Source organism: Camarhynchus parvulus, chromosome 2 (genome assembly GCF_901933205.1).
Source record: "Camarhynchus parvulus chromosome 2, STF_HiC, whole genome shotgun sequence".
In the NCBI taxonomy this organism is placed as follows: domain Eukaryota; kingdom Metazoa; phylum Chordata; class Aves; order Passeriformes; family Thraupidae; genus Camarhynchus; species Camarhynchus parvulus.
Genome location: NC_044572.1, coordinates 106,161,625 through 106,266,588, shown reverse-complemented (window position 1 = coordinate 106,266,588; position 104,964 = coordinate 106,161,625). Strand labels below are relative to the sequence as shown.

General features: G+C 41.9%; 1 protein-coding gene across 1 annotated transcript; it reads right to left on the bottom strand.

The window, feature by feature from the left end:
* Positions 1-16,019: 16,019 nt before the first annotated feature.
* TAF4B (TATA-box binding protein associated factor 4b) lies at positions 16,020-86,456 on the bottom strand. The gene is made up of 15 exons (XM_030964328.1): positions 86,195-86,456; positions 71,391-71,539; positions 70,558-70,665; positions 66,184-66,351; positions 65,955-66,077; positions 63,821-63,910; positions 60,101-60,673; positions 54,952-55,087; positions 54,251-54,356; positions 49,109-49,278; positions 46,267-46,397; positions 41,304-41,429; positions 40,288-40,344; positions 28,020-28,139; positions 16,020-16,974 (listed from the first exon to the last, which is right to left on the bottom strand). Exons 1-15 carry the CDS (start codon positions 86,454-86,456, stop codon positions 16,810-16,812), a joined length of 2,484 nt encoding a protein of 827 aa, XP_030820188.1. The 3' UTR covers positions 16,020-16,809.
* Between the last annotated feature and the right edge of the window lie 18,508 nt (positions 86,457-104,964).

Sequence of the window (104,964 nt, the reverse complement as noted above, 5' to 3'; positions counted from 1 at the left end):
GCACCTGGTTGACCCAGCCCTGAAAAACCCTGCGGGGCCAGACCCTGCTCCTGCAAGCAGATTGCATTCTGCCTCTCAGTCAATAAATTTTCTCCTGCTCCATCAAGCACTTTTATCCCAGTGTCTGGGCTGACAAGCATGAGTTCGGGGTTCCAACATGACAGATGGGGGAGAAGGACTCCAGAAGATACCACCAGCTTTTCAGGGAAGGAATTTGTCTGCACATCTTCCCTTGGGGTGTTTGCTGCCCTTGCACCTGGGAGAAGGGTGGTGGGAAGCAGTCACCCACCCTGGCCACAGGGCATGGGGCCTGCTGGTCCTTTGCTGGCGGATATGGTAAAGAGAAGTCCGAGTCAGGCAGCTGATTTGGTAGTTTGTGGCATACTAGGAGCATGCACAGTGCAGACTTGCTTGAGTGGACCATGTCAAGGATGGAAAGGGTTTTTTCAGGAGAAAAGTGTTGCCTATGAGGGTCCCTGTGCTTTGCAAAGCCTGGAAGTGAGCACAGTGCTCTGAAAGGAGTGGGATGGACTGTGGTGGACTACTATGCCAGAGCAGATGTGGGCTTCCAGCGAAAACAACCCCTAGTGTTATCTAAAAGCTGAATGTTTCCCTGGGAAAGATCATGAAGGAGAGATGAAATATACCTGGAATATCATTGCTGGAAATCTCCATTGAATGGAGGACTTGCTGCCTTTTACACCACCGACTTTGAAACACATCCTCATCCTGCAAGGTCTGCTCTGTCCTTCAGACTCCTTCCTTTTGTGATAAGCAACACGTGTATTGCTTTGTTCGTTGCTCCCTCTGCATACATTATGTGGTGACATATGATATGGTGATGACACTGAAACCACCTGTTGATTGCCCAAGGTTTGAAAAGGCGGCCTGGAATGGAAACTATTGTCACAAAGACCTTCACACATGGGTTGCTTGGTTGCTTGGTTGCTTGGTTGCTTGGTGATTACAGACTATGAAGGGATGAGTGAGTAGAGCCTGGGCAGTTCTGCTGCAAGCACTGTGGTCCAAAGTTATACTGTAGATGTTGGGGTGTCCTGATTTATGGAGATTAAAGCACTCAATAGGAGAAGCCACCATGTTACTAATGCTTGCAGAAGCATAACATATATGAAAGTACTTCCAGTGCTTCCATCTCCCCAGAAGTAAACAGAAATTAAAATGTACTCTAAGTTTGCGCACACAGAATCATTAACTTTGTATAGTTAGGGACTAGAGAGAGGGAGGGAAGGGGGATTTTTGGTAGGATTTTTTTTTTGCCCTGGGCAAAATTTTCAACATTAACTAATTAATGTTTATAAAGCACTTTGCATATATAGTGCCTTTCATCAGGGGATCTCCAAGTATTAGATTATATTATCTTGAAGGCCCCAGGCCTGTGCATACTAGCCCTATAAAGTATTAGCCTTATAAACTTTAGTAATTCACTTTGGGTTTTTTCTTGAGGTTTTTTTTGGTTGGCTGTTTTTTTGGTGGTTTGTTTTTTGGGTTTTTTTTTGGCGGGGGGGGGTTCAGTTGGGTTTTTAATCTTCCCTCTTCTGAAAATGTGCCAAGTATTTTGGCTGTGTATGTAAAAAGGTGGTAAAAAGTGTGGTGTCAGCCAGAATGACCATAAGAAAACTTAGGGCTCCATAATGAACTTCTCAAATCCTCTAATTGCCAGGGTTGAGGAGTAGCAACTGTGCCAAACTAAAATTCAACTATAAACCCCACTCATCAAGTAGGGTTGAGGGGGAAGCATCATCACTGGTGAGGGAAGCAGCTCTGACATTTGTTCTGGTAATGACAGTGGGGATAGGGAGAAAAGGGGAAGAAAGGGATGCCTCTGAAATCCAGCAGCATCAAGAGAAAAACCCCTTGCTCCAGCTTGGGTGCAAGATGGTGGCTCTTCTGTATTGCATCAAGTTTCTGTTACTGGTGGCTGGAGGCTGGGAAAGCAAGGATGGGCATGAAATGGCCCATCTGGAGTGTGTTCATTGCTGCCATCCTCCTGGGCAGAGGCAGGAGGTAGGGTACCCCAAAGCCACGCCAACAGCAGTGAATCTCCCATGTTCTCAATCTGAAAAGCCTGCTTGGGTGTGGGCTCAGTGGATGACTCAAACAATTACTTAACAATAGCTGCTTGCATGAGCTGGCAGGGATGAAGCCAGGTTCACAATGGAAAAATGTGTGGGCATCTTGGCTTCAGCGAAACACGCGGGGAGCAGACCTGCTGCTGCATGCAGGAACTACCAACAGAGAAAGCAAGGCCTTGGGGAGCAGAAACTTGACAGGGACAAGGCAAAGGATGTCTTTGCCCTTACTTGCACATCTTACAGGTGGAATTCCCCCAGCTGAATTTAGCTGGATAAAGGCTGCTACTCTGAGGGAAAGGCTGAGCAGCAAATCCAGTCTTTTGAAGAGTCAGCAGTATTCAGGAATGGAGCCATCACTTGTGAGGCCATCTTGTCCACACTGAGGTGCTCTTTCATGAGTGAAAGTTCACAGCAAGGATGGGAAATCCCTCCCCGTTCAAAGGAGAGGAGAATTCAGCAGTGATGGCACATGTAGCTACAACCAGACAGGTACTCTGTCATAGAAACAACCTGATAGCTCTTCAGAGTCTGCATACACTGAAGAACCTAATGGGGAGCTTGGAACAGGTAAAAGTGTTCACTTGCTGCTTATGGACTGACATTCCAAATCTCAAAATATCCACTCTGCATGCGACTCCCAAGAGAGACAATTGGGAGAAGTGTACAAGGCAGCTGTGGGGAGTGGCTCTCCAGATAGGTTGTGGGCAGCAGCTGGACATGGAAAAACATATCAGGAAACCTAGCAAGTGGGGATCCCTCACCAGGCTTGCAATGTGGATAAGAGCTTGGTACACTATGCCTAGCACCCTGCACTGTGCACTCCTGGTCCCAAGGAAGAGTGGGAACTCCACAGAGATCTGGAGGGCACTCACTGTGCAGACTTAGAGTAGCATTAAGATGAAGATCCAACTGTAGCGGAGCTCCTGCTGGGAGGGAACAGGCAGAGACATCTTTGTCATGTCCACATGCTTTATCCCTGGAGCCGGTGCTGTGGGGGAGCAGGAAGCTCAAGTCTTGTGTTGGCAGATGCCCTAGGAAGCATGGCCCACATGGGTCTGTTGTTGCAAACGAGAGAGGGCTGTGAGGGTCAGCTGTACATTGAGAGTGAAAGAGTGTGTGAACTTTCCTGCTCTGGAGACACCACAATGCAGAGAGCTGGCCTGAGAGCAGCCAAAGGTCCCAAGGTCCCACCACCTTGCTCCAACCAACAGCGTGGGCTCTTGTGATTGTACATCACTATGCAATTGCAGTCAGCATTGAGAGGGACTTCTGTTCTTTTTCTCTCCCCTTCAGGCAGCTGTGACTATAGAGAGACTGGGGGAAGAGGAATCAAAGCAAGAACTATGCTGTGACATGGCTGGGTCTGTTCTCCTGGGCTCCAACGGTGCTCTTCTCCTGCCATTGCTGTGTATGCTGGACACATTTTGCTCTTCCAGTTTCTCCAGCACTTTATGCACTGTGTTTGACCCCTCCTGGCAAGTGTGTATTTATATTGGCAAATGAGTCCATCTACCAGATAAAGGGCCTATAACAAGGCAAGCAGCCATAGTTACAAAAGGTCACTGCCACGAGCTGTCCATGTACATGTTAATCCTGCATCCTCTTTGATGCAGATGCTTCACTTATGGGTAGGCTAATAGGTCTGGTCTTTCAGGCCAGGATACTCCCAAACTTGATATGCAGCAGGAGGGAGTGCTTGGTGCTATTGGTATTATCACCAAACTAGGGCAAGCATGGATTAATCCACACTCATCAACAGGGAGCAAGGCACCCTTTCACTGAACTCAGGAAGCAGACATTGCTGCACCAGGCCCCGGGGAGCTGGGAGCCAGGCATGAGGACTCACAGGTAATCATAGATGGGCTGTGAGTCATTCCTGCCCTGGAAACCGACCAGCTTCTGCTCATCAGCTACCATTACAAGAGCTGCAGCTCCTGTTAGATGTGAGTGGTTTCGCTGCCCGCTGGTTGCTGTCCATCCAGTTGAAGTCACCAGTACTCCTCTTTCACAGGTGGGTGGTACAAGTGCTTTGGAGCAAAATATGATGCTTGGCTTTGAAGGAGAAAGGCTGTGAGGTTTACCCATTGCACAGCCGCAGCTCCACCCCTCACCAAAGCAGGTGCAAGGCCAGCTGCAGTCTTCAGCCTCAGCAGATCTGGGAGAATTGGGGCTCTTTGGTTGCTCTTCCCATTTGCATGCAATTCCCTCTAACTCCTGAATCCTCTCCCTGTGACAGGTGGTTTGCCTAGCCAACAGAAGCTCAGGAAGAGCCATGCAGCCTGGGATTTCCCCACATTTCACACCAATGAGTCCTGACTGGTACGAGTTGAGATGTAAGAGCAACAAGGAGGCAACACACAAAGATGAGAGTGGCTTCTGCTGAAACAGAAGAGATGTTGGTCCAGCGCAGGGAAGCAACACTACCATTCTGGGCTTGAGTAGACCATCTCATGGTGCTGTGCAGCCAATCACCTAGGAAGGGAGTCCTTTCCCATGGAGGTCATGCTGCTCCTTTGGTGGGGACACCGGTAGCTGAGCAGCTGTAACATGACCAAAGAGCTTGCAAGGACCAACATTGTGGCGTAGATGGTAACTGAGGGACTCCAGAGGGAAACAAGAAAGGACTTGCAGCAAAACTGACTCTGCAAGGCTGAGTTGGGCAACTGCAGTTTAGATCAGTTATAGATCTAGAGGCCCTCAAGTGAGGCAGGAGACAGAGGAAGCTTCTCTCTCCTGCCAGCACATCCATATTTGGAGGTGTGGGTGAAGGCTGCTCTCTGCCTGGGGGCTCAGGCACCAACAAATTGGGCCACTTGGTCTAGTACAGAGGAAGTTTGCCACAGCACTCCTCAAGTCTTTGGGAGTTTTGAGTAACTTTGGGGGAGGAGGCATTAATTTTACCCCCAGATAAAAAAGTTTCAGCTTTGTCTTAAAGCAAGCTCCTGCATAGTACTGAAAAACAATTGATGTCCCTCCAGAACAGGTGTTGTAGGCAGCTCTCCCTACCTCAGGCACTGCTGAGCTGGCTTTATGGCCCTGGCTAAGTACATCTTTGGACTATTCAAAGCTGCATCTCTCTCCTATTAAAGTCTAAGGACTAAATAAAGATGTCTCTTCCCCACCACCTATCCACAGGGAGGAGAATAACCCTGGTACAAGAAGCTGTCGTTCCCCACTGTGGCAAGGTGGGCACTGGGGCTTGGCTGTGCTTCCAGGCAGCGCATCAGGGATAAGAGGGAGCAGCAGCAATGCCCCACAGTGGGGAGAGCACTGCAATGAGGCAGGCTTGCAGGATTTGGAGGGCATCACAGCCATCTCAGGCTCCAGCAAAGGGAGGATGGATTTATAAGCATGTGTAAGCCTCAACTCCAGCCCACCAACACTCTCTCCCCAAGGGAGGGCATACAGCTTCCCCTAGAGCATTGAAAACATGGAGGGAAATACCCTTCAGGAACTGCCCAGATTTCATACTTGGAATTCAGACCACCAGTCTTGTGATTCCTGGAGATCTGATTCATACTTTTTGAAAGTGTGTGTTTGGCAATCCTGTGCTACACTTACAGCCATTTCCCAACCCCTTATTTTCCCCAGAGGTGTTCTTACTTTTCCCTCTTTTTACTTTTGTACACATGAAATAAACTGCTTGGGGGTTAGGGGGGTTGTTACTGATAGCAAAACTCATCTATTACATTCACAGTGAGTTGCTCACTAAATAACAGCAAAAAAAAATCCCCCACAATTTTATAGTCTAAACCAACCACAGCAGGTTGGAGCGACTCCTCACAGCTTTTGCTTTGCCTTGGGGCAGGACACACTGAGCAAGGGTTTTTCTCCCCAAGGAGCAGCAGGAAAATGCTGTCCCCTCACTGCAGCCATGCTGGGGTTGGCAGACAAGCCCTGTACCAGTGTGGTGGATGTGACCTATCTGTCCCCACATGTTTTTGTCGGAAAGGTGAGCCCCAGCTGCTCTGGGGAGGGAGGTCTAGGTACATGGAGGCACATAAGCTCCTAGGAGAGCATCTAAGGGCCTTTCCTGGGGTCATGAAAATAGGATGGTTTTGTTCTGGGAGATTTAATGTGAGAGTTTTGGGCCCATATTAAATTGGACCAGCAAAAAATCCATTTTTTCCTCCCATATATTTCTTTTGTTCAGTCACAGAAATTACTATCTTTATCACTGTAGATATCAACCAGAGGCATAAGTAATACTGTAGCTGAAAGAAACAGTATTAATTATCCAAGCCCTGTGCTGAGCACCATTTGTATTTCCTCAGACAGCCTGCTGTTGGCACAATGGAAGGCAAAATCACGAACCCATGGGAGTGGAGACTGTTTTCCATTTTCTCTGAGAGCTCCCTGCCCATTTGAACACACAGCAGAATCAGGAGCAAAAGGATGAGCGAGAGGGTTTGCAAAGTGCCACCCCCAAAGTGGCCCCACATGCTCGGAGGTGTCACAAGATGTGACCTTTCAGTCAGTTTAGGATTCACAGCCAATTTCAGGAAAAGGTTTGGTTGTGGTAAATCTTAGGAAGGTATAATATAGTGCTGTCCTTGGTCTACATTGCCTCAAGCAATGGCCCATGGACATCCACAGAGGATGGCACACTGGGAAAGGGAGCTACCAAAAAATAGAGGGAGGGAAATCCCCAGTGCAGGGTTTCAGCTGCTGAGAAGTGAGTGCTTCCTTCTCATGGCATTTTCTGTGATGCCGCAGAAGCCTAACACCAGCAAGTTTTTATTGGCATCACAGCAAAGCCCAACTTGAACGAGACATCTGAAAGAGCTTAATAGCCTAGAAGCACTGCAGCTGCCTGGGACAGCGTGTCTTCTTTCTGCACACAGGAATCTAGGGAAGGAAAACTGCTCCACCCTGGCTGTCCTTTCCTGGGGAAAAGGGAATCTGCTTCTCTGACACCTTGGAAAGGCAGAAATGACAGCAGAGACTTTTGCAGTCAGCACACCTCAAGGCTCTTGAGAAGTTACATTCAAGGTTTGGAAGCTCTCAAGATTGCAAATACCACAGGACTGACACTGCCTACTCATTAACAAAGACAATGGGAGAGAAAGTAACAACCCTATTTTAGCCCTGTTCAAATTGATTTAATGTCTCGACATGCCCACAGGGACCCCCAAGTGCTCACAACTCCTGCTTGGACAACAGGTTTGCGATACAGCTTTGTGAGCTCTCAGCTCAGACAAGGGGCAGCTGAGGAGTTGCTTGTGCAGGAGACATCTCCCATGGAAGGCAATCAAAGCAGCAAACCTGAAGAAGGCTGAGAAGTGATGGCAGTCATCCAAGGGAAACAAATTATTTGAGGGATGGGGAGGAGAATCACAGCAGCCATGGTAGCTGAAGAGGAAGGCAGGCCTTCTGGCAGAGCAGAACTGCCCAGCTGCTGTGAAAGATGAAGGTGGAAGCACCTGGTCTGGGTGTTGCTGGTCCATGAGCATTTCACTTGGGTTTTGCCTAAGCACAGAAGTTCAAGTCAGGCTGGAGGGCGTCTGGATGAAGCAGACAGTTCCCTCCCAGTTCAGAATTCATAGAATCATCATAGTGGAGTAAAGGGGCTGAATCACCTTCCTTGATCTTCTGACCATGCTGCATTTGATGCAGCCCAGGACACAGATGGTTTTCCAGGCTGCAAGTACATGTTGCCTGCTCATGTCCAGCCTCTCATCCACCAGCACCACCAAGTCCTCATCAGTGCTGCTGTCAGTAACTTCTTCTCCCGTCTGCACTCATGTCTGGGGTTTCCCCAACCCAGGTGCAGCACTTGCACTTGGTCTTGTTAAATCTCATGAGGTTTCCATGGCTCTACTTCTTGAGCTTGTCCAGGTCCCTCTGGATAGCATCCTTCAGGTGTGTCAACTGCACCACTCAGCTTGGTGTAATCTCCAAACTTGCTGAAGGTGCACTCTGTTTAATATCTTCATTAATGACATAGACGTAAGGATCCTTCTGTCTATGTCATTAATGAAGATATTAAACAACACCAGTCCCAATACAGGCCCCTGTGGGACACCATTTGTCATTGATTTCCTTCAGGTCTCTGAGCCATTGACCACTATCCTCCAGATATGATCATCCAACCAATTTCTTATCCATCTAATAGCTCATCCACCAAATTGGATGGATTGTTCTCTCTGTAATTTAGAGAGAAGGATGTTGTAGGATATTGTGTCAAAGGCTTTACAGATACTCAGTTAGATGACATCTGTAGCCTTTCCCTTGTCCACTGATGTAGTCACTCCATCATAGAAGGCCACTGGGTTGGTCAGGCAGGACTTGCCCTTGGGGAAGCTGTGATGGCTGTCACGAATCATGTTCCTGTCCTTCATGTGCCTTACCACAGCTTCTGGGAGGATCTGTTCCACGATCTTCCCAGGAATGAAGCTGAGGCTGACTGGTCCATAGTTCCCAAGGTCCCCCATTCTACTCTTTCCAGAGATGAGTACAATGTTTCCGTTTTTCCAGTCATCTGAGTTTTCAGTTGAGTGGAATGACTTTTCAAATATCATGGAGAGTGGCTTGACAACTACATCAGCCAATTCCCTCAGGATTCTGGGAGAGTTATGTACATTGGGGTTCCTCAGGTGCTCATGCTTACACAGTTGAAAATACTTTGTTCCCCAAGTCCCCATCCTGCTGTCCCACATCCACTTGAGTGATGTGGAGAGAGGTTGCCATTGAAGCCAAAAAATTGTTGAGTACCTTAGCTTTGTCCTCATCTGCTGTCACCACTATCCCAGCATTGTTTATTGGAGGGGGCTACACCTTATACTTTCAAAACATAATTCCCAGGGGTTAAAACACTGAGAAAGGGAAGGCTGGAGAGAACAGTAAGGGAAGGCAGGCAGTGCTACAGCAGGTTTGTGCAAGGCACGAGGAGGGGGGAAAGATGCAAAACTAAGGCAGCTGTAGGGGTAAAGAACTGGTGGGAAGGAGATCCAACACCACAGAAAACAGCTGGAGGGGACCAGAGTGGGAGCAGGGCCCCTGCATGTTGGTCAGATGTGCCTGGGGATGTTTGTTCCAAGAGCCAGGGAGTGCTTGTGCTGCATCCTGACGTGAGGAACTCGAGCCCCTTATGTATGGCTTACTGCCTGCGATGCAGACTTGCTTCTCAAGGAGACCTTCTCAATGAGAAACGTGCCAGAGGAGGCTGGTGCCATGTCACATCACGGAGTACCCAGGGGATCATGGCATGGTTCAGTGAGGGCTCACAGCCCCCCCAGCCAGGCCTCCCACCCGCCCTCTGGCCGAAAGCCGCCGGCGCGCCGAGGGGAAGCGCCTTCCCCAGGGCAGGGCCTTCCCCAGGCGCTGGGCCGGGCCGGGCAGGCCCGGCGGCCCTGGGGCAGCAGGGCGGTGCTGGCGCCTCTGGGCCCCGAGCCAAGCCGGAGCTTTCTCAAGGCTGCCTCCGCCAGCGCAGCCTCTCCGCCCTTCCTGGGGCTGGGTCGCCGCGCAGGAGCTGCCGCAGGGTCGAACGGCAGCGCCCGCCATCCATCGGCCCTGTGCCACCCACCCTGCCGCAGCGCTGTGCTGATTCGGCTGCTCCCGGGTGTCAGGTGCCGCCCAAGGCGGGTGACAGCTAAACAGGAATTTTAAAGCTCTTCTTGATCCCTTCTTTAAATCATCCGTGTGTTTCTGGGGGAGGGGGAAGAATCACCAAAAGAGGCAGCACCCTTCCACTCTACGGGGGCCGAGTGGCACCTCCCGGGCTTTCTTCCTTGGGGGATGCTGCACCTGGGGTCAGCTCGGCTGTAATTTTCTGCACCCTGGTGAAAGGCAGGGTGCAGAAAATTACAGACATGGCTCAGAACTGCAGAAAGTTGAGCCTGTTAAGGAGAAAAGCCTGAAAAGGCAGACGTCTAGCTCAGGAGGTGGAGGAGCCTCACCCAGGTACAGGGAGGTCTGGAACAGTTGGGTTTCTGCAAGGCGTTCATCCCTACAAAGTTTTTACTTGAGCAGGACTACAGAGAAGAAAAAAAAAAGAAAGGGAGAGAGAAAGAGAGAAAGAAAGAGAGGAAAGAAAGGAATAAAGAAAGGAAAAAAAGAAAGAAATGAAAGAAAGAAAAGAAAGGGCTCCTGACTCATTCTCTTCCCAAGACTGCCCTAGCCCAGGGCATTTTCCCTGCCTTGGGAAGTGTTGCAAAATTTGAGCTTGCCCTGGAGGTATCTCTCACTAATAACTGGATATCCTGGTTTTGTGTAAGGACATAGGCAGGACCTTCCCACAGGTTCTTCTTTACCGCATGGGAAAAAAAAACTCGAAATGCTGATTTCTGTTCCAGCATCCCCAGCAGACTGCTGTGAAGGGCTGATTGCACACTCGAGGGGATCTTTTTCTGGAGCCATCCTCCCCAGCTCTGGGGCATCACTCACCAACAGCTTCTAAGAAGTGTGGAATTTCAAAGGCAAAAACAAGCTTACTTTTAATATTTGCCCTCTGTACCTGATGTTTGGGTCACTTTCAGGTTTTTTTTTCCCTGTAATAAAGAAGGCTAAAGCTTTCAAATTAGAAGCAAAGACTGAGAGCTGTGTGAGATGAGGCCTCTTTGAGTTTGCACCACCCACCAGCCCGGTCTGCAAAGGGCTAAAGAATGGGCTGGTGAAAGGCAGGGTGCAGAAAATTACAGACCTGGCCCTGACAAGAGGTAGCACAAGCCTGATTACCACCTCAGCTTGACACAAGGCAGGTGCTCACACAGGCTATGAGCCTCCAACCATGGTTTATTCACATCAGCAGAGGAAAACTGCTTCAGCTACGAGATTGAGTAGCCCATGCTGTATTTACACAGTTCCTGGTGTGTCTAATGTAGCTACACATCTTCTCCTTACTCCAGCCTCTTCTTTCAGCATCAGGCCACCGACTCCCATGGACCTACATGTGGCCCACAGCCCACAGTAGCTCAGTTGTGTGCTGGTGAAAGTACTTGCTACTCCTTCAAAGAGAGATGAGGTGATAACGGAGGGGTTTTCCAAATTTTAAGAGACATGAAGTTAAAAATGAAAATTGCATTGAGCAGGAAGCAACAATATAAGGATTTCTTCCTCAGAAAGTCTGCCTCATTAAATACACAGCCTGCCTACATGTAGTCACCTACTTTGTTTCTAGGAAGATCCTTTTCTGTCTTTCCTCTAAAAGAAAGCCTCTGCCAGAATGCTTGTAAACGTATCACTGAAGCTCCTGAAGAGAGGAGCAAGCTCAGTTTTCAATTCTCTGTATGCATTCTCCTTTTCCTACTCTTCCTTCTTGAGACTTCCCGCTGATCAGCTCTTCAAGGGAGTCTTTATTCTCTGCCCAATTTTGCACAAAGGTATCTAAGGATTTTAACACATTAAAACGTGAAACCTCTTAAAGAAAGAAGATAATTTATCTCCTTTCTCCGTCTCTCCTTGTTGCTGGAGTTTCACACCTGGGAGCTGTTATAACTCAGTCTTTACATAGAGTATTTCTTTTTAAAAATTACTCAGGCATCCTTATACACACAGAGTACATGTATATTCACACATAATTACTTGAAAAAAATACTTCCATCCTCCCTTCCAGCTTCTAAGAGCAGAAATAAGAAACACCTTAAAATAACTGTAAATAATAAACCCCATCATGCTAAACACTTCAAAGTGGAAGAGCAAATGTCTCAAGAAGCTTGGGGAACTACACATAATTATGAATTAGCTCTCAAAAAGAGATACAGATGATCTGTCAGATAATTTTTTCATTTCAAATAGATTTAAAAATACTATTCCCTGTGATCTGGTAGAGACAGTTACTGCTTGCTGATAACTGCAGAGCAGTTATCAAACAAAGCCTGTGGAGCAGGAGCATGGCATGCCAAGCTGCAAAGAGGCACTTTATGCCTCAGCAGTACCTATGCAGAAGACCCCCGCCTTTGCTCCCTCCCACCAGGGTGCAGCCCCAGGGGAGGTGGTCTTTTAGTGACACTGCAAAGGGGCAGAACTCTGGTGAAACACATACTGGTCACCCTCTGGGGCCTCAGTGTGGGTCCTGACACCCCTCAGTGTCCACCTGAATCACACAGAACAGGCTCTGTACCCTTTGCTAGTTCTGAGACACACAGCAGACAATGAGACACATGGAAGAGCTGTGGGACTATGGGATGGGGCTGGGGAAGAGAATGGATGACCATCTCTCTGATATGGTGTCCAGCAGGAACTTTGGGTGGCTCTGCCAGGGAAACATCCCTTGGAAGATGGGAAGTACCTACTGCTATAAGGACCTTGTAGAAAACCTCTGACTGAAGTAGGAGTTAATGGTGGAAGTCTTAGCCACCATGAAACACCAGCTTCCTGCAAGGATCTTCCCGGTGCACAAAGTAGCAGCCTCAGGGCTGTGGGCTGACCTGTGCCACCATCTCCTTCCACTCCAGAATAACCATTAAAGTCCAGGATGAAAATCTTCCTTTTCCTCCCTTCTTCACAGCAAAAAACCCTTTCAAAACCAGCCTCCCCAGAAGGGGAACTGTGAAGCAGGGGCTCATGAGGAGAGACTGGGTAGCGAAGTTATCAGCTAACATGCCAGAATAGCTACAGAGAGCAGGCAGTGAGTGACCATTTCATGCCTGTAAGAGAAAAGAAGAGGCTATAGGATATATCTGAAAGGAAAAGATGAAGTTTATTGCTTATTCCTTCAGTGTTACAAATGGGGTGCTTGTCTAGGTTACTGAAGGCCTGCACCAAGTGAAACACTGGCATTGTGGCCTGCACACAAGCAGCCTTTGTATCTAATGAGGGAGGGACAAGGCACTGACACGTGGTAATGAACCCAGAACCCAAAGTGTCAAAACAGACAGGTCCAGTGTGCTGTGCTCTTCAGTCTTGGTACTCAGCTTTGCACCCCTCAAATGAGTAAAGCCTTCACTACAGGTTGTAGTTATTTCCAGAGCTACAGCCATGGGACCTGGGATAACAATGGCATCCAGCTTTCACAGCATGGTGTGCTACATGCACAGGGAAGAGTGTGGAGCACTTGGCCTCAGAAACCCAGCAGCCCTCATTTGAAAAGCTGCTGGGAACAAGCCTGTTTCACCAAGTCCAATCACTTGGACTGTCTGCCCCTTCAGGACATCCTCACTTGCTTTAGTCTTTCTCTCTTCACCCCAGTGATTACAAATGAAGAGGAAAGCAAAGAACAGAGCAAAGAAATGAACCTGGAGAACAGCTGACAGCACTTTTGCTCAGCACAGTGCACTCACATGGCAGGACACAGGTGCCTACAAAGAGAGGGGGCCTAGAACAACTTGATGCAAACTGTAGCCTTAAGCTACTCATGTCAAAGTGTCCAAGAGAGTGCAATGGCTTTGAGGAATCATCCAGCAATGTCTCACGATCCCCTGCTACCTTCCTCATTAAACCTCAAACAAAGCTGCAGGGTGTGTTAGTGCACTCCAGCTAGGCTTTCCCATGGGGAGAAGGGAAAAGCTGGAGTCAAAGACAGTGCAAAGGGCTAGATTCAGTGCTAAAACTTGAAAATGGCAATAAAAGGAAAAAGCAGCAGTTGGAGGAGAAACAGTACAGGCCCCCTTTTGTCAGCAAGTAGCACACAAAATTTGGCATAGAATGCTGCTGAGATAGTAGTAAAGAGCAAGCAACAACAGCTTTCCCCCCAACTGTATACCCTTTTCTCTGAAGGTTGGGCACTTCAGTGGCAGGGATAGTTGCCCAGCCAGCTCAGTGCATCAGAAACAGCCACTAGGCTAGCAGGCCAGCTGGAAAGCAGAAGTGCCTGGAGCAAGCTTTAGAGCCGTCCCAGCACTGGTGACACAGACAGTTCCCCCAGGTTCCCAAGCTTGAACATGAGCACACTGAGAACTGAAAGGCAAGGGAGCATGATAGCAGGTTTTGTCCTTATAACTTTATGACTGGGATTTCAGTATTCCCATAAAGGGCAGGAAGAGCAGGGAAAAGCATGGAAATGAACCCCTGGTGATCTCTCCTTTAATTCCTGATGTAGCTGAGCAAAGCCCAGGTATCTTCTAAATGCCACTTTAGAGGACACTTTTCTCAGAAGCAAAGCTGAGCTCAGCTGGGGGCAGGATGAACCCTTGGCAAGGAGACAAGTATTTTCAGTTTTTGCACCAAGGACAAAGTCATCTCTGTCTGAAATTAGGCCTAAAAACTTGCTGAAAAACCTTTTTGAAACATCTGCTACTCCTTATAGTATAAAATTTTGGATTTGCGAGGTCTTTTGGGAGTGGGGTGGGTGTGGACATGACACATGGGGGAAGAGAGAACACACAGGGAGAATCTACTGGTGAGAGACAACTTGCTCTGGCAGCAATAAAAGCATGTGATCTGCATCATAGGCAGGCCATAAAAACACCTGAATCATCCATAATCCTTTAGATATATCAATTTATCAATTATTTTCTCCAACATATTTCACTTCAGTATTGCACTGGTTTCAAGAGAAAGAGGCAGGCCAATTTGCAGATGCTCTTTGTGCTTCTCCAGCCTGCATTTAATTAATTGTGAGTTGCTTTAAAAATTATTTAGGACAGTGCTTCCACAGCACATTGCTGAAGTCTGACACAGTTCATGCTTTCGCTTCCCAGAACATGTGCAAAGCTCTCACCTCTGCCCAGCTGTTACCAAAACCCCCCACAACCCAGTCTCTGTGCTGAGAGGAGGAAATCAGAGACATTTCTTTTTCTCCCTGCTCACCCCCGCCCTTTCCAGCAATCCTTTTCTCTGTCACCTATTTCTGTTTAAAACCCCTTCAAACAGAGATGTTCATAGTTAATATGTCATGTGAGGAAACCATGCCATCTCCTGTGATGGGCAGACAGCTGGGACTCACTCTCCAAGTCACACCATTAGTCATGGTGCTGACAGTTTCAGATGCTGAACTTCTCATGTCAGGAAACAAAGTTACCAAATTATTATTTTTAATAAAATAATTGCTTTAATGCAGTATTTAAAATAATTTTTAACATCTGATCAATAAGATAACAGTACACAAATATGGAAAATGCTGCACTTTACATAAAAAGTAAAGCTAAGCATTTAATAATACAAAACAATTTTGCCTGATGCCATCAATATCTTGCAAACTATAGTCAAAGTACTGCTTTTCTTATATATATATATATATATGCTATATATACATATATAAATAATTTACAGCATTCATTTACTAGATTTGCTTACTACTGTTCCAACAAAAACCAACATAACCGATTCACAACTTTGTGAATTTGGTAACCATCTACAGTGTTTCTGACAGTGCAGAATAGTTGTGTGAACAGTTGCTTCAAGTTTTGAAGCAGCATGCCAAGTAACCCTAGGAAGCTTGTTTTTTGTCAAAGAAAAGAAAATTCAGCAGGAAGCCATTCAATAGCTGGTTAGAGCATGGTGCTGCTAATGTTCTGTGTTCTGTCCTTGTGCAGGCTGTTCACTTTAGAGTTGGACTCGATGATCCTTGGGGGGGCCCCTTCCAACTCAGGACATTCTGTGATTCTGTGAATGCATTCAGTGTCTTTCCCACCAGTCCTGGGAAACAGCCATGCTATACAGTGCTGTGTCATGAAAGGCAACATGTTTGGAGCCTGGGGAGAAGAGTGACCCAGAGGGCTTTCCTTCCATCACAAGGCAGTCTTTACCAGCAAGCAGACAATCTTTGAACCTGTTCTAACAGTCTTTATAATCCAGAGTCCTCCTTCTCACTGAATGGGAACAAAGCAACTGTCTAAATACTTTCTATTTGAGAAGCTTCCCTGTTACACCACATTAAAGTATTAAAACAATATTCTAAAGCAGTGAATCCTGTGCTTTGCAAACACTGCTCCTCTCCAAGGAGAGTCTTCAACTCCAGAGTTTCAATGAATCTCAACTTTTCCCTTTTTTGTAGACAGAACAGGTTTTGTTAACATCTTTCCATATCTATGCTCAAGTTCAATGCTATTTTTTTGTATTCACAGAAAGATAAACTGTTTTTTCTGTTTACCCTCCCTTTTTAGGATTTTTTATTCCTTTTATTTTTAGTAACTCCAAATTTTCCACGACCATCTAAGTATGCCCTAACTACACTGTGTGATGTACTTCAATCACAACGACTGATTTGTCCTCCTTCCCTCAGTCACCTTCTCAGAGGAAAGGCTGAAGGCAATTGAGGCAAAGTGTGGGGTACAAAGGATCCCTCATTCCTTTTACTTGCTATTTGATCTCCACAAGTGAGCATCCAGTAGTAATTCTAAACACAGAAAATTTAAGAAGATGTTGAGTCACACAAGCAATACATTAGCATGTTTACTGACTGCTGGTTCATGATTAAATACAGTTGCCATGCTATGCTGTGCCATTATAATGATATTTGTTTCCCTAAATAAGATGGGGTTGGAAGGTGGCACTACACATAGAACAGATGTTGGAGACTCTGGAGTACTGAAACAAGTGGCATACATAAACTAGGGACACTTATCAAGCCCTCAGAGCTTGTAAGACAGTTCAATGCAAGCAGATAGGTGCATATGTGTGCAGCTCAGTGTTTTCACTGGTTTACAGACAGATTTAAGCCAAGTATTATTAAAAACCTTACAGGTGCTAAGTTAGGTATTTAATAAAAATGTTTATCTGTAAACAAGAGTTATCCTTACAACGGATCATATTCCAGAAACTGGAATTTCAAGACAGTGCAACAATGCTTCAGTGTTATCTTTGGCAGTAGACAGCAGGGTGAAATGCAAGATTCAAATCACTTCAGAAGGGCACGGTACAAGCGTAGAGAATGCTTCATCTCCCTCTCTTGTTCCATGCAGAATATCAAGTCCCTGAGACAGACACGGGTTACTCGTGGACAGAGCATCTGCTTCGTAAGGCTAAAACCTGATGATCCGGCAATTCCATTGCTTTTCAAACCCTAAATGGGGGAGAGAGGAAGAAAAAACCCATCAGAAACATTAGAATTTCATGTAAATAGAAGTTTTAACTAAACCGGTTGGATTATACTGCCTACTTGTATAAAACTAGCCCACTGATGTTCAGCTTTCCACGTTGAAAACCAGCAATCCAAAAATTCTTGCAGGTTAGATACTGAAAAAGACAAAGCAAGCACTTGCCAGCTGATGGTTTATTTCAGTCAAAGCAACCACAAAGCTCTTTCTTCCTTTAAAATTATACTAATATGGTAAGATAAATAACTGCCATTCCACTGAAGTCTGCTAAACAGACTTGCACTGAGAAAGTATCAGCCAACTATGAAGAACGTACTAACACAGTACCTATGCAGAGCCCCAGGTCATGCACAGCTCTTACTACCGCTTGCTCCAGAGATTTCCATCTCTTCATGAGGAAAACTGTCACTGTGAGTGCACCCTAGCTTTGGAACATGGCCAGGTGAAACTCATCCCAGCCATCATCTGTGCTCTGTCCTTTAAGAGGGCAACAAATACTCAGTGAAAGTATCCAGATATTCAGAACACTGTATCTGAGCCTATCCACCTCAGTCAGCTGCCTTGCTTGGTTATGAAAATACAATTGGTAGGAGATGATGACATTGAGTAGTTTTATATTCAAGCTACTGGAATGAGCAACCCCCACGCTTTCCAAAATGCCCCAAGATTTATTATTAGGGGTGGGGAAGAGGAAGATTACCATGAGCTGCACAATAGACTGGCTACTTATCTTGGAGCCAATCTGTGCTGCACAGCCAGTCTCTTATCACTACTGGAGGGTTCTTGGTAATGAATGTAATTTGTACAAATACGAGTGCTCAGTCTCTGTAACTTCAGCAGGGCAATGCCTGCCAGCATCAACACCACTTGGAGATGGTGTTGCTTGGATGCAGTGTTAACTATATCAATTCTTACCCTAACAGTCTCTGCAAGACTTCAGCAAAATGACTTTGCCCACTTTGCTTAGAGAAATCTGTTTAAACCCCCCCATTTATTAGAAATTACTACCAGTGCTGGACTACATATAGCAGCAAATGCTACTGTTGTTAGGGTGGAAGCATTGAAATTTATTAAAAATATAAAGAGATTCACCAGAGAGCACATGCTAGCCACAGAAAACCCAGGGCACACTGCAGAAATGGAAGCTGTATTTTTTTACAAGCAGCACGCAGGGTATTCAGCACCATTTCATTTGCTTTACAGTCAATACTATTAAACACTATGAAATGCCATCATTTGAAACTTTCAGTTTGTTAAATGGCTCGGAACAAATGCGTGCGTGGGGAGGACTGCTGGCCACATTGCACAGAGGGCACTGCTGTCCTGGTAAGACACAAAAGGGTCACAGTTCAAGTTTGTCATATGACAACCCTGAAGGATCCAGGGAAAAGATAGCTCTGCAATGCAGCTGCCAGCACGGGTTGAAAAGGAGGTCAGTCCAACAGGATGCAGCAGAAGGCCCGAGGCAATGTTATAAATGAAACAAACCCCAAGGGTTTTCAGTAACCCAACAGCAATGTCCTTTATAATTCAAAGAACTTTATTGAGGTGAAAGTATTTTCTCTCTAAATAAGTTATTAGACTGGAAGTCTTACCTTTACAAAGACACCAAACAAAGCCACCTCAATCCCATTCACTCTTACAAAAAGGGAGACAGACGGCACAAATCACCCAGCCCACTTTGGAAGCTGCTGTAGCTGCAAGATGCTACGACAGGGCAGAAGCACCAAGCTGCCTGAGTTTGAGACAGAGTTAAGGATTTGTTTATTCTTAAATTCCTACCCATCATGCTCAGTGTAGAGACATAAAGCGATATTATGCTGTAATACCACATCCAAAGTCAAAGCTTGTCCTGGGCCCCTGTTTACTAAGACAGCTACTCACAGTTCTAAGTTTCCCACAGCATCATTCTGGCTTATCAAAGCTACCAAGCACAGCATTTCAGGGGCCAGGGAGCTCTTCGACAACCAACAGCTCCTACCACAGGGAGCTCTTCAACAACCAACAGCTCCTACCACAACCAACAGCTCTTACCACTTTAAAAGAAAGTGTCCTTCTCTCAAAGCACATGTTGGTTTAAAATTAAAGAAGCCAACAGACAGCCTAGGTCATTCCAGTCCAGATAGGGGCCATGCTGGGGAACCCACTTTTAAGTGAATCTCTGCAGTGCTGAGCACCATCTCCTGTTAGCTACAGTCTTCCACAGTTTGTATTAAAACACTGTTTTTTCCTGGTTTTGTTTTGGAACTTGGACCAAGCAAGCAGTGGTCCAAGATCTGCACATCCCAAAGAACCACCACAGACCCCTCTGTTAATGTCCAAGACTTTACTTATGAAATGTCAAGCTCTGAGCTCTCCAGCTAACACAAGGGACACTTCAGGGAGGGTCCTCTGCTGCTCCACTTGAGCAAATTCCTATTGGGCAGGAAGTCAACCTTGTCTGGCCCTAGGCAACAGTCAATAATCCTCTCCTTTAGATCTCACATACCCCTTCCTCAAAAGCACAAAACTTTTGAAGCCTGAAAAACACCAGCTGATTCCTTGCTCCCAGACATCTCTATTATGCTCATCCCATTTGGGCAGCAACCACTTGTGTCTTGCTGTTTTGGGGGGATTCTTCACTGCTAGTCTTCAGCATACCCCAAGACAGCTTTGTCTGTTTCTAGGGGAAGAGTGCTTCTTTTCAACCAGGTCACAGACAAGTACAAAGATAAACAAATAGAAAATGCATCCCTGTACAATCAGTTCTAACAAAGGGTACTTCAGTCAGCGTGCATCCCCCTACTGCAACATCTGATTATTAGTGCTCTAACTAGCAACTTCTTTTTTTCTAGCTCTTTTTTTTTTTAATTTTTTTTTATTACCTTGAAGTTCCTGCCTTTCAGTAAACCCTCACCATCCTGCCTTCCTTCCAAAAGGGAAATGACAGAGACATGCAGTCCAGGAGGGCCAACTACCAGTGTACATTCTACCAGTCAGCCTGGGCATCACAGCTGACAGACCCTGTTTGTAAGCCAGGTGAGGCCCTACAGCAATGTAACTGCACCACTGTAAACATCCATCCCAGTACTGAGACCACAACTGGCTTAAAATCAGCCCCAGGAGGTCACAGCAGTAGCAGTCCTGCTTTTGATCTCAGAACTGAGCCCAAATCAGCACCTTTTCCACAGCAGCACACTGTCACACTTAGAGCCTTTTATAAACACCTGACGGAGATCAATTACATTCTCTTGGTAGCAGAACCCATTGTGGTGCTCCTGCTGTAGTCCCAGGCTGCTGAACAGCCAGTTTCATTCAGAGGTTGCTCTGGAAACCTGTTTAAAGATCTCTAGAGCTCTCTCCAGTGGCTGGATGGAGAATGAAACACCAATTCTCTGAAAAAGCAAGAGTGAAGTTAATACAGAGCCACCACTCCCACCTTACTTCTAGTCTGCAAGGTATCTGGAGCTTGGCATTTGCAAGTTTGGATCATGGATACCAACAAGGATTTCAAAACTGCTCAGAGCTATTCTACAGGCCCTGACACAAAGCTCATAGAGGTCTGCAGACATCTCCCTCCCCACCAAGTTCCAGTCAGGTTCGTTCCTGGTGAAGTACACGCTCCCTTCCCAAATTCAACCAAAATTCAAAATTTTAAACTCTTGGGAGGGAGACACTTTAAAGGAGAAAAGTACTCAGTCAAATGTTTAAAAGTCAAGCCAAGAGTTCTCATTTCAATTTTTGGTGTGGCATAAACATATCACAGGCCCAGAGCCAAGATCCCAAGAGAGCAAACTGTTATTGCAGCTCTGCTGCACATTGTAAAAACACCACCAGCAGAAGGAAACAAAGTCATGAGACACTTTTCAATGACATCCCCAAACACTGAAAAATGCCAGCTGTGTGCAGCAGAGATGTTGCTGAAAGGTGGTAAGAGCACCTAGTTAATTGAAGCAAAAGCTTCTAGGTTCAACCCCCATCTCTGTCACGTGTGGTCACACTGAGATCAGTGATGTCTAGTGTATGCTCTACTTGGTCTCTCAGCTGTAAAACACAGAACACATTCTTCTCTCATAGGAGGAAAAAAGGCTTAAAAAACCACTAACACATTGTGTTCAAGAACTTACCCGAGTCTCCTCCAGCAGCCAGGGGGAAAGGAACAGACCCTGGCAAAATTGTGACATTTTTGCTCATACACACAAGTGCATAATGCAGGCCAGAGAAAACAAAGTGAAAGAAGTTGATGGCAGTCTGATGGCAAGCCAGCCTACTGATGCTGCCTATTTTAACAAACCTTGGTCTGACAGAAATACTCCCACATTCACAACACTAAAGTATTAGATGACTCAATATTTAAAAAAAGAATAAAGTTGGTTGGTTTAGGTTGGGGTCTGGGGATTTTATTTTTTTTAACCTTGTAGACCATTAGGGTAGCTCAAGCCAATGTCTGAAAGACTCAGATCTCTATATCCAGACTGCTTCTTGTGCAGCTGAAAACAAACGTGAATTTATGATGTTATCTGCAGCCTACAAAAAAGCCTCACAGAGCTGTCAGATCTATATAATAGAAAACTCCATTCAATTACACATTTTTCTTCAGATTTCATTGCAACATTCCTACAAGTCTTTTCATATGTAGGCAACAACATGTTTTACATATTGAAACAAATTACTGTGAATGCAGTGTCAGTTTATTCACTATTATGCCCAAGATTCATGTACGCATGTCACTTCTTATGGGTACATCAGACGCTTAATCTGTACCTGGAGGTAATGAATCCTATACAAATATGTCATGTTAGTTAACAGACAATTATTAAGCTGAAATTTTCTGGCTCTTTGCCACATCATTTTAAGCAATGTATTGTCAACTAAATTATAAATCTCTTGACCCTTCACATGTCATCAACATTTGCGCATTACCAATATGTTCAGCCTAAAGCTACAATGCAATTAGTCATTTAAATTGCAGATCTCTTTCACATATAAGAAGAATTAAGTTCATCTCTAGCACAGAGAAGGCATGATATGGGCCAATGAACTGTATTTCTGAAGTGTGTGAATGGCAGTTGAGAATATTTTTGCCTATTTATATGGGGAAAAAATTCAGATCAAGTGTATAGCCTAGACTGACAGGCGCCAGGAAATTCAGCACAGAAACTGAAACTCTTTAGCTGACAGAGCTGTGCTTTGTTAGGTCTTGAAACAGGTAACTAAGATGCTGAAGACATTTTATAACTGCAGTAACTTTTATCTCCCTTCTTCCCCAAAGTTATGACCATGTCATAGACACTTCAGCTGTCCAATAGCTTAAATAAGAACCAGAAATTTAAATCAAGAGTCTGCATACATTAAGCATATGCAAAGTAGAAAAAACCTCACCCTCCAGTATCACTTAATACCTATGGGCTGAGGGAAGGGGCAGCAAAGACAGAAAGAGACACAAAGACACAGAGAAACCACTGAAGTGTAGAAACAGATTCTGTAGCCTTGTTATGAACACCTATTTGTATATAAGTGGCCCAATTTGAAGTGATTGCTTTTAAATTAATTTTATGCAACTTCTAAGAAAATACTTTAGCAGACTATCACGTATCCATGCCAAAGACCAGACAGTGGCCTCACTGCACAGGGAGCTATCATTTGCTACAGAGCCAATTCATGCCTTTAAATTCACACTTAGACACAGTCATGTCCTTAAACCGATACTGAAACTGATGAATTGTGCTACTGTTCCCTCATCAGAAGAGTTTATGGCAAAAAAGAGTGGCAGTAGCTTCTACAGTTACCATTTACAAGAGCATAAACCCCTTCTGGAAATAAAAAATAAAATAAAATAAAATAAAATAAAATAAAATAAAATGAAATAAATAAAATAAAATAAAATAAAATAAAATAAAATAAAATAAAATAAAATAAAATAAAATAAAATAAAATAAAATAAAATAAAATAAAGTCATTAGATTGTCACACACCAGAAAAAAACAAATCATGTCTCTTCCCCAGCCACTTGGAAGAGTTGGGTTTATTTCCATTCTGCAGAAAGGACTTGTTGCTCAAAGGCTTAGTTCTTCCTCAGTCAACCTAAAGAACATTTCCAAAGCTCAAACAAGCACCGTGTACAGAATATGTTTAATCAATGTGCATACCAGCATCCCAAAGTTGTAAAGCAAGAAGGGTAAGTTTAAGTTCTGCTAACAATGATCGGATGTGGCAGACACAAGAGAAGATGACAAGCTCATTTCCTCCACCCACAGTCAATACTAAAAATGGAACAATGACCACTGTGGTAAACAAGGCATTTCTTCCATTTTTGCTTGCCAAACTTCTTTGCAGATGGAGAATGCAAGTGTGGACTGCTGTATTAGATGTGCACAACCCTGGAAGTTATCACATTATTTTAAGTATGTTGGCCAGGGCTAGGAGTTTGACAGAAAAAGAGTATTTGAATGGCTCTGCACTGACCACAGCATATCAGCTGCATGATTTACTAATGTAGCAACTACTTGCAGTAGCTTATGTTTCCACAGCAAAGCCAGACTGCCTGTGACAAGGCAAGACCCACACTCACTAACAGAGCAGCCAGTCTTGGCAGGGGACAGAACAGACACAAGCAGTACCTGGAAAGAGGAATTTCCTTTGGCAAAAAGAAAAGAAAGACATGAGAGATGTACAACCTTGAGTCAGTCAGTGGAACCAACCTGGGAGAAAGCAAGTGAAGAACTGAGCACCAACAGCAGGAGAGACTGCATCACTTTAAAGTACTTAAGGTGTTATCACGGAGCCAGAAAAAGAATGCAAAGCAAGTGTTCTACCCCAAAAAATTACACAGAAGTACTGGTATTCAACTAAGTTTTCCTATACAAAGTAGAAGAAGGGCCTGACCACAGTATTCAGATGAGGACCATAAGGGTAACAGCCAGTCTTCTGAGTCTTCTCTCAGAAACATCTGTAGACTTTTTTCCTCCCTGGTGCGTCATTCTGCACAAATACACAGCTCTTGGTCCAAGGCCAAAGATGACTTGCACCCAAGACACCTCTGAATAGAAGGAAACAAAGTTTAAGGACTCAGAACTGTAGTCTTCAAACTTCTAAGATTCCAGTTACAGTGGAAATGAGAAAAAGCTGTTTCCAAAATGGCTTTGTCAACAGAAAAGCAGTAAAACTTAATAAAAAATATAAAAAATCCTTGACTATTTATCAGCATTGAAAACATTATGGGGCGTGTTACCAAGCAGTAAAAGCTATGAAACAGAACAAAGAATTGGGAAAATGAGTCTGTGGTTTCAAGTTTACTTTTTTCTTATTTGTTTAAGAAGTGTCCTCCCTTCCCAAGATGAGTTAGTTTTCAATTCTTCCTACCCATTAATTCATTACTGTTTACCACATGCCCTCAAACTAGGGGAGGAGAAGAGGTGGGTAACAAATGCACAAACCCCAAGACACATATAAATGAAATCCAAAGGCCTCTCCTATTCATTGTATCCAAAAGTGTCCAGAGGGATAAGAATGAGAGAGATGAAGATATTGCCACCTCTGGATTACAAGTAGCACCAATTAACACATTTTCACAAGAGAGGGATTTTCTTACCAAGGCTTTCTCAAATTGCTCTTTCTGAACAATACCATTCAAATGTTAAGTTGCAGTGAAGAGAACATGCAAAACTACCCAAACTAGTGTTTCCAACAAGAAAGGAAAAAGAACTCCCATTATACTGCTGCCTTTTCTTTCTTTATTTTATTTTTTTTTAATTAAGCCTAGGGCATTAGCCTTATTTTTTCATTCCAGTCCCTACTGCTATTTCAACTTTAGAGATACAGAAGCAATCATGGCAACATATAGATTATTCTTTTTATATTGCTTTTAGGTCCAAATTAGTGTCCAGGCACTCCTCTGGACAAGAGCCTCTTTCTGTACTTGTTACACGATGAGGTGATGAGGCTGCTGGCAAGCAGGTTTCTAGCTGGAAAGAACATGCTTGTGTCACCACATGTTCTAGTTACCACACTAAAATGACCCATAATAGGTCTCCTGGAAAGACCAAGTAAAGCACAATTTCAGACATCAAAATAAGATTAATGGGCAGGAATCATGTGCTGAACTATCTTGGGAAAAAGACTTCTCAGAAGAGGAGCAAAGCCCAGTGCTGGTGTGTGGAGAAATAGAAAATCTTGGGCTGAAAAATCATCCCAGTTAAACACAGATACTTATTTGTGGATCAGTTAGCATACCATGCTCCCTAAAATGCTGGTTTGAGCCCTTCACATTCACTGCAACGATAGGCAGCAGATCCAACCAACCCAGTCTGTTGAACTGAACCTTCCCAGTATCCATTACATTTTGGTACTGAATAAAGAAAGGCAAATAGATGACAAATTTGCTTACAGAGTTTCAGTTTTTTAATACATACTGTAACTGATTATTTCTTCCCTGTCTGCCCAAATACATTAGGGCTTTGGTTTGCATCAATAATTGCTTGAAACAATTCCTTTCCTTTAATTATTGCAGTAGGCAACAATAAAAAGAAGCTGTACAGAGCTGACACGGGCATAGGAGACACAAACATTGTACAAAGAACATTATCCAAAGAAAGTTGAAGTCATAGTTAAAAATCTGAATCCAGTTAGCATCAGTGATTTCACTCAATAATGTTAAATATAATTCATATTTAGGAATAGCTTCTTCCATTGTACATGTCTACCAAGTTATCAGTCTTTAAAAATGAAAGTAACAATAATAAAAAGTGTCACAGGAGTATTGTGCACAGATTTACTTGCCATTGCACAGTCTAGAAGTTCTGACATTTAAGATTATTTGAGAGTAAAGCTCTCTGTATTTTGTCTGTATTTGCAATTTGAAATGAAAAAGGACATCCTGCCTGTTTAAATTATTCTCAGACAGGTTGCCCAAAAAGATGATTTTAAAGATGCCCAAATGTGTATCGGCCTAAGGCCATATTGTACTTGCTTTCAGTTTCAAAGACCTCCTTTCATCTCTGAAGAATGGAATGTTGTTTACTGCTCAGGATGTTTTGCCATGTTATCATGAATGTATTACAAATGTTCTGCTTCTTGAACTAGAGAGTGTTTGTCAAAACCATTCTTTATTCTACATGAGAAGTCTTAAGCCTTTTATAAATCCTGCTTAGATATATTGGGACACTTAAAAACATTTAAATCTAAACATCCTTCTCCAGGATTGCTATCCTGCATAATTTCACAAAATAGAAAAAAAAAAAAAAAGTCTGCAGATAAATGCTTTCCAGTAGCATGAAGCCTAAGAACTAGGCACTGGAATGTGAGCTTGCATGCAAGAAACAAAAATGGTTTCACTGTCAGAATTACTTTCACCTACTGCCCTTACAAATCAGTCCAGTATGGCAACCATATGAGAAGCTGCTTAAAATACAGCAGGTAAATTTGTGACAATGGAATGTTATCAAGGTTTATGGTCAGTTTTAGGCGTGTTGTGTCCACATTCTTTTAAAGTGGCAAAGTAAATAATGGATAACCAGCTTTCAACAGCAACACTGTTATCTGTCTTGCTTTGGCATAATCTCACGAAGCTTTTAATAAAGCAGACATACCACAGATGATGAGAAATAACTGAAAAGTACTTAACAGGCAGACTTGTTAAATATTCAGAAACAAATCCGACAATAATTACAGAAAACCACTATGAAGAACAGGAATAGTTACCCGATAGAAGCTTGGGGGAACATGAGAAAAGGATGGGGGAAACTGTTCTTGTGCTAGACTGATTTTTTCAAGTTTTTCCAGTGGTATTAAAAAAAAAATAACCATACATTTAGCTTCATGTGAAAGTGCATTAAAAAACTTCAAAGAAGAGAAGTAAAGCTGCTCAAAAGCTATGAACACTGCTTTCTGCAGCTTGTTTAGAGAAAGACTGCTTTCCTTCACTTGTGGTTAACAGAGAGTATTCAAAGACCTAATTCTGTATCCGTGTCAGGGAAAAAAATAAGTTAAAAATTCACTGAAACAACTCTATCTCACCTGCTTAGCGAGGCCTCTTGTCACAGTCCAGATGAAGAAAAAACCACGGGACAGTTGCCACCACTATCTCAGTTACAATGCAAATAACTGAGGACAATGTTCTCCCAGACTCTGCTATGCTAAAATGACAGAGTATTTTCAATCCTACCATCTATTTAAGCTTCCCAGGCAACAAGAATGAAAAAGACTGAAGGTTCATCAGAAAGGACAGCTTTACCACCACTGCCTCCACACAAGAGTAACTTTCCAGGCTCCTGATTGTTGTGATTATGTCAGGCCAACCAGTCTTTCACTTGAGCAATATCGAGGCTTCATGATAGAGGGGCAAAACTGGCTGTAACACCAATTTCTCCCATCTCCAGAAAAGATGATGACCTCTAACAGAAGTCTCCTCAGGACTTCTGCAGCCACAAAAGCTTCCCAGGTACCAGTTACTCTTCAGCACATTGAGAGATTTGCTCAGAAAAGGTTTGTTAAAAGCACTTTCAGTATCCAACATGAGCCATAGAAGATGATCTGGTCAAGCTTTACTGACTTATTTACTGCTTTCTGGGAGAACCTAGCCAAGGTGAACTCACAGAATATTTGAGAAGAGTCCCTATGCATTGTGCACGGATTAATGTCCACAGTCAAATGTCAAATGAAGAACCATTTCTAAAGCTATCCAAACCAGGAACTGTGAGTTCACCTGAGGGGCCATGACAGTTAGACACTGTGGAAGGCCACCACAGCCTGGTTACCCTCCACTATAGGTGGGAATTTCTATGAGTTATCATTTCATTTAGTCCTTTACACACAGCACTCTTATGTAGTCTTTCCTTTAACGCACAATTACACACTCCCATCAAATTTACCAGGAACAATCCTTTCAAGCACCTAACACACAAACTAGGTTTCTTACAGAATGCAACAAACCATTTTGTGTGAGAGAATTCACACTTCTTTCTACAGGGAAAGATAAATGTAACTCAGTATGAAGATGTAACACCATGCAAGTCATTACAAGCCAGGTCTGTACCTCGAGCCCAGATCCAATGTTCAATGAATCCAATGGTCTTTTCTTCCTTGGTCCAATGGCTGCCAAAGCTGTGAGGTTGGCTTCCCTTTGTTGCATCTGTGCTAATTCCAGCTGCTGCATCTAATTTAAAAAGAAAACACCTACATTAGTTACAATACACATTATGTTAAAGGTTCTTTTTAGAGCTGTTTCAGATGGCTCTGTAGCTCCTACAGAAACAATGTGTTTCACAGCATCTCTCTCCTCTTTCTGGTCACTTCTGACAAATAAGGTTTGTTGTTTCTGGTTAATGGAAAATCTTGGTCTGAACTAGTTTATGAAGCTGAATTAGTATTAAAATTGAAGTTATCCGGTTATGTGACCTGGTTTTATTATTTCAAAATCTCAATTCCTGACTGCACAAGCAAGATACCCAATTTCCCCTATCACCTGAACTCAGCACTTAATATTGCCTTTGTGAAACATTGAATTACCGAATTTAACAGGATGCTGTTATTTGACCGCTATTCTTTCTTTTCCCAGTACATATTTGAATGTTGAGGAACATCTGAAGCAAGGTCAAGATACACTGCATGTTTATTTTCACTCACCTCCAAAACTGCTGAACACTAAGAAATCATTAGAAACAACCTCCACCTGGGTTAGGTAAACTTGGGATGGGATAGAAACCACAGTAAAGAGCATTAAAAAATTTTAAAAAAAAGTTTTATTCTTGCATTTTGAGATACATTCTATTCAATAATTATCGATGCCAGCTGCTCTGGAGCTCAACCCAGTCAACTCTGCTGACAGACTTACTGTCTTAGATCAGCCTCCTCACTAATACAACCACACTGCTTCCAGATCCACCAGCTTTCCACTTGGACCATGGGTGGAGAAGGAAGGTTTTCCAAACATAAACCTCTAAGTGATGTCAACCCTGGGATGGTCTGACCTGCAACTAGTATAGATAGCTCTGAAGCCCATGTCCTCCCCATTGCCAGGACTTAGAAGATTACTCAGATGGGGATTCTCTGCAGGATGTGTGTGCATGTGTTAAAAAAATTGAAGTACAACCATACGATGGGTAGGAAAGCATCCAAATCTCATCCCCTCCCCCATCATAAACCCAATGAATTAACTGGACTTGCTCACCCAGTCAATACAGATATCCTGCTTACCAAGCTTGCATACTCTATGATTTTGCTTGCTTTTCAGCTCTCAGAAATCCCACTTGGAGAGGAGAAGAGCAGCTGGTAACAACTGAGCTTGCAGCCCCTACATGGTGCTAAGTCCTCTACTTGCTACCACTTAAATAAAGAAGAATCCACTACAACTAAATACTTTGGGGCTCATGAGGAGTATTTTGCTTTAGGCTGGGTGGTTTCTGGGTGGGTGGTGTTACAGGCCTTATTTTACATCATATAAGTAGACTTTCGTGATCGTGGCAGCTTCACATCAGGTACTGCAGCAACTAGGCTATTTAAATAAAAACAGTGTTTCAGGGCAAGATTCCTAAAAGGACAGTGTTCCCCAGAAGACTCAAACTGCTCAAGGTTTTTCAGCAGAAATCAGGGAAAGTGAGATTTTAACAAATATGCTGAGAATAAAGTTTTTTGGGGGTTTGTATGTTTCAGCCCTATTTGCAAGTCATCTTTGATCACCAATGTAGGGTGATTTTATTGTAGTAGTTCTTCTTCACACAGTAGTATTTCTTCAAAGCTAGACACCATCATTCACTTACCACACACACTATTCTTGCTTTTGTGTGCAGTGTACACAACTAAAATCTTATTTAACACAATTTACTTAATTCAGTCAGCTTGTTTTTATCCAAATATACAGGACTGCTTTCAAGAATACTTTACACACTATGAACTTTCAAGCTACTAGTATTTTGTAATTGTCTGAGGTTAACTCCAGCCAGCTTACTAGCATAAAATGTTTAGGATAAATTTTCCTTTAATCTCATATATAGATTAAATCTCACATCTTTATATTCAGTAACACACTTCAGCCAATAAGAAATGGGGGAAAGTGAAAATAAATTAAAAGAAAAATTTGAAACTTTGCAAACTGTGAAAGATTGAGGCAGGAGCAATAAAATGCTTAGAGTAAGTGTTAAATCTCAGCAATAAAATGCTGAGATTTTTGGCAGAGGCAGGCACTGACTTCCAGTCTCAGCTGCCCAGGCCTCCAACACCTGGAGCCACTCCTCCTTACAGGCAGCTATGGAGCATCCCTGCAGAAGTAAAACACTCCTTCCTGCCAGTAGTGTAGTTCTGTCATCACAATGGTCACAGGTACACCACAGTCTTCTTGCCATGAGAAGGGGCATTGCAACATGCCATGCACACAGCACCCCTCTGGAGAAAGATTAAACTCCTAAAGGCTCCAGTGAAAAAGAAAACCAGAAGGGGAAAGATGATTTGCTTTAATTTAGGAACCATTACACTCAAAAGTAAAACAACTTTTAAAACCATTAAACTTAAGACAAAGTAAAACAAACCAAAAGCCTTTATTAGTCCAACCGTGTGCTTCCATCCCTGGGAACCACTGGAAAACACATCCCCCTTTCCCTCTCAACCCTACAAAACACACACCAACCAGCTTTACTGCACTTAGACTTGTCAAAAACATGTGGCTGCTGAACACCTCTGGCTTGAAGCAGCATTGAAATAAGCCCGTCTCTCCTTTTTACAGCTGCTGTTGATGGGCAGCCATGGTCAAGTGTGACAACAAAAGGCAGAGCTATGAATTAAATACCAAGAGGGCTTTGGGTTGGCATCAGCATGGGGAGGAGGGGACTGGGCAAGTTGAGGCTCTCATGGTGGAGCATCAGGATGCTGCTCTGGTTGAGGACTGGGCAGTGCCTTGGCACCATCACCAATTACCCCATGGAATTCTAGCAGACCAAGCGTGCTGCTGGCACTGACACACTGCAGGAGGGAGCAATGCTGCTGGAGGGCAGTCCTGGCAGAGGTAACAAAGGAGAGGATGACATTTGGGAAACTGTATAAAAAAAGGTGTGCTTTCTAGAAACAGAACTGATGCATCTTTGACCAGGCAGTTTCCAAGACAATGCTGGAATCACATATCATTACCAACATCTGCTCTCTCCAATACATTTTCCACCTCCTAGCTAGTCAAAGGATTTTTCAAATCATAAAGAATCTCACCAGGGGTTTGGAGCAAAAAAAAAGAAAAAAAAAATCATAGTCTTGTTGCATTCTACACATCTCAGGGATTTTTCTGAGAACATAATTAAGACAAATGAATTTAAACACTCAATTTCTATAATGGACTCAACAGATCCCCGTTAAGTGATATGGGCAGGCATCCAAATTACCCTGCTGAAGCCAGCAAAATCATCTTTTCATCAAGTTTTGTTCCATTAAAAATTGCAGATTAAATGTCTAAACATTGTGTGAGCAGTTAAAAGCACAGGATAAGGAGAAGACAGGCAGATAATGTCAAGGGATACCCGAGGATACTGGCTGGCTAACTACTGCCAGATTTTCCTAAACAAGATTAGGAAAGAGCAAGAGGTGACTGTGTGGAGTCAAATCTTTCTTTAATGGTTAGTTTTGTAGCATGTAAGTTAGGGAAGAAAGATCACTGCATAAGGGGCAGTAAAAGCAGTAGATACACTTTATTAAAATATAACACAGAGAAGCTGCATGGTTTCCCTTCTAGAGGTCAGTTTTATTAACATTGGTGTCTTTGAGTACGATAGGATACAAAGAGAACGGTTACACTCAGGTGAAATCATACCATCATACTCATCTTGACAACAGAATGATCTTCCTTAAAGACCAAAGTGTGTGATGGCAATTCCAGAGGAGCAAGGGGGAGCTGCCCCCTATGTTGGACTCCCAAACTAGCAGGCTGCCCCTCAACCTGCCCTACTTCCTCTGCTGACAGATGCTGCTCTTCCATCACAACACAAGAACCCAACACATGCTCTATTCAAAATTCGTTCCCCAAGAAGGGCAATAAGAGGGGGTGGGTTCCAGGCAAGTGGCAAATGAATGTTCATGCTTCCTTCCCCCCTTTCCAATTTCACATATGCTAAGAATTGCAGTACAAAGAGTTCTAAAAACCTGTGTATAAAGATCAAATTGCTATGAAAACGTCTCAGAACTTGTAAAATAGTCTTTGTTGCTGCTGGCCTTTTTAATAATAAAAATAGGGTTTAAAGTCTGGTCTTGCAGCAAGCAGGAATCTCTAGGGTGACACAATAACCATTTTAGTTAATCTGACCTGCAGCAGAAATCAGGAAATAAGGTACGTTTTAAAGTCCTTCCTTATAGTGAAATGGCATTTGCAGCATGGCTGTAATCACACAGAATGAAAGATTTTAAAATTGACCTCTCTGTTCTTCACTCAATCCTCTGAGAAAAGTATTTTTTTTCCTGCTCACAGAAACTCTCTCACGTCTCATACACCACATTTCAGAAAATACACAAAATCTATTTTTACTGTTACACCAATGACATTTTTGAGGCATTTTTAATATTAAAAAATAAATTTCAAGTTGTATAAGAAGACAAGAAGTACTTCAGCTATGAGATGCTGAAACTTTTACTTAAAGCAATACTGCAGATTGGTTTTAAACCCTTTTGGTTACGAAGTACATGATAATGCCTTATCAGAGCCTCAATAATGCAAGTTATGCAAATCTTAAGGCTTTCCCTAAAGAGATAGAATCCCTTAAACACAACTGATGAAAAGTATACACTGCTACAAATAAAGTCAACTAATTCACAGCAGCTAATCCGTGATGTGTACAGCAGAGGGTGGATGTATTATTGAAGGTGGGGAAAAAAAGAGTGTTATCTAGCTGAATACAAGTTCACCTTGGAAAAAGAGTAGATTAAAGTCTTTGTGTCTGGTCACAAAGTCCCCAGGACAGGATTCAGATATTTGATATAAGCTTTCATAGAGGACAAAGTACATGAAACATTTGCTCTCTAGATCCTCAAAAAACGGTTTTACCATGGAAGGTTTTTCTACAGGTAGAGATGAGATCACCTGTGTTAGCCAGGGATCGCAGAGCAGTAACAGGACTGAGGCTAAAGAAAAGCCAGACAGGCAGCCCTTGTCCAGCAGATGACATGCCAGCATCGTGCTGGCATGAGAAATTCATACCACTGTCTGCTTCTGCAGGCACTTCAATATACAAAGCACTAGGAAACAAATCTGAGGAGCAGAGAAAAGAAATATCTCTTCATTTGAACACGAGGAACTTATGCCTGGGGAAAAAAAAAGCCAAAAAATTGTCTTGGCAATGCAATAACAAATAAATACAGCCCCATGGATGTAAATGAGCTCAGAAAAAAATGCTGGCAAGACAGATGTGGCTAAACACCACAATTTTGGACTTGGTTATAATTAATATAAGAGAAAAAAGTACATGTACAAGATACTGGGTTTAATATTAAGTAAAAAGTGGGGATGTCTCCACATATGACATTACAGGCAGATGGAGTATAGGACAGATTAAATAAATATTTAAACTAACAGAAGAACTGGCAGGAAAGGAAACCAGGGAAGGCTGAAGACAACTTAATGTAAGCCTAAGGGTTATGTGTGCTATCCAGCAATAAGTACATCAGGAGTAATAAAAGCACTAAAGTAGATGAACAAGAATTTTTATAAGACTTGCAGGGGGGTGAGTGGGGGAAAGAAAGGAATATAGGCATACAAAAGAGACAGAAGCTCCCAATCCTATCAGCTCCCTCAATAAAGAAACTAAACAATAAATTAACAAATAGTAAAAGTCAAAGAAACTGTGACCAAATTTCAATGTCTACCTTTTCTAGCTTGCATCTGTGAAAGAGAAACCTCAGGACCTCTCTGAGCCTTTTACCGCCCTTTACTGTGTGTTTTTAAAGAAATAAATACTGAGGTACCTTTTTAATAGGTCCACTTATCCCACTGAAATGACTTTTCTCTTTTTTGTATCCATTCTCTCTTTTTGACCAGCTTTTTCAAGCAAGGTTTCACTGGGTTTCATTATGTCCTCTGTTTAGTGCTTGAAAGTTGTCTACTGCTCTCAGTCACTTCTCTTTTCATTGTCTTTGGAAGAAAGAACTGCAAATTTTTTCACATTCCCTTTAAGCATTTTAAGGAACTTGAGAAGAAAATGAAAAATAAACCTTAAAATCTGCTTTCAATCCCAAGCCTCTCACACTGGTTGTCATAAAGCTCAATGAGCATTACTGCCTCCAGCCTCTACCTTTCCTATACAAAATTTTCTGCCCTACAGGTTGAACGCAGCTGAATAGCAGACTTCTCATATGGGGGACATTCTCTGAGGAAAACTGACACTTGGAGGCTGCATATTTAAACATTTACCATCCTCTCCTCTTGCCTATAATGCAATTTCTCTTCTTGCAATTGCTTCCTTTCAAACTGTTTTAATTAGCCATACAATTAGTTTCCACTGACTTTTCCCTCTGTTGTAATTTAGATTTAACAGCAGAAAGGCAGAATAGCATGCACTGGTTTGAAATGCAGCCCTGACTTATAATAGAGCTGTATTTAGTATTGTACATTTCTTTCAGGTTAATATCCCACATACCTGCTTCAGTGGCAGGACAAGCCCTGCCGTGGCTGTGTGCCCCAAGACCAAGTGCTTTGCCTGTCTAAAAGGTTGCAATTAAATGTTCTGGAGAACAACAGAACATTTTTCCAGGATACCCACAAAATAATCTACCCATAGGAGGAAGGAAAAAAAAAATTGGTATTTTGAGTTGATATTTCCTAATATATAATTAAAGCCACATGAGGAAAAAATCCAGGCACAGTGACTTCCTGACCCCTTCTTTTGTCCACTCTTGCTAAGAATTTCCAATGTGTTGGAGCGTGTATTTCCTTTTACCCGTTTTTTTTTGTTTGTTTGTTCGCTTAACCATTATTGATACACTTCTATGTTTTCTAGGACACTTCCCCTGTGCAGTCCCATCAGCTTGCCTTACTTGGAGGCCCAGGGAAGTTCTTGGGTGTCCAGCATCACCATCAAGCTCTCTATGTACTTTCAGACACTGCTTAGGCTAATTTTGCTGCAAGCACAAGAAACAGACTACAGCACCCCACACCAATGCAACACATTCCACAGGTTTTGCTTCAGATGCTATTGCTTAGGAGAAGACTGTTCTTTGACCATCAGCAGGCAGGTTTGTCCATCTCATCATGCATCCACCCAACTCTTCTTGGCAGACAACTCTCTGGATCTTCATTATCATTTTCTTTTTGTACTTTCAGCCCTCAAGTTTCTTCTATTAGCAAATTTCTAATCCAAGGCCATACTTACAACCAGTTTTATGTTCACTCTCTGTCTCTCAGACAAACTGAGAAAAGGCTATTTGCAAATCCAAGAACACACTTAATGGAGTTTTGTGGGGGGGCTGCTTTTCACTAAAGATAGTTGTTGCCATCTTTCAGGCAGATGGCTTTAGGGTATCAGAGGCAATTGTCTCAGCTGCTCTTTTTTTACATGGCTTCCAAACACCAATATGACTCTCACAAACAGGCATTTGGTTTGCTTTGTAGCTCGCCCAATAATCTAACACGTCATGAAATTTCTATTCCTGACTTTCTACAAGACTTGTAACACACCAAATCTCTGATGATTGCCCATTGTAATTTGTAAGGCTACACTGCAGCTAATGAAATTTATGTCTCTTTGATTATCATGGTTTGGTTTTCTTGTTTTTCAAAACATGCAGAAGCAGGTAAGAAACACTACAGAACAATAAAGATAATATAAATCAGGTTATTAGGCAGAAGCTCTTAGGCTGCCACTGAAGGCTCATAAAAAAAGCCAATTGATAACAATGAGGTCTTGTTTTGTTTGCAGCAACATGCACTCACTTTTTTGAGAGGTTATGGTTAACTTCTGCCCTGCCACAAGAGTGGTCTTAAATAATTTGAGTCATTGGGTCCAGAAGACTACGTAGAGAAGCAGCACAAGAGGAAAAAGAAAACAAACAGCTTGAAAGTGTGAGTTGGAGGTGGTAGGGCAAGTGGCAAAGAATCAAGTTACAGTAACTTGTTACCTGAGAGTGTGAGAGGAAATAAGGGAGTTAGAAGGTTATATGAAACAGGAAAAAAAGATGGTAACTGTTGAAAAGATACTACAGAACAACTAAAATTCAGCCATTACTATGTAAGACCAAGAACACACTGGAATCATGCTGGCTCTTTGTTTGGTGTTTATTATAGGGGTCGTTTTGTCCCTAAAAAACCCTAGGGTTTGCCATTTTCCTCCCAGTCAGTTGATACTAAAGGTATTGAATTTTCTCAGCATCTCATCTACTGCCATCTTGTATCTGTGTCAAAAAATTCACAAGTGCATCAAGCAGGCAGGAACAAGAAGTGGGAAGATCTGTGCAATCCCAAGAGAGCTGCTGAGAGAGCAAAGAAATGGGGCAGGCGGATCTGCTGTCCCTCAGGCGCTTGCTCCACACACTCCTCCCCTAGCTCAAGATGCAGCTGCTCCCCTTTATGCTGACAAGGAGACACAAGGTAAGAGCAGGGATAAAGGTGGCTACCATGGAAATAAGCAAAGATGCTCTCAGTAAAACACCTCTTCACCTGCTCAACACCAAGCAGGTATCTTGCCCAGATACATTCTGAAAGGTCTGCCCAGGCTCAGCCTTAAGCTTCCTGAAGCAGTACTACAAAAGCACTCACTTTTGAATAGGATGGACAGGAGTACAAAGAAACTGGGAAAAACTCCTTCACCAAAAGGGTTGTCAAGCGTTTGAACAGGCTGTCCTAGGAAGCAGTTGAGTCACCATCCTTGGAGTGGTCTAAAAAATATTTAGATGTGGCACTTAGGAACACGGTTTAGTGATGACCCAAGACTTGGCAGTGCTGGGTTAATAGTTGGGCTCAATGATCATACAGGTCTTTTCCAAACGAAACAATTCTAAGGGATCAGAGTTTTTAGTTAGAATTATAGTACACACTGTTTAATACTGACATTTTTGCAGGTCTTCTGTGATGAACTGTTCATATGGCTGGCTTGCACATTTGACAGTATCCTACACCTACTCAATTTAGGAAAGCTCATTTCAGGAAAGGGGAAGAAGGCACAGATAAACTATAAATACAGCAACAAGAATCACATTGACTGAACATTTTCTTTGTACCTGGAAGCATTGTGGAAAGCAGAACAGGAAATAGCAGAAACCACGTAAAAAAAGTCGGGGTTTAATAGTGCAAACATCACGTACAATGAGAGGGCTGCATCCCCTCAGCCTGAAGAGGCAGACAAAGCAGAATGAAAAACAGGGGTAATTTACCCAGACTGCAGGAATGCCACTGCACAAAGAGCTGGTCTGTGAGGAGAGCAAGGACAAAATTCTTGAGTGCACAAAGCAGCAGCTTGGGGCAAGCCTTGCAGCTGTCTCAGAAGGAATGTGCACTTTTCATAGGTAAAATCTGCTGAAACAGGTGAAAGAGGGAAATAAATACAGACTTAATTCATGGCAAGCTACATAGGCCAAGAATATAGGAAAGTAAATGACTTAGCATAGGGGAAGTTTGAGGCAATAGGTCATGCAAAAAGGGAGGAAAAGGTCACAGCAATTATGTATAGCCTTTTGGATAAAAGAATCCACTGCAGAATCTCTGGTTGTACTTCCAGCAATGTTAAGATGTTGCTTCCAGCTACTGGATGACAGCACATCCTGGATTTATAAGTATTCATTGTCAGGACGTAGACCCTGCATTTTGGGAAACTTTGCTTTAGAACATGCTACAGTGCCATTACTCCACACCCTCTTCCTTCTCCCAGGGGGTCACCATCAACATACAAAAGACAGCTTTGAGGAAGGCAGGTCTGTATTAATTCTTAAATAACTATAAGCAGACAATCAGATGAGGCTTTCCAGCAGACACTCGACTGGAGTGACCTGGAAAGGATCTGATTCCAGCTGACAGAGGCATCAAAGTTTCCAAGTTTGGTTCCTCAGGAGCAGACTATAACCACAACATGATAAGACAGACAGACAAGGGTAAGCCATTTCAAGCCTTCATCCCACTGTACACCATGCTTCTGTGTTACCAGTTTTAGTCTTAAGATATCTGTTGATTTTTATTTTGCTCTTATTCCAGTCCTATTCATGCTGGCATTTTTTTAATGCAAATGTATGCTAACCAGTTTTCTCCAAACTGTCAATAAAGTGCTATTTTTTTCCAGCTGTACGTGCTCTCATTTCCACTCTCCATCTTGAGATGGTCTCAGATGAAAAAGCACTACTGGCACAGAAGGTGGGTGTCCCCATTCTCCATGTGAAGCTTGGAGAAGCTTCTGGCTGCCTCATTCTCTGGAGAACAAAGCGGTAGGACAGAGTTCTTTAAGTGAGTATCAACACAAAGATCTGTGCTACCCCAAGAGGCACATCTGCCTCCTCTTCTTTTGGTGGAGCAGTTGGAGACTGTCATTCTGGGAGCAGCACAGCATGGAGAAACACACAGGACAAAGAGTGATGCAGGTTGTGTTAGTCTGGCACAAGATGAGATGCACTGAAGGAGGGGAACTCAAGACATATTAGAACACCAAGCACTAAACTTATATGCCTTCCCTGCTCTGTTGGCTCATTTTTTTGTAGAGTACCATGCCACTTTTTAAAAGAGATCTCATGAAAAATATCACTGAATCTAATCTAACCTTCTTCGTGCTCTAAATATGCAAACCACAGAATGCTTTTAATGATTTTACATATTATTGTTCAGAAAACAAGAGAATAGAAGCTGCATAAATGAATTACTTTGCAGTCTTTATTAAAAGAAAATACATCTAGAAACAATCAGATGATGCAGAGGTAAAGTCACCTACAAAACAAGACAGATTAGCATCACCCACTGATTGTTGATCCTGGTGGCACTAGAGGCAAATTGGGAAGGGCTTTAGGGCAACTTTGTACTCACAGATTGTAGCAATGAAGAAAGAGTTGTAAGCAGAAACAAAGAATTAAAAGACAGATAGTAAAGCAAGTTGCTTCTTTCTCATTTTACAAATTTCATCTACTGTGGTGCAAATCCAGAGCATTGATTCAAATACTATTTTACTGGATTTCCATTTGTTTTGCCTGGGCTCCTACATTAATCCAAACAATAAGGGCCTTTAAAGCATTCATAAATAACCTGCTGCTGCTGGCACCTAGGAGCCAAGTGCAGCAATGTTAAGCAACAACAAATTTCATAGTTCAAGAGGCACAGTTAAGGCAAAAGGTTGCTCAGAAAATCACTCTCATTTAGCACAAAGATCCTTAAAAATTGCATGAAATCAGTCAAGTAACTATAGAAACCAATTTCTTCAGCTCTGTATCACACGTCTCACACCTCAATTGTCTTTATTATCGTCTGCTGTCAGATCCTTAATCAGAAATGTGAACAGGCTTGATGATTTATTCAGCAGGGACAAGAATCTGTAGGTCAAGTGAAAAATTTCACACACACATACACACGCACACACATCTTCAACCTTAGGTACTTTCATTTCATTCTGTTCCCAGTAGCTCTGGGGGCAACTCCAGTGAGATCCAATATTAAGGCTCAATTAAAATAAGCTCCAATTAGTGGAGCTTTTTTCTCTCAGGCTAGAAAAGTCAGGAAATGGATATTGGGAAATGTAAAAAGTCAGCTACTGAGAGGAGGCTGCAGACATAAATGAACTTATTTGTTGATTTTTACAGTTGCTATGCAGAGGCCTCTGGGAGTAAAAGCTTAACCAGTCTAAGCTATAAACTAAAACCCCTGCAGCTAAACATGAACTGTGTGAAACAAGGGCTCCATTCCAGAACAGAAAACTGCTGGGCCCAGAAAATTAAAAGCCAGAGGCGTTTTCCATTTAAAACTAAATCCCAGTACCGCCTCCCAGCCAAAGAATTATAAGCAGTATCAGATTTACAAAACGAACAATTACCCTGGAAAAATGTAGCCTATTGTACAGTCCCAGATGCTAAATCTCAAAGTTTCTTTTTTTTTTTTTTCTAATCCCACATTATATTCCTACCAAGTGTACTGCTGCAGTTTACAAAGGACTGTTTTGAGACAGGACTAAAACTGCAAAAATAAAATGTTAAAAAAAGAGAGCTCATAATTCATTGACCTCATTTGAAGCACTGCCCTTGCCTGTGGCAGTTCCTGTCCTTCCCCAAGGCCTCTGCAAATGGTATGCAGCAGCAAAATAAACCCTGACCTAATTGCCGGGACAGGGCTGCCAACCTTCTCTCAACACACAAAGGCAAGCATGGTAACTGGAAACTCCTACCTCTTTCGCTTTCTGCTTTAACCGCAGTTGCTCTGGATCTTCTTTATTGGAACGGCTCTACCAAAGGAAGAAGAAAAAGATTGAATAGAAATTACTGGAGTCCAAACACCATCCTATCTGTTAAATATTTAATAAATGACAGTTTTCTCTGGTGATTGAAAGATTTAGCTCCAGGGCTGAATGCCTCAATCCAGACTGGCTTCCATCCCCCTCCACGCACATACGTGCACACCCCTCCTCATCTGGGCCGGCTGCCTCTGCTCTAGCCAGAGGCAAGATTAAGCTGAAAATGATGCTAACACTGTCAGTCAGGTCCAGTCTAGGCATGATGTTGTTCATGTCAGCAGCAGACACTTAAAAAGGACAGGAAGTATAGGAAAGAAAGGGAGTTCTATTCATGCAAGCACAACACTGTTCGTTCAACTCTAGATCAGGCTTCCACCTAAAAAGCTCCAGAATTCGGCTTGAAACAAAACCAAAAGAAAAGAATCAACAGAAGATGGTCAAGTCACAGCTGATGAAGCAACATCTACTGCTGTAGTTTTTTCCCCCTCCTCTTCCTGAGGGGAAGGAAGAGAGAATAAACTTATTCTGTACTAGCAACAGCTCCATCAGGAGTTCATGGATGCTGTGGCACCAGCTCCAAGGCCAGCCCTCTGAACTTGACTACAGAAAACAAATACACCGGCAAGGGTGGTGGATCTCACCAGGCTTCTGTTTCAGAGGCAAAAAGAGATACAGGAAGGACATTTATAGATTTTTACTTCATTTTGACCAGTACAAATAATCTCAAAAAAGTAGTTCACCCACCATACATTTCAAAGAACTCTTGTGGACTTTTGAAAAAATGTAAATAGGTTAAATCCTTTTCTGTATAGCCACAATTGTCCTAAATATTATAGATTTTCAGTGGCAGAATTAATGGTTACTATATTTAAAGCAGAAGTAGGAGAAACCAGAAGATGGTCACCAACCTAGAGGACAGGACTACTTCCTTGGAAACTTAATAGTCTTACCTTGGCTGCTCGAAGCAACATTTCACGTTCCTCTTCATCTTTTCTCTGCTTTTCTAGGTGATCGAGCTTCTCAAGAAATCTCAGTTGTGCTCTGGTGTCACTACATACGATGTACTTATCACTCCCCTGAAAAAAGAACTTTGTTACAGACAACCAGGAGCTCATAAACCTAATGGGAACAATCTGAGAAGAACAACACTATTTTTCAAAGCTGAAAAGTGTGGGCTGTTTTATAAAGACTTCAGGTGGTAGGTAGTTATTTACATGTCTCCTCTCCACTGAAGCAAGCTTCCAGGTGCCTGGGACTAGTAAGAGGTTACTGAACAAGTGATATTAAAAGCATCCAGTCTATACTGACTATAATAAGAGAAGTCTTCCCTAACCTTAGACTAAAGAAATTTTGTTTTAAACCACCAACTTATTATCCAGTAAACATGTCAGGAAAGAAAAAGGAATTGTAAAGCAGCAGGGCATAATATTTTTTCTACTTTGAAGAGAAAAAAATTAGTATTTGACATTATAAATTTCTAGTGCTTTGTATTCTACTTTCAGCCATTTAATGCAGAAGTTGAAACAAGCATCATCTGGTATTTCCAAAAAGATGATTTATTAATTGGAGGGGTGGTCTAGAACCAGTTATAATGAATCTTAGAGGTGAATAAGATGAAATATATTATATCTGGTTTATTATAGCTTTAAAAATAGGTATTTTTGCCTCAGTGAATCTTTCAAGTCCCAGGATAGCTTATGTTCAAAGGTAACCTAGGGAAGTCATCTGGTTCAGGCACTGTACAAAGCTGGGCCAGTGAATATGATGATTAGTTTTAGTCCAACAATCACTGGACACACAGGCATTGAAACAGGACTGAGGTCCTTTTGGTCTCAAGAATAGCAATCAGTAGTTTATTTTACATTCTATTTTTGCCCCCACTAGAAAGCCTGAATTGACATTTACTTTAGCTCAGAAAGGCAGAGAAAGGAAAGATCCAAAACACGGTGAACTGGCAATGAAAAGCTTGGTTTTACTACTCTGCTCCTCCAAAGACAGACTTCTTGAGCCATGCATTGGCCAGATGGCCATTAGGCAACACAAGACAAGGAGCCCATTCTAGATGAGGCATATCTGTGCCACCTGTTTGTACCACTTTTTAGTGCACATCCTACAGCTGTCTTCTTTCTCTGTTACTTTGTGAACTTGCTTTTTTTTTTTCCTGAGAAATTTATCCTGGTGCATTTATCAGCCAAAACCACCACGTACTTTCAGAGTCTCTTCATTCTATCTTACACCAGTCTCACATAGTAATGGAACAATTCTGACACACAACTATTCTAAAAGAAGCACAGGACATTTTACAGCTGTATTTTAGGCAAGGTTATATGTTAAGTATATGGACTATCCATGACTTCAGTTACTCAGTTTTTAGTTTTCAAGGATACTATACTCAGACTCTTCTTCTCACACCCAGCTGTGCACTATGAAAAGACAGAAGGAAAGTAAAAGTTTTCTTGTGGAGTACTGTTGTCTCTTGATCTGAATTTTCACAACTGCGTCATAGCATGAAATCAATCCCTTTTCTGGTATTATGTATGGTCCTTTTCAATGAGGCACCTCATTGTCACATATTACCAACTGTGGCTCAAAACACACCACAGACTTCAACCAGATACTTTGCCAAGCAGCGTCTGTGGCTTTGCAAAAAAGTCCAACAAACCTTTTCCTCTCCACTTCTGTGACTCCTCAAGTCTTTTTTAACCGCTCCTCACAAAGCATAAGTTATATCTGAGTCACTCTCAGTACATCAGTACAACTTGTTTTGAAGCAGCAGTTTATAATAATCCACCACCATGCCACAATCCTTTTAAAAGGACAAAGAAGAAAGCTGTAGTACCAGAAGATTATTTTTTCCAAAGTTTATAAGTGTTTCGCTTTGGAATAGCCAGATATTTACACATTTTAAGACAAATCCATGACCCTATACCAACCAGCAATGTAAGTCTCTCAAGCAGACACTCCCCAATGCACTACCATGGGCTTATATGGGACGAGAAATAGGTGCATATATTTCAGTAACACTATTTCAGCTCATCACCTGTTTTAAGATAGATTGTTTCAGGAATTTTTAGAAGAGGAACACCTGCAGTTATATTTTTTCCTAGTCAATGAAGTTCTCCGCGGTCATTTAGCAGGGAATTGCTGAGACAGAAAACATTACATTGTACCCCATTGTATCATGACTTGTAGCCAGGGCTGTTACGATGAAGCATTATCACCCACATCCCATGGCCCTACAGATAATGCAGTTCAGCATTGCGGCATTTCAGTGCTACTGCATGAGGAGAAAATGTTTTCATGGAGCATCATTTATAGCTCAGCACCACCATGCCTCTTGGAGCCATGAGCTCAGGACCTCCAACCACAGGAGCATGGCAGCTGTTTCATGCTGGGATGAATCCACATAAAAACCCTTTCCCTTTATGGTTTTCCAAAGGCTCTATGAGAGCACTGCAACAAGAGCTGCATCACAGAAAGCAGCTCCCAACCACCTGAAAGGCTATTCCTACTTCACATAAAGAGACCACCATCATAGTTTTATCACAGTTAAGTCAGTGACTTCCAATTTTAATTTCTTTTCTTAAATTTAACAAAAAAAGGACTAAAGTTGACAAGTCAACGTGATGGCATAGCATGAAGCTTTTACCCTGCCAATTCACTCTCTCTCTCTCTGCAGGGCTATCTATCAGATGAAAGCTGCTAGGCATGAACTGAGCAAACTGGGAAGAAGAGTTTCCGGACTACGATTCCATTAATTACTGGCCTTTTTACACCAACTCCCACCCTAATAACAGTTACTTTGGTTTCACCACAACTACTCCTATTGCTGTCATTTTGTAATGAAGACAGGCCAGTACAAAACCCCTTATGGAGCAACCATCCAACCCTCCTGGAAAGACTCTGGGAATTTATCTGGCATAGATGTAGCCCACATCATGCAGGGATACCAATCAAAAGCCATGAGGGAAAAGAGAACAGGGGGTAAGCACCAGGGCAGAGGGAATACAGGCCTGTATAAATACCTATATTAATACATAACGGGACTCCAGCACCCTGCAGTGCTCTCTTCTTGAACTTTAGATTCCTAAAAGCCTGTCAGCATCTCTCACAATAGCATTGCTCACAAAGGTAATCCTGTAGGACACTCCTCTGTCACGTAATACCATCTTCCTGACAAAAGAGGGTATCTGTGCCTCTAAGACTACTTTGCCCATTACTTTTGATTTTTTTTGTTTGTTTTTCTATTGAGAAAAGAGGAAAAGAAAGCCAGCTTATTGCAATCTTATAATCTCATCACTGCTTCTGGCAATTCAATCAGACAAAAACCTGTTTTTCTATTGTTTTAGTTCAATGAGAAAGAAACTAACCCTATCCAGCCTACTGTCCAAAACCATTTCCTTCTGTTCTTGGTGTCTGCAAGACACTATGTCCTACTGGTTACTCTGGACTTCAGCTTCCTCCTCACTTTTGCTCACAAGCTCAATAGTACCTCCCATTTTGGAGAAAACAGCATACAACAAGCGCAGATTTCTGAAGTCTTTTCATACAGAACTCTGTACTTGTTCTGTATTGATTTTCTTTTCTTTGACATCTTCTTCCAGGAAGGAACAGAGTACTCCTACTGCTTCAGAAAACACCATAAATACTCAGAAGCTTCCAAGTAGTTGCTCCTCTTAACTATTGCTGCTCCAGTGCTGAAAAGCCAACAAAAAGTGTTCAGTACAAAAATAATTCCTATTCCATCAGTTGGTTGCTCTTGTTAAATTTCATTAAGTATAAACTTCTTGTAAAAAAACTCAACCTGAACAAACAGAAAACTAAGAGTTGACAGAGACATTTGCTTCTCACTTTCTTTTTCTAAAACAGCTTCACATTGCAAGATGTAAGGATTAGTATCTGTAACAGTGGTCACAAGGGTTTTCAATTGAGGGAAGAGGTGAGAACATGGACTCCATGATCAGAAGGATTGATTTATTATTTTATGATATATATATATATACTACATTATAACTACACTACAAAGAAAAGAAAAGAAGGAAAGGTTTCTTGAAGCTGCTAAGCTAGGAAAGAAAAGTAAAGAATGATAACAAACGCCGCTGTCTCAGACTGTCTGAGAGAGCTCAGTTCTGGATTGGCCACTAATTATAAACATCTAAGCTGGGCCAATCCAGACAGACCTGTTGCTTTTCACAGCAGCAGATAACCTATTGTTTATGTCTAGTTCTGAAGACATAAATTCTCAGAAAGACAAATCTTAAAGAAAAGATTTTTTCACAAAGAGACATCTGCGACAAGTATCTTGCTATTGAATGACAAAAGAAAAAAAGAAAGAGTTAGTTTGGCCAGTAAATTATCACTTCCCATTTGCACCATACAAGCATCTTAAGGGATACTAGCTCACTGGGACACAACATACTTTATATTGAATGAAGCTAAAAAAAGACTTAAGATGACAAAAATCTGAAGATGAAAAGGGCCTCTGTCTTCATGGAGCACTTTTCAAAAGCAAAATAATCAATTCAGTTTGCCAAGGCTTTTTACTGAGCCAATACTGACTGCAATTCCATCAAGTAAATGCATAAGGAAAACACAAGTCCCTAAATCAACCCACCATCAAGAGCATTCAAAGTCAGATTTCTATTTACCATGTAAGAGACTTTGTTTCACAGCCACCACTGCTATGGAAGAGAAGAAAAATATGCATTCAGTTTTATGCTGGGTTTTAAGAGCACCTGCCCAACAAATCAAATGAAACAGTTATATGCTGGGCTAGACACAGCTAAAACCAGCCTTTGGTAGATACTGAGAAGGCAAATATTGCCTGTGATATGCCCACACTTGGAAGAGGTTTACCTTCAAGGCTGCAAAGCAGGAAAACTTTGAGCAAAACTTGCTAATGATTTCCTTTACCTTGTGGGTTGATACTCTGTGCCGAGCAATTACAGTTAGTTTTTCCAGGAGCCCTCGTAATCTTTCCTGTGTAGCGTGGGAGATCAAGTTCACAACATCAGAGTTAAGTTCCATAATGTCATGCCTTTTACCTGTGGAAGCAGAGAAAATCCATTACGTGTTTTAGTAGTAGCTGATAATTGAAATAATTAGCACAGCAGGTATTCTGTTCCCCCTGGAAGTCATACCCATTATGAATAAAGGTTTGGAGATTATGATTTTCCTGGTAAAGTCACAACTTCAAAGATCTTAGACATTACATTAATAAAACTTAGCCTGAAGCTTCAGAAAATATAGACATTGTTTCACTTAGCCTCCAGAACCACTCTCCTTGCAAGGTCATTTATAGGACAAAGTTAATAAGAACACAAATCAAGCTTCATGTTCAGGGAGGGGGAGAAGCGGTAGCTGTAGAAATTAGTGCCATATTCTGTTAATTCCAGTAATTAAAAAAATACAGAATTACATTTTGCCCTGCTTGACACCGTGCTTGTTAACAACTCATGACGTTTATTTGATGAGCAGGAATGGGTTTCGCAGCACACTCCAGGCACACGAGACCCTCCAAAGTGCCTTGGCCGACCGACAGGGGCAGCCAGACCCAACGGAGCCACAGCAGCCGCTGGGACAGTGCGCATTCCAGTCCAGCCGGGCTCATCCTGCCGCCACGTTCAACCTTTCCTCCCGGGCTGCTGCTGAATCTCTGCATCTCAGCAGCTGCGACCGAGGCTGGTGCCAGCTCCAGGCAAGGCTGTGCTGGCCCTGCACCCAGAGCTGGGCATCACCTCTGCGACCTTCCCGCGGCTCTGGCGGGCTGCCAAGGAGAAGCCTTCCCATGGCTGACACCATCCATCACTCAGCGCAGCTCCATCGAGACACCTGGGCGGCTGCGGCTTTTCCCTGGTGGGCACGGCAGGCAGCAGTTCCACACGCCTCATACGCTGTACCTGTCAGAAGCACTTTTCCTTGCCCTGCACTGCATTTACAGCAGCTGTAATACTTTATGATGCAATATACAGCACGCCTTCAAAACCCATTTCAGTATTTACTGCCAAGCGAAGTGTTAAGAATGGATAAACAGCGCACTGTAAAAAAACTAATCACCTATTTCATTTGCTTTTGCTACTGTAACTGAAAATGAATGACAATCTCACAAGGCAGGGAGAACCTAGAATGTTTTCCCAGATACAATCAAAGCACTCCCCTGTTTGATCAGTAAGCACTGGCCTGTAACTTAACTGAGTGCAAAGCTCATTTTGCTCAAGTACCTTTCAATACTGCAGCTTCTCACTAGACTATCCAATTACTGAAACACCAGCTCAAAGACAAAATAAAATCCCCCCAAACCTCAAGACCTCCCTACACACACATTTCTTAATCCAAAGACGGCTCAGTTCAAAAGCATACAACTTTCTGAATTGCTCTACTCCCTGGCAGCATTCCTTTCCTCACAAACAAGAACTTATCATAAATGACATGAATTATTGATATCGCTATTAGTATTATTATTATTAATTTGGAACAACTACCATTCTAGCCATGAAACAGCCAGGCTTCTATTTTCCATCTTTCAACACAATGTCTTTACACCCACAACCAGCAAATTATTCTAGAAATACTCTCTGTTTTTGCAGAGCTCTTTATTTTTCCTTATATCCATTTCCCACAAATGACTGATTCATCTTCTACTGAACTTTGAGAACATCTTCTGGGCACCAGGTCTGATGTGCACTTTCCCTTTGCCACTAGTAACACAGTATTTGCTATGCCCCATACAGCTCAAGATGACACATCTGGCTGACTGGGGCAGGAGCACCAAGGTCACAGGCAGCATTTGCAGGTTACATGCTTGTCACAGGCTGGCTGCTCACTCTGGACTAAGAACCAGTTGTGTGTGGAAACAGAAAGACTTGTGAACATGTGGTTAAGCCACTGTGACAGAATTGTGACTGTACATTCAGGCTTTCCTGGATGCTCAGCTGTAAAACTCAGTGTTCCAGTACAGCAAGTACTGGGCAGAGGGCACGAGCAAGGAGCTGAGCAACAAGCATGAAGTGTGCTGCTGACAAACAGCAAACTGGGACCAGCCAGTGTGCTGCTACACAACTGCATGCTCCTTGCTCTGACATAACAAAACATTACTAAGCAACACTTATTATTTTTGCTCAAATGAAATGATATCTACATTAGAAACTTCCTCTAACACAGGCATTCAACATACATTCCACAGTATTACTCATTATACAGACAAACAGCTTCAACACCTCTTTTATATAGAATTAACAAAAGTTTTTTCCATGAAGGGAGTCATAAACAAAGCTCTGCTCTGTGTGTATTGGAAGTTTGAAACTTCTTCCTAATGTTAGTCAATAGAGTATATTGGCAGAGGAATGCAAAAACTGCTAGGGAAGTCAGTGTAATGTATCAAATTAGAAGCTGCTGAGACAGAAAAGCACATTTAAGTGTTTTGATGCTAGCACCTTAATGGTTGTTAAGTGTTGCACCACAAGTGTTAAGTGTTGCATTAGGTTTAAGAATAAGAAAGTTGCTCACTTCTCACATGTTAAATGGCCTCAGTTTCTTTTTTCTGGTTGTGCTTCATACTGTTTCCATGTAAAGAAAACCTTAAAAGACAGTTGTTTCCTAGAAGGGGAAGTGAAAATTCAGTACTGTTTGGTAGAAACACATGAGATAGTAGATCATAATAGTTCCAGATTCTTCTTCAAAGATTGGAGGCTGGCTGATGAAAGAGGCAAGGAAACACTACATCCATACATATCTGCTGTGTGTGCTTTGTTCTCACCTATGTTCAAGATCTTACTCTGAAGAGCTTCCAGAGACAGAAATGGTTCATCTGCACAAGAGTGAATCACTGTGCCAATGAGCTCAGAGTTTGCTGCCAAAATGCAGGCATTCTCCTCACTGAGATTAACCCCAGCCATAGAAGTCACATCATTTAGGTCATCTTCATCTCTACAAAAGAGGAGACCAACATTTTATGCTTTGTTCAGAACAGACACAAAGAAAAAGTCTCAACTATCAACAAGCAGCCACATTCACATTTCCTATATACAACAGATGTTCAGCACGGGTGTGGACAGGGAGCTCCTAAAGCTCTCACACTTCTGCAAGGTGCCTCTGAAACATTAATTTGGTTAATGCCTCAGTTGCTAGGCATGCAAATCCTTTATATGAAACTGAAATTTTGAGCCAGCTTGGAAACCTAGGACTGAATTAGACCCAGATCAAAAGTTCCCACAACCCCTAACCCTGCACCACCACTCTCGCAGCCTGAAATTTGTTCTAAAACTAATTCACTAGGTAGAACCAAGTGTGGAATGAAGTTGAATGTTGACTCACTGGACTATAAACAAGCCCATTTTCTAACCAAGATGCATATCTTGCAAACTGAGGCTTAAAGCACAGGCTTATTAGCACAGACATGATCTTCAGTTTTCTTTAGAGAGTTCCCTTAAAACACAGGACACAAACACTCCTTGATTACTTACTAGAACCAATCCAGACCTTGCACTTTGATCAGTCCTATCATACTTGTATACATAGCAGGGAAGATGCTACTCTCTCTGAAGCACCATGCCAGAGCTCTAGCAGGTAACACCATTAGCTGGATTCTCATGTAGCAGCTTTGGATTATATGTTAATAATAAAAACTCAGTTAGGGTGAACATCACTCAGACTACCTTTAAGAGCCTGTATGCTTCAGCCTAATTTTTCTTAAGAGATCATTTAAGGTAAAATACTGAATGAATCTTACATGGGAAAAGTTTTTGCACTACTTTGGCAGTGAAACAATTCAAGTTTTTATCAAATGAGTTCATACCATCAAGAGAAAGCATTTTTACTTCACAATGTGACAAAGACCCTAATGATGGCTTCAGGGATTTAGGACCAATCCAAAACAGACACCCATAGTATCACGACAGATAAGTAAAATCACTCAATCTGAACATCTTTTTATTTGGAAAGCACAGAAAACAAAACCAACACACACACCCCCCTCTAAAAGAGTATTCTATGGCAAGGTTTGATAAAGTTCACCTTCAGAAAACACTGTGTGGCCTCAATAACTCTTGAACAAGGGTTAGCCAGGAATTTATCATTCTAAGGTGAAATGATATTTCTTGCAGGCTATCCTTTGACTGACTAGAGGCAGAAGCTAAAGTTATTAGAACATGAGTTAGGGTTGAGGTTAAGCAATACTCAAAAGACACAAGAAAAGGATATTTTTCTTAAAACTATAGATGCATTTTCTCCTTTGGGTTTCAGTATATTTCTATGGCACAATTCTTCTGCAAACTTCCAGTGAGACACCTGGACAGAAAAGGAGTCCAGCCTTGAGTCCAGCCACCTTCTACCCCTCCTTCCATTCGTATGCCCTCATTGCTAGCAGTTCCTTTGTGTGAATGTGTTTAGGGAAAAGGAGACCCAACAGATTCTCAAACCAGCTCCAGTTCTTTATGTCTAACTAGACACAATAGCTTTCCAACCAGGCTTGTTGCCCCAAATCCATCATGCTAAGAAAAGTGTTATATCCCAGGACTGTCAGAACAGTTAGATGTCCACAGCTACAATTTAAAGCTGAAGCCAACAGTGCCAGGACAGCTTCCCTCCTCCTACCCCTTCTCAACCAGCAGCTGAGCAGCTCCAAGTGCATACTCAGGCTCTATCAGCCTAACAGAGACCCTGAACTTCCAACAAGCGTGTCAATGAAGCTTCATGGGATGATAATTGAGTGCTAACTGATCTTCACAAGTACATTCCGGTTTCCTCTTCACAGTGACCACTACAGAGAAGTCTTTACTGATGGCAGAGACAAAAATCCCACTGAAGCACAGCAGCTGCCACATATGTGCTGACAAAATCAGCACAACCAGCACCAGGAACACACATCACAAGCTATCGGTGCTGGAACCTGACATTACTCCAGTGGAACTGTTTATGGAATCCCAGGAAGGATGCTTGCACCCCAGGTACAACTGCATAGCATGCAGTTTCAGGAAATCATTTTTGCTTTTAATCTGACCACATACTCAAAACACTCAAGCAAAGAACAGATAAACTTCTATAATGTACATCTATCCATTTTTCTACATAGAGAAGTTTCATTTCTTTATAACCTGCCTTTATCAGGTTACTATTTTCTTGATTATTTCCATGCACACAGTCTCTCTAGTGTGTACAAGCATACAAGAGTTTATATGCAAGCAGACATCTCTACCTGTACTGTTCTTCAGTACCCATTCTAACTTTTTCACTGTGAGACACAAGTTTGCATTAAGTCAAGTTTTGATGAAATATATGAAAACACTTGCACTTATTTTACTTAACCCAAAGAAATTACCTCTATATTCCTTAGAAAAGTGCTCACTAAAGATTAATGGAAGCCATGCTAAGTTCATACTTTGTACTACTCTTTTCTCGTTGTTCAAACAAACTTCAATCATTTTAAGCAAGGCATCATGTACTGTGAGTAAGCAGTAGAAATCATTCTACTAAGGTGATAAATTTAAAATAGAGTGTACAGAGTGAAGGTATTTCTGATGGATATTGCCTTGCTTTCACTTTCAGCAATCCCTCCATAAAGCCCCTTTTTTGCACCACTTCCTTTAATGCTCTTTACATTTGATCATGTCACACTCAGGAATGAGCAGGAAAAAGTCACCCAGCTGTTACAAGCCTCCAGTGATTTAAGTTTACTAGGACAAGGTGAAAAGCAGAACTCAAGAGTTCTGAGAGATAAACCACACAAAGTCAGGTTTGACATTTTTACTGGGTATTCACTGCAAAAGAAGCTCAAGCAATGCAGATGCACCTCACATCTATGAATTTGCCTGCTGCCTGAAAAGTGAGTCTGGAGCACCCTCTGGTGTCTGACGACCGCACTTGTCTCCTGAATCCCCCTAATTTACTCCATTTTATCCAAGAGTCGAAGGGAAAACTAGAAAGACACACTGAACCCAAACCTCTGTGCCCCATCCCTGACAACTACCCAGGCCAGAACAATTGCAGCCAAGCCAGAAAGTTGCATGTGCTTTGGACAACAACTCTATTAAACAGAATAAATTCAGAACAAATATTTGAAGATTAAATACGTGATATTTTTTTTCCAGAGCGCTCTAGCATATACTTTACAGAAACGTGTAGATCTGTTTACAAAAATCTTGATTTTTTTCAAAACCAGACTATTTCTTGACATGCCATGGTGCAATGTCCATGCTTAGCTGAAACAATATCTAGAAGGTTAGAATGCTTTGTGTTTTGTTGGGTTTTTTTCTGTTTGTTTGCTTGGGGGGTAGGAAATCACCACTCTTTTTACTGCTTATCTTGGGCAACCTAAAGCAGCGTGTTAAAGAGCAGACAAGGTCAAACTGCAGCTAATTAAGTACAGCTCAGTGAGTAGAATGTCTTCAAATCCTAACCTAGCCTAGTCACACAATGGCAGAGGGAGTCAGGCTCAATGACACACTGCAGTGAGAGGGCACAGTAAGGGCACTCTCATTAGTGCCACATGTATAATCACATCAATTACAAGACACACTCTCTGCTTGTAACAAATTTCATCACAAAACGTGAAATCAGGCCATGGTGGCTCTCTCTGCCTCACACATGATCAGCAGTTGATTGATCATAGGTAAGGAAGTTTGATTATAGCAGTGATTAGAAGAAACACCAAGGGTGTATCCAAAGACAGATTCTTCAGAGATAATAGACTCTACAAAGAAAATTTAGGGTGAGTTAGAGATTTCCTATCTAAATTCTCATGGACTTATGCTACTTTGAAGATCACAATCCAAAAGCGAGAAGAGAAATCTCTATTGAATCACATTGTAAAAGCAGGACATTTTCCTACACTATGAATTTAACAATTCAGGGAACAACTAACAGGAATTCAAATTTCTCATGTAAGACAGCTAAAATATTACATTTGGAAGATCACAGAAATTTTTTTTTTTTTTGGGTATGAGTTTGTTCATTGTTGCTTTTTTTTATTACTATATTTATGAAGGGGTGTTTTTTTAAACACATTACATTCTAAAGCATATTTAATAAGACCTTGAGGCAGATGAACAGAGCTATTGCTTTAATAGGAGTTTTTCATCTTAGCTTTTGGCAACCAATGTTTTTAAGTGTTCACTGTATACCGCATGTTACTGTAAACAGCTGCAGCGTTCTGTCTATACCATTGTATTCAAAGCTGCAGCTTTCAACAGATAATAAGTCAACTGGTCAACAAGTTAGAGGTGTCACTATGTCTGCTTTTTTCCCTTGGAAGAGCAAAGTCAAACTTGCCCTGAAGTGGTATGACTAATAATGCTTATGGCAGTCTGTACCTCTATTCCAACATCACACTTCATAGCTGCAAAAATAATTTCTGCCTTTGAAAAGTTAATCAGTTGCCAGCACTAAAAGCTTTAAGCACTCTTGCAATCGAAAGGCCCAGAGAACGTGTTAGAAATCATGTAGTCAAAGACTTTCACCATACACACAGAAACAAGGAGCTAATTAAAGATTCTGAAATGCAGCACAGAACTTCAGACAGGTTACAAGCCAGTCCAAGTAACAGTCCAATGCTATCACACTATATGCAAAAACCAGAGGTTCTACCTGCTTTAATCCTGTTGAGAGACTTTACTACAAGGTAACTAGATTAATAATTGTACTCATAGGACGGAAAACATGTTAGTGAAAAGCTGACTCAAAACCCAACCTCACCAGGACAGTTTTCTTACACTAAGAATAATTAACATCTGCATAGAAGTTTTAAGGTTACCCATTGCCCATGAGTATTGTGACATGAAAAACATGTATCAGAAAAGAAGCTTCTGAAGTAAGTTGCTATTATTTGGGCTCCATTCCCACCTCTATACTTGGTTCTTCCTTTTGTTCCTTTTTATACTTAACTTCTGATATTGTTCATTTTTACCTGAAGGATGTTGCTCCATTCTCTTTTATTTTCACTTTTTGAACAGGAGATGCTTGAAGCGACAGAATTTTATTTCTTGGCAACGTAATTTGTTTCAGAATGGAACCTAAAACAAAACAAAGAACAAGCTGTAGTACAAAGAAAAATGTTAAAACCACTGTTTAGTTACTTCATTATTCTAGGTAAGCTTACTCAGTAACAACTAACTGGGTCCATCTGAAAACCAGACACTCTAGAATCTTACACTCTGCAAGTTCTGTATGGCCCAAAGCCTCACACACTCTCAGCAAACACCCTCCCTTCTCTGATGACCAGGGAAATGTTTCAGTGAAAACTCACTGGCTGAGACAAACTCTTATTGTGCATCAGCCTGAATCTGTTGAAGGAAAAAGCAAGGCCTCACAAACTAACTCTCAAAATCATCTGCTTAGAGGAAGTTCACTGCAGGGAGCTCAGTCACAGTATTTTAACAAGTACAAATATTTGATTGACGTGCTCTTAACAAGTGCCAGAAGTAGATGTGACATTGATTTTCTCATCAGAGCTCCAGACAGTAAAGATGTTCAACTGAATGCACAGAGCTGCTTGCTCCCAACAGACAGCCACCTTCCTGCACTCCTACAATCTACCAACAGCCTGCACTTATTTCTACACCTCAGCAGTCCTCCCCCTTCTACATGAAAGAGGTTCCTGCACTTTACCTGCAGGAAACTGGCTGGTTTGAACAAGTGTATTCAGTGGCATTTTCTTCTCAGCAGATGTCTGTAGGGTGAGCACTGAGGGCTGTGGGAGCGTGGATACTTGCTTGACAATGGCTCCTGATGGTTGCTGAACTACCTGGAAGTGGAATATCCAATATCAACAGTGAGAAGAGCTAAAAATACAGAGAAGTAAACAGCATCAGTGTTTCCATTTAGCCAGAAGTGCCACTGGACAGGTATGCTTGTCTAGTTTTCAGTTCAAAGCAAACAGCATGCTCAGAGAAGACCTTTTTTTTTTAAACTTCATGTCAAGAAATCTTAACAAGTGGTAATGAGCTTTAAGCTCATTCAGTGAGCTCTAACAGACACTTCACCTCCATTCTCTACTGATGACTCTATTTGACAAGTGTCACTAATTATCACACAAGCCATTATACTGAGAGGCTTTCCTCTATGTAAGTCTTGCTCAGCAGGCTAACCATTAAAAAGTGAGTCTGCCAGTAACTTCAAAAGGGTAGGTATCACAAACACCTAGTCAAAAAGGGAGAACACCAAAACAACTGAAGTCTTGCACGAAATATGATACCTGCTAAGGATTAAAGAGTACGTGCTATAAAATTACCAATGTGTTTTTGGAATTGCAACATCAATTGTTAATTGAGATGCTGAGTTTCAAAGTGTTGAGCTAAAATACACTAAACAGTTGCCAGGAACATGAAGTACTAAATAGCAACACCTATAGCAAGTAGAGCCTCTACACAAAGACATCAGTACACAGCTGAAGGGTAAAAAGGAAGGCAGTTCATAGTTTTATTTAAAGAGACACTTCAAAGAAACAAAACCAGACAGCAGGATGTCACCACAACACAGACCTACAGGCACAGCCCATAAATACTAATCCTTCCTCTTCAGGGGCAGCTATTAAAATGCAAGAAAGTAATAAAATTGCAGCATCCCTAAAAATCTCACTTCTAAGCCTCCTAACTAGCAGAATGTGGGCTGGAGCTTTGATACATGCTTAAAGTTTTTGATTACAGGCAGTAGAAAGATGTTACTTCACCAAAGCATAAAATCAACATCTTCACACTGAATCCTATTTTTTCAGCAGCAGAAAACTAACAAAGTAAATGTCAGGGTCAAGAAGCCATTTTTCTCCTCTGCATCTTTCATTCTTACTTCAGAAAGTCTAGAGGGTGCTTGCACAAGTATAATTAAAGAACTGACATTTACAATACTTCAGAAATTAGGCTCTCTCCTGTCACTTAACTTCTATTAATAAATATCATCAACATAAGCATCATACATTCACAAAAAGATACTTTGTGTATCAAAGGGTCAAGATAACCTCTCAACCATCTCTGTATTGGTAGCACTTAGGCTTGGTGTAGCAGCAGTAATAGAATAACTGATCTGAAAGTGGTATCTGAAAACCTGACAGACAGTTAACATTAAGATCTAGAGGAAAGAACTACAGGAATACAGGGACAGACTGTGGACAGAGATAAGGCTCACACATACAGCACTCATGGAGCAAAACAGAAGCTAAGGTTTGCTTCTGTGTGTTTTTCCCAAAGCTCACTTTGATCTCTCAGAGAGATCCAGCTTCCAAAACTGCAAGTTGTGAATAACGTCAGCAGCATCTTTTGTGAGTTCAGGTAACTAATGAGGAGCTAACCAGCTTGGACACACTACTCACAGGCTCCACTAGCACTAACACACACCTAGAGATCCTCCTCACCACCAGGAAGAATGGTGCTTCAGCATGCAAAACACGGAATCGCACAGGAGAAAACACAACCATTCCAGACTGAGGTACAGCAGACAAAAGAACAGAGCCATGTTACAAAAATGGTCTTAAGTGGAGACTGGGATGTAAATTAAGTAACCAGGGAGGCTACATTGCCAAGAAACAGAGCAGATGTGCTGGGAGTAGAGCTCATTTTCTATTTGCCATTCTAGCTCTAGACTTACAAAAGCTAGAGAGTTGAGAGTTGCAATGGGAGAGAACAACAACACTGGAAATTTCAACATGGATCCAGTGCTAGAATGAAGCATTACCAACATCAGTAATATCTGTGAGAATATCCTTTCTTCAGGTTCGCAGCAAGAAATAAAGAAAAGGGACTGTTCCTTTTTGCCCTGGTTAAGCAGGCTGACACAGACATCAGAATAAAATTATTGATGTTCTTAAGTTAAAAAAAATGCAACACAACATTCAGCTGACAATGAGGAGACAGCTGCCTGAAAGAGACTTTGATTAGCCTCACTGAACCTGCTTCACATTCATAAAACAAAGTCTGGAGATCAGCAGAGGAATGCTGAGGTATCATCACACACAAGCAGTAATGCTTCATGAAGGAAGCCTCATTAATTGAATGCAAGAGCAATAACCAGGACAAAAAAAAAATAATGGGGAAGATTGTTCATGAAAGCTCAGCTCCAAGGGGCCATGACACTAACAACTCACTAAGAACAAGCAGTTGCAACAGCATAAACACTTCAGTCCTTGGTTCAGTCATTAATAATCTCCAGGCAGTGTGTCTCACTGGTAACTGTGGGGACTACACCATAAACCCCCTAGCTGGTTATGCCTGAGGTGAAGCTGTAATCTCACAGCAGCTTTCTCAGCAATGGATGCCAGCACCTGGTCATGTAAATTTTCACTTACTGTGCTTTAACAAGAGATAAAGCAATATTAGAGCAAGACAGACTTTATTTCCAAGATGAAATGTCTTTGTAAGCCAACACCCTTAAATGAGGTGCTAAGAAAGTCACAGGAGAAAAGCCTTCAAAATAGGCAACTTCCACAGCACAGGAGTGCAATCAATCCCAACAGCACCCCTAAAGAACAGACCCCTCAGTGTCCACACAGAGTTTTGATAATAATACTACAGAAATGAAAAGTTTCATGTTGCACCACTCCAGTCACAAATTTGATACTAAAATACAGCAGTGCTGCATTCTTGAGAACCATTATAATGGAGCTGGCACATCAAAGTTCAAATTCTCTCAAGCACAAGAGGCCAAAATTAGAAAGGGGCATACAGAGGGAGTGTATGGCATCAGACATCCCTGTGGGCTGAAAAGGGAAAAAATTGCTGGCAGCATTGTATAGACAGATTTGCACAGCTGGCAGTGTGCTTCCTTTTTCAGCTGGCAGTAGGACCCTTCTGTTTAGGGAGGGCAGATCCACATTTGTTTTCTTATGGGAGAAAACAGACCCTCTGCCCTTTCAAGAGAAGGCACCAGGGTAGTAGCCATAGGAGATATAGCCACTTCTTCTGACTTGCTCGTTGTGCTAGTGAGTTGTCTGAACAAACACCAAGCTCCTGATACGGCTAAGCTGTGAAGCAGTCAACTCAGTCCTTCAACTGTATCTGAGAAGAGCAAGTATTTTAATCACTGTGCCTACCCAAAATGAGGATAAAAACATGTTTTGTATGCAATTCAATATATGTAAGGAACAGCAAAGAAAGGCAATTGCAGCAGACTGCCACAGTGCAGCAGTGTAGAGGCAGAAGCTATTTCTTGAGTTCACCAATATCAAATTCAAGAAGTGTTTTGACTCCCCAGTGTGGAGCTAAGCTTCCTTGCCTATTTGTACAGATGGTCAACCTTTCCCCTGGATTACAAGACTTGCTGTGTAGCCAACAAACTGCTCTCCTGCCCTCGTACTACCTAAGAAATTCTCCTTTTCTTCTGGCTGGAATTTCAAACTCAGTCCTCAAAGACAATATGAGTACCAACTCCTTTTCCAATTTGACTTTAGCTACTACTAGCCAAGATGCCAATGCATATGCTTAATAACTCTTCTTTGGAGTTTTGGGGTTGAGGGTATTTTGCCTCTTTTTTTTTTTTTAACAAATCCAGTCAGAAAAAGGACTCCACATCCACCCCATACAGTTTTAAACAAGTCTTGAAAGGTGAAAAGCTCATGCTTACGCTACCATAACACAAACCCTTTATTTAGAATGAAGGATTCTTGTATTTTATCTACCTTATGCCCTTTGAAAGTAAAAGAACTAAAAAAGTAAAACATTTTAGGGGTCTGAACACCGTTAAATCAAGTATACACAATATCCAAGCTAAAAAGAAAACTCACGCAGCAGATGTCCTACCATACCTGTGAAAAGTAAATCTAGTTTCACAGGAAGTCTAATGGTGTTCCCACTTCTTAAAGAAAACATTTTTTACAAGGAATTCCTTAGCAAGAATTGAATTCTCTATCTGCCAAAGGGAGACTAATTCTCTCAAAATACTTGAAAGTATTACTTACAGTAGACCAGCTGGACACCATGCTACTTGGTATCTTAAACACCTATAAGCCAAACCTAATTTATTTCACAAAGTTGCTCTTTTGGGTATACCTGTGATCCACAGTTTCTTGTATTTGATATTAATATTAGCAAGATGTTAACCTGTGCCAAGAATAAAAAACGTTAACACATTGCTTTTGAGGGTATTGTTTTAATAAGACAGTTATTCCTCCTGGAATTTGTTAGCTAATGAGTCCTGATAGAAAAAACTCACTTTTGGACGACTTCATAATTAACATGTCTTAGTAAATGTGGAGGTCAGAACTCAGCTCAGAAAAGCTCCTTGAGGTAGTTCATGCATTTCAGATAACATATCACTGAACAATATCAAGCCACCTGTGCCTGCCAAGTACCCAGGGCAGGAACTATCAGGGGAGAGAGACTGGCATCCCTGGTGGCTAGCTGAGGCACAGCCCTAATAGGGCATCCAAGAGCAATTAATGTAAGTATCTCATGAACAGTTTCTGTTTCTGACACTTGCACTTCCTAACTTTTCTTCCAGGTGCCAACCTGGCTATGAGCCTAGAGGGAGCTAGACCTCGTATCCCCCTGTGTCTCAAGATGGATGTTCAGTCTGATGAAATGGTGGTCAACATGGTGTCTTACAAGAGACCAAGCTGACAGCTTGGCTTTAGATTCACCTTTCCAGCAAGGGCTCAGCATTTCTAAACTATCACAAACATAACTGATGGACTCAAGACAGACTAGCTTCATATATTAAAAGAAAAAACAAAAGAAGAACCAGAGGTCCAAACTGGTATCCTCTTTATTAAATGGCAAGAATCAAAGTAAAGGCGCCTGGTTATCACAGAGAAGTAGAGAATCCATCTTACCAGTTGCTTTACTTTAACCACCTGCTGAGTACCTGCTGGCCGCGCCACAATGGAGCTGGGCTGCGAGATTTTAATACCAACTGGGGTTCCAATGACTGGTTTCAGAGGCTGGAGAGGGGTTGTTGCTGAACATGCCACTGTAGAGACCAGCACTGGCTTTGCAGCCTGCAGAGAGGGCGCTGGCACCGCAGAGGTGAGGACTGGCTTGCCAGGCTGGACAGTGGTCAGCCCAGACGACACCACAGCTGTGGTGAGGATGGAAGCTGCAGGCCCCAGAGCCACTGTCCCCGCAGCAGGGGAAGGAACAGCCTTCACAGCCTGCAGAGGAGCTGCTGCTGATGTGCTGGCAAGGACTGGTGTGACAACTACAGGGGCTGTGACCGCTGCAGATGAGGGTTTTATAGCTGGAAGAGCAGTTGTTGCTACAGCCGAGGTGGCCACTCCTGTCGAAGGAGGTGGTGCTGCAGAGGGACAAGTGGAAACTTCTTCTTGGGTTGGAGCTGGCTGCTCCATACACTGTTGGATAAAGCTCTGAGGATCAGGCATTAGTTGCCGTAAGGCAAGCACGCTTTTCTAAAAGAAAAATGAAAAAACACTGGATGTAGTAGCAGCAGAGTTTTCCACAATAATAATACATTTCTAACTGAATCCTCTTCTTCATTTTCCAATTAAATTTTTCATGAGACAATAAATGGCAAACAAGTTTTGCTAAATTTCAGTCACGCTTAAATTGATGACAATCTTGTTCAGTGAAGATGACAAGAAACACCAACACCAGCTGAGCAAAGGTCAACCATCACCACAGCTACACTGCACACAGTAATCCCATCTACAGGGAAACTCACATATAACTTTGTTTTTCTGTTTAGATTTTTCAATTTGGAATTTATGTTTCAGAGTAAGATGATTTTAACTGCTTTATAACCTCAAAGAATTTTGTTTTGCCAAAAAACCCCTGCTATATTGGAACAGCTGTGTTTATTTCATGGATCCTGACAGGGAGTTACGAATTATCCAATAAAGTCAGGAACAAGCTCTGAAGACAAGAAAGAACACTTTTATATCAATACAGCTGTATCTACACTAGGGGGGGATACCACTTTAATAATGTCTGTAGAGCTGCAGCAACACAACTTCAGCCAGCTACTTCTCTACAATAGGAGGACAAAAGTAAAGGAATCTGGCAACATCTCATTTTTACTACAGCTGTGTTTGAGAAGGTTAATGGACAGAATAATATCTTCAAACTCTCTACAGACTTTTCTCCTTCACTGTTTATAATCTGCTATGGCTTTGAATGAGGGGAAATAAGTTCTGTAGCTACCTGTATATTCTTGAAAACCCTTGTATTTTTTCCTCCTCTCTTAACAGTTGCTAAAGTTTCTAAGAGCTCCTAACACAGTCCTGCCACTTTGGACTTCATGCGTGTCTCACATGCTAGCATACCAAGTAATCACATTGTTTGCACAACTGGACCTTCTGCAGCCCATCTGTTTTTATACATTCACTTCCTTTTATTTTAAAAAGCAGCTTAGCTCCTGATGCAATTTATGTACCAAAAGCATCCAGCAGACTTGAAAACCAAGCAGGCTTCACAGCCAAAGCCACTGTACTTTTTCCACCTCTTGGAACAGACAAAACGAAACACATGCACAACTTCATCAAAAACCTGCAGCTCAAAGATAAGAGCTGGCTCCAGAGAGACCTCCCTAAAATTCCACTTCACTAGCTAAAAGTGGGTTGGCAAAAAGCCGTATCACATTTCTTTCCAGACTCAAGCTGCAAACATTTCCCCCACAAACAAGGCCAGCACTGATCCTCTTAGCACCTTCGAGAAGTGCTCCTGAAGTCATCCTCCATTTGGCACTCAGTCCTGTCACAGCTGCTCAGAGTTACAGATCAACCTAATTGTGTGTATCAGCCACACATCCTTACAGTGTTTCAGGAAAAGGCAATCTGGGTGCAAGATGTTTTAAAGGATTGGCAGCACTGCAAAGTCAGCTAACTCTGACCATGTCTGAACAACACTTCTGAAGTCACAGCATATCTTTGTTAATGTAGCACACAACAGGGAGAGAGCAGCATGCCAAGGATTATGTGGCGTGGATACTGCCCAAATCAGAGAAGCCTAGATGATGCCAGTACCTGGCAGTGCACTGCAGAAGCAACACACAAGGGCTCTGCTGTGACAGGTCAGGGTCTGACCCACGCTGATGAACCCAACTTAACCCCTGCAGAATTGCCTTGAGTTCTCTGTATGAAGTGTAGCAGCTCTTCACATCGTTGGATGGCTTCTTAGGAGAGCTGAGCACTTCTGTGAGTGCCAGTCACACTGACCCTGTACTCACAGCCTGGTCCTTCTGCAGCCAGAGCCACACTGCATTCAGAAAACCCATTCTCAGAGCTGTTTATTTTTCTGACTTTTGCATGGCCATTTAAGAAGCCTTCAGGAAATTTAACAGGTAATAAACGACCAATCATAAAATTCTATGTATCATAGAATCATCAAGGTTGGAAGAGACCTTATACCTTTAAGATCATCAAGTCCAACCATCAGCCCAGCACTACCACTGCATCCCCATAACCACTAAATCTCATCACCCAGCATGAGATCCAGACCCTATTAAACACCTCCAGGGATGGTGACTGCATCCCTCCTCTGGGCAACCCATTCCAATGCCTGACCATCCTAACAGTGAAAATTCTTTTTTCAAATATCAAATCTGAATCTCTCATCTCAGCCTAAGGTCCTGCAGAGATGACTGCACTCTTTCAAACTCATGGCAAACTTGCTAGCAAGGCATTTAAAAGCTGCCACTGTAAGCAAAATTTTTATCCCAGATTTCAGCAGATGAGCACCAGCCATCCAGAGCAATATCAACATTATCACAGGCATTGTTACATGGCCTGTCAAATACCAAGGAAAAGGGCAAACTCCAGAAAAACTCTGTCCCACCTGTACCACTTAACTATTCTTCCTTTATTCACCATCATGCCTATAATGAATGTACAGGTCTAACAAACCTAAGAGTATGGTGTACATTGGAATTTAGTAAATTTAATGTAGTTTTTCCATGTTTTCACTGAGATTTAATGCTTGCTGTATAATTAATTTTTATTTTGTTAATACCATTCTATAATATGATTAAAAGTCTTAAGGAAGCATTTTTTCCTTTATATGATTATTTGCTTGAACAGAAGTAGAGTCCCTGGGATTCTTTTCCTAAGCCACAGTAGTCTTGTCAGACCCTTTCTGAAGCAAGGGGTAGAAATTTTTTCTGCCTCCAGCTAAACATAAACCAGCAGAAGATGAATAGCTTTATGCAGATTGTTTGATCTTTAACATGGCATAAGCTTGTGTATCACCACTGTTGTCAGCCTCTGAGTTAGAACTCAGAATTGCTACAAATTTGATGAGAAAGTAGGAGGTCATCTTAACACAGCTGCTCTACTGTAGATTAGATGCACAGCTTCCAACACACTAGTCTCCACTAACACCTGGAGGGCAATTACTCTACAATATTAGGAACACAGCATAAATTACTCCTCAAAAATTCCCCTTCCCCTTAAGAATTACCTTTCCAAGCACAACAGTCACAGAGGTATCCTAAGCACCATTCTTCAACTGCCCTGAAAAAATCTGAATGCTCCAACTCTCTTCTCTTCTGATCCTCCTCCCTTCCCTCTTTAAATACTATATATCCATATTCAGACACTTACCTTGAGGAAAGGAACTAAATATGGTTGTGGAGATGACTTAAGCTCTGTGTACAACTTTTTTGTAAATTCTTCTGGTTCAATTTTTGCTTCCTAAGAGGAAAATAAAATTACAATTGTAAGTTATAACTGAATCCGCCTCAAAACGTATCAAAAGATCATGGAAACTTATTTTATCATGGCATTGTTCAATTTCAGTACTCAAATGCTTTTTTCCTGCTGTATTTAAAAAAAAAGAAAAAAAAGAGGAGTCAGGATAGAATAATGTTGTAATGTTCATATAGTATTACCCAAGCTGTTTATGCTCTCTTCAGCTACAGGCAATTCACACCCAGCCACTGAAGTGAAGGGATAGAAAAATGTTTATAAGCAGCACTGATCCTTTTGAGTATCTCACTGTTATGCAGATATATTTTAAATCAACTACTAGTACTTCTTTCAGTAAAGGGAGTTTATCTGCATAAAAATAAACTTAAGAGGCATCGAAGACTTATGACAACTTAGCAGTTTTGGTAAGACAATTCCAGACTACTGCATTACACAGCATACTAGAACATTTAACACAGTCCTTCCAAAACATACAAAATATTTCTGCATACCCTCCTGGTAACAGTCCTCTGAATTGCAGAGTACTGTTTCCTTTCTTAATGCCTTCCACCCTGTCCCAACACAAACACCTGACTCATGGGCTTGGGGGGTTAGGAAGCTGGACTAAACTTCTGAGACCACTCACTTTACAGAGGGTTAAGCCCCAGACTCTGCATTCCTTCCTCAGCCTCCCAGCATCATCAAGAACATTACCTCCTTCAAAAAGGTATAAACACACAAAGAGAACACCAACCTCCATTTCTGCTGAGAAATTACTCCTCTCACCCACATTCACCTCTGGAGAAACTGTTCCAAGTTGCCACATAACCAGGACAGGGATTTTAGAGACTGTGTTTTTGCAGACAAACAGAGCTTCCAGCAGCTCTCCCATTTAGCCACTTGATCTGTTGCCTGTTAGATCTCACTGAGATGCAAACGTGGGTCACTGAGGTCTCACTGATACAGATGCAAGTGGTTTGGCACACTAAGGCTCAGTGCATACGGGGTACTTGACACCCACTTCATGAAACACTGCCTTAAGCATCATTCTGCTGCCCAGCTGCAATTTACTCATTTCTCTCATACACACAAATGCACTTAAATCATACATATACTGAATAGCAGATTTTTAAACTACTACTAAAAGCAAACAAGTGTGCAGTTAACAATGTATTAATGTCTCTTAATAAGTGCTCTATAAAGAGAAACAAAACCAAAAAACAAGTACTGTAAGCACAAGAAAGAACAACTCCATTTTTCCCACAGAAGGAAGGTGTACAGTCTAGCAGAGACAGAGGCTAAGGAATCAAATTTTTGCAAGGCTGCATTCTTCAAACTATCTGCTCTCTGAAATTACACCTGTCCACATCACATCCTCCTAGACTGAAAAGCCCTTTGGTACCACTAGCAAAGCCACCCCCCTCCACCAGCACACAGCCTTCTGCTAGGGTGGAACAACAACACAGCGGCAGCGGTCAAATGCCATGACAAGAAGTGGCAGGAGAAATCGTTACCAGGAAAACCCAGCTGTGCTGGGATACAGCACGAAGCACCATACGGAAGCCACCTGCAAAGAGAGAGAGCTTGGCAGCCACCACACTGTTTGCTCCATCCTACTGTTTTAAGCTATTGATAATGTCATTCCTGTCCCACTGCTCAGTTTTGTCTTGGAGTAAAGCAGTAGTAGGGACTTAGCGCTGGACTGGAACCTCCACATCAGATTCTTGCTACTGAGGACTCAAAACTACATTAACATGAAAAAAAGATACCCAGAAGCTGTGTTAACACTACCAGCTCCTTCTGCTGTCAGTTACCTGTGTGCATAAAGTGAAACAGAAATGTGAGGGGGGAAATAACACAGCATGGGATTCAGTTTAAAAAAGTAAGATTTATAACATAAGACTTAACAAGGGTCAGACGCATTCAGCCACAAATCCAACTCCTGAGCTGTTAAAAAGCTACAAAACAACAGGAACAAAATTATGACAAAGTAAATGTAAAAAATCCATAGACAAATGACATAGACTTTGTTTTGAAAAAAAAGTCTCACCAGTAGGTTTTGCACCAGATTCTTCACATTCTGCCCCATCTCAGGGGCTTGAGGTCCGCTAGATGCCAATTTTACTAGTGCAGCAAGAAAATTCTTGCATTTCTTCACATTCTCTAGCATCTCCTAGTGTGGAAATAAAGAGAAGACTGTTAGATGTTGCACTGTCTCTTCAACCTCTGATGAACATACAGAATGTTAATTTTTAATTAAAAACTTTTTTTTTCCTTACTGTAGAAGCGCTGGTCTGTGCTACTGTTGTGCCCTCTGCTTTCACAGAGACTGCCTTTTGGGAGATAGCTTGTGCAGGTGGTCCTGTAACTGGAAGTTTTACAGGTGTTCCAGTACTCAAAGGCTTTACAGCAGTAACTGTAGTAACACTAGCTGTTGCAGCTGCTGGCTGAAGAGAAAAATTAACACTTTTTAACCAAGGAACAACGTGACAAACATACTGGATTCTGCTAGCATACAAAGCAGCAACTTCCCTGGATTCTGCTAGCATATAAGGTAGCAGCTTCCCTCCACACTGCTATTTGAAACACAAAGAAACAATTCTCCTTGTTTTTAGAGTTTAGATTAATTTGTTTTGGGAGACTCTATTTAATACAGTAAGTGACAGCTACAGCCATAATTCTATTTATAAATCAAGGGTGGAGGGAAGAAATTACAGAGACACATCCAGACCAAAGCACTGCTGCAACTTTGAAGGAGGAGAGGAAGGTAAAATTGTCTTGAAGAAACAAATATATTAACTTTGCCAGGCTCCTACAGTCTAAGACTAATGGATTTTGGACAATGCTAAGCCAGGCGATACTATTCTGAAGACAAACAGAATCATAAGTCATTATTTATCTTCCAGTCTTGCCCTGAAGCTGCTCTCCCAATTGCAACACCCCTTGCTTTTCCTATCACACACAGAGCAGGCAAAAGACATCATGTCAACTTTGGAAGGATGCAAGTGCCAGCAGAAGCAGCCAGCTCAGCAAATGTACCTAACAAGTTCTTCCTGCTTTTTCCTCGTGGGCAGCAATTTGGATCTCCTTCTCCTCTGCCCTGACAGAAACACTCACAAAATCCAGTTATTTTGAGACCTCTTTTTAAAAGCTCATTATAATTTACCAACAGATTCAGAAGTTCCAGCAACAGGAGAGTAATTAAGGCTTAGGAAAAAATACCTCCCTTCTTTGCAAACTAGGCTAAATCTAAAACCCACTAAACTATTTCTACTTCAGATTTTAAAGAGAACAAACAAACAAACCATACCCAAAACACCAACACAGTTCATTTGATATAACAGAATACAATACAATTAAAACAATCTGCCCAGGCAAAAAACCACAACTTTTGATTTCTCAACTTAAAATCTGAAAAGCCAGAGGGAACCCACAGGCAGAGCTCCAGGTTAACATTGGAAACCTAAAGCTGGCTCTCATCTTTCCTCCAAGCCTATGAAGAGGAAGGGAAAGTCTGGTTTTGTAGTTCAAATTTTAGGTTCAGATCTGCACAATGTAAAGTCTTTCACTGACTCCTAACACATTTAAGCACCCCAGCTTAGTCCAACAGGCACAACTAACACTGGCTAATTGCATCAATCATAAGAGTTAGACAGGAGCCTAACTTACCCTACCATGGATAAAACAAACTAATCAAAAGTGGGACAGACATCCCACAAAACAACAGTCTTTCAGGATAGGGAAAATTAATGAACAAACATTTAAAGCTAAAGAAAACCATAATGCTTTTGTCACACATTTACGATTTTTTCCTTTCTGGGTGGGTGTCCTCTCCTCCCCAAGCTGCTGCCAGCTTGACATGACAGCAGCAGGCAGCTACCAGAAAGCTTTCTAGCTCAGGCTCCCACTGTTGGTAACACTTTAATAGCTCTCTGCAGGATCTTTGCCACCACCACTGCCTCTTCCAAGGATGAGGCTCAACAGCTCTGAGACCACAGGGAGGCAAACTGGGCACAAGAATCCCACAAACAGATGGGCAGGAGGAAGACGGAAGGGGACACAGCGCAGATCTGCCAAGTTGCAGTGCCCTGGGCTTTTAAAAGTCAAAAACAGGAGCTGATCTCTTGCAAATTCCAGCATGCTTACACATCAAGACTAGAACAGCATTTTATCAGCTGAGGGAGGAAACAACAGGAAGTCTGCTGGACCCTTTTCCCAGGAAAATGAATATATGGGAATTAATTTCTGTCATCTGTCGTCAACCTTTTTCACTACCGACAATTCTCATTCTCACTTTGAGCAACAGAGAAACGGTCACCACAAAAAAAATGTCATTAATCCTGCATGTTCTGAAGTCATTTCAAGAGAAGTGCTCTGCATCTAAATGAAAGTGCCCCAGCATGATGCTAATTAGACACTTTGCAGCTTTGTTATGCCATCTGGGAAACAGGTAAAAAATAAGAATGTGCAGGTAATTTTGTCTAACCTCAGAGCTTAAACACTCAGGGATGTCAGAAAAGGGAAATATTTTCGTTGATGAGGAGAATAATGCTGCAGTCAGTACCTACAGAGTTTTGCAGGGAGTGTTCCAAGTTGTATTTCACACGAGACTGAAGATGCAGAACCAAGCCAAGTATTATTTCCTCTCCACTCTCCACCACTTTCTGTGGTGACATCATCCATACACAGGAGAGGAGACCAACACTCCTCTCCTGTGACCTCCAAAAATTATCAAGACTAAGATCAGGAAGTTATTTTAAGACTGATGAACGAATTGCTGCCAAGGAAATCAGACTCAAGGTCTCTGCCATCCTTTCCTCAGATGGTTCCATCAACTTTTTGCACTGGCTCCCTTTTCAGCACTCTTCTCTTGTCTACCCCAGGGTGAGGAGCAATGTGACCACATGATGGCAAGATGTATCCACATTGCATCTATTTACTCTTCATTGTACAAGGAGCTCATACAGAGGGCTTTGCAATCCTCTGTAAAACAGAGGGGCTTCAGAGAAGCCGCCCAAACAAAACAGCTCTGTTAATCTTTCCTAGAGTCATCATTCCTGCTGTCTAAATCTAGCCCTACAGCTCATTCCAAGTGTTCCAGTTTCTACAGTGGGGGAAACCAGCTTACAGAAAATACTCCAAGTCTATGTCTTTAAATATCTCAGAAGAACATAAGTTCAATAGACTACACCAAAACTGAATTAATGTACAGAAAAACCAAGCCAAAGGCAGATAAAAGTTTTAAAAAGAGAAGTTAATAGCGTGATGAATCTCAGTGTTTACCCACATGAGAGTGTGAGGATGCATGCGACTTCATCCATCAGATGATGGATGACCTTCATCTCTTCTCCCCGGTGTAAGGGTAGTATAGTAGATGACTATTGTTTTTATATCCTAAAGACCTCTATGCAGTGATCACAAACACAGGGTTTGCAAGCTAGTATTCCAAAACAAAAGTAAGGAACATCCATTACTCTATTTAGACACAAAGGATACACTGTTTCCATTCTGAGCAAAATAGAAAATGTATTAAGAGAGGCCTCTGGGTTTTCCACATTAGCCCCAACATTATCCATCTGTAGTGAGAGGGAAGTGAAAAAAGAGCACAGAGTGTGAGTAGAGCTCAGCTGCTGATACAGAAGAACAGCAGAAGGATGAACTTGTTAGTCAGACTGTTACCACTGTCAACATACACCTCTCCCAACCCTTCAAACACCCTCAGGGTCAAGAACATACATCCAGCACGTTTTTTTGAATGACTGATCTTGCTCATTTACTGAGTGTTTTGTCAACTGCTACAGCTCAGTCTCCTTCAAAGTCTTGTCACAAAATACAAGTAGAAGCCAGACTTCCTTATGATTTCTCCTGCAGATTATGAACAGAACATACTATCTGCAGAAAAATGTAGGTTTCTTTTCATTCCACATGCTTATCCAGAAGCCTGGTCCCCAAGAACAGAGTATGAACCACACGTAGGAAAAACCTCATACTCTGCAGGTGATAAAACCCTCTTCAGAAGAGACCTACAACATTTTTTCTCTAGAAAAAGCAAAATAAGACCTGGGAAATAAGACAAAAATACTACCTGAAAATAATGAGGCATTTTCAACCACTGCCTATTTACAGCTGTACCTGTGGAACCCATCTGCCACACTCAATTAGGGAACAGGTCTTCAGCTATGACCTTCCTTCAGTTTATAATGAGGGGGAAAAACATCATATACATGAAAAACAGCTTGATTGGTGCAGACAGCTCATTTTCCCCTCAACATCATCTCAGGTATACCTTTTTCTGCACTAAGGAATCAGGGAACCCCAACAGGAGCACATATCCCAGAAAAGATTTAGCAAGAGATTGAAGGAGCTCTGTCACAGCCTACAAAGGCACTGGAAATGGCTCTCTGAACTATTCATTGTATTCATTGTTCATGTGCTTTCTACTGTAGTGAGATAAGATTATCTGACACATGCTGACAGAAGCCTAATTAAATTATGCATTTAGAAAAACAGATTTGGGAAATAATTTATTATGAGGACAAAGGTTACTAAGCTTACTGAAAACCAGATTCAGCTAGAAATAACAAGAATGCATCCATATTTTCTCCAGTTCCTTCTGTCACTTATTCCACCATACTATAAAGCTTGCAAAGTACCTGTATTACAGCAGGTGTCTGAACAGTAGAAACCACAGCATTTGTTGTTTGAGATAATGTTTTCACAGGAGCAGCTGCTATTTTCTTTACTAACTGTGTGCCAGAATTCTTTGAAAAAATAAAAATAAAAAATAATTACACATGGGCAGAGAACAGCTGTCAGACAAGTCAATGACAAAACAGACATAGAAGTTGGGGTCAGATACAAACTGAGGCAAATCCTCTTAACAGTAACAATACAGGCACAGTCCACATCATTTAAACACTGCTCAGCAAAATTCTTTGTCTACCACTTTAATATTCAATAACAGATTCAGAGACATTTAGAGATAATGCATAATCAGAATAAAATGGTTAAAGAAATACATAAATTTTTACTTTTACGTAGCTCCTTACTCTTGCGTGCTGACCACACTACAAGAGATGGAAGCAAAAAGCCAGCAGAGTTCAGGGAAGGAGGAACATCCTAGGGACATGGGAAAGGTCCTCAGCTTTGGAGAAATATCCCAACAGAGGATCACAAGGTTTTAGATAGTAGCAGTAACCATTTAGGCAATTTTGGCTGGCATTTTTTTTCTTAAAATGGTTTACATCATCATCATCATCAGAGAGAAGTTCACTAATTTGACCTTTACCATATGTAACAGGTCTCAAGTTTTTTCTCAAGCAAGAAAGCAAAGCACGTCGTGATGTTTATTGGTGCAAAACCAAACACCATCACCCCACTCAGAAAGGGTTAAAACGCTTATTTAACCCTCCACAACTTATCTGCAAACTCTGTTCTATCTACATAACATACAGCTATGCCAAACTAAAGTTATGAGAGAAGTTACCTGCACAGCACATATTCTGATTGCAGGTGTGCTGGTTGGCACAGATGGTCTCACACTTGTGTTGTTTTGTGTCTGGTTCTGTGCTTGTCCTATTGACTGTTGAGATACCAGCATTAGGTGGCCATTACTGCTTCTGATAAGAACAGTTCCTGTTGAAAAAACCACATTCAAGCTGTGAAATTAAGTTATATTACAGCTTTCCTGTATTTCTGTGGAAGAAATAACTAGACCACACTAGATAATGTAATATTTACTTTATTACTCCGAGGAACAGCTGCCAAGAAATATAAGAATAAAGTGCACATCAATCAGTTTTACTATGCATCTCATGAGAGAAAATAACTCCTAAATTCACGAGAAAAACTTAACCACTGGCCACGTTGAAACATGGTGTGCATACAAGATGCAAATTGGAAAGCAGTTGACCATTTGAGTCAAAAAGATTTTTTGAACATTAAAAGACAGACACACAAAATATACACAGACTCTGGGATTACTTCAGCACTAATTTTAAGCAGCTCTTCATCTGCAAAATTCATCACCACTATCACACTTGGCTGCCTCTTCAGTTTCTGAACACTTAGGCACATACTTAGAGGTGAAAACACAGCTTAGAGAAAACTGTAGTGAGAACTGAAGCCTGATTAGTATCAGCTCACCTACCTGTATCAAGACCATCCCCCACAATCAAGAGGGCGGTGGTCTCTCATGAAAATCAAGGTCACTGAGAAATTTGAAGCTGTCCCTCTGTCAAGGGTGTTTAAAAGCATTAAACCCCAGGTTTTTGTTGCAGCAGTTTGAGGCCAAATAGGGAGATTCCAGTGGGAAAGAATTAAAAAAGAAAGGGGGGAAAAAAAAGACCACTCAGCTACTAAAGCCTCCTCCCCTAACAGCTCATCTCTGAAAAAATCAGAGGATTCAAAACAATCACAAATACAAAATGCCATCTGGATGCTTGGTCTGTACCATGTCAGATCCTTCAAGGGAGCTACAGAGGAACCTACCTTTTTTGGTGTCTCATCTCTGTCTCCAGCAGTAGCTGCTGCAAAGTCCACCACTGAAAACACCATCCTCAAACACCCTCACTAAACAATGATCTTTCAAATAAAAGGAAGAAGGAGGTACAGGAGAATCCAGATACGTAAATAAGACTACCTCAATGTTTCTGGCAGACTACATTAAACTTCCTTTCAAATTATCCAATATTTGAAACCCAGATCTTCTACGCACACTTACAATCTTTCCTAGTATAAAACAAGACTGTAATGAAGCTCCTTTTACTACTTGGTTAGTCTGAAAGTTGTCAAAATACGACCATACAATACAGTCTAAAACACTGCTTCTGTCTGAGTTTAAATGCATACAACAGAAAAAGCCACAAACTCCACAAGTTTGGTTTTGCTGAGTATGTTTTGGGTTTTTTTTTAAACAATCAAGCTATAACCACATGCTTAGAAACAGCTTTTCATCCTCCACATCTAAAAGCATAAGAGGATATTGCAAGACGACACAAAACCTGGTATAAAATTCTGTAGCATCAACATATTGCCATTTACATAGCAGACACAAGCTGAGAACTGCAAGAGCAGCATCTACATGATCCCCTTTTCTCAAGCAGCTTTTACTACATGGGGCAGATGCACAAGGCAAGTTGCATATTCTGAAAAACAGTTAACTCCATCTGACAGCTCAGCTTTCTCCTCCTCCACTGATGACTTGACTATAATTATATTTAGGTACAGATGGATCATTTAATTTAATCAATGAATAACCGGAATTATAGAAAACATATTAGATTTCTCATTTTCTTTTCACGCCATCTCATTTCGACAGTGATTCATGGCAAACAATTTATCATCAGCCAGGAAAAGAGCATTGTTTCCCTTGTTCAGACCACATGCTTATGCAGATTTCACTGAAAGAGAGGAAGCTGACCACATTTACTAGCAATGGCATTGCGCTCTGTTCTAAGTCTACATTCAGAATGGCAGAAGTGTTGCTACTGGAGATTTTAAGCTTTTCTTTTTTATAAGTCTGGTTTAAAACATCACTGACAGCTCTACTACTTTGGGAAGGCACATATAAACTTATAATTTCATATCTTCAGAGGTTTGGAATGCATTAAGAGTTAGTTTTCATGTATATTTTGGATATTTTGTCACTACTCATTACATTTGTTTGTTAAGTCAAATTATCAGAAGTGCATTTCCTACTTCTGCATTTGAGAAACCACACTGATACCAGTCAACTTGATTACAGGCCTGGGACTGGTTTTGCACTACTGTTCTGCATTTTCAGTTGGCATTCAACAGAGATGGAGACCTTGCTGGAAAAGTATCCCATCCTCCAGTCACCTGAATGGGATGAGTTTCCAGCACTATCTACCTGCCTGACAGGAAATTACCTCAAGATCGAGCTAGAAAGTATATGCAAATACAATACAGTTCATATGTAAATTCATTAACATCTCCAAAACCAGAAAAGATAAACAAGTAACCCTTGAGCAGGGTTTCTTGAGCAGGATAGCAGGGATTCTGAAAAGGATGTAACCCAAAACAAAGCAGGTTTCCAGCCCTAGCAACAGGATAAGGCAACACAAGGACATCTGTACTGAATTAAAATAACTCTGTGAAAGCATCCACAGAAGAAGTTACCTGAGGGCAGTCTGGTAGTCATAGCCTTCATTGGAACATTCAACTATGCTAATGTCTGTTACCTGAATATAAGTTAGAGTAACAAACAGTCATTTCCCTATCTTTGTTCCATTTGGCAGAATTTTTAATAAAGCACGGTAACCTTTTCATGGCAGCAGCTCTTTGTGACACTGGCAAAATTATAACTCCAAAACAGTATTATGGTAATCTACTAACTACTGCTTCTGCAGGCTTAATGCTATTGATGCCTGATGCACAGATAAAGCTGAAGGCAAATTTGAAACAGCTGTCAGAGCTACAGTTCCACCAACTGAAGAGCCACATCTTGTCCAAGCATGAGAGACAGTTCTGGGCAGTAACAACCTGATGTCACACAGGGACAGTAAACTGACACATGAATTGCCTCGAACACTTTGAAAGCTGTTGAGAACAGCACTTATTTTTTACCTCTCATTGCCACAATTTAATTACAGTTTTTCACAACTTTGATACTCCCCTTCCGCCTGGAAACAAAAGCAATAACCCCATACTGCAGCCAATAGCACAGACTCCAAGAGGCAGCAAAGGAGGTCTCTTATGCCAGAAGAAGAGGTTCCATGGCTCTCAAAACCAATGCCTGAAGTCTCATACACTTTATACAGCTGCACAAGTGTGAAATGAGGGAACAGCAGGTGATGGTAACCTTGAGGCTCTCAATAGAAAGGTCACGTAAACAGACTCATGCAGCTACCAGGACACTACTATCAGAATTGAAGGAAGTGCAAGAATCCACATTCTTCACTTGGCAGGGGAGGAAGACAGTACTTCTTAGCAAGAGCTTTTTTCACATTCACTAGAAAGCAAATACTAGCAAAATAAATGTGAAAACACATAATGTCTGGCAGTCACCGCAACTCCACAAGAAAATGGGAGGAAGAAAGAGAGAACACACAAGACAACACAGGATCTCTGAACAGCTGAAGCATGAAGTTTCATCTAACACCTCTCAGCACTGCATTCAAAAACAGAAAAGGTATTGGCAACCTCGGCAAAATATCAGCATCAATGGTAGTAAATGAAGAGTGATGAAGCATCCTCATAAGACTAGAGATGCCTTCTTTTGGGCTGCACTTCCAAGAACATTGTTTGACAGTTTTACTGGAGCTGTTTCAGAGAACAGGAACGCCTCCTCACTATTCATGCACTTTGCTAGGAAGAGCAAGGCACAATCCCTTTGGGGTTACAAAGCTGTTCTTATTTTCAAACCAAAGTGACCAGTTACTGAGGGATCTGAAATAATCAGGGATTATTTCTTACATGCTTCACTGCAGGACACAGGTGTCTCCTGCAGATTTAAAAAAAAAAAACTTTTTGCAATGAATTGAGACTTCTGTCCTTAGATATTCTGCCTGTCCTGCCAAAAACATACTTTGGAAAATTATTTGGTTTTCCTACACTGGTTGAAAAGGCAGTTAAAACACAATCAGCTGTTTCAGCCACTTGTTCTCTGCACACTTTTCTTCAGCTGTAACCCTGTGAAGGGAGCTGGAGGGGAAGCACCTGACAACCAAAACCCATCTCAGTTTCCTCCAAAGCTACACAGAAGGAGCCATGCTATACCTTCTTACCTTGAAGAGGTCGAAGAGGTCTCATTGAGATCTACACCCAGTGCCCTGCCTTCTCCTGGAACCAGGGCTGCAGGTACCCTGCTTTGAGGAGGAGAGCCTGGCAACAGTCCTGCAAAGCTCTGGCAGCCACCACCCAGATCAGCCTCTTCTGAGACATGCCAGCACTGTGAGCAATGGAAAATCAGAAGCCTTCTAATGAAATTTAATTTCATTTCCTTTCACAAACTTGAGATTCCTCTGCTACAAATTTTCCCTGCCCCAACACCATTAGTGAAGGAAACCCAGCTTATTCTGAACTTGGTTTAGCACCCAGCCCAGGAACCAAGAAACACAGGTTAGCAGCTTCCAGAAACCTCTGCATTTTGACTAGAAAGCACTAAAACCTCATGGGAGCCACGAGCAAGAAGCTGTGGGATAACGGCAGAGATCTGTTTATGCCACTGTATGTAATGCCACCTGCATGGGCTCCACTGTATTTCAGGGAATAGTGTTAAGGAAACCACAATGCTGTTAACACAAACCTGTGCTGCCAACTGAAGCTCTGGCCTTCATCCAGCAGCACTGAGCACCAATGAATGCTAAAAGCATCCCACCGCAAGGGCAGCTTCCACCATGTAAGACAAGCCTGAGACATTTCTGATGGGGAACTTCCCCCAGGAACTTTGTGAGATGAACCAGATGGCGTTTGTGCTCCAGGGGAGATACACCTTATGCTTTAATTACAGGTGAAGCTGAAGTTGTCACGTTAAGCCACCGCTTTGGTTACAAGGTTTCTAACCCAACTGCTCAACCAAACAGCTCTTGGGGAACTGCTGCTTAGGGAATAACCTGAGGAAAGGAAGAGAAGTCTTTTGCTCCTAAAATAAAATACAAGCAAGAACCAACCACAGTGAGACCAAGCTCATTTAAGAGAACGTAAGTCACAAAAGCTGCATTCAAAGAAGGGTAAATTCAGCTTATTTCAAAACAAGGAGTGCCTCCATCAGGTATGCTGCCAATCTTAGTAAAGTACACCTAAATCCAATTATAAAAAGAAGGCTAAATGGGGACTTCCAGGTCTCAAATCAGTAATTAAACAACAAAAATGTTTTAAAGCAACAGTAATGTGTCAGAGCTCGCTGTTCCTAAACAAATCCCATTCTTTCACTGAGCTACTCAAAACAAAGCAATAGCTTTTAAAGAAGTTATTTCAAGCTAAAACCAAGCTTTAGTGGGGATGTTTTCATAGGAAACTAAATGGCAATTAAAAAGGAATAGTGGTTTTAAGTTTCTTTGACTATTTAGGATCATTCAAAACTTGGAAAATAACATACCAGACACTATTAATCCATGCAACAGGTTTTGAATACAGTTTTTCTCTCTAAAGACATCCCTTAGGGAAAAAAAAGTCTGTTTTTTCCTGTTCAATTCCATTTATTGAGCCCCACAGAACAGGTCACTTAAAAGTTTTTAAAGATGCATCACAGGACTGAATAAGAAAGACCAAAAAAGGGCATTATTAGAGATGTAGACTGTGCCAGCAGTGATTGCATCAAGGTGCATTATGCCAGTAGGTTAGCTGAAAAAGAGTGCAAAAGAGGCACAAAGTGTTAATGAAATACTGTCAAAGACAGTAATTAACTTCTACATGATTGACATAATCCTTCTAATATGAAGGGGCTGTAATGTTTTCGGATGAAGTATGGTCTGTAGTGCATGCAGGAGAACTACTTACTCCCTATGAACCTCACACAGTACTTGAGTTTTCCTAGATATCTACTGCAAATTTCTGTAGTGGAGATGAAGAAACAAGGACAACAGCCCGGTTTGGAGGAAAAACCTAGATGTGCTTTTCACTGTTTTAGGAATGAAGCCGCAACAGTGATCTGGAGGCTACACCAAGTTATCTCATCACAGGCTCCCAGTAATGATCTCTAACTTCTATTTTTAAATGCAATTGACTTCAGAAAACAGATCTTTTGTGAAGTCACAAAGAGTGCCTGATTTAGGCTTTTCTTGGGAAAAACACCTGTGCTTGTTCTCATATTTCCCAGATAAGTAGGGCAGAGGGCTCATCTACACTATATGGGGTCAAGATAAGTTGTTCAGCAACTACATTACATCCACAAAACATTTTACTCCATACAAAAAATCATTCTAACCTTTGGAAGTCGATTCTAGCTGATATAAGAAGAATTCAGCAATGTCCAACCCACAACGAGCGCTGCTATTGCAGCAACCAGAATCACCCACCACACATCCAGGCCCTCAAACAATTAATTCCATTCACATTTTGTTTCACCAACTAAATAATTGCATATCTCAGAAATCACCCTCTGTGCTCTTTCCCTCTGTCCCAGGGAAGCTTCTAAACTAATGGGTCTTTATAGCAATGGCTCAGAACCAGTGACTAGCATGTAGACATTGCAGAGTCACAATGAAATGTCAGATTTTGAATTCCAATGAAAGACACCTTGTTTTACCCATGGATATGGAAAACATTAATTTCCATGTCAGGAGAGAAATTCAAAGGGCATAATCCCCATATTCTTTCATGCTACAACAGAACACAGTCTATACATGTTATACCTGTAAGCTCTTTAAAGATGTTGATGGCATCTCTGTCAACTGCACAAACTGCACTGCAGACTCATGTAGACTCTGGGATACAACTTTCAAGGCTGATGTCTGACATCTCACCTTTTCAGAGCCAGTGACCAGCTTTCATTGCAGACACCACTGTCAAGCTGACAGCACAGTTCCACCTGCATTAACATTTCTCAGACTGTCTGGGTTGCTGTGAGCAGTGTTTTAAACAAGCACCATGTACACACTAACAGCTGGAGGGGTTTGCACTCCCAGCAAAGGCTGCTGCCCCCAGTAACTCCAACCTCTGGCTAAGCATCTTTCTGTGCTAACAGCAGGCACCAATTCCTGCGATAGCCAGTGCAGACACAGGCTTTCCAAGCACAGAAAACCAGGAAAGGGATGATGCTATCTCTTCTAGGCAGGATGGAGCAGACTCTGGTATCCTATTGTTTGAAACAGTCTGGAATAATGGACACCACGCATCTTTCTCAAGAGTGTAAACAAAGTCCCCTCTCCCTCCCTTTCTCCAGGAACTAGACACAGAGTGCTAAAACTGCAAAAAATCTGAAGCCAAGTTTCACACACTGCTCAACCAGCAAGTCTTATCCAAGCTGTTGAGGACTAGTTGCTCATCAATGTATTTTGGTGCCCAGATGGATATCTGTTTAACAGTCTCGCAACTGGGCCCTCTTAGTTTTCACATTTTCTGATGCCTTTTCACAGAATACAGGCCTACATTTCAGCATTGTCCTCGACAGCATATACAGCTGAGCTTCCTTCCTTGAGAACACATTTAGAGCCATGCAATTTTACAGTTAAAGTAGAACTCTTAAGCAAAAGTATAACTGTACAACCAACAACAAACAACCAATAGGTTTTCTGGGCATAGTTACAAGATGGCAATACCATTTCTATTTGGATTCAGAGTGTATTTATTACACTTGAATCCCAAGAGGTGTTGTTTTTATTATGTGTAGGCATCAGGGATTCCCAGCCAACACTGTGCAAATAAGGCAGAGACTTATTTGATATTGTGATAGCATCCAGCTCTTGTCCTTGGGCCACACCTTTCAGCAACTGGGATCATTTCCCATCAGCATTTCCCCATCACATCTTTGTGGTTTGCAACTTTGCACCTTGAGGCTTGGTTCCTTTCCTATCTGAGTAATCAGACAGTTCTAGGGCTGTCTACAACTAAGATGATCTGGCTTGAGCATTCTCTGGGACCCAAATTACCTCATACAGAAGCTTCAAATATTTGCTGGGGACTCAGCTGATGGCAGTGAAATAGTACCTCAAAGGAGCAAAGTGACACTTCCTTACTCTCAAGACAATTCCTACTGCACTGAAAGAAGCACTGAGTCTCTACACCACATCCTCTTGTGTACTCCTAGTATTCACTGAAGTGAAATTCTTCAAACAGCAAGTTATATGCTTGGCACGCTGCAGCCATATATATACAGCAGACAGCTTTCTAAGGACCAGAAGGTATGCCAACACCCTGCACTTCCCATTTCTGGAACAGCCATTAAGCTCTTACTGAGAAATCTGAAGCTGAAATGTTGAACCACAAATCTTAACTTTAAACCAAGAGTTGCTGAAAACATCATCGGTGTCTTGGTGGTATTTTAACAAAGGACAAGATCAGTCACCTTCAAATCTCTGTCTCCTTTAAGTAAGAGGTCAGTTAATTCAGATTAATTTTACAATGGGATATTTGTTTCCTCATTGCTTACTTGGGGACCAGAAGAAAGTTGAATTCCACTTCTGAAAGTGCAAATTCACTCCTGGGCTGGATGGCTTTTCACTTGCAAACAAGGGATCAACACTGAATTTTAATACTGATCACCATCTTGCTTAAAGTATGATGGAGCAAACAAAAATTATTGCAGAAGACAGCAAAACCTTCATGGGAAGCATTAACTACACAGATATTGTGGAAACTGTCACCAGACCTGTGTGATATTTGTCAAGTGCCTAGTAGGGCAGCCATGTATAAAGGTGTTCTGAGTGCACTAATCCCCTTGAACAGAGAACACTGGCTGGCCCACTGAGACTGCCTGGTAATGCACCATCCACCATTCACTGGACCTGGCTTCCAGGGCTCCACTGGGAACAGGTGGCAACTGCCACCAGGCAAGCTGCCAGGGAAAGGCTTCAGGTGCTCTGCCAACCAGGGTGTGCTGTTTCACCCAGCTGTTATTCTATCCTGGACATCCACCCAAGGAACTCTGATTTCCCAGCCAACTCCTAGGAGCAGCCAGTACTAATGAAAGCATCTCCTCTGCCTCCGCCAAACTGGAAGTGTGCTAGAAGAAGCCTGCAAACACAAGCTGTGAAAATTAAGTGTTACCATATCATTGGACTGTTCTTACAGCACAGTAAGATCTTCAGCAGTTCTTACAGCACAGTAAGAGCTTCAGCAGTTCTCCAGCCTTAACAGACCCTAGACTTCCTCACTGGCAACAAGGATCTTCCATCTATTGCTATTTTTACCACACTTCAGGTTGCAATCAGAGACTATTTCCTCAAGACACCGGTGGAAAATATCTGTTAGTGGACTTTGTTCTAAAGGTGATCCAGATGGCAGAGAAGACCTTAATCCTGACAACCTGAATAGTAAGACACTTAAAAATATCTATGGTGATCTCCATTTTGCAAATTTCACCTGGTTTTCTTCTGACATCATCAATTTTCAGAAAATGCCAAGTGAATTCTCAAAAAAGTTTTTGCCTTTTGCTTCTGTCTAAATGATTAAGGCAGTACTAATTATTCAACTTTGATAGTTACCATAAGCGTTGCCATTTACATCAAAACTTGCATACGCATATCTGTAAATACAATCCTACCCACTAGGTACAGCACAGACTCCAGCCAAGTGGCATAACAAATACCTGGTTCTCTAAAATGACTTAAAAACCCTGGTATGGTTGCTACTCAAAATAACAACACATGAGCTTTCCTAGATTTTATCAGCATATTTGGGAAAAACAATACTGAAACATAATTAGTATTTCCTCCAGCTGTCACCTGTGTGAGTGATGCTATTTTTACTGCTACAAGCTGAAAGGTCCTTTAAATACTGCAGAGGCAACATAAGTCATGCTCACGTTCTCTCTCTTCTAAGGATTAAAAAAAGTTTACTGTTCACCAATCTGTAGCTGTAATTTTTTGCAATACACTCCAATCGATAGTAAAATCTGAACAGCATTTAACATTAATTTTACTGAGCATCATATTTCCATGCTTCAGTATTCAGAATGCATCTTTTTTCTGTGTGTTGGAAAACCATAAATCTAGACATTAGCTTTGCATTTTCTGCCAAGATTTAAATCTTAATTCCTACATGGCTGTGCATTTAATCATATGAAGGCATTATTTTGCTAGACACACTCAGTCCTGAAAGCAAAATTAAGTCCCACAGTGCATCTGAAATTTCAACTAGTTACAGCACAACGCATTTCCTTGCTATTATCTAAGTTTGACTTAGTTCTTCAAGCCCACCAAAGCTTTCTTCACCCCTCCTCAGAAAAAAAAGTTGATCAGTGTCACCTAATGTGAAGAGAGAAGTTTGCAGAGAATCCATCCCCAGAAGCCTGCTAAACAGAAAATGTTATTGGGATACAAAAAGTTACAAGCACGGATTATTTAGCCCCTACTGCTCTAAGCGCAAGTACTATGCTCAGACCTCATGGGATTACCAACATCCAGAAACTGCATACTTTAAAGGAATTTCTACCGTTTTCTGCCTGTTGAAACAAGAAATCTTTAGACAGCCTACTCCAGCTCAAACATAATATAAATTAAGAAGTATTTTAAAATCAGCATTTCCCCCTATTCTAAAGCAACAGACCAGATACAAATATCACCTAATATTCATATCATCAAATTCCTCATGGTTTTACCACTGAAAAACAACAACAACTGGAACATGACGAGGGAGAAAGCAGAAGGCAGCAGCATCCCGATGTTTATCAGCCCTTACTTCTTCAGGTTACCTACCTTATGTTCTACAGACAATTAAGAGAAACTCGACAAGACCAGGCTCCATACCACCCCACTGCAGTTTTGGAATACCCACGCTGGATCTCTCCTTCCCACCCACAGGAGTGCACCTGCTGCCTGCCTGCTCCACGCCATACAGCCCAGCCACCTGACACAACAGTGGCTGTGCTTTCTGAAGTTACCCACAATCAGCCTTGATAAGTTGCAGGCAGTGGAAAACCTGCCACAGACGAGGCAAAACATCCAAGCAAAGACAAATGAGCTGCAAACAGAAACCAAGAACCTGAACTTGCTGCTGTTCCCCTCTAAGGCAGGTGCAAAGGAAACCTTACACAGAGACCATGCCTTGCACCACACTGCTAGTGAAATTACAGCACACTCAGGGCACCTTCTCTTTGCTGACACTGTGCTTGCTCAGCCCCACTGGTGTTAGCAGTAATGGAAAGCATAAAACAGAAATACACACACCAGAGGCAGCCAATGCTACAGTGAAGAGTGATGGCAGCTGCTGCCACAGCCCTGTGTGGCATGAGGTGAGGTTTTCAAAGAATTTTCCTGTTCTAAGCAAATTGAAGGTAACAATGGAGGATCCCTGGCATCTGGTTCAGTTCTGTCCTTTTTCATGCCATCAGCAGAGAAGCAGATTTATCTACTAATTGTCCTTTCAACACCTGCCTGTAATGAGCATTCCAGGGCCAAGGATAGACTCAAAGTACAGGTACAGAAGTGAGAAAAAGCTAAGTTCAAGAAAAGTAAACAAAAAGATGAAACAACATTCTTCTTGTTGTTTTTATGCTCTTTTTCTGCCCTCTACTTCTCCAAAGCAGTGTGGGGCCCAAAGACACTAAGGTGAACTATAGACATTTGTCACAGCCCTTGCCTCCCTCCCCTTTCCCTTCCCAATTATTTCCTCCTGTCTAAAAGCACAGCCCATCCATTTCTCCCCCTCATTAAGCTCAGGTTAACCAAGGACACAATTTCTTGTTAAGCAGATGGTCCATGACATGAGACTTTTGCAGGTTTGTAGCATCAGCACAGGCCACATGGAGCTCAGGACTGAGGCAGCACAGCGCTCACCACGCCGCTCTGCTCTCTGCAAACCCAGACTGCGACGTGCAAAGCCTTCTAAAATGCTGCTAGCCTCGCTGCTCTTGTCAGCAAAGAGGGCAACTGAGGAAAGGTCCCTCTGGCAGATCAAATTCCCTCAATTTGGAAGGACATAGCCCAACCACTGAGTCTGAGAGCTGATGACAAGAAGACCAAAGCCATCCCTGAAGTCAGACCAGCTGGAGACCCACTTTGTGCTAAAGCCTCCAGTGGTGGTCAGCCAGGGATGGACTGGAGCAGGAGGAAAACCCTTGTTACTCATCAGCAAGCCTGAGTTCTTCAAGACCAAGAGAACTTGTAAAGCTCAGTGGTCTTTCCTGGACAATCAGACAAAAAGAGGCACTTGGCAGATGGGCAATCTGTGCTCAGGGACATGAGGAGTCAGTCATTAGCCAGTGATCTGCTTTTCCCAACTCCTGGCTTTATTCTGAGCAAGAGAAAGGGGGAGGTAGAGATGGAAGAGAAGGAGCAGCATAAATCCCAGATTTCCATGAACCTCCACTGCCCTCCAGGTCACAGAGGCAAACACAGCTCTGCTGGTGCCCTTCCTTCCCCAGACTGCAGTGCTGTGGAAGCAATGCCCACTCTGTGTCACAAGCAGGTCATCAGAAACTCAGCATGGCCAGTAAGGGCAGTGCTGTCCAGCCTTCCTCAGAACAAGCCACCTCAAATACTTCCCTCTGAAACTCAAGGGAAGGATGTCTTCTGTATGCATTTTTCTTAACAGGTGCCACAAAAGATGAATGCCATGATTTTAAACCTAAGTGCATCCTCCCTTCCGTATTTTATCCTGTGTGTCTAGATTTGGCAGTTTATTTGAAAAAAAACACTTTTCAAGCCTAGGAATTTGGTGGTTTATTCCACTTCTTTTTCTTAATGCTGCTAACTCTTGTAGCTTTAATGCTATCCATCTTGCATTTTTTATTATTAATTAAAAATTAAATCCACCTACAAGACAGAGGTAAAATACTAACACTTTTTCAAGACAGAATGCATTTTTATATAACCTTGCAACAATTACATAGACAAGTTCCCCTGAAACATTGATCCATTTGAAATCTGACAATGTCTAGTTTCTTCTGAGGCACTGAAGTCCACACAGTTATTTTTATTTACAATGCTGCAGAGTACCAGCACCTCTGAACTTCTGATACAAAGACTGCATTGTCCCAGGAGCAAGGAAAACAAGCTGATGCAACTGAGGAGTAATACTATGTTTGTGACATCTGCTTCGTACCACAACACAAGTCAGATGACATTCAACAGTATACCTGGATGCAGTCAAACTTAAGCCACTACAAAAAACCTGTAAGTTTTGCTAATTTGTAGTTTCCAAAGCACAGGCAACTCACATGATCATCCACCTTCACAGCAAGGTGTTTAACTGAATGTCAATACATTCCAGAAAGCAAAAGTATGAATACCTGGGAATACAAAACCTGAATACCTGGGAAGCCCTGCTACAAGAAGTTAATATATTTCCATTATGGTTAATTTCAGAGGAAAGTTGGCAAGGATTTAAACTCATCCTTGACTGCTCACTACCCAGACATTACAGCATCATGAGTGCTGGGAAATCTACAGTGAAACTGACTGACTAAAGACGTTTTTTTTTTAATTAGCATTATATATCTCTTTGGGAGGTGCATGTCTTTGATAAGGACATTAGGATTTAAAAAAATGAGGAAAGAAAAAAAAAGCAAATATGCACTACCAGCACAGGAATTACTGTAAAGCCAATCATCCTTTTCAGCAATATGCAACCTGAAAGTAATTGCAACAGATGCTCCAACAACAGAACTGTCCTGGCAGGAAATAATTATAGCATCAAATAGCAATGAAGTCATTACATATCTTGGGGTCTCAGCAGAGTGAGACCAAAACCAGTGGAAGCAAAGTAACTTTTTCTTCTTTTTTTTTTAAAGTACTTAAATACAGCCCAACAGGGAAAAATAAGATCAGAATCAACAACACATTCTCCCTCTTAAGAGAAAGTGCAGGTGGAAGCCCTGGCAATCCTCTGTTGCTATCCAAAGTATTAAGGTGTCTGTATCAGCACAGTGCAACTCCTACGCTAATATTTTCACTGCTGCTATAGGAAACGCATCTGTAAGAGCAATATCTCTCTGAACCCTTCGGTTTCCCACAGAGGGTTTATAGAAAAAAAGGGTTTCAAGGAGCAACACGTAATGAACTTTCAACTCTGTCCTCCTTAGGCACGGCAGTATTTTGTTCCATGAGCAGTCGCATCGGCCTGGTTGTGCCTGTGACAAGAATTCCCGCGGGACCGCCCGGTCGGAGGCGAGTGCGGGCAGCCGGACCCGCTCGGTAAGTCACGGAGCCGCTCTGCAGCCTCCAGCCCACGCTCACACCCCCTCCCCGAGATACTCCTCCATCCAAGTTCCACTAAAGCCTCGAGCAGTCTTTACCAAGCCACACATAAGGGTAACTTGGCCGCTGAGTTTCTGGTTACTTCTCCTGCTCTTCGTGCTATCCAGCAAAGTGAGAAGTTGCATTTATCCAGAGACTTCCAGATCCATCCTGCAGACAGGCTGTAAGCATCCCCAGCGCTGCTACCCGACTGAGCCCCAGTCACACTGCCCATGCCCCGCAAGGCAGACGCACACGCCGGTTCCCAGAAGTTTGGGGCAGACAAGCAGCCCGAAACACACACGGCCACTACATCACCGCCACCCACGTCGCCCTGCCCGTCCTTCGCCACGGCTCGTCCCCAGCAGCAAGGGCAGCGCGCCGGGCTCCGTCCTGCCCACCGGCCCCCCGGCAGCGACGACCGCGACAAGCCGGCTAAGTCGCGACACGGGACGCGCCCGCAGCTGGGGGCAGCCCGGGAGGGATCACTCACCTGGGGGCAGCTGCAAGTTGGCCGGCAACTGGAGGGTGGCCGCGGGCGGCCCCTTGGGCGCCACCGGCCGCGGGACGCCGGGAGCGGCCCCCCGCACCACCGGGGTGCCCGCGGGACGCGCCGGGGCGGCAGCGGGGCCGGCGGGCACAGCGGCGGCGGGGCTGCCCCGGTCGGGCGCCGAGCCCGCGGCTGAGGCGCAGGCGGCCGCCTGCTCCGGGTGCCCGCCGGGCATGAGCCTGACGGGGGCCGCCGAGGCGCTCATGGAGGAGGAGGCGGCGAGGGGACGGGGGGCGGCCGCGTCGCGCAGAGCCCCGCGGCGCCCCGCAGCATCGCGGGCGGGGGGCGCTCAGGCGGTGCCCCGGCCGGCGGCTCACCCGCGGAAACACATGGCAGCGCCGCTCCGCCGGCTCCCGGGCGCCGCGCACGTGGGCCCGGCCGGCCCGGCCTCCCCTGCCGGCGGCGGGAGGGAGGGAGGGAGGGGAGGAGGGAAGAAGGGCGGTCCAATGCCGCCAGCGCGTCCTACTGCGGCGGCGCCCGGCCCGGCCCCACCGCCCCTTTGAACCCGCCCGTATTTATGGAGCCATGCGGAGTCCCGCCCCTGTGCCGCGCCGAAGTCGGTGGCGGCGGAGAGTGTCTGGGCGGCCGGAGGGGACGCGGCCGGAGCCCCGCGATGGGGGTGAGGCGTGGGTGGCCACGGCAGAGCTGCGGGGCCGCTCCTCCCGCCGTGCCAGCCTCCGGCCCGCCTACCTGCGCCAGACCTCCCCCGGCTGCACCTGGGCTGCAGGCGTCCTTGGGCTTCCATTCAAAACAAGAGCGGCTCCGGCAAATGTGAGAGTTCGTCCTGTCGTGGTGGGAGCTTGCTGACAGGCCGAGACGGCGAAAGCAGCACGGACCTGTACGGATGAAGGGGACAACGCTGTCCCGTTTGACCTTCATGCCCGTGGCTCGACTTGAAAAAAGGTTGAGGGAGGACGTGGAACTCAGTCCTTCTTGTAAAGCAAGGGTGATCCTGACAGCATACACACGACACGGCTCTAAAAACAAATTTTAGAATAGAAGGGAAAGTTCTTGCACGTGTGATAGAGAACTCAGCACGACCTTCAGTAATTCGGCTTTGAGGTAGTTGTGTATCATAACCAAGTCTAGATTAAATTTCAATACATTCTGAAGCATTTTGATGCCCATGCTTTATTTTATGCATTAACTTTAAGGGGTATTGCTTATAACTGCCCAAACTGAGCACAACACAAGCAATTACAAAATACAGGGCCTATTGTATGGTTCATTAAAGTGGTAAAAACAGCTCAAAGTCCAAAAAATATTAAGAGAAAAAAAAAATTACTCTTGTATTAAACTTTCCTTGCAACTATGTTTTTTAGATAGAAATGTAGACAAGAAAGGGAAACACTCCTCTTTTTGGCCGTTTCGAGTAACAGCTTTGCTTGATTCCACAGCTGTAGCGCTTTATATTGCTGTCAGCAGCAACAGAAACAGAGAAATTGCTCACCGCTTGCCATGCCTACTCTATTCCAGAAGAAATCAGCCCAAAATCTCAAAGAGGTGGCAGCAGCAATGGTCAGAGATTCCAGGTGTCAGAGCAAGCTAAGAAGAAGATGAAAAAGAAGAGGTGGTAACACAAGAGAGGGTATCCTCTGTACCTTTTACAGCTCTGCCAAGTCTGACCAAATTACAGCACTTCTTATGCATATTTAGCTGTGTTACACATTAAGTAACAACCAGGGTACTGTGAGTTACCTCCTACATGCCAAAGGATGCACAGAGACCAGGAGAGAGAGATGCTTCAGTTTCAGCAAAGACCAGCAGTGACTGATGGCAGAAGGGAAGAGGATGCAAAGCAAGGCATCATGTTTATTATTCTTGGACTTCAGGAAGAATGGAGTTGGCTTCTTGCTTAAAGCCAAGTTTTTATCTTCTTGCAGCCATTGAACTTTTTAGGGAATCTCTGAGACCCCCACGCAAATGCTCAGGAGTGAAAGTGCATCTGAAGGAGGCAAAAAGAACCAGCTAAAGACAACAAAAGTACATGCACCAAAGCTGCAAAGTGCAGCAGTGTGTGGAAATGAGAAGTAGAAAATACAGCATAGTGAGAGAAAGAAATGCATGAATCAAGGAGCAAAGGAAGCAATATGAAATGCATTACAAGAAAAGGCACACCACAATTACAACAAAGAGGAAAAAAAACATATCTAGAGGATGTAGAAATATGCATATATTAAAATAAATTAAAAAGTTAAAGTGCCATAAGTATCTTCTCCAAACAAAGCAGAGGCTCCCATCATTGTATGAAACTGCACAGGAAATAAAATTAAGGGTCCTTTTCCCACACTGGAAATGTGTTATCATAGAGATCCAGTACGCAATCTTTATTAGCAAAGTTAAGGGAAATACAAAAAGTCATTCAGGATAAAAAGGAACAAAGAATCTGGAACTTGAAAGCTATTTTCATAACTGAAGAGGTTACAGCACATGTAAGAAAGCTACTTTTGTCAGTACCTGGAGTTTTGGAGTTTTTAAAAATCTCTATTCTCTTGGGTAAATGTCACCATCAACAAAAACCCAAAAAACCCATACATTAAAAAACTCTGAAAAGCAATTACCATGTTTAGCAGTATTCCTCAGACAAGGTCTTGGAGTAAAAGGGAGCGTAGACAAGTATGATGACTTAATTCAAAGTCAGCTGAAGATGCATCTCACCATGGAACTGTTCCTTCCATGAACACCCAGCTTTAGCAAACTGACCTGCTCTACTACGTCCAATAACCCACGAATGGGCACATCTGATATTCATATAGAAGTCCCTTCTTTACCTTCCAGACACAGGAAAGCAAACAGCAGCTCTGATTTCCTTTCCAGGAGCTATCAGGTTAGATAGATACTGCCTGTAGTTTGCTCTGCATGACCTGTTTCCAACAGCCGAGACTTTCACAGTGCACATTGAATCAGTCTGTGCTAAGTTTCTGGAGGCTTTCAAATAGCATATTTAAAATACAAATTACCCTCCGTAAAGCCACTCGTCCTCCAAAATTTCTGTCCACATAGCCGGCCTTAACTCTTCCAAAGACGGACATTTTTAAATCCTTAGCTGTTAAGCCAGTTTCACATACAACAATGGTTTCAGCTTCCTATAATCCTATAAAATCTATCTAGTGTGCTTCAAGGGATTTTAATCTGTTCATGATTCTTTTTTATTTGGCTTATTTAGAAATTCAGGAATAGAATACATGAGCAAAAAATACTAAGTTAGGGGAATCAAAGTTGTAAACATGTATCTATTTACTAATAAAAACAAAGTTAAATCACAGATAGCTATTTAATATCAGCTGTAAACACACCTGCATTTTGGTTGCAATTTCAATAGATTTGTTTGTTTATAGTCAGAGATACAGTCTGCCCTGTTTTTTGTCTTGACTGATGATCTTTTTATGGAGGCGTCTCTTTTGGATATTCAGGTCACAATGTACATACAGATTTGCGTAAGTCAAAGTCTTTGTTCCATGAGGTACAATACCCTGCAGCTTTAAAACCTTATAAAACATTTAAAAATACAACAGAAAGGTATAATAAAAAAATGGGCATATACTTTTATACTGTTAAATGACATAAAGCTTTGTTGACTATACTGAGCCACTAATAGCAAGGGCTAACAGTGAGGCACGTGAAGTCCCAGCAGAGGAATTCCTGTCTGGCTGTGCACCTGCAGTGCTACATCACAGAGTCATAGAAACATGTGTTGGAAAAGACCACGAAGACCATCAAGTCCAACCATTACCCTGCACTGCCAAGTCCATCAGTAAAATCTTGTCCCTCAGTACCACATATACAGATTGTTTCAATACCTCTAGGGATTACAGCTTAACCACTTCCCTGGGTAGCCAGTTCCAATGCTCAGCAGCTCTTTCAGTGAAGGAATTTTTCCTAATCTCCAATCTCAGCTTCCCCTGGCACAATCTGAGGCTATTTCCTCCTGTCCCATCACTTGTTACCTGGGAGAAGAGACCAGCTCTCGCCTGGCTACAGCCTCCTTTCAGGTAGTTGTAGAGAGCAATAAGGGCATCCCTCAGCCTCCTCCCAGCAACTCCCGTAGCCATTCCCCAAACAAATTGTGCTCCAGACCCTTCTCCAGCTCTGTTGCCCTTCTCTAGACATGCTCCAACACCTCCATGTCCTTCTTGTCATGAGGGGCCTAGAACTGAACACAGGCTTTGAGGTGGAGCCTCACCAGTGCCAAGTACAGGGGGACAATCACTGCCCTGGTCCTGCTGGCCACACTACTCCTGACACAGGCCAGGGTGCCATTGGCCTTCTTGGCCACCTGGGCACACGCTGGCTCATGTTGAGCTGGAAGTGACCTGGTGGGGTGGGAAGGTCTGGAAAGCACATGCACCTCCCAAGCTTGGCTCTAAGTGAGAAAAATCAGAAAACTAAGTGAACAAAGGAAGAAAGAATGGAGGAATGGGCACGAGCAATAGCCATGAGGAGCTGAAAATACACAGTAATGGGAAACAGGTCTAGTAAAAATGCCTCTACAAAAGGGATCCACAAATTAAAGCTTAGCCATTGGGCACAAATATATTCTCAACAGAACACAGAATAAAACAAATTCATCTCAGACTTAATATGGTAACAACTACAGAACTACACTATGAAATTGTACTGGATACCACTTGCTATCCAGTAAAACTCACTCAAAGAAAAGAGTTTTATCACTAAAGCTGCAGTGGCTTTTAATAATACAGCATTATGTATTCGAGCATTATATAAGGTGACATTGCTATTGTATTTATTTATTGATATTGCTTATGAATAATGTACAGTATTGCAACACTTAGTAAATGAAACAGAACACAAATAAGATCTTTCCTGGACTCATAGTACCACTGAGCAGTAATAAGGCTATTTGCAAAAATTACAATAAAAAAGGAGGAGGAAAAAAGGTTCTGACAGATTTTACATATCCTGTACCACTAATAGCCCAGGCCAATCATCAGCTTCTGGAAAACAAGTCAGTAATTTTTCATGGCAAATATAAGTGCAAGGGAGGAAAAAAAAAGCCTCTTTTTACACAGCTCAAGCATATTGGAAGTAGCACAACACTAGCTCTATCATGTTTCAGGAAAACCACAAAACAGTTTAGATAGAAACAAGTTCATTCAGCAACTCTGTGCACTGTGGACAATTACTGCCTCTTAGAGCTTCAAAAACATTATGCTTTCATAATTGTTCTGTGACTTAGATCTTTTCCCTTCTCTGCTTCTGTAACTTGCATTTCAGTATCTTTTGCATTAAAAATCTGAGTAAAACAAAATGAATAATGCCATGGATTTCCAATTGTCATGCTCCAATCTATTTTTCCTTTATCCTCACAAGAATCACATTGTAGAAAACTGTTGCTGGAGTGGTGGGTTAAATTTCCACCTCCCTATGCTTGCATATCATCTTAGATTAAGCAGGAGCATGTTTTTTAGCTGAACTGCTGGTCTCCCACTGGGAATTCTTAATTTGATTCACCCCTAATGCAGAAAGAGCATAAAAGCATAGAAAGCTAATGATTTCTGAACCTGGAACTGCAATCTTGTTTCCTTGTTTTTGTTCCATGGATAAATCAAAGAAACTGGTTTACTTGATCAAAAAGTGCCTGTAAAGAATACCTGGATTTATCTTTTCTTCCTTTTGGTAATTAATAAAAATATTGAGATTTTTTTCCCTTCCTCTTCCTTCCTTCACACTGTTCTCATATTTGAAGGGGGAAAGAGGGGTATTTTAAACTTTGAACAAATGTTAAAACTGAAAAATTAGTCTAATTTCAAAAGCATTAATGCAAAGCAAATTGTTTGCCCTATGTAAACATTTGGAAAATGCATTTACATATTGTTCCCTCCCCTATTTTTTCTGTGCTGTTTCTGAAACATCCAAGTCACAGTCACTTACTGTTCTGTCATACTGGGAGAGAGGAATTGCCTACTGAATTTCAAAGTACACACTCACTAAAATTTGTTATTCAAGCTGAATACCTGGAGACAGACAATACCCTCTGGTGCTCCATCATCCTCATTGTAAGTAAGTAAGTAAATAAATAAATAATCCTGATGTTCAATATAACTTCCTTAACTTCCTGTTAAGTAAACTGTGTTCCAGTTTGAGCCTGTTACCTCCAGTCTTGTCACTGAGCACCACTGGCACTGTCCTCTTCGTACTCCCCCGTCAGATATTTATAGACATTATCTCCCTGAGCCTTCTCTTCTGCAGGCTGAGCAGTCCCAACACACTCAACCTTTCCTCACAGGTGAGATGCTCCAGTCCTTTTATCACCCTTGAGGCCCTTTTCTGGACTCTCTCCAGTACATCCATGTCTCTTGTACTGGGCAGCCCAGAGGGGAATTCAGCCCTCCAGGTGTGGCCTCACCAGTGTTGAGCAGAGAGGAAAGTTTGTCTTCCTTTAACCTGCTGGCAGTACTTTATAGAGGTAGTATTACAGAAGCTATTATGAAAAATGAGAATACTGGATTCTGATAATATTTTAATGCAAATTTTTTTATACACTATATAGCCTGTATCTTCCAACTTGTGATGGAAACTGAAGCTATTAAGCTACAAAGGGACAACATCATGTCAGAAACACTGTGGTAAGGATCACTGTTTGATAAAACACTGCTATAATTTTCATAATTTTCAAAGACAATGATAATGTCTTATGCAACCCACACAAGTAGCATGTTGCCATACACCTTCCTACACTGCTTCCTGCATGAAATGTTCCCAACAGTGCCTTATGCTATTATAAATCAGCAGCAACCATTATAGCTCCCAGCACTATCAATCTACAGAGACACTACAAAAGTCACCTAACATTGTACCACCAGATGTTAGGGGAGATTTCATACATCAAGTTGAATGCACAGGTGTCACCTGGAGTAATTTTTGTGAGAAGATTTTGCATACCATTTATTTAATTGTTTCCTATAGAGTTATTAATACATATCTAGGATGGCTGGTTTCTCCTTATTACAGCAAGTGCAATGTTTTTTCCACCAGGTTTCACATACATATGCTACAGTGTAGCATACAATGAAATCATTAAAACAAGTATATTTACCACATATTTTAGCATTTTCATGAAGGAAAGAGACCCAGGCTTTTCTTGAAGCTTTTAGCATGCACTTAGTACTGGTAGACTTCTTTGCTAATTTGATGGTATCCTTTGAGCTCCTGGAGCAGCTCCGGGGTATTTCTGTTCCAAAAACTCTTACCCAGCTTTAGCATTGCAATTGCTGATGACAGAAAAGAAGCTGCAAATCTCACCACAACACACATGAACTTACCTGCTTAAACTGATCTTATAAAGGCTCATGTACATTTTGCAAAGGACTCCCTCACAGTCACTGTGCAACATGCAGTGCACAACTTTTCTGTCTGCCAGGTCAACCATTTCCCCTTGCAGCTCATAGTTAGACTCTGCTAACATTCCAGTACTTCATCATAGGATATCTAGGAACATAAATACATGAGAGCAGGAGTTCTCAACTATTTTTATGCCACATATCTTTATTCTCCGGCAACTCTTGTTAGCTAAAACCTCTTCTGATCAACAGCTATGGAAAGCACAAAAACTTCAGTCCTTTAACACACTCCTGTGAGCAACAGTTAAAGGAATACAAATTCTGTCCATGGTAGAAGCATCCTGAGTAAGCTGGGATGTAGACTATTTCACTAACCCATGTAGATCTATATTCAGTATTTTAGGAATGCCATGGCTGAGTTAGGCAGGGTTTTTTTGCAAAAACAGCCAAGAAGCTCAGTTTGAAAGAACTGCAAAGTTTGGTACATACTTCTTTACATCAGAGGAGGAAGAGGTTCTCTCAAATGGAATTCCAAACTTTTTCCAGTTTCATTGGCATCTAAATCACTATCAACTTCCTAGTGAATTGAAGATTGCCCATATGGTTGAATGTGCAAGACTAGCTTCTAGTGCTATGTTTTCTTTTCTTACATTATCTAGAGAATAGATATTTCTAGTAGTTCAATGATTATCTTTCCCACCCTGAAAGTGCAGTGTTCTGCACTGTTTACAGCAGGGGGAAAAAAAAGTATATTCAGAGGACGGGAAAAGCAGGTGGGGGTAAGGGCTTCCCTGCTTTCTCTCTTTTGGGAATCAAACAGAGAATGTGAACAGTAATCCAATCAGCTACACTCTTGAGGCAAAAACTAGGGAATAAAAGGCGAGTACAGGCAGGTCCCAGCAGGACAGGGAGCCAAGAAAGTGTGATGGGCACATCAGAGTATAGAACAGTAGAAGACTGCAAAGTTTAACACCACCACTTGCATTGGTAACTCTGCTACTCTATGCTTACCTTGGCAAAAATAAACCCACACAAACAAGCATGCAATACTTAAGAGAAAAGAAGGAATTAGGACTTTATCTTTTGTCCATAATCCCCAAAGTTAAGAACCCAAATCTCTGAGCAAAAAGGAATGGAGAGGGAGATAACGGTAACAGCAAGAATGGCTGTGACCGGGCAAATTATCAAAAAGCAACTTTCCACACCAAGGCTCTTAAGTAGAGACAACACCAAGTGTGTACTTTCTTACCAGTTCTAACAACTACTTTAAAACATCAATAACATTAAGAGGTTAAAGAAAATTGGCAAAAATATAAAATTAAAACTAGCATTTACAGTATCAACACACTAATGAGAAGTACTTATGTAATAAAACTACCCACTTAGAAATAAAGATAAGTCAATACAGAAATGATAATTACAATTCAGCCTTGAATTTTTTTATTTCGTTAATGGACAAAAGCAGAGAAATTACTAAAATAGAATCACAAAACATATATAAAATTAGTGTAAGCCTTTAAAATATCCTTATGTCCTTCAGTCCTTTGCCTCAAAGCTAATGTAACACTTGATTTTGCCTTCACCAAGGCACATACTCTTATAGGTCCAAGGAAGTTTTAATTCTACAGAAAAAATGTTCAAATTTACTCATAACCAAAGAATGGAAGCAATTACAAAATGTGCTGATGCACTATTTTCCTCCCTCCTCTTCTCCTACTAAACCTCACCAAAGAGAACTAATTAAAACTGAGCAGTGAAGGTGGACATCACTCCTGCTGTGCATTGGGAGACCAATCCAGTGCAGCAACTTCCAGCTGCCTGAGCTATACCTATGCCAGAACAGAAAGGTCATCAGACACTGGAGCAGGCTCATCTCTATTTCTTCAATGGTCTCTGGCACACATAGGAACCTGCAGCCAGGACACAGCTGGTTGATTCTAGAGGCAAGGAGACTCTGGTTTGAACATGGTCTCAAGGACAAAACCCGGTCTTCAGCAGTTTTGTTCACTAGTGAAGAGGCACCCCATCAGCTCAGGCACTGTAAGAGCTTCCAGAATCCACTAAGCACAAACTCAGCAATGAAATTACTCCACTGGATTATAGTGGTAAATTATGGACTGAGTACAAAGTATGGACAGCACCAGCTGCTGTCAGGTGTGACTGTTCCTTTAGCCAGAGGACTTCCTCAACCAGCTTACATGATACATAGCATCATCTGAGACTTTTAAGCAGAAACCTAAAGGTGTCAAACCACTTATCTGCTAAAGTTGCAACACAGTGTGTGATGTATTCTGCTGTGGCTGGACCCTCAAGGGTCAGTCTATGGTGCTTTAAATCACTATTGTGGCACCAGCAGTCAGGTCTGCATAATCACAATGATAAAGTCCTCACAAAGAGTCCATCATTAACTAACAACAAATCATTATTCAAGAAGGAGGAAACCATTGTAACTTCTTTTTAAAGTCAAAAACTGCTAAGAGAGCAATGTAGATGAAAACAGACAAATTTTAAACTGGACACAGAAGTAACTTTATTCTGAGAAATAGCAATTTCAAGTAAAGTTCAGGCCATAACAGTTTTTGAGTTTACAGAAAGTTTACTTGTATAACTAAATATGGGTTTAGCCTCTCCAAAAACACACATGAAAAGCACCTTTTCCAGATACCACATATCATGGCTTTGGTATTGTACCACTCCCAGAAACCCCAGTACCAGGAAATGGGGGTTGCCAGCAGCATAATACTGTGTAAGAAGAGAGGGCTACTGAGACTTTTTCTTCTTCATTACAAGATAGTGTAGAAAATCCAAAGCACAGTACCACATCACAACTTTCCCGATGGTAAAGCCAGTTGAGTAAGTTCCTTACTTCCCAATTTCCTAGTAAATTATTCACTCTCTGGTGTAGTTCTTCATTCTCCCACAAATTCACCTGCTCGTGAGGCCAGTGAAAACATGCAGTTTCCAAAGGTAAAACAATGATTTTTTTTAAAGTTGGATCATTCTGATGAGCTGTTTACTACAAAAAGCTGGAAATTTCTTTAATCACTTGGACTCCCCTTTTTGGGAGCAGTTCCACATTTAGCATCAGCCAATCTAAGAGCCCATTGCTACAAAAGAAGAGGTCCTCCTCTCACTGTATATTTTGATTTTCTCTCTATTTTAAGATGAGCAGTTCTACAGATGTTAAATTACTGTTGATCCACCTGTGTGTGGATCAAACTCAAAAATAATTTTTTTTACAAGCTGAATTTTGTTTCCATCCCTTTGAAAGCACACAAAAAAGATAGTTTCACCTGATAGCATAACCTAAATGGAGATTACCACAAAAGACAGCAGTTCTGTTCTTCCCAACCACTTCCACAGACATTCTTGCAGCTTTCCTTGAACTAGATTTAACAGTCACACAGCTTTGTGGCAACACACACACAAAAAAAAATCACTTTGCATCAGATCAGCGAAGTTTAGCACAATTATCCTCAAGAGCAGCTGGCATACACAATTGGTTAGGTGTAATATCAAATTCCACCCTCAGTGGGTGACATAAATGGTCTGACCCCAAAAGAAGGACATTTACTGCTCTTCCCCCAACTTATTCCTTCACTCCCCTTTCCCTCACAGGTATGGGATACATATGACTGCCCACTGAATCAATGCAACAAGAAAGTAAAGATTTTTTTTCTGGGAGGTTGGTGAGCTGAGTCCACTCACAAGGGCTTCAAAGCAGCATTAGAAAGGTCACCAGGAAGAAGATGATAGTGCCTAGGACAGAGCAGAGGCAGGAGGAAGAAGTGCCACCACCCAGTAGCACACAGTAATGTGAGAGTTAAACTGATCTAAGTCAGTGCTGTGGCTTTGCTCTTTGAATTGCTTCCTCTTCTGAGTCTGTGGCTCTCACCTGGCCTGGGTGAGACACTGAAATAAACCTTCTCTTGTTGTCATCTTATTTCAAAAGTTCCATACCTTCTCAGCGATTTCTCATGTGCAGCTCCTCACAGCACTGACTCCTTCACAGCACAGCCAACAAACTTCATCTCTTCTCAGCACAGACAAACTCCAACTCAGCACAAACTCCAACTCTCCTCTCAACCATCTAACCCACTCTTTTGTAGCACTCATCTCCTTAGTGGACACAGCTGTGGCCTATTAAGGGCAGGCCTGTTCCCAATCTTTGGTAATTAGCATAGCTCCAACTCCTCAGGTGTGAGAGTACCTTCTGCACTATCTTTTCTTACATTCTATCCCACCACAATTCCCCCTTTTCTTTTAATTACAAAGTTGCAGCATCTCTGGAAAGAGATGTTTGAGTAAATATTATAACATATTCACATATCTCACTTAGGACTAACAGTATACAAGTGTTCAGGCAACAGGTCACAGCAAGAACATATGTTTCTAAGTTCCAATTTAGTTTTGCTTTTCACAGTCTAGAACATCAACCTAAGGCTTTTCATAAACTAAAATTGTGTTTACTATCTTTTGCAGGGCCCTTTGCAAAAGACAGAAAACCCAGTACAATCATCTTTTGTGTAGTTTCTATTTAACTTCGGAATGCCTCTGTGTGCTGACCTCGGTTCATTACCCAAACTTATATTACATATGATCAGAAATTCTTGTACTTCTAGAATATTGACAGTATCAATAGCTGTACAATTTTACATGGAAACTCACAAGAATAAGTTAAAGGCTACATATTAGGCTAGTAATAAATCAACAGTTACATAATTTTATCAATAGCTATGCAACTTGAACAACATCAATCCAGTATCTGTGGAGTGTACTTATGCTTATGGAATATAAACTTTTACACTTATGCCTAATCAAAGATTAATAGTTACAATTCACAAACAAAATGCACATGTTCCATCAGCAAGCAAATACACCATACTGAATGATAGAGCTACTCTGTCCCCAGCTCCAACTGCTGGTTTAATAGTTCTCTTCTTCCTTTTACAGTTCTTTGTTGTATTAGTTGGTCACTGCAAGCCTCTCTTGCCCTGCTCTGTTTTCCATGTAGATGAAACAATCTGTTCTTCACTTGATAGGTTAATTCCCATTGTGTCCCCAGCAGCCCACCTGTACTCCAGGTGTCAAAATCTGTCAGGTCCAGACCAGGCAGCATCCCCTGCTGCTCTCAGCACTACGCTGGGCTCCATCTGCAGCTGCACCTCGCCCTACAGCCCAATCCCAAATCCCATTGGGTTACTGTGGAGATGGCCACTATACAATTTTAGAGGGCTTCTCTTACATATTGTCTACTCATGTAGCAGCAACTTTCCCACTGTGCCCCACTGCACACTCTGCCATTCTAGAGGAACCCGGTACCATCCTGGGTCCCCTCTGGACTGTGGCCATACCTTGGCAGGGGGCACAGGGCTTGCTCCAATGCACTAAATAAGCAAAGTGTGTAGCACCCACTCCTCATATCCAGCACTTCTTCTTCTTGGGGGTGGTATCTCATACATTGTCCTGACTTCTAGGCTCCCAGGTCTGCCTAGCTATAGCTCACCTGGATTTTTAGGCTCTCAGGCTCTTGGTCTGCCTGACTCCACCACCTTATTTCTCTTAGGTCTGCGGTTATCGTCCTGAATCACCTTGGGACCACATTGCTTAATATTTAGATGCTTTTTCCCAAACCACTACAGGATGATGTCAGAATCACATCCTTACAGCTTTCCACCCAAATCACCATGGGATCATGTCAGGCTCACCAGCTGTTGTCATCTTATTTCAAAAGTTCCATACCTTCTCAGCAATTTGTCATGTGCAGCTCCTCACAGCACTGACTCCTTCTTCTTCACAGCACAGCCAACAAACACAAACTCTCTCCTCACCCAGCTAACCCACTCTTTTATAGCACTCATCCTTATTGGACACAGCTGTGGCCTATTAAGGGCAGGCCTGTTCCTAATCTTTGGTGATTAGTGCAGCTGCAACTCCTCAGGTGTGAGACTACCTTCTGCACTATCTTTTCTAACATTCTATCCCACCACATTCTCTGGTTTTCCTGGCTTATCTCTCTGCCCTGCAGGGCTTCCAGCCTGCTTTACCACACCCCAGCCAGGCAGTATGGCCAGCACAGAAGGGACAGTGGGAGAGCACAGCCTGGGGTAAGTAAGACCTTTGCCTTGAGGTGCCAGGTAGCAATGACCAGTTGGTTTAGGGGTGCCATGGAACTGTACAGGGGGGATGATATGTATGCTCTAGGCAGTTCTGCTAACCACCTGCTGAGCTTCCATGCAGTTTTTCCTTCATTCAGTCCTCATCTGAAGAAAAACATTCCTTGTGGAGGCAAATGTTCTAAAGCACTGGATTATGTATGTTTGGAAGAGGAGTGTTTTTTAAAAGATGGATGTGTCAAGAGGCAGCAGCTAGGGCAGGGGAGGAGAAGAGCAGCAGATATTTAAGCCTAAAATTGTGTTCCAAGTCTCCAGAAATATTTCCAATATCATCCTCATTTGTTTTGATGAATTTTATCTGTTGGTTAGCTTTTCTTGTCCCTTTCAGTCTGCCTATTGCCACTGGAATTAGTAAAGAAAAACTTCTGCTAAACAAGTGGCTTGCTCCTAATAACAAGATGCAAACACACCTAAAAGATGATTTTAAAAAAAAAAGGTATCGTTAATTTTGCAAAATCAAAATTATAAATTATTCCCACTGGCCCCATAAGAATCCCTTGACCATGTTCAAAACAGTTGTGTAGAAGCCTTCATGTCCTAATACCATGTCCCAAACCATAGTGTCCATCTTCACAATGTTCTTCATAAATTCATTGTTGTTCAATTATCTTCATATATTCAATCTTCATAAATTCAGTTTTAAAGGTCTCCTATGTACCCTATACTTGCAAGGCAACATATTGTGGTACAATAACTGGTAACAGTATCTGCAATAAGTGGTGTGGTCAATAACCTTCCAATAACTGGTGTGATCAACCAGTGCACATGTTCTCCTCACAGCTCTTTCCTCTTGAAGCTTGGCAACATTTTTGTTTTTGTGTGTACAACACAGCTGTATCCAGCTCTCAAATTCCATCCTGTTAAGTAAGGATAAATTTTTCTTATCCCGAATATTTATTTATGTTATGCAGAGGAGATGTTGTAATAATAAGCCTTTTCACAAGGACATTGGCAAACAGTTATCTGGAGGCTGTGTCATCCTAACCAAATTAGAAATAATAATAATGTCTGACACCTGTTAAGAAGGAAAAAATTCTAAGGTATGATAAAGATCACACCAAAAAGTTTTGAAGTTGCAAAAGTTGTGGTTTACAAGTACATTACAGATAGGCAGCCCCTGACAAAAGGCTTATAACCAAGTAGAAAAGAAAGGAACTAAGGTGGTTACAGACATGAGAGCCCAGGAAAATAGCATGTCTGCACAGATCAATGTGGTGAGTAGTATTCTCAGTATATTCACTGTTTATGGGTGCAGTCATGGCTGCAATCTTCTAAAAGTTAACTGCTGACAAAGAAGGGTAAAGCTGCCCCACTCTTCTGCCCCGGAATCATCTTCCTTTGCTTTGACATTGAAACTCATCTGCTCCCAATCTGTGAAACCAATCAGGCAGAAAAGCGCTTTTAAAAAAGGCAATTGGTTTTCTGCCAATTTAACTTCATTAAACATCTCACTACACGATCAGACAAGTAAAAGTGATGGTGCAGATACAGACTGGGGGCACAAGTGAGTGTAGAAAGGACTGAAGAAAAAACAAGAATTTTGGTAACACCTTGCTGTGAGGTTTACTTAGGTGTAAGGTATAACCTGGCTGCAACCTAAATGCTGTCACTGGTTTCATAAGTATTTTGGTGGGGATGAGTTTTGAAGGCAGATGCACTACAGAGATTTATGAGAAGCTCCTTTTATAGATGAAGGCAGGGAGGGAGGGAGGGAGAGATATAGAAAGAAAGAGAAAGAAAGGTGACAACTGCTGCTTTGAAAATTTCTGAGAAAGACTCATGGAATGAAAGTTAGTCAACATCTCAAGAGCAGATAAGAACTTTGTTGCTTTCTCAGTTGTTTGAAGCTCAGCACTTCCCTTCATAAAACCTTTTTCTTAGAAGATGCAAATAAATAAAAAAGAAAATGAAAGTGTGCACTGTGTCAGATCTGTCAATGGACTGAATAAATTAATTGAATGATAGGGTGATAAACAGAGATAAACAAGGATTTTGAGCTGAACATCTCGAGCATGATTAAAATACAACATAAGCAACCCCTCCCTTGCTTAGTCAGTCTTCCTCAAAGATGCTGTCCTACTAACTCTAATGAACTGATGTAAAAGAGGGCTTACAGGAACACACATAGTCTTTCCCTTTCAGAAATGTATCTTCTTATCCAGTACTCAAGAAAGAAAAGGTCTTTTAGTACATTACATACAAAACTCATCCCTTTTTTACACAATTTTTGATGATAAATATTCTCCTTACTGTTTACCTATGACAAGAGTTTTGTTATATCACAACCAACATCAAACTTTGACTCACAATTTCTGCAGGGAAGTACAAACAGGGTAAAATATTACATGCATAAATGTAGACAATGGTTTATTATTTTAAAAGACATCAGCTGATATTTTGGTCATTTGAGAAGAATAACAGGCTGTGATTTCATACTTCTAATATAAAATGTTTGCTCTTTTCAAAAGTCCAAACCATAGGTATATACAATCTAGCCATCAATTATACTTGTTTTAGAGCTCATAAAACTTATATTTTAAAATATGCCAGCAAAGAGTTTTTATAGACTGTTTCATGTTACGTGTCAGTCCACTAAAATTTTGTCCTTTGTTCTAGCCTTACAATTCTTTGCATTGCTTAGAAAAATTAGGTCTAAACCAATAAATATCAAAAAACATAGAAGCTTTAATATTCTTCTCCTCATCAGATTTGACCAGTCTCTCTTCCACTTGGCTCTCCTTGTCATAATTTCTGATGAATTCAAATTTTTTTTGTTTCCTTTCTCCAGAGAGTAAAGTTATTTCAATTCTTCATTCATGGGTTATAATTTATTTTTCTTGACTGTATCTAATCAACTTTCCAAGCTGATGCTGACCAAGTACTGTGAAGAATTCTGAAAAAGACAAAGAAAAAAAATCCATGCTTAGTATTTTCAACAGATATATAAATATTGAATCCTACGAAAGATAATTCCAAACTGAATTATTCTCACTAGCTAAATCAACAGGGTAAAATTATGCATCATGGATGGAGAATCAAAGGCCCACTTGGAATGACTAGGGAAGAATAGAGTATTTATGAGTAGCAAAAGAGGGTAATGAATTTATTTGAGCAATAGTACCTTATTCCTTCACAAATATATACACACTAACAGCTAGACTGTGAATGTATTTAGAAAATTACACAAAATCACATTTTGTCATTACTTGAAGACTAGTAGTATTTAATAATGAAGGTTACAGTCTAGGAAAAAACATTTTTATTCCTATAGAATCAACATAAAAGAGGCATAAGTATTTTTATGGCACACATTCCCCTCAGCAAGTCTTCTAATTAGTCTTTTAACTTAGAATTTTCCTTACTGATATCAAGAGCAAACTCAACCTGATTTTCAGACTGACTTAATAGTAAGATATATTGCTATTTTACTTGGAAAAGAATATATTGCAATTATGGGATAACACTTTTTTAAAGTATCTTTTTGTATGAGAGGCATGCTTTAAAATTTCATGCTGGATAAAAAGAAAAGAAAGTGGTAAAAAGCATTGCTACATCCATAAAAGAAATGCCAGAAATCAACATAGTTACTATTTTTTCTATATTTTCTCCTGTTTTTCACAGCAGACCTTCTCTGCCTTGGGACCCTCTTCTTACAGACTGTACTCACACAAAGCATCTTCCTTCTCCTCTTTTTTGCTCCTTCTTGAAAAGAAACACACATGCATAGATGCAAAGGGTCTGCATGTCATGAACATGAGCAAGGAGCTCCTGACAAAACCCAAACATAAAATGCAGCATACCAGAGATGGAAAAAAGGACAGGCAATCTAGAGGAATAATACAGAAATACTGTCTGAACAGAGTGGGCTATTTTAATAGTCTCAGCTTTAGTTAAGTCTTTAGACATTATCTCCCACAACAGTCTGTTGTGAAGTACAGACGAAAGAAGTGTACAGTGAGATGTACTGAACATTGGCTGAGCTGTCAGTCTCACAGAGTTGGGATCAGCAGCATGGAGTCCAGCGGGGGCCAGCCAGCAGCGATACATCTCAGGAGTCACTGCTGGGGCCAATGCTGCTCAATTTCTCCATTACTGACCTGGCTGACATGAGGGAACTGGACTCTCAGCAAGTTCACAGATATTCTGAGTGAGAGTTATTGATACACCATTGCTCTTGGATGACCTCAGCAGATTGAAAAAATAGTCAGACATGAACCATATAAAGTTCAACGAAGGGGAGAGCAAAGTCCTGTACCTGGGGAGAACCAATCCCATGTACCAGCTCATGCTGAGGAATGACTGCAAGAAGCACCTGGGTGTCCTTGTGGACAAGGTTGTAAGCCAGCAACCACCACAAAGGGCAAGAGCATCTTGGACAGCACTGGAAAGAGCACTGCCAGCAGAATTAGGGAGTTCTTCTTTGCCTCTTGGGATCAGAGTCTCTGAAAGGAAATCACTCTCGACATAATTTGAATTTCTGTTTCCCCTCAGGAAGTTGATGGGAATTGTGACAAGGTGGAAGTACTGCCCTCTAGTTGTTCAGTCATCTCCTCTGTCCTTCATGCTTATGAGTCTTCAGAAGGCAGACGCTGGAGATGACGCAGATGATGCAGAAGTGAGAGTCCCCAGAAGAACAGTAGGACTCTCCACTGCAAATGCGTTGCCTTTTACCAGATACGAAAGTTCAGTGATCTTCCAGATCATTGCTACCATTTCTTCAGTATGGCTTGGCAGTGCCTTCTCATGTTTGTCTTTCCTGCTTTGCTTTCAACATTCAAAAACTGAAGAAGTTAGTGAACTGTGCCACTTTGCTTCTGTTCCATAAAATAAAATATTAACCTCTAAGAATACTTGAGGAATTTGCAGCTCTAAGGAGGTTTAGATTAGATGTTCTGCTATTTTTTATTTATAGCATATGTTCCTAGTAGCTGGAGATTCCCTTTTGAAGAATAAAATCAGGACATGGAAAGATTTTTCTCATTGCAGATACTGCACTTACTCCCATTAGTGCAAACTGCTGAACCTGCTGTGAGCTTCTTTATTCTAAATATTTATATTTGCAGACTGAAATGACAGGTAGTAAAATAAAAGTTTAGCATCCCAATGATTTTTTTTTCTGAGTTTCTTATTGCCCCTCTGGAATGTGGCAGAGCTGCCAATATCCTTGAAGTGTGCAGTGCTGTTTGAATACTTCATTTTATACTGGAACATACAGGCTTGCATTTCACATGCTACT

Coding starts and splice junctions, on each gene's coding strand:
- TAF4B (XM_030964328.1), bottom strand. CDS start 86,456: ATGAGCGCCTCGGCGGCCCCCGTCAGGCTCATGCCCGGCGGGCACCCG. Junction 71,540..86,194: donor CAACTTGCAGCTGCCCCCAG/GTGAGTGATCCC, acceptor TTTTTTCAACAG/GAACTGTTCTTATCAGAAGC. Junction 70,666..71,390: donor TCAGAATATGTGCTGTGCAG/GTAACTTCTCTC, acceptor ATTTTTTCAAAG/AATTCTGGCACACAGTTAGT.